We start from the raw sequence: 144179 nt of genomic DNA, 5'->3' as shown, positions 1-144179 counted from the left end.
TTAAATGGAATCAACTATGGTACTATCCATTTTGATTCTTCCTTCTTCACTGTATGGAATCTATGTGATAAAATTTTATTCAGCTTTATATACTAGAGATATAAAAAGATATTGATATTTGATATATAAACATTGATAAGATTCTTTTATAGAGCCTAACAAAATATCACAGTAAGAGGGATGTGTGCTAAACTAAGCATGGTGGTGCACTCTTTTATCTCAGCTAAGATTTTTTTATGGACATAGGTATATTTTTTACTATTGATTATGCTTAGGTTGACAAATCAATAAACAGTAGCTAAGTTGCCTTTTCTCTGAGCATATAGTACAGAAGTAAGGAGAACCTATAAAAACAGTTTTGGTGGTTTGAAATAAAATGGCCCTCATAGGCTCATAGGGAGTGACACTATTAGGAGATTTGCATTTATTTGAGTAGGTATGTCCAGGTTGGAGGAAGTGAGCTTTGAGGTGTCATATGCTCAAGCCAAACCCAGTGTGACATCCTCTCCTTTCTATGTGCTGATCTAGTTATATAACTCTCAGCTCCTTCTCCGGTACCATATCTGCCTGCATATTGCCATGCTTGCCACCATGACAGTAATAGACTAAACTGCTGATCTTTAAGGAAGCACCAATCAAATATTTTCCTTCATAAGACTTGCTGCAGTCATGATGGTCATGGCCTCTTTCCAGCAGTAGAAAAAAAATCTACACACAATGACACACTTACTCCAGTAAGGTTCCTCCTAATTCTTTTTTTTTTTATTGCGTATGTTTTAATTTATATATAAAATGTTACCCCTTCCCCAGTTTCCTGTCCATAATCTCCATATCTTATCCCCCATCCTCCATTTTCTATGAGGATGTTCCCTTATCTACCCACCCACCCCTGCACAACTCCCCACCATGATATTCCTCTACAATGGGGCGTGGAGCCTTGGTAGAACCAATGGTTTATTCTCCCATTCCTGCCCAACAAGGCCACCATCTTCTACATAGGCAGCTGGAGTAATGGGCCCCTCTATGCATATTCTTTATATGGTGATTTAGTTTCTGGGAGCCCTGGTTGTTTGATATTTTTGTTCTTATGGGGTTGTAAAACCCTTCAGCTCCTTCAGTCCTTTTTTTTCCTCCTCCAGTGGGGACCCAGTTGTCATTTCAATGGTTGGCTGTGAGCATCCACCTCTGCATTTGCCATGTTCTGGCAAAACCTCTCAGGAGACAGCTATATCAGTCTCTGGACAGCATCTACTTTTTGGCATTAGCACTATTGTCTGTGTTTGGTGGCTGTATGTGTATGGGCTGGAACCCCAGGTGGGGCAGGCTCTAGATCACCTTTCTTTGAGTATCTGCTCCAAACTTTGACTCCTTATTTTATCCTATGAATACATTTTCCCCTTGCTAAGAAGGAATGAAGCATTCACATTTTAGTCACCAATATTCTTGAGCTTCATGTGATCTATGGATTGGATCTTGGGTAATACAAACATTTGGGATAATATCATGTGAGTACATGTGAGTATCATGGGATAATTATCTGTGAGTACATACCATGTAATTCTTTGTGTGTGTGTGTGTGTGTGTGTGTGTGTGTGTGTGTGTGTGTGTGTGCTTGGGTTACCACACTCAGAAAAATATTTCCTAGTTCCATCCATTTGCCTATGAATTTTACAAAGTCATTGTTTTTAATGTATCTATTGTGTAGATGTACCACATTATCTGTACCCATTCCAATGTTGAGGGACTTCTGGGTTCTTTCCAGCTTTGGATACTATAGATAATGCTGCTATGAGCATAGTGGAGCACGTGTATTTGTTGTACATTGGACCAACCTTTGGTTATATGCCCAGGAGTGGTATAGCTGGGTCCTCAGGTCGTACAATGTACAATTTTCTGAAGAACATCCAAACTGATTTCCAGAGTGGTTGTACCTGCTCACATTCCCACCAAAAATGACAGAGTGCTCCTATTACTCCACATCCTTGTCAGCATGTGTTGAACTCATCTGAGTTTATATCTTAGCCACTCTGACTGTTCTGAGGGGGACTCTCAAGGGTGATTTGATTTGCATTTTGGTTATGACTCAGGATGTTGAACATTTCTTTCAGTGCTTCTCAGACATTCAGTATTCCTCAGTTCAGAATTCTGTGTTTGACTCTGTATCCCATTTTTAATAGGGCTATTTGATTCTGTGGACTCTAATTTCTTGAGTTTTTTTTTTGCATGTATTGGATATTAGCCTTCTATCAGATATAGTATTGGTAAAGATCTTTTCCCAATATATTGGTTGCCATTTTGTACTATTTAGTGTCCTTTCTTTTTTAGAACCTTTGCAATTTTATGAAGTCCAATTCATCTGTTCTTGATCTTAGAACATAAGCCATTGGTATTCTGTGTAGAAAAATTTCCCAAGTGCCCATGTGCTTGAGGCTCTTTGCCACATTTTCATCTATTAGTTTGAGTGTATCTGGTTTTATGTGAAGGTCCTTGATCCCTTTGGACTTAAGCTTTGTACAGGGTGATACGGATGGATCAATTTGCATTCTTCAACATGCTGACAGCCAGTTGGACCAGCACCATTTGTTGATACTATCTTTTTTCCACTTTTAGCACCTTTGTCAAAGATTAGTTGACCATAGGTGTGTGAGTTCATTTCTGTGCCTTCAACTCTATTCCGTTGATCTACCTGCCTATCTTTGTATCAATACCGCAAAGGTTTTGTGACTATTTCTCTGTAAATGGCTATAGATCAGAGATGATGATTCCACAGAAGTATTTTTATTGTTGAGGATAGTTTTGCTATCCTGGGTTTTTTTATTCCAAATGAATTTGAAAATTGATCTTTAAAATATTATGAAGAATTGAGTTATAATTTTGATAGAGATTGCACTGAATTTGTTGATTGTTTTTGTCACGATGGTCATTTTTACAATAATAATTCTGCCAATGCATGAGCGTGGGAGATCTTTCCATCTTCTGAGATCTTTGATTTCCTTCTTCAGAGACTTTAAGTTCTTATCATGCAGATCTTTCACCTGTTTGGATATAGTCATACTCAGATATTTTATATTATTTGTGACTATTGGAAATTGTGTCCTTCCCCTAATTATATTCTCAGCCTGTTTACCTGTTGAGTAGAGGAAGGATGATTTGTTTGAGTTACTTTTATACCTATCCACTTTGCTGAAATTGTTTATCAGGTTTAGGAGTTCTCTGGTGAAGTTTTTGGGGTCACTTAAGTATACTATCATATCATCTGCATATAGTGATAATTTAACCTCTTCCTTTCCAATCTGTGTCCCTTTCTCCTCTTTTATTGTTTGATTGCTGTGGCTAAGAATTCAATTACTATACTGATTAAGTAGGGATAGAGTGGGCAGCCTTGTCTAGTCCCTGAATTTTGTGGAATTGCTTCACTTTTCTCTCCATTTATTTGGATGTTAGCTACTGGTTGGATGTATATTGCTTTTACTATGTTTAGGTATTGGCCTTGAAGTCTTGATCTTTCCAAGTCTTTTAACATAAAGGGGTGCTGCGTTTTTTCAAAAGCATTCTCAGCATTTAATGATATGATCATGTGTTTTTCTTTCTTTGAGTTTGTTTACATTGATGCATTTCTGTATATTGAACCATCCTTGCATTTCTGTGATGAAATCAACTTGATCATGATAGATGATCATTTTGATGTGTTCTTGGATTCAGTCTGTGAGAAATATATTGAGTATTTTTGCATCAATATTCAAAATGGAAATTGGTCTAAAGTTCTATTTTTTGGTTGGGTCCTTGTGTGCTTTAGGTATTAGAATAATTGTGGCTTCATAGAAGGAATTGGGTAGTGTCCCTTCTGTTTCTATTTTGTGGAATAATTTGGGCAGTATTGGTATTAGGTCTTCTATGAAGGTTTGATAGAATTCTGCACTAACTTCATCTAGTCCTGGGCTTCTCTTGCTAGAGACTTTTAATGACTGCTCCTATTTCTTTATGAGTTATAGGACTGTTTACGATGTTTATCTGATCCTGATTTAACTTTGGTACCTGATATCTGTCTAGAAAATTGTCTATTTCATCCAGATTTTCCAGTTTTGTTAACTATAAGCTTGTGGTAGTAGGATATGATGATTTTTTGAGTTTCATCAGTTCTGTTGTTATGTCTCCCTTTTCATTTCTGATTTTGTTAATTTGAATATTCTTTCTCTGTGCCCTCTGGTTAGTCTGGCTAAGGGTTTATCTACCTTGTTGATTTTCTCAAAGAAACAACTCCTCATTTTGTTGATCCTTGATCCTTTGTATAGTTCTTTTTGTTTCTATTTTGTTGATTTCATCCCTGAGCTTTATTATTTTTTACAATCTACTCCTCTTGGGTGAATTTGCTTCTTTTTGTTCTAGAGATTTCTGGCGTGCTGTTTAAGTCTGCTCATTTATACTCTCACCAGTTTCATTTTGGAGGCACTCAGAGCTATGAGTTTTCCTCTTAGCCCTGCTTTCATTGTGTCCCATAAGTTTGAGTATGTTGTCCCTCCATTTTCATTAAATTCTAAAAAGTCTTTAATTTCTTACTTTATTTCCTTCTTGACCAAGTTATCATTGAGTAGAGAGTTGTTCAGTTTCTATGTGTATGTGGGCTTCCTGTTGAGTTTGTTGTTATTGAAGACCAGCACTAGTCCATGGTGATCTGATAGGATGCATGGTATTAAGTTCATCTTCCTGTATTTGTTGATACCTGTTTTGTGACTTATTATATGGTCAGTTTTGGAGAAGATACCATGCGGCTCTGAGAAGAAGGTGTATTCTTTTGTATAAAGAAGAAATGTTCTATAGATAAATGTTAAATCCATTTTGTTCCTAACTCTTCTGTTAGTTTTACTCTGTTTCTGTTTAGTTTCTGTTTTCATGATCTGTTCATTAATGAGAGCGCAGTATTTAAGTCTCCCACTATAATTTTGTGAGGTGCAATGTGTACTTTGAGCTTTAGTAAGGTTTCTTTTATGAACATAGGTGCCTTTGTATTTGGATCATAGATATTCAGTATTGAGGGTTAATCTTAGTGGATTTTTCCTTTGATGCATGTGAAGTGTACTTCCTTATATTTTTTGATAACTTTTGTTTGAAAGTCGATTTTATTCAATATTAGTATGGCTACTTGTAACCCTTTACTTAGAAAATTGTTTCCCAGCCTTTTACTCTGAGATGTATCTGTCTTTGTTCCTGAGGTAAGTTTCTAGTACGCAGTAAAATTCTGGGTCCTCTTTATGTATCCAGTCTGTTAGTCTATGTGTTTTTATTGGGGAATTGAGTCCATTGAAATTGAGAGATATTAGGGATCGATAATTGTTATTTCCTGTTATTTATGTTTTTAGAAGTTGAATTACGTATTCATGGCTATTTTCTTTTGGGTTAGTTGAAATTAGATTACTTTCTTGCTTTTCCTAGTGTTCTGTCTCCCTCCTTTTGTTGGAGTTTTCCATCTATTATCCTTTGTAGGCCTCCATTTGCAAAAAAGATATAGTGTAAATTAGTTTTATTTTTTTTCATGGAATACCTTGCTTTCTCTAACTATGTTAATTGAGAATTTTGCTGGATATAATAGCCTGGGCTGCCATTTGTGCTCTATTAGGGTCTGTATAACATCTGCATAGGATCTTCTGGCTTTCACAGTTTTACTGAGAAGACTGGTATAAATCTGAAAGGTCTGCCTTTATATGTTACTTGACCATATTCTCTTATTGATTTTAAGATTCTTTCTATATTTTGTCCTTTTCATGTTTTGGGTATTATTAAACAGGAGGAATTTCTTTTCTGTTCCAAAGTATTTAGAATCGGTAGGCTTGTTGTATGTTTATGGACATCGCTTTCTTTAGGTTAGGGAAGTTTTCTTGTGGAGTTTTGTAGAAGATATTTGCTGGTCCTTTATGTTGAGCATCTTTACTCTTTTCTACAGGTATTATGTTTAGGTTGGTCTTCTCTCTAAGTCCTGGCTTTCCTGGATGTTTTGGATTAGGAGCTTGTTGTGTTTTGCATTTTCTTTGATGGTTGTATCAATGTTTTCTATGTTATCTTCTGCTCCTGAGATTCTCTCTTTTATCTCATATATTCTGTTGATAATGCTTGCCTCTATGACTCCTGATCTCTTTCCTAGGTTTTCTATCTCCAGGCATGTCTCGTTTGTGCTTTCTTTATTGTTTTCATTTCCATTTTAAATCATAGATGGTTTTGTTCAATTCTTTCACCTGTTTGGTTGTAATTTCCTGTAATTCCTTAAGGGATATTTATGTTTTCTCTTTAAGGGCTTTTGCCCATTTAAATGTATTGTCTTGCACTTTTTAAGGGTGTTATTTATGTTGTTTATAAACTCTTCTAACATCATCTTGTGTTGTGATTTTAAATCATAATCTTGCACTTCCTTTATGTCGGGGTATCCAGGTCTTATATTGGTGTAGCTGGGTTCTGATGATGCCAATCTGACTTGGTTTCTGTTGCTTTGATTTTTGTCCTTGGCTCTAGCCAATTGCTTATCTCTGGTGTTAGCTGGTCTTGCTATTTCTGACACTGGCTTGAACTTCCTGTAAGTCTGTGAGTCAGCACTCCTGGACACAGGCTTTCTCCCATCAGGATCTGGTTCTAGAGAGTTGTTTCAAAGGGTCAGCTCAAGGAGCAGGCAGAAACTGGAAGTATCCTGTCCCAGATTGCTTCTTGGTTCCTGTATCCAGAGGGCTCCAGGCAGGTTCCTCTTGGGCCAGGAATGTGAGCAGAAGTGGTGTTCTACCATGTGTTCTCGGGATTAATCACAATTCTGAGAATCCAGCTCTCTCCCAATGGAGTCTGGGTACATAATGCTGTGTCACAGGGTTAGCTAAAGTTGCAGGCAGAAATTGGAAGGACACCTCCTAATTTTTTTAAAACTTTTTTATTAGATACATTTCTTTACTTACAATTCAAATGTTATTATGCTTCCAGGTTTCCTGTCAATAAGCCCCCATTCCCTCCCCTACCCCATACAGACATTCCCCCTATATAGCCCCCTTACTGCCCCCCATATTCCCCTGCACTGGGGGGGGGTTCAACCTTGGCACGACCAAGGGCTTCCCCTTCCACTGGTGCACTGACAAGGTTATTCTCTGCTACATATGCAGTTGGAGCCCTGGGTCAGTCCATGTATAGTCTTTTGGTAGTGGTTTAGTTCCTGGAAAGTCTGGTTGATTTGCATTGTTGTTTTCATGTGGTTGCAAGCTCCTTCAACTCTTTTAGTACTGCCTCTCATTCTCCCAAAGGGACTCTTGTTATCAGATAGGTGGTTTGCGGCTAGCATTGACCTCTGTATTAGACATGCTCTGGATATGTCTCTCAGGAGAGATCTATATCCGGTCCCTTTCAGCATGCATTTTTTAGCTACAGCAACTTTATCTAGTTCTGGTGGCTGTATATATATGGCCCACATGTGGGTCAGGCTGTGAATGGCCATTCCTTGATTCGCTGCATAAAACTTTGATTCCATATCCCCTCCTATGGATATCTTTTCCCCTTTTAAGAAGGAGTGGTAGCATCTGTATTTTGGTCATACTTCTTCTTGAGCTTCCTGTGGTCTGTGGATTGCATCTTGGATAATACGAGCTTTTTGACTAATATCCACTTATCAGTGAGTACACAACAAGTCTGTTTTCCTGTGATTGAGTAACTTCACTCAGGATGATATTTTCTAGTTCATTCCATTTGCTTATGAATTTCATGACGTCATGGTATTTGATAAATGAGTAGTACTCCATTGTGTAGATGTACCATTTTTTTTTAACCCATTCCTCTGTTGGAGGGCATATGGGTTTTTTCCAGCTTCTGGCTATTATAAATAAGGCTGCTATGAACATAGTGGAGCACGTGTCTTTTTTATATGTTGGGGCATCTTTTGGGTATATGCCGAAGAGAGGTATAGCTAGGTCCTCAGGTAGTTCAGTGTCCAATTTTCTGAGGAGCCTCCAGACTAATTTCCAGAGTGGTTGTACAAGTTTGCAATGCTACCAACAATGGAGGAGTGTTCCTCTTTCTTGACATCCTTGCCATCATCTGCTTTTACCTGAGTTTTTTTATCTTAGCTATTCTGACTGTTAGGAAGTGGAATCTCAGTGTTGTTTTGATGTGCATTCCCTGATGACTAAGGATTTTGAACACTTCTTTAGGTGCTTTCTGGTCAATTGATAATCCTCAGCTGAGAATGTTTTGTTTAGCTCTGCACCCCATTTTTAGTATGGTGATTTGGCTCTCTGGAATCTAACTTCTTGAGTTCTTTGTATGCTCTGGATATTAGCCCTCTATCAGATGTAGGATTGGTAAAGATCTTTTCCCAATCTGTTGGTTGCCATTTTGTCTTAATGACAGTGTCTTTGCTTTCAAAAGCTTTGCAGTTTTATTAGGTCCCATTTGTCCATTTTTGATCTTAGAGCATGAGCCATTGGTGTTTTGTTCAGGAAGTTTTCCCCAGTGTCCATGTGATTCGAGATTCTTCCCCACTTTTTCTACTATTAGTTTGAATATATCCGGTTTGATGTGGAAGTCCTTGATCAACTTGGACTTAAGCTTTGTACATGGTGATAAGAATGGATAGATTTGGTGTTGGGGATTTAGCTCAGTGGTAGAGCACTTGCCTAGCAAGTGCAAGGCCCTGGGTTAGCTCCGAAAAAAAAAAAAGAATGGATAGATTTGCATTTTTCTACATGCTGACCTCCAGTTGAACCAGGTATCTTTCTTCCACTGGATGGTTTTAGCTCCTTTGTCAAAGATCAAATGACCATAGGTGTGTGGGTTCATTTCTGGGTCTTCAATTCTATTCCACTGATCTATCTGATTGCCTCTGTACCAATACTCTACAGTGTTTAGAATTATTGTTCTGTAATACTGCTTGAAGTCAGGGATGGTGATTTCCCCCAGAAGTTCTTTTACTGTTGAGTATACTTTTTGCTATCCTGGGATTATTATTATTCCAAATGAATTTGCAAATTGCTATTTCTATCTCTATAAAGTATTGAGTAGGAATTTCGATGGAGATTGTATTGAATCTGTAGATTGCTCTTGGCACAATGGCCATCTTTACTGTATTGATCTTGCCAATCCATGAGCATGGAAGATCTTTCCATCTTCTGAGTTCTTCCTCAATTTCTTTCTTCAGAGACTTGAAGTTCTTGTCATGCAGATCTTTCAATTGCTTGATTAAACTCATACCAAGATATTTTATATTATTTGCGACTATTGTGAAGGGTGTAAATGCCTTAATTTCTTTGTCAGTCTTTTTATCCTTTGAGTAGAGGAAGGTACTGCTTTGTTTGAGTTAATTTTATACCTGACACTTTGCTGAAAGTTGTTTATCAAATTAAGTAGTTCTCTGGTGGAACTTTTGCAGTTACATAAGTACACTATCATATCATCTGCAAATAGTGATATTTTGATTGTTTTTCCCTTCCAATTTGTATCCCTTTGCCCTCCTTTCTGTGTTGGATTGATCTTGCAAGGCCTTAAAGTACTATATTGAATAAGTAGGGAGAGATTGGGCAGCCTTGTTTAATCCCTGATTTTAGTGGGATTGCTTCAAGTTTCTCTCCATTTAGTTTTATGTTAGCTACTGATTTCCTGTACATTGTTTTATGATGTTTAGATATGGGCCTTGAATTCCTGATCTTTCCAGGACTTTTATCGTGAAGGGGTGTTGAATTTTGTCAAATGCTTTCTCAGCATCTAATGAAATGATCATGTGGTTCTTCTCTTTGAGTTTGTTTATATAGTGGATTACATTGTTGGATTTTCATATATTTAACGATCCTTGCATCCATGGGATGAAGCCTACTTGACCATGAAGGATGAGAGTTTTTATGTGTTCTTGGATTCGGTTCCCAAGAATTTTATTGAGTATTTTTGCGTCAGTATTGATAAGGGAAATTGGTCTGAAGTTCTCTTTCTTGGTGGGTCTTTGTGTGGTTTAGGTATAAGAGTAATTGTGGCTTCATAGAAGGAATTTTGTAGTGCTCTAGCTGTTTCAATTTTGTGGCATAGCTTGAAGAGTATTGGCATGAGGTCTTCTATGAAGGTTTGATAAAATCCTGCACTGAACCTATCTGGACCTGAATTCATTTTGGTTGGGAGACTCTTAATGACTGCTTCTATTTCTTTAGGGGTAATGGGGTTGTTTTTATGATTTAGTTGTTCCTGATTTAATTTTGGTACCTGGTATCTGTCTAGAAAATTGTCCATTTCCTTCAGATTTTCCAATTTTTTGAATTTAGTCTTTTGTAGTAGTATCTGATGTTTTTTAAATTTCTTCAGATTCTGTTTTTATGTCTCCCTTTTCATTTCTGATTTTGTTAATTTGGACACACTCTATTTGACCACTGGTTAGTCTGGCTAAGTTATATATCTTGTTGATTTTCTCAAAAAAGCCAGCTCTTGGTTTTGCTGATTCTTTGTATAGTCCTGTTTCTTTCTACTTGGTAGATTTCATCCCTGAGTTTGATTATTTTCTACCTTCTACTTCCCTTGGGTTTATTTATTTCTTTATGTTCTAGAGCTTTTAGTTGTGCAGTCAAGCTGCTGACATATGCTCTCTCCTATTTCTTTTGCAGGCACTCAGAGCTATGAGTCTTCCTCTTAGTACAGCTTTCATTGTGTCCCATAAGTTTGTCAATGTTGTATCTTCATTTTCCCTAAATTCTAAGAAGTTTTTAATTCCTTTCTTTATTTCTTCCTTGACCAAGTTGACATTGAGTAGAGCATTGTTCAACTTCCATGTATATGTGGGATTTCTATTATTATTATTCTTGTTATTGAAGATCAGTATTAGTGCATGGTGATGTGACAGGATGCATGGGATTATTTCTTTCTTCCTGTATCTACTGAGGCCTGTTTTGTGAATGATTATATGGTCAGTTTTGGAGAACATTCCATGAGGTGCTGAGTAGAAGGTATATTCTTTTGATTTAGGATGGAATGCTCTATAAATAACTTTTAAATCCATTTGGTTCATAACTTTTGTTAGTTTCTTTATGTCTCTGTTTAATTTCTGTATCCATGATCTGTCCATTGATGAGAGTGCATGTTGAAATCTCTTACTATTACCATGTGTGGTTCAGGGTTCAATGTGTGCTTTGAGCTTTAACAAGGTTTCTTTTATGAATGTAGGTACCCTTGCATTTGGAGCATAGATATTTAGGATTGAGAGTTCATTTTGATGGACTTTTCCTTTGATGAATATAAAGTGTTCTTCCTTATCTTTTTTAATGACTTTTGGTTGAAAGTCAATTTTATTTAATATTAGAATGGCAACTCCAGTTTGTTTTTTTGGGCCATTTGCTTGGAAAGTTGTTTTCTAGCCATTTACTCTGAGGTAGTGTCTGCCTTTGTGTCTGAGATGTGTTTTCTGAATGAAACAAAATGCTGGACCATCTGTATCTATCCGGTCTGTTACTCTATGTCTTTTTATTGGGGGAACTGAGTCTGTTTGATGTTGAGAGAAATTAAGGAATAGTATTGTCCCTTCCTGTTATTTCCATTGTTAGAGGTGGAATTATGTTTGTTTGTCTCTCTTGGGTTTCCTTGCAAGGAAATTATATTCTTGCTTTCTATACAGTGTAATTTCTCTCCTTGTGTTGGAGTTTCCAATATATTATTCTTTGTATGGATGGATTTATAGAAAGATATTGTGTAAATTTGGTTTTGTCATGGAATATTTTGGTTTCTCCATCTATGATAATTGAGAGTTTTGCTGGATACAGTAACTTGGGTTGGCATTTGTGCTCTCTTAGGGTCAGTATGACATCTATGCAGGATCTTCTGGCTTTCATAGTCTCCGTTGAGAAGTCTGGTGTAATTCTTATAGGTCTGAATTTATATGTCACTTGACCTTTTCCCCTTACTGCTTTAATATTCTTTCTTTGTTTTGTGCATTAGGTGTTTTAACTATTATGTGATGGGAGGAATTTTTCTTCTGATCAAATCTATTTGGAGTTCTGTAGGCTTCTTGTATGTTTGTGGGTATCTGTTTCTTTAGGTTAGGGAAGTTTTCTACTCTAATTTTGTTGAATATATTTACTGGCCCTTTAAGTTGGGAGTGTTCACTTTCTTCTGTACCTATTTTCCTTAAGTTTGATCTTCTCTTTGTGTCCTAAATTTTCTGTATGTTTTGGGCTAGGAGCTTTTTGCATTTTAAATTATCTTTGACAGTTGTGTTGATGTTTTCTATGGTATCTTCTGCCCCATAGATTCCTTCTTCTGTCTCTAGTATTCTGTTGGCGATGCTTGTATCTATGGCTCCTTGCCTCATATTGAGGTATTTTATATCCAGGTTTTTCTCCCTTTTATGGTATTTTGTTGTTTCTACTTCCATTTTCAGTTCATTCACCTGTTTGGTTATGTTTTCATGTAATTCTTTAAGGGATTTTTGTGTTTCCTCTCTAAGGGCTTCTACTTGTTTACTTGTGTTTTCCTGCATTTCTTTTTTTCTTTTTTTATTAACTTGAGTATTTCTTATATACATTTCGAGTGTTATTCCCTTTCCCGGTTTCCGGGCAAACATCCCCCTCCCCCCTCCCCTTCCTTATGGGTGTTCCCCTCCCAACCCTCCCCCCATTGCCGCCCTCCCCCCATAACTAGTTCACTGGGGGTTCAGTCTTAGCAGGACCCAGGGCTTCCCCTTCCACTGGTGCTCTTACTAGGATATTCATTGCTACCTATGGGGTCAGAGTCCAGGGTCAGTCCATGTATAGTCTTTAGGTAGTTGCTTAGTCCCTGGAAGCTCTGGTTGCTTGGCATTGTTGTACTTTTGGGGTCTCGAGCCCCTTCAAGCTCTTCCAGTTCTTTCTCTGATTCCTTCAATAGGGGACCTATTCTCAGTTCAGTGGTTTGCTGCTGGCATTCGCCTCTGTATTTGCTGTATTCTGGCTGTGTCTCTCAGGAGCGATCTACATCCGGCTCCTGTCGGTCTGCACTTCTTTGCTTCATCCATCTTGTCTAATTGGGTGGCTGTATATGTATGGGACACGTGTGGGGCAGGCTCTGAATGGGTGTTCCTTAAGTCTCTGTTTTAATCTTTGCCTCTCCCTTCCCTGCCAAGGGTATTCTTTTTCCTCATTTAAAGAAGGAGTGAAGCATTCACATTTTGATCATCCGTCTTGAGTTTCGTTTGTTCTAGGGATCTAGGGTAATTCAAGCATTTGGGCTAATAGCCACTTATCAATGAGTGCATACCATGTATGTCTTTCTGTGATTGGGTTAGCTCACTCAGGATGATAGTTTCCAGTTCCAACCATTTGCCTACGAATTTCATAAACTCGTTGTTTTTGATAGCTGAGTAATATTCCATTGTGTAGATGTACCACATTTTCTGTATCCATTCCTCTGTTGAAGGGCATCTGGGTTCTTTCCATTTTCTGGCTATTATAAATAAGGCTGCGATGAACATAGTGGAGCACGTGTCTCTTTTATATGTTGAGGCATCTTTAGGTATATGCCAAAGAGAGGTATAGCTGGATCCTCAGGCAGTTCAATGTCCAATTTTCTGAGGAACCTCCAGACTGATTTCCAGAATGGTTGTACCAGTCTGCAATCCCACCAACAATGGAGGAGTGTTCCTCTTTCTCCACATCCTCGCCAGCATCTGCTGTCACCTGAGTTTTTGATCTTAGCCAATCGCACTGGTGTGAGGTGAAATCTCAGGGTTGTTTTGATTTGCATTTCCCTTATGACTAAAGATGTTGAACATTTCTTTAGGTGTTTCTCAGCCATTCGGCATTCCTCAGCTGTGAATTCTTTGTTTAGCTCTGAACCCCATTTTTTAATAGGGTTATTTGTCTCCCTGCGGTCTAACTTCTTGAGTTCTTTGTATATTTTGGATATAAGGCCTCTATCTGTTGTAGGATTGGTAAAGATCTTTTCCCAATCTGTTGGTTGCCGTTTTGTCCTAACCACAGTGTCCTTTGCCTTACAGAAGCTTTGCAGTTTTATGAGATCCCATTTGTCGATTCTTGATCTTAGAGCATAAGCCATTGGTGTTTTGTTCAGGAAATTTTTTCCAGTGCCCATGTGTTCCAGATGCTTCCCTAGTTTTTCTTCTATTAGTTTGAGTGTGTCTGGTTTGATGTGGAGGTCCTTGATCCACTTGGACTTAAGCTTTGTACAGGGTGATAAGCATGGATCGATCTGCATTCTTCTACATGTTGCCCTCCAGTTGAACCAGCACCAGTTGCTGAAAATGCTATCTTGTTTCCATTGGATGGTTTTGGCTCCTTTGTCAAAAATCAAGTGACCATAGGTGTGTGGGTTCATTTCTGGGTCTTCAATTCTATTCCATTGGTCTATCTGTCTGTCTCTGTACCAATACCATGCAGTTTTTATCACTATTGCTCTGTAGTACTGATTGAGTTCAGGGATAGTGATTCCCCCTGAAGTCCTTTTATTGTTGAGGATAGCTTTAGCTATCCTGGGTTTTTTCTTATTCCAGATGAATTTGCAAATTGTTCTGTCTAACTCTTTGAAGAATTGGAATGGTATTTTGATGGGGATTGCATTGAATCTGTAGATTGCTTTTGGTAAAATGGCCATTTTTACTATATTAATCCTGCCAATCCATGAACATGAGAGATCTTTCCATCTTCTGAGGTCTTCTTCAATTTCTTTCCTCAGTGTCTTGAAGTTCTTATTGTACAGATCTTTTACTTGCTTGGTTAAAGTCACACCGAGGTACTTTATATTATTTGGGTCTATTCTGAAGGGTGTCGTTTCCCTAATTTCTTTCTCGGCTTGTTTCTCTTTTGTATAGAGGAAGGCAACTGATTTATTTGAGTCAATTTTATACCCCGCCACTTTGCTGAAGTTGTTTATCAGCTTTAGTAGTTCTCTGGTGGAACTTTTGGGATCACTTAAATATACTATCTGTCATCTGCAAATAGTGATATTTTGACCTCTTCTTTTCCGATCTGTATCCCTTTGATCTCCTTTTGTTGTCTCATTGCTCTGGCTAGAACTTGAAGAACTATATTGAATAAGTAGGGAGAGAGTGGGCAGCCTTGTCTAGTCCCTGATTTTAGTGGGATTGCTTCAAGTTTCTCTCCATTTAGTTTAATGTTAGCAACTGGTTTGCTGTATATGGCTTCTACTATGTTTAGGTATGGGCCTTGAATTCCTATTCTTTCCAGGACTTTTATCATGAAGGGGTGTTGAATTTTGTCAAATGCTTTCTCAGCATCTAATGAAATGATCATGTGGTTCTGTTCTTTCAGTTTGTTTATATAATGGATCACGTTGATGTTTTTCCGTATATTAAACCATCCCTGCATGCCTGGGATGAAGCCTCCTTGATCATGGTGGATGATTGTTTTGATGTGATCTTGAATTCGGTTTGCCAGAATTTTATTGAGTATTTTTGCGTCGATATTCATAAGGGAAATTGGTCTGAAGTTCTCTTTCTTTGTTGTGTCTTTGTGTGGTTTAGGTATTAGAGTAATTGTGGCTACGTAGAAGGAATTCGGTAGGGCTCCATCTGTTTCAATTTTGTGGAATAGTTTGGATAATATTGGTATGAGGTCTTCTATGAAGGTTTGATAGAATTCTGCACTAAACCCGTCTGGACCTGGGCTCTTTTTGGTTGGGAGACCTTTAATGACTGCTTCTATTTCCTTAGGAGTTATGGGGTTGTTTAAGTGGTTTATCTGTTCCTGATTTAACTTCAATACCTGGTATCTGTCTAGGAAATTGTCCATTTCCTGAAGATTTTCAAATTTTGTTGAATATAGGTTTTTATAGTAAGATCTGATGATTTTTTGAATTTCCTCTGAATCTGTAGTTATGTCTCCCTTTTCATTTCTGATTTTGTTAATTTGGACGCACTCTCTGAGTCCTCTCGTTAGTCTGGCTAACGGTTTATCTATCTTGTTGATTTTCTCAAAGAACCAACTTTTGGTTCTGTTGATTCTTTCTATGGTCCTTTTTGTTTCTACTTGGTTGATTTCAGCTCTGAGTTTGATTATTTCCTGCCTTCTACTCCTCCTGGGTGTATTTGCTTCTTTTTGTTCTAGAGCTTTTATGTGTGCTGTCAAGCTGCTGACATATGCTCTTTCCCGTTCTTTCTGCAGGCACTCAGCGCTATGAGTTTTCCTCTTAGCACAGCTTTCATTGTGTCCCATAAGTTTGAGTATGTTGTATCCTCATTTTCATTAAATTCTAAAAAGTTTTTAATTTCTTTCTTTATTTCTTCCTTGACCAGGTTATCATTGAGTAGAGCATTGTTCAATTTCCACGTATATGTGGGCATTCTTCCCTTATTGTTATTGAAGACCAGTTTTAGGCTGTGGTGGTCCGATAGCACGCATGGGATTATTTCTATCTTTCTGTACCTGTTGAGGCCCGTTTTTTGACCAATTATATGGTCAATTTTGGAGAAAGTACCATGAGGAGCTGAGAAGAAGGTATATCCTTTTGCTTTAGGATAGAATGTTCTATAAATATCCGTTAAGTCCATTTGGCTCATGACTTCTCTTAGTCTGTCGACATCACTGTTTAATTTCTGTTTCCATGATCTGTCCATTGATGAGAGTGGGGTGTTGAAATCTCCCACTATTATTGTGTGAGGTGCAATGTGTGTTTTGAGTTTTAGTAAGGTTTCTTTTACGTATGTAGGTGCCCTTGTATTTGGGGCATAGATATTTAGGATTGAGAGTTCATCTTGGTGGATTTTTCCTTTGATGAATATGAAGTGTCCTTCCTTATCTTTTTTGATGACTTTTAGTTGGAAATTGATTTTATTTGATATTAGAATGCCTACTCCAGCTTGCTTCTTCTGACCATTTGCTTGGAAAGTTGTTTTCCAGCCTTTCACTCTGAGGTAGTGTCTGTCTTTGTCTCTGAGGTGTGTTTCCTGTAGGCAGCAGAATGCAGGGTCCTCATTGCGTATCCAGTTTGTTAATCTATGTCTTTTTATTGGGGAGTTGAGGCCATTGATATTGAGAGATATTAAGGAATAGTGATTATTGCTTCCTGTTATATTCATATTTGGATGTGAGGTTATGTTTGTGTGCTTTCATTCTCTTTGTTTTGTTGCCAAGACGATTAGTTTCTTGCTTGTTCTAGGGTATAGCTTGCCTCCTTATGTTGGGCTTTACCATTTATTATCCTTTGTAGTGCTGGATTTGTAGAAAGATATTGTGTAAATTTGGTTTTGTCATGGAATATCTTGGTTTCTCCATCAATGTTATTTGAGAGTTTTGCTGGATACAGTAACCTGGGCCTGCAGTTGTGTTCTCTTAGGTTCTGTATGACATCAGTCCAGGATCTTCTGGCCTTCATAGTTTCTGGCGAGAAGTCTGGTGTGATTCTGATAGGTCTCCCTTTATATGTTACTTGACCTTTTTCCCTTATGCTTTTAATATTCTTTCTTTATTTTGTGCGTTTGGTTGTTTTGACAATTATGTGACGGGAGGTGTTTCTTTTCTGGTCCAATCTATTTGGAGTTCTGTAGGCTTCTTGTATGTCTATGGGTATCTCTTTTTTTAGGTTAGGGAAGTTTTCTTCTATGATTTTGTTGAAGATATTTACTGGTCCTTTGAGCTGGGAGTCTTCACTCTCTTCTATACCTATTATCCTTAGGTTTGATCTTCTCATTGAGTCCTGTATTTCCTGTATGTTTTGGACCAGTAGCTTTTTCCGCTTTACATTATCTTTGACAGTTGAGTCAATGATTTCTATGGAATCTTCTGCTCCTGAGATTCTCTCTTCCATCTCTTGTATTCTGTTGGTGAAGCTGGTATCTACAGCTCCTTGTCTCTTCTTTTGGTTTTCTATATCCAGGGTTGTTTCCATGTGTTCTTTCTTGATTGCTTCTATTTCCATTTTTAATTCCTTTAACTGTTTGATTGTGTTTTCCTGGAATTCTTTCAGGGATTTTTGCGATTCCTCTCTGTAGGCTTCTACTTGTTTATTAATGTTTTCCTGTGTTTCCCTAAGTGTGTTCATGTCTTTCTTGAAGTCCCCCAGTTTCATGATCAAAAATGATTTTGAGACTAGATCTTGCTTTTCTGGTGTGTTTGGATATTCCATGTTTGTTTTGGTGGGAGAATTGGGCTCCGATGATGGCATGTAGTCTTGGTTTCTGTTGCTTGGGTTCCTGCCCTTCCCTCTCACCATCAGATTATCTCTAGTGTTACTTTGTTCTGCTATTTCTGACAGTGGCTAGGCTGTCCTATAAGCCTGTGTGTCAGGAGTGCTGTAGACCTGTTTTCCTCTCTTTCAGTCAGTTATGGGGACAGAGTGTTCTGCTTTCGGGCGTGTAGTTTTTCCTCTCTACAGGTCTTCAGCTGTTCCTGTGGGCCTGTGTCTTGAGTTCACCAGGCAGCTTTCTTGCAGCTGAAAATTTGGTCTTACCTGTGGTCCCGAGGCTCAGGTTCGCTCGTGGGGTGCTGCCCAGGGGCTCTCTGCAGCGGCAGCAACCAGGAAGACCTGTGCCGCCCCTTCCGGGAGCTTCAGTGCACCAGGGTTCCAGATGGTCTTTGGCTTTTTCCTCTGGCGTCCGAGACGTGTGTGCAGGGAGCAGTCTCTTCTGGTTTCCCAGGCTTGTCTGCCTCTCTGAAGGTTTAGCTCTCCCTCCCACGGGATTTGGGTGCAGAGAACTGTTTATCCGGTCTGTTTCTTTCAGGTTCCGGTGGTATCTCTGGCAGGTGTCCTGCCGCTCCTGGGCCCTCCCCCACGGGAGCCCAGAGGCCTTATACATTTTCCTCTTGGGCCAGGGATGTGGGCAGGGGTGAGCAGTGTTGGTGGTCTCTTCCGCTCTGCAGTCTCAGGAGTGCCCACCTGACCAGGCGGTTGGGTCTCTCTCTCACCGGGTCTGGGAGCAGAGAGCTGCTGCGGGCAGGGATCCGCGGGTGTGGGACTTCTGGTAAACACAGAACGTGCCCGGTCCTAGAGAAATTCTGCTTCTGTGTGTCCCAAGCTCACCAGGCAGCTTTCTTGCAGCAGAAAATTTGGTCTTACCTGTGGTCCCGAGGCTCAGGTTCGCTCATGGGGTGTTGCCCAGGGGCTCTCTGCAGCGGCAGCAACCAGGAAGACCTGTGCCGCCCCTTCCGGGAGCTTCAGTGCACCAGGGTTCCAGATGGTCTTTGGCTTTTTCCTCTGGCGTCTGAGATGTGTGTGCAGGGAGCAGTCTCTTCTGGTTTCCTAGGCTTGTCTGCCTCTCTGAAGGTTTAGCTCTCCCTCCCACGGGATTTGGGTGCAGAGAACTGTTTATCCGGTCTGTTTCTTTCAGGTTCCGGCGGTGTCTCAGGCAGGTGTCCTGCCGCTCCTGGGCCTCCTGCATTTCTTTAAGGGAGTTCTTTATATCATTCTTAAAGTCCTCCATCATTATCAAAAAATTTGATTTCAAATCTAAATCTTGCTTTTCTGGTGTGTTTGCATATCCAGTACTTTCTATGGTGGGAGAACTGGGCTCTGGTGATGCCAAGTAGTCTTGGTTTCTGTTGCTTAGTTTCCTGTGCTTGCCTCTAGCCATTGGGTTGTCTCTGGTGTTTGCTTGTCTTGCTGTTTCTGAGTGTGTCTTGACCCTGCTCTAGGCCTCTTTTTCAGCACTCCTGTAGAACTGTTTTTCCCGTTTTCTTTTAGCCTTTCCTGAGAACAGGTGTTCTGATTTCAGTTGTGTAGGCACTCCTAGACACTGTCTTCCAGTTCTAGGCATGGGTAGGAATCAAAAGGTCCTGTCTCTGATTGCTCATAGTTCCTTGCACCCAGTCATTCTCTCTTGGGTCTTGACTGTGGGCAGATTGTATTCTACTCTGGCTTTTCAGGAGTATCCACACTTCTGAGGGTTCAGCTCTCTCCCCCACATTATTTCGGTGCATGTAGCGCAGACCAGAAACGCGGGTACTTGTGACTGTTTGTTTCTATATCCCTGTGTACAGAGTCATTGTGCAGTTTTCCCTTGGACCAGATATGTGGACAGAGGTGTGCAGAGGTGGCAGTGTCTCCTGTGGTCTCAGGATATTTGCACTCCTCGGTGGTCAGTTTTCTTCCCCACGGGATTTGGGTACAAGGAACTGTGGAATGGTATCAGTTCACTTCTGGGCAGCGCCAGAAACAGGAAATGCCCTGCCCCAGAGGACTTCTGCCTCTGTGTATCCTGAATCCACAAGGCAGGTCACTTGGTAGGAGAAAAATGTGTCTTACCTCTGCTCTCAGCTGTGGCAGTGCTTCTGAACACTGTCTTCCAGCTGTAGGCGTGGGCAGGAATCAAAGGATCCTGCCCCTGATTGCTTGTGTAGGTTCTTGCACCCAAGGGGCACAGACAGCACTATGCGATTCTCTCTTGGATGTGGACTGTGGGCAGAGGGTAGTCTCCTCTGACTTCTCAAGAGTATCCACACTTTTGAGGGTCTAGCTCTCCCCCCCTCAGGATTTGGATGCGGGGAGCTATTTGGCCACTTCAGTTCAATCCTGAGCACAGATCAGAACTGCAGGTACCAGTGGCTGTCTGTTCCTATATTCTTGTGTCCAGAGGCTCTGTGCAGTTTCCCCATTGGACCAGTGATGACAGCAGAGGTGGGCAAAGATGGCAGTCTGTCCTGCAGTCTCCCTCCTAATTATTAGAATCCTTTTTCCAAATATGCCACTTGCTAGTGACTAAGCATTTGAATACATGAGCCTATGGGTGCCATTTCTATTTAAACAACTTTTCACTCCCTGACTCCTATAGGCTTGTATCCATACCATAGGCAAAATTTCGTTCATTCTAGTTTCCAATGTACTCATGATGCATTACAGTCTTAACACTGCTTAAATGCTCTCCCATGACTTATAGCTTTCACTTAAATGAAATCTCCTATAAAATCAAATTCAGAATGCATATCACATAATTCCAAATACAATGGCACAGAATATGGATTACCTTTACAAATCGAGTAAAGGAATCATAATGAGGACTTACTATACCTAAGCAATACAGAATATCTTTAGGGCAAATTCCAAAATCTGCATCTCCATGACTGATGTCAAAGAGGTCTTCAGTTCTCCAACTGCTTTCAGCTTTGTTGACTGCAATGCACTTCTTTCTCTTGGGCTGTTTCTACTCCTTTCTAGCAACTTTCCTTGGCAGTTGTCCCACAACTCTGGCATTTCCAACATTTATAGTCTCCAATTAAATCCAGGTTCCACAGTTTCATGCAGTGACATCTCTAGCAAGCAGGGACACTTCTGACACATGTCTGGACTCAGCAGCTTTCCTTACCTGTGGAGGAGGCTTCCATAACTCCTTTCTGATATCTTCAACTCTAAAGCCAGAGCCACATGTCAAGCTGCCAAATTCCTATGCTTGCTGGGGCTAAAACTTTGCCCCATACTTCAATTACACTTGCATCAGCTTTTTGTTTTCAAAAATATCTAAATTTCTTGTCGATTAAATTTTTCACAAATTTTAATCTTAGCTGAGAGGGCTATTGCCCTGAGGTCACCGTTCCCTTTATCCTTTTTAGCATCAGACTACTTTTCTTTAAACATTTTTATCTGCATTAGCACTGTGTTTCGCTCTACTACATTTCCTGGTACTCCCTTTTCTTCTCAAACTATACACAAGAACAAACTCTAGGACCCTTATCAATATTCTTACCCTCTGAAACCTCTTGACCTGAACAGTTATAATCTACATTGCTTTCAGTACCACTGCCTTTCATATTGCTACCTATATGACCCATTAAAGGCCACCTAAAATGTTTAATTTACTTTCTGATTCAAAGACTCATCTCAAAAATTTCAACCCAGTTGCTCCTATCTAAAGGAAATACAGGAACAAAGAGTGGAGCAGAGACTGAAGGAAAAGCTAGCCAGAGACTGCTCAATATGCGGATCCATCTCATATACAGTCACTAAACACAAACACTATTGCTGATGCCAAGAAGCATTTACTGACAGGAGACTGATGTAGCTGTCATCTGAGAGGCTCTGCCAGAACCTGACTAATAAAGATGAGGATGCTTGCAGCCAACCATCAGACTAAGCACAGGGACTACAATGGAGGAGTTAGGGGAAGGACTGAAGGAGCTGAAGGGATTCACACCTCCATAGGAATAACAACAATATCAACTAACCAGATACCCCAGAGCTCCCAAGGCCTAAACCACCAATCAAAGAGTACACATGGATGGACCCATGGCTCCAGCTGCACACGTAGCAGAGGATAACCTTATCTGGCATCAGTGGGAAGGGAGGCTCTTAGTCCTATGAAGGTTCAATTCCTTAGGGTAGGAGAATGCTACGGAGGTTGACCATGTGTGGTTTGTTGGGTGAACACCTTCATAGAAGCAGAGAAGAGGGGGTGGGATAGGTGTTTTGCAGAGGGAAAAATGGAAAGGGTGATAACATTTGAAATACTAATAAATAAAATAACCCCCCCAAAACAACATCTTCTATATACTTCCAAAAAACAGTATGGTCAGTAGTATCTTAATCTGTGGTACCACTGTTCTACTGCTGTGAAGAAACATCATGACCATGAGAGCTCTTATAAAAAAAACTGAGAGACTGCTTACAGTTTAAGTTTAGTTCATTATCTTCATGGCAGGAATCATGGCTGCATACACGCAAAAATGGTGCTGGAGAAGTAGCTAAGAGGTGCATCCTCATCTATTGACGTAGAGAGAGACTCTGGTCATGGTGTGGGCTTTTGAAACCTAAAAGATCACTTCAGTGATGTCATATCTCCTAATTCTTACAACTAGTTCCACTTGTGGTGATTTGGCATGCAAGTTTATGAGTATATGGGATGAGGTACATACATATTCTTTCAAATCACAATAGGGAAGCTTTAAAATTTTATTGCCACATATCACTGTCAGTTCACACTCTGTTACTTTCAGCTTCCTGCTCTGCCTAACTGTTGTTTCCATGACTCACCTGGAAACATTGAAGACATTTCCTCTGGAACCATAACCCATCACCAAAAAAAAGAAAAAAAAAAAGAAAAAAAAAAGAAAAAAAAAAGAAAAAAAAAAGAAAAAAAATCCACAAAACAACAACAATAACACTTGCTTTGGTTATTGTATTTTATTATAACACAAACTGAAAATTGTTACTCATACACTTAATTTCATCAATAAAAAAACAACCTGACATTTAATGAGTTTAAGAGTACTGTTAATAACCAACTTTTGGTTCTGTTTATTCTTTGTATAGTCCTTTTTGTTTCTACTTGGTTGATTTCAGCTCTGAGTTTGATTATTTCCTGCCTTCTACTCCTCCTGGGTGTATTTGCTTCTTTTTGTTCTAGAGCTTTTAGGTGTGCTGTCAAGCTGCTGACATATGCTCTCTCCTGTTTCTTTCTGCAGGCACTCAGAGCTATGAGTTTTCCTCTTAGCGCAACTTTCATTGTGTCCCATAAGTTTGAGTATGTTGTACCTTCATTTTCATTAAATTCTAAGATGTCTTTAATTTCTTTCTTTATTTCTTCCTTGAACAGGTTATCATTGAGTAGAGAGAGCATTGTTCAACTTCCATGTATATGTTGTCTTATTTCCTTATTGTTATTGAAGACCATCCAAAGCCCAAGGTGAACAGATAGTATGCATGGGATTATTTCTATCTTTCTGTGTTGAACTGGAAAACATCATCCTGAGTGAGTTAACCCAATCACAGAGAAACACACATGGTATGCACTCATTGATAAGTGGCTATTAGCCCAAATGCTTGAATTGCCCTCGATGCATAGAACACATGAAACTCAAGAAGGATGACCAAATGTGAATGCTTCGCTCCTTTTTTAAAAGGGGAACAAGAATACCCTTGGGAGGGAATAGGGCGGCAAAGTTTAGAACAGAGGCAAAAGGAACACCCATTCAGAGCCTGCCCCCCATGTGGCCCATACATATATAGCCACCAAACTAGATAAGTTGGATGAAGCAAAGAAGTGCAGGCTGACAGGAACTGGACGTAGATCTCTCCTGAGAGACACAGCCAGAATACAGCAAATACATAGGCAAATGCCATCAGCAAACCACAAAACTGAGAATGGGACCCCTGTTGAAGGAATCAGAGAAAGGACTGAAAGAGCTTGAAGGGTCTTGAGACCCCATATGAACAACAATGTCAACCAACCAGAGCTTCCAGGAACTAAGCCACCACCCAAAGACTATACATGGACTGATCCTGAGCTCCAACATCATAGGTAGCAATGAATACCCTAGTAAGAGCACCAGTTGAAGGGGAAGCCCTTGGTCCTCACAAGACTGAACCCCCAGTGAATGAGATTGTTGGGGGGAGTTCAGTAATGGGGGGAGGATGGGGAGGGGAACACCCATTTAGAAGGGGAGGGAGGATTAGGGAAATGTTGGCCTGGAAACCAGGAAAGGGAATAACAATCAAAATGTAAATAATAAATACCCAAGTAAATAAAGTTGGAAAAAAAAAAGAGTACTGTTTCTCAGGTTGTGGGCCATTACCCTTTGGGGATCACATATCAGATATTCTATATATCAGATATTTAAATTGCAAATTATAGCAGTAGGAAAACTACAGTTTTGAAATTGCCATAGAATATTTTTATAATTGGGAGTCACCACAATGGGAGGAACTGTATTAAAGTCTTTTAGCCTCCCCACCCACGCAATTCCCTACACAGGAGCATCTAACCTTCCCAGGACCAAGGACCACTCCTCCCATTAATGGCTGATGTAATTCTCTGCTATATATGCAGGAGGAGTCATGGGTCACTCCAAGTGTACTCTTTGGTTGGTGGTTATTCCCTGGGAGCAATGGGGTGTCTGGGTGTTTGATACTATAGTTTTTCCTATGAAGTTGCAAAACCCCTCAGCTACCTCAGTTCTTTCTCTAACTCCTCCATTTGAGAACCCATTCTTAGTCCAATGATTGGTTGTGAGCATCTAACTCTCTATTTGTCAGCTTCTGGCAGAGTCTCTCAGGAGACAGCAATATCGGTTTCCTGTCAGCATGTTACTCTTGGCATCCCCAATAGTGACTAGGTTGGGTGACTGCCTTTGGGAAGGATCCCCATGTGTAGCAGTTGCTGGATAGCCTTTCCTTCAGTTGCTGCTCCCCACTTCATCTCCCTTTTTCCTCCTATGAGTATTTTGTTCCCCATTCTTAAAAGGACTAAAATATCCACATTTTACTCTTTCTTGAGTTTCCTGTCATCTGTAAATTGTATCTTGGGTATTCTGAGATTTTGGGCTAATATCCACTTATCAGTGAGTTCATTTAATGTGTGTTCTTTTGCAACTGGTTTACCTCACACAGGATGATATTTTCCAGTGCCATCCATTTCCCTAAGAATTTCATGAAGTCATTGTCTTCAATAGTTGAATATTACTCCATTATGTAAATGTATCATATTTTCTGTATCCATTCCATTGTTGAGGGACATCTGGGTTCTTTCAGGCTCTCACTTTTATAAAGAAGGCAGCTATGAACATAATGGAGCATGTGTCCTTGTAAACTGTTGATGCATCTTTTTGGTATATGCTCAGGAGTGGTTGGTATAGCTACGTCCTCAGGTAGTACTGGCCAAATATTCTGAAGAACCTCCAGACTGATTGCTACAGTGGTTGTACCAGCTTGCAATCTCACCAACAATGGAGGAGTGTTCCCGTTTCTCTACATCCTTGACAACATCTGTTGTCACCTGAATTTTTGATGCTAGCCATTTTGACTAGTGTGAGGTGGAATCTCAGTGTTTCTTTGATTTGCATTTCCCTGATGACTAAGGATGTTGAACATTTCCTTAGGTGCTTCATGGCCATTCAATATTCCTCAGTTGAGAATTCTTTGTTTAACTCTGTATCCCACATTTTATAAGGTTATTTGCTTCTCTGGAGTCCAACTTCTTAAGTTCTTTGTATATATTGGATATTAGCCCTATATGGGATGTAGGATTGGTAAAGATCTTTTCCCAATCTGTTGGTTGCCATTTTGTCTTAATGAAAATGTCCTTTGCCTAACAGTAGCGTTGCAATTTTATGAGGTACCCCTTTTGATTCATGATCATAGAGCATAATCCATTGGTGTTCTGTTCAGGAAAATTTCCCCAATGCCTATGTATTACAGGCTCTTCCCCACTCTTTCTTCTATTCGTTTGAGTGTATATGGTTTTATGAAATATCCTTGATCTACTTCAACTTAAGCTTTGTACAGGACAATAAGAATGGATCAATGTGGATTCTTCAACATGCTGACTGCCAGTTGAACCAGCACCATTTGTTGAAAATGTTATCTTTTTTTCCCACTGGATGGTTTTAGTGCCCTTGTCAAAGATCAAGTGACTATAGGTGTGTGGATTAATTTCTGGGTCTTCAATTCTATTTCATTGATCTATCTTCCTGGCTCTATATAGTTTTTTAATCAATATTGCTCTGTAATACATTTTTAGGTCAGGGATGGTGATTCCCCTAGAACTTATTTTATTGTTGAGAAAAGTTTTTTTTTAATCCTTTGGTTTTTTGTTATTCCAAATGAATTTGCAAATTGGTCTTTATAACTCTATGAAGAATTGAGTGGGAATTTTTATGAAGACTGTGTTGAATCTGTAGATAGCTTTCAGCAAGAAGGACATTTTTACTATATTAATACTGCAAATCCAAGAGCATGGAAGATATTTCTATCTCCTTAGATGTCTTTGATGTCTTTCTTCAGAGACTTGAATTTCTTGTCATACAGATTTTTCACTTGCTTAGAGTAACACCAAGGTATTTTATATTATTTATGACAATTGTGAAGGATGTAGTTTCCCTAATTTCTTTCTCTTGCTGTTTATCCTTTCAGTATAGGAAGGCTACTGATTTGTTTGAGTTAATTTTTTTTTATCCAGCCATATTGCTGAAGTTGTTTATTAGGTTTAGAAATACTCTGGTGGAATTTTGGGGGTCATTTAAGTGGGTGGGTGGGGGACCACGCTCATAAAGGCATGATGTGGGAGTGGATGGGATATGTGGTTTTTGGAGGAGAACCTAGGAAGAGGGATAAAATTTGAAATGTAAATTTAAAAATATTCAGTAAAAATGAAAAAGATGTTTTTTTCGTATCAGGAATGTTGTGAACCACTAATGTAGAATAAAAATTGAGGATTTAAAAAAAATTATCATAGATTTTTACTTTTCAGCATAAGGGATACATGTCACATTATTTAACTTAATTTGATAGTTCTGAAATTTCACAATGATTTGGAAATTTATTTTTCTTAAAACTTTCTTCTATCAATCTATCTTTCTATTCATTTATAATTTTGTTTGTATCTTTCTACATGAGCATATGTCTTTTTTTTTTTCAGTAGCCATCTTTTACTCAAAGGATAAACAGACTGAGAAAGAAATTAGGGCAACAACACCATTCATAATAGTCACAAATAACATAAAATACCTTGGTGTGATTCTTTTTTTTTTTTTTTTTTTTAACTTGAGTATTTCTTATATACATTTCGAGTGTTATTCCCTTTCCCGGTTTCCGGGCAAACATCCCCCTCCCCCCTCCCCTTCCTTATGGGTGTTCCCTTCCCAACCCTCCCCCCATTGCCGCCCTCCCCCCATAGACTAGTTCACTGGGGGTTCAGTCTTAGCAGGACCCAGGGCTTCCCCTTCCACTGGTGCTCTTACTAGGATATTCATTGCTACCTATGGGGTCAGAGTCCAGGGTCAGTCCATGTATAGTCTTTAGGTAGTGGCTTAGTCCCTGGAAGCTCTGGTTGCTTGGCATTGTTGTACTTTTGGGGTCTCGAGCCCCTTCAAGCTCTTCCAGTTCTTTCTCTGATTCCTTCAATAGGGGACCTATTCTCAGTTCAGTGGTTTGCTGCTGGCATTCGCCTCTATATTTGCTGTATTCTGGCTGTGTCTCTCAGGAGCGATCTACATCCGGCTCCTGTCGGTCTGCACTTCTTTGCTTCATCCATCTTGTCTAATTGGGTGGCTGTATATGTATGGGCCACATGTGGGGCAGGCTCTGAATGGGTGTTCCTTCAGTCTCTGTTTTAATCTTTGCCTCTCCCTTCCCTGCCAAGGGTATTCTTTTTCCTCATTTAAAGAAGGAGTGAAGCATTCACATTTTGATCATCCGTCTTGAATTTCGTTTGTTCTAGGGATCTAGGGTAATTCAAGCATTTGGGCTAATAGCCACTTATCAATGAGTGCATACCATGTATGTCTTTCTGTGATTGGGTTAGCTCACTCAGGATGATATTTTCCAGTTCCAACCATTTGCCTACGAATTTCATAAACTCGTTGTTTTTGAAAGCTGAGTAATATTCCATTGTGTAGATGTACCATATTTTCTGTATCCATTCCTCTGTTGAAGGGCATCTGGGTTCTTTCCAGTTTCTGGCTATTATAAATAAGGCTGCGATGAACATGGTGGAGCACGTGTCTCTTTTATATGTTGAGGCATCTTTTGGGTATATGCCCAAGAGAGGTATAGCTGGATCCTCAGGCAGTTCAATGTCCAATTTTCTGAGGAACCTCCAGACTGATTTCCAGAATGGTTTTACCAGTCTGCAATCCCACCAACAATGGAGGAGTGTTCCTCTTTCTCCACATCCTCGCCAGCATCTGCTGTCACCTGAGTTTTTGATCTTAGCCAATCGCACTGGTGTGAGGTGAAATCTCAGGGTTGTTTTGATTTGCATTTCCCTTATGACTAAAGATGTTGAACATTTCTTTAGGTGTTTCTCAGCCATTCGGCATTCCTCAGCTGTGAATTCTTTGTTTAGCTCTGAACCCCATTTTTTAATAGGGTTATTTGTTTCCCTGCGGTCTAACTTCTTGAGTTCTTTGTATATTTTGGATATAAGGCCTCTATCTGTTGTAGGATTGGTAAAGATCTTTTCCCAATCTGTTGGTTGCCGTTTTGTCCTAACCACAGTGTCCTTTGCCTTACAGAAGCTTTGCAGTTTTATGAGATCCCATTTGTTGATTCTTGATCTTAGAGCATAAGCCATTGGTGTTTTGTTCAGGAAATTTTTTCCAGTATGAGCATATGTCTTATGTTTAAGAGTGCCCACAGTCGAGAGAAGAGGTTGTTGGATCCTCTGCAACTAAAGTTGACTTCTGTTCAGCTATCTAACAGTTGCTAGGAACCAAAAATTGGTTCATCTTGAAGACCAGCAAGTACCCTGAAATGCTGATTCATCTCTCTAAAATGGCATTTTAATTTTTTTCTTACCCAGATTCCTCTTTTCTATCATAGACCTGTATAACAGTGGCCATTAATGACCATATGGAACAGTCAGTACTAGGCTGTCTGAAAATCTCTTCTCCTAATGCCATTAATCCCAAGCTATTCAATTTAGCTCAGGCAGATTCTTCAGACAATGGGAAAAAGCAACCACATTCTTTACCAAAATATAGCAAGAATAGTGTCTAAGCCACTTAAAAATATTCTTCTTTTCTGAAACCTGTTGGGCTGTGAACAATTGAATCAGTAGTGCCTTCCATGTTTCTATTTGAATAGCCCATTAAGTCCTGATAAAAGCATTAAACTTCTACTGTAGTCCAAAGTCCCAAAGTGTTCTGTATTCCTCCAATGATTAGCATGGTTAGGCATGTATCTAGTGCCTGGTATCAATTTCTGTTATAATAACTGCTCCATTGCTGTGAAGAGGATAACATCAAATGTCAACACCTATAAAAGAAACAATTTTTTGAGTTTATTGGAATTTTTATATATTTACATTTGAAATGTTAACCCCTTTTATGATATCCTGTCCATAACCCCCCTATCCCATCCTTTCTTCCCCTTTATCTATGAGGGTGTTCCCCGATCCATCCACACACCCCTTACCACCTCCCAACTCTGGTATTCTCCTGTACTTTGGGGTTGAGTCTTGACAGGATCAATGGTTTCTCCTCCCACTGGGGCCCAACAAGGAGATTCTCTGATACATAAGCAGCTGGAGACAATGGTCTGTATTTGGAAGGAGGTTTAGTCCCTGGGAGCACTGGTTGGTTGGTATTGTTGTTCTTATGGGGTTGCAAACCCCTTTAAGTTCTTCAGTGCTTACTATAACTCAATGAATGGGGACCCTGTTCTCAGTTCAAAGGTTGGGTACAAGCGTCCATCTTTGTATTTTTCATGCTTTAGCATAGCCTCTAAGGAGACAGCTATATCAGACTCCTGTCAGCAAGCACTTCTCGGCATCAGCAATATTGTCTGGGTTTGGTGGCTGTGTGTATATGGACTGGATCCCCAGGGAGGCAGTCTACTGATAGCCTTTCCTTCAATAACTGCTCTAATCTTTGTCTCTGTATTTCCTCCTCTGAATATTTTTGTTACCCTTCTAAAAAGAACTGAAGCATCTCATTTTGGTTGTCCTTCTTCTTGAACTTCAGGTGGTCTGTGGATTGTATCATGGGTAATACAAGCTTTTGGGCCAATATTTACTTACCAATGAGTATATATCATGTGTCTTTTTTGTGATTCCGTTACTTCACTCAGGAATATATTTTCTAGTTCCATCCATTTGCTTATGAATTTCATGAAGTCATTGTTTTTAATAGCTGAATATAATTCCATTGTATAAATGTACTTCATTTACTGTATCCATTCTTCTTTTGAAGGACATCTGGGTTCTTTCCAGCATTTGGTTTTTACAAATAAGGCTGATATGAACATAATGGAGCATGTGTCCTGGCTATATGTTGGAGCATCTTTTGGGTATATGCTCAGGAGAGGTATTGCTGGGTCTTCAGGTAGTAGTAACTCCAATTTTCTAAGGAACCTCCAGAATGATTTCCAGAGTGATTATACCAACTTTCAATCCCATCAACAATGGGATTTCCTATTTCTTCACATCCTCACCAGCATCTGCTGCCACCTGCATTTCTTACCTTAGCTATTCTGACTGACATAAGGTGGAAACTCAAGGTTGTTTTGATTTGCATTTCCCTAATGACTAAAGATGTTGGATATTTCTTTAGGTGCTTCTCAGTCATTCGATATTCCTCAGGTGAGAATTCCTTTTTTAGCTCTGTACCTCACTTTTTAATAGGGTTATTTGATTCTCTGGAGTCCAACTTCTTGAGTTCTTTGTATATATTGGGTATTAGCCCTCTATCAGTTGTATGATTGGTAATGATCTTTTCCCAATTTTTTGATTGCCCTGTTGTCTTATTGACAGTGTCCTTTGCCTTACAGAAGTTCTTCAATTTTATTAAGTCGCATTTGTAAATTCTCGTTTTTAGAGCAAAAGTCATTGCTGTTCTGTTCAGAAAATTTTCTTCAGTGCCCATGTGTTCAAGGTTTTTCCACATTTCTCCTCTACTAGTTTTGATTTTACCTGCCTTTATGTGGAAGTTCTTGATCCACCATTTGAATTCTTACACATGCTGACTACCACTTGAACTTTCGCCTTGAAAATTCTATCTTTTTCCTACTAGAAGGTTTTAGCTCCTTTGTCAGAGATCAAGTGACCATAGTTATTTGGATTCATTTCTGGGACTTTAATTCTATTTCATTGAATTATCTGACTCTTTCTGAACCAATACCATACAGTTTTTATTACTATTGCTCTGTAATACTGCTTGAGTTCAGGGATGGTGATTCCCCCAGATTTTTTTTTAATGTTGAGCAAAATTTTCAATATCCTGTGTTTATTGTTATTCCAAATGAATTTGTAAATTGCTCTTTCTAACTCTATGAAGAATTGAGATGAAATTTTTATGGGAATTACATTGAATCTGTTGATTGCCTTTGGCAAGATGGCCACTATTACAATTTTAATTCTGCCAATCCATAAGCAAGGGAAGTCTTTCAATCTTCTTAGATCTTTTTCGATTTCCTTCTTCAGGGGCTTGAAATTCTTGTCATACAGATCTTTCATGTGCTTGGTAGAGTTACTCTAAGTATTTTATATTATTTATGACTATTATGAAAGATGTCATTTCCCTAATTTCTTTCTCAGCCTGTTTATCCTTTCAATAGAGGAAGACTACTGATTTGTTTGGGTTAATTTTATATCCAGCTTCTTTGCTGATTTTTTTTATCTGACTTAGTAGTTCTGTGGTGGAATTTTGGGAGTCATTTAAATATGTTTTCATTTTATCTGCAAATAGTGATATTTTGACTTCTTTCCTTATAATTTGTATTCCTTTGACCTCTTTTTATTGTTTGATTGCACTGACTAGGACTTTGAGTACTATACTGAATAGGTAGAGAGAAAGTGTGCAGCCTTTTCTAGTCCCTGGTTTTAGTGGGATTGCTTCAAGTTTCTCTCCATTTAGTTTGATGTTGGCTACTTGTTTGCTCTATATAGCTTTTACTATCTTTAAGTATGTGCCTTGAATTCCTTATCTTTCAAAAAATTTTAACATGAATGGGTGTTGAATTATCTCAAATGTTTCTCAGCATCTAATGAGATGATCATGTGCTTTTTCTTTGAGTTATTTTATGTAGTGGATTATGTTGACGAATTTCCATATATTGAGCCATCACTGCATCCCTGAGATGTAGCCTACTTGATCAAGATGGGTGATCATTTTGATGTGTTCTTGGATTTGGTTTTATTGAGTATTTTTGCATCAATATTCATAAGGGAATTTGGTCTGAAGCTCTCTTGGTTGGGTCTTTGTGTGGTTTAGGTATAATTGTAATTGTGCCTTCATAGAGGGAATTGGGTAGTGTTCCTTCTGTTTCTATTTTGTACAATATTTTCGACAGTATTTTTATTAGGCCTTCCATGAAGGTCTGATAGAATTCTGCACGAAAGTCATTTGGTCCTGGCCTTTTCTTTTAGTTCAGAGATGTTTAATAACTGCTTCTATTTCTTTGGGAGTTGTGGGACTGTTTAGATGGTTTATCTGATCCTGATTTAACTTTGGTACCTGCTATCTGTCTAGAAATTTGTTCATTTTATGCAGAGTTTCCAGTTTTGTTCAGTATTGGCTTTTGTGGTAGGATCTGATGATTATTTTTTAAATATCCTCAGATTCTGTTATTATATGTCCCTTTTCATTACTGATTTTGTTAGTATCATAGGGTCTGCTCTGGTCACACACCAGGAAGAATCCTGTCCCTGACTGCTCTTTGGTTCCTTTGTCCAGAGGGCTCCAGGCAGATTCCTCTTGGTCAGGAATGTAAGTATTAGTAGTGGTCTTATCTGTGCTCTCAGGATGGTTCTCACTTCTGAGAATCCAGCTCTCTCCCTACAGGATCTGTGCTCTCAGGATTGTCTGAAATTCTGAAAAGCCAGCTGTCTCTGCATGGGATCTGAGTGCAGAGAACTGTGTCACAGGGTCAGCTCCTGGTACAGTCAGAAATCAGAAGTATCCTGTCCCACAGTGCTCCTCAGTTCCTGTGTACAGAGTGATCCAGCCGGGGTCCTCTTGGGCCAGGAATGTTAGCAGAATCAGTGGTCTCACAGGTGCTCTCAGGATTGTCCTCACTTCTGAGAATCCAGCTCTCTCCCCAGGGTGCATCTGGGCACAGAGTGTCAGCTCAAGGCACAGGTGGAAACTGGACAAGAACCAATTTAATTGACACTTTTTTAGAGTTTCAGAAGTTTATTCAATTAACCTCAAGGTGGGAAGCATGACAAAGGCATGGCAGACATATAAGGCATGATGCTAGAGATGTGGTTGATCCATGGGTGGAGGAGAGAAGATAATGGCTGGCATTGGTTTTTAATACTCAAAGCCCACACCAGTGATATGCTTCCCCCAACAAGACCACATGTCTTCTTCTTCATAATCTTTTCAACTAATGCCACTATTTGATATCTAAGATTTCAAATATATGAGATCATGTAATCTATTCTTATATAAATCACCACATGAAAGTGAATTATTAGAAGATATATATTATAGATTCCGCTGTTGTTTTTTTATGGGATCCCTGTATGTGGAAACATGTGTTTCAGAATATAATATGCATTACTTTTGGTTATCCTTTGTCTCCTTATTTTGACTGGGTGTTTTGTCATATTCTGATTTGTTTTGTCTTTGTCTTATTTTATTATCATTCTTAGATATCTGTTTGTTTTATAAGGAAAGCCAGAAAGGGTATGAATCTGCATAGAATGGAACATGCAGAAGAACTGGAAGTAGTAGAGGGAGGAGAAAAATAGTCAGAATATATTGTATGAAAAAAATCTATAAAACTTGCATCAAAGTGCTCTGAAGTAGTATTCTTATGAAAGAAAATGAAGTTGTAATTGTGAAACTATATCAAGCATTTGAGACAAATGAGATGATTTATCACTGTAATGTTGAATACCATAAATGATATTAGCCCAAAGTAACAGTTGGGTCAAACATTTAAAGAGCTTATACATAATAATTATAAGGTAACAACAACAACAACAACAAGAACCCAGAAACCCTCCTAAGTAGCTTATAAAAATGTTTCTCTCATGCACCCAGGAAGCAGTCATCTCAAGATTTACTGTATGAGTTCAAAGGAAGGTATTGTTCTCCTTAGAAATATAACTAGTTATTCAGTGCTATTATAAGTAGACAAAGTGCAGAATATCCACACACCAGAATATTGTTAAGGAGAAAAATAAAAGAGTTTCAGTGAATGTCACAAAATATCTCCTGTAATATTTTAAAGTGTCATATATTTATAAACTGATATATACTTACAGAAAGTAGGTATATGGCTGTTTGTGGCTGTGTTTCTAAGCTGGAACTGATTATAAATGAGGACCCTAAACCTTTGAGGTGAGGCTAACTAGTGGAAGAGGATTGCTGAAAAGCTCTGTTGGGTAGATAGTTAATAAACTGTAAAATTTACTAAAATTCAGTGAGTAAATTATGTATAATGGGTGACTTCGATGGAAAGTAAATAACAATGGAAAATTTAAAATGGCATGAATCAAAAAGTATGAGCTTTTCTAAGGGAAAGAAAAATGAGTGAGATGAAGATATATAGATGAATAGATAGAGAAATAGAGAGACAGAGAGATGGAGAGACACATACAGAGAGAGACACAGACAGAGAGATGTAGAGAGACAGAGAGGGATACAGAGACAGAGAGAGAAAAATGTTAATACCGAGTATCAATTTCCCCATACTTTTATTAGTCAACTATCTCTCTTAACTTTGTATTTCATACAGTAATTCAAAAACACTGCTTAGGAATAACCAATGCTGTTTAAACTTTATGCTAGTTAATTGGGACACAAATAAAATAATATAATTTATACACAAAAATTATATATAGAGTGGTAGAGGAGGCACTCAAGAAGTAAATAAGTTTGATCCATTCTTATCACCACGTAGAAAGCTTAAGTCCAAGTTGATCAAGGACCTCCACATCAAACCAGATGCGCTCAAACTAACAGAAGAAAAAGTGGGGAAGAGTCTCAAACACATGGGCACTGGGGAAAATTTCCTGAACAAAACACTATTGACTTATGCTATAAGATCAAGAATTGACAAATGGGACCTCATAAAACTGCAAAGCTTTTGTAAAGCAAAAGACACTGTCATTAGGACAAAAGGGCAACCAACAGATTGGGAAAAGATCTTTACCAATCGTTCATCTGATAGAGGGCTTATATTCAAAATATACAAAGAACTCAAAAAGTTAGACCGCAGGGAGAAAAATAACCATATTAAAAATTCAGAGCTAAACAAAGAATTCACAGCTGAGGAATGCCAAATGGCCGAGAAACACCTAAAGAAATGTTCAACATCTTTAGTCATAAGGGAAATGCAAATCAAAACAACCCTGAGATTTCACCTCACACCAGTCAGAATGGGTAAAATCAAAAACTCTGGTGACAGCAGATGCTGGCGAGGATGTGGAGAAAGAGGAACACTCCTCCATTGTTAGTGGGTTTGCAGACTGGTACAACCATTCTAGAAATCAGTCTGGAGGTTTCTCAGAAAATTGGACATTGAACTACCTGAGGACCCAGCTATACCTCTCTTCGGCATATACCCAAAAGATGCCCCAACATATAAAAAAGACACGTGCTCCACTATGTTCATAGCAGCCTTATTTATAATATCCAGAAGCTGGAAAGAACCCAGATGACCTTCAACAGAGGAATGGATTCAAAAACTGTGGTACATCTATACAAGGGAGTACTACTCAGCTATCAAAAACAATGACTTCATGAAATTCACAGACAAATGGAATGAACTAGTAAATATCATCCTGAGTGAGGTTACTCAATCACAGAAAAACACACTTGGTATGCACTCATTGATAAATTGCTATTAGCCAAAAACCTCAAATTACCCAAGATGCAATCCACAGACCACAGGAAGCTCAAGAAGGACGACCAAAATGCAGATGCTCCCACTCCTCCTTAAAATGGGGAAAATATTCATAGGAGGAGATATGGAAGCAAAGTTTAGAGCAGAGACTGAAGGAATGGCCATTTAAAGCCTGCCCCACATGTGGCCCATATATATACAGCCACCAAAACTAGATAAGATTGATGAAGCTAAAACATGCATGCGGAAAGGGACTGGATATAGATCTCTCCTGAGAGACACATCCAGTGCATGTCCAATACAGAGGTCAATGCTAGCAGTAAACCACCGAACTGAGAATAGGACCCCCTTGGGGGGGAATTAGAGGAGGTATTGAAAGATATTTACAACCCCATAAAAACAACAATGCCAAACAACCAGAACTTCCAGGGACTAAACCACTACTGAAAGACTATATACATGGACTGACCCTGGGCTCCAACTGCATATGTAGCAGAGAACAACCTTGTTGGGGCACCAGTAGAAGGGAAAGCCCTTGGAATAGCCAATGTTGGACCCCCAGTGCAGGGGAATGTAGGGGAGGGCAATAAGGGGATGTATAGGGGGAATACCCAAATGGTGGAAGGGGAGGGGAGGGAATGGGGGCTTATGGACAGGAAACTAGGAAGGGGAATAACCTTTGAAATGTAAGTAAAGAAATATGAAATAAAAATTAAAATATATATAAATATGTATGTATATATTTATGAAATAGTAGAAGTATTGACAAAGGTGAAAGACTAGGAGCAGGAAATGATGATCAAAATATTATGCACGTATATAAAAATGCCACAATGCAACCCATTGCTATGTACAATTAATATATGCTTATAAACAATAAAATAAAAATAAAGTAAATAAGTGTGGAACAGTGAACTCTATTGCTGTTGCTATCCATAAGAATGGAAGAAAATACATGAATGGTTTTAAAACATAAATAACAGTTTACATGCTTAAATAGGTATTAACCACATTATATATTGAAACTTATCATAAATTACACACAAGATTAATTACCCTGACCCTTTAGATAAAAACATTCATAGATTTACCTAACACACAAAATAATGTTTTATTGCTTAAGGCAATTCCATGTGGGAGAGTAAGTTCAGATAAAGGCCATTAGATTTGAGAAAACCTAAGCAAATTTCATGTAGACATGCAATTATTTAGGGAGGAGCCATGGCTTAATGACTGACATATTGCTAAGTAAGTTGAAAGTAGCCCAGTTTTGTATGAGTAAATTACATAAAATGCAAGCTATATGTTGATACCTATAGCAACCCATTCTAAATTTCACATAAACAAAGTATATTTAAGCATCTCAAATTCCTTCCTATGTTGAATCATTCTGACATTATTGTTCGATAAAGCGCTTTTACTGAAATTTGGATTAGTTATTCACTGTAAAAAATAAAGCAGAAAATAAAAATTAAAATACAATTCAAGAAACTTTAAAAATATTTCACTGCAACGAATACTGACATAAAAATATCATACCGCTGGGTTATATTAGCAACTAAAAAAAACTTCTGCAGTCCCAAACTTTATGCAGGTCAATGAAGAAGAATCCTGTTAAAAATTAATTTTATATATTCTTACTTCTCTTATGTCATTTCAATTTTAGCAGAAAAGGATTTTTATGGTACACTTATTTTTTCTTCATCTGCCATGTGAAGTTTTCCACCACAGGGGTTTGCAAACGTCATACAAATCAACAGTTAATTGTCACATTGGAAAGGCACACACAGACATGTTTTATGTATCACTCATGTGGTTACAGTTTATAATCCGGCACCATAAATCATCTGTAAGAAGAATTTAAGATTTATCTGCGAATAAAAATTGTAACACTTCAAATAAGTCTATTTTCTCATATCTTGACTTATTCAGATTTTAAATTCTTTTACTGCCTTTGTCAGTTACAAATGTAATTACTTAGTACTAACTTGATCTGTGATAAAAATACACCTTTTTTTCCTGAGCTTAAAATACTCACAGGAAATATGGAAACAAAGTATAGAGCAGAAACTGAAGGAAAGGCCATCCAGAGCCTGCCCTATCTGGGGATCCATCCCACATACAGTCACCAAAACCAGACACTATTGCAGTTGCCAAGAAGTGTTTACTTACAAGAGCCATATTAGGATGTCTCCTGAGAGACTTTGCCAGAACCTAACAAATACGGAGGTGGATGCTCACAACCAACCATTGTACTGTGCAAGGGGCCCCAACGAAGGAGTTAGAGAAAGGACTGAAGGAGCTGAAGAGGTTTGCAACCCCATAGGAAGAACAATACATCCAACCAGACCCCCCAGAGCTCTCAGGGACTAAACCACCATCCAAAGAGTACACATGGGGCGACCCATGTCTCCAGCTGCAGAGGATGGGCCTTGCTGGCATTAATGGGAGGAGAGGCCCTGCATCCTGTGAAGGCTCATTTTCCCAGTGTAGGGGAATGCCAGGGTAGGGAGGCAGGAGTTTGTGAGTGGGTAGGGGAGCAACCTCATGGAAGCAGGGGAAAGGGGATCAGATAGAGGATTTCTGGATGTGAAACCAGGACAGGGGATAACATTTAAAATGCAAATAAATAAAATATCCAATAAAAATTTTGAATTCCTGAAATCGAGATACTTATGTTTCCTTTTACAAGCCTGAACAGTCAGCACGCAGAATGTTTTCTCCTCAGTTGATAAGCTATGTACCCGGAGATTATTTTTTAGCTATGTTTTCCTTTTATTTTTTCTTACAGTTTGAAGGAATTTCTTTTTTATCGATTATTTTATTTACATTTCAAATTTTAACCCCCTTCCCAGTTAAATTCCCTATTGCCTCCCCCATTTCCCCCGCTTCTTTAAGGGTGCTCCCCCGCCACCCATACCCTCCTGCCTCAGTGACCTAGCATTCACCTACACTGGGTCATCAAGCCTCTAGAGGGTCCAGGGCCTGCCCTCCCATTGATGCTTCAGATGCAGCACGAGCCATGGGTCTCTCCATGTGTACTCTTTGGATGGTGGTTTAGTCCCTGGGGTCTTGGGGTTTCAATTGATGCATTTTTCCTCTCTCCCTTCCTCCCTTCCTTCCTTCCTTCCTTCCTTCTTTCGTTCTTTTTTTCTTTCCTCCTCTCTCCCTCCTTCCCTCCCCCTTCTCTCTCTTTTCTTCTTTCTTTCTGTCTATCTTTCTTTGCAAAAATGGGATATGGCAAAATATGGAATTTTTGTGTTCATAATAATTTGTGTTTCCATCCTTTTTTTTGTTCTGCAGAAAATATTTAGATAACAAGTAGTGAAAATTAATATTTTAACCAGACATTTTTTAAGGGGAAATGTACTTCTTAGAGTGGGAAAATGACTTGTAAATTATTAGGATGACACTTCATGTATTTCATATTTGTACAGTACCTTCTTTTTTATTCTTTAATCTTTTATTTTTACAGTCTAGACTTTATCCACCACCAGGTCTACCTTCTGAATGTTCTTCATCCCATACCTCCTCCACGTCCTCCCCTACCCCATTCTGCAAGAGGCTGTCCTCACCCAGCCCCAACCCCACCATGCCTCCCCTCTCCCTGAGGCCTCAACTATCTCCAGGGTAAGTTGACTGTTTCCATTTTTTCTGCTGGCCCTCAGGGCTTCATTTATGTTTCCTCCAATACATGATCATGTCCCCTGTTCCTTTCCTGCCCCCCATCCCATGCATGTCTCACCCTCCCTCTGCTGCTTGTGATTGCTTTCTTCTTTCCACATGGGACTGATGTATGCTCACTTGGACCCTTTGGCTTGTTTACCTTCTTGATTTCTTTGGATTTTATCTTGGATACTCTGTACTTTTTTGCTTGTATTAGTGAGTACATACCATGCATGTACTTTTGAGACTGAGATACCTCACTCAGGATGATATTTTCTAGTTCCATCAATTTGCCTGCAAATCTCATAATTTCCTAGTTCTTAACAGCTGAGTAGTATTCCATTGTTTAATTGAACCATATCTTCTGTATGCATTCTTCCATTGTGGGACATCTGGATTGTTTCCAGGTTCTGGCTATCACAAATAAATCCACTATGAACGTAGTGGAAAAAGTGCTCCTGTGGTATGGTGGGGCATTTATTCCTAAGAGTGGTATATCTGAATCTTCAGGTAGATCTGTTTCTAATTTTCTGAGGAAACTTCAGATTGGTTTTCAGAGTGATTGTACCAGTTTGCAATCTTACCAGCAATAGAGGAGTGTTCCTTTTTCCCTACATATTCAGCAGCATCTGCTGTCACCTGAAATTTTGAACGTAGACATTCTGATTGTTGTAAGTTGGAATCTTAGTGTAATTTTGATTTGTATTTCTCTGATGATTAAGTTCTTTGAACATTTCTCTCAGTGCTTCTCAGTAATTAGAAATTCCTCTGTTGCAAGTTCTCTGCTTAGTTCTATACCCCTTTTTTGATTTTTTTTTTATTTTTGGTATTTACCTTCTTGAATTTTTTATATATTTTGGATATTAGCCCTCTATCGGATATAGGATTAATGAAGGTTTTTCCAAATCTGCAGGTGGCTGATTTGTCCTATTGACTATGTTCTTTGCCTTACAGAAGCTTTCCAGTTTCATGAGGTCCCATTTATCAATTCTTGATCTTAGAGCTTGAGCCACTGGAGTTTGGTTGAGGAAATTTCTCTCTGTGACAGTTTGAGGCTCATTCACATTTTTTCTTCAATTAGTATTTCTGGTTTCATGTTGAAATCCTTGATCAACTTGGACTTGAACTTTGTACAAGGTGACAGATATAGATCTATTTTCATTTTCCTACATACAGACTTCTAGTTAGACCAGCAACAATTATTGAAGATGCTTTCTTTTTTCCATTGAATATTTTTGTCTGCTTTGTCAAAGATCAAGTGTGCGTAAGTATGTGTTTTTTTTCCTGAGACTTCAGTTCTATTCCATTGAATATCCTGTCTGTCTCTGTACCAATATCATGAAGTTTTTAATCACTTTTGTCTTATAGTACATCATGAGGGCAGGGATGGTGATTCCCCTGGAAGTTCTTTCATTGTTAAGGTTTGATTTCACTATTTTGCGTTTTTTCAGATGAATTTGAGAATTGCTCTTTCCATATCTTTGATGAGGTGTTGGGATTTTGATGAGGATTGCCTTGAATCTGTAGATTGCTTTTGGTAGGATGGCCATTTTTACTATGTAAATTCTACCAATTTATGATTATAGGAGATCTCTCTATTTCCTGAGGTCTTCTTAGATTTCTTTTGTAAGAGACTTAAGTTCTTGTCATAGAGATTTTTTACTTGTTTGGTTAGAGTTATCATAAGCTATTTTATATTATTATGAAGGGTATCTTTTCCCTAATTTCTTTCTCAGCCCGTTTATTATAAGTATAAATGAAAGCTACTGATTTACTTGTTTTAATTTTATATCCAGCCACGTTGCTGAAGTAGTTTATCTGTGGTAGAAGTTCCTTCTTGTAGAATTTTTGGGTTTCCTTATGTATAGTATCATATCAACTGTAAATAGTGATTCCTTGACTTCTTTTTTGCCAACTTGTATCCCTTTGATTTCCTTTTGTTGTCTTACTACTCTCTCTAGAATTTCAAGTACTATATTGCATGGATATGGAGAGAGTGGGCATTCTTGTCTAGTTCCTGAGTTTTGTGGGATTACTTCAAGTTTCTCTCCATTTAATTTGACATTGGCTGTTGGTTTCTTGTATAGTATTTTTATTATATTTAAGTATGGGCCTTGAATTCCTGATCTGTCTAATACTTTTTACACAAAGAGAGGTAGTACTTTGTAGAAGGATTTTCCCACATCTAATGAGACAATCATGTGATATTTCCCCTTGAGTATGTTTGCATAGTGTATTTATTATGTTTATGTTTTCATATATTAAGCCAAACTTGCACCCCTGAGATGAAGCCTTCATGATCTGACTGAACGATGGATTTTATGTGTTCTTGGACTGGGTTAGTGATAATTATATTGAGTATTTTTGCATTGATATACATAAGCAAAATTAGTCTGAAGTTCTCTGTTTTGGTGATTGTGTGGTTTACTTATCAGAGCAATTGTGACTTCATAGAATGAATTAGGTAGTGTTACTTCTGTTTCTATTTTATGTAATAGTTTGATGAATACTGGTATTTGGTCTTCTTTGAAGATCTGGTAGAATTCTGCACTACAGCCATCTGTCTCTGGGATTTTTGATTCTAGCTTTTTAATGACTTCTTTTTCCTTAGGGGACTTGGGCCTATTTAGATAGTTTGCTGTCATTGATTTAACTTTGGTATATGGAATCTGTCTATAAAATCATCCATTTCATCTAGATTTTATAGTTTTGTTGAGTATAGGCTTTTTTATTAGGATTTGATGACTTTTTTAATTTCCTCGGTTTCTGTTCTATGTCCCCCTTTAGTTTCTGATTTTTTTTTGTTTGTTTTGTTTGTTTGTTTGTTTAGATACTGTCTCTGGGCCCTATAGTTAGTTTGGCTAGGGGATTATCTATTTATCTATCTTATTGCTTTTCTCAAAAAAATTTTTTTAAAAAACCCCAGCATTTGGTTTCGATTTTTCTTTGTATCATTCTCTTTGTTTCTATTTAGTTGATTTGTGCCCTGAAACTGACTCTTTCCTGCCTTTTAATCCTCCTGAGTGTGTTTGCTTCTTTTTATTCTAGGTTTTTCAGAAGTCCTCTGAAGTTGTTAAAGTAGGGTCTTTCCAATTTCTTTTTGAGGCCTCTTAGTGCTATTAATTTTCCTCTTAGCACTACTTTTGATGTGTCACATAAGTTTTGGTATGTTGTATAGTCATTTTCATTAAATTACAGAAAGTTTTTAGTTTCTTTCTTCATTTATTCCCCAACAGAGTACCATTGAGAGAAGGGTTATTCAGCTTTCATGTGTATGTGGGTCTTCTGTTGTTACTGAAGACCAGCCTTAGGCTGTGGTGATCTGATAAAACTCATGGGATTATTTCAACCTTTGTGTATCGGTTGAGGCTTGTTTTGTGACCAACTACTTGGTCAATTTTGCAGAAGGTATGATGATATTATAAGAAGATGTATTTTGTTTTAGGGTGAAATGTTCTGCAGATATCTGTTAAAAACGTTTGGTTCATATTCAGTGACCTGTTCATTAGTGAGAATGGGGTGTTGAAGTGTCCTATTATTCTATGTCTATGGAATTCTGTGTGTTTTGAGCTTCAGTAAAGTTTTTTTTTTTTTTTAATGAATGTGCGTGCCCTTTCATTTGGGGCATAAATGTTCAGAACTGAGACTTTCTCTTGGTGGATTTTTCCTTTGATTAATATGAAGTATCCTTCCTTATCTCGCTTGATAACTTTTGGTTTACATCTATTTACTGAATATTAGGATGAAAACTCCAGCTTGTTTTTTGCAACCATTTACTTGGAAGACTTCTCAGCCTTATACTCTTACATAGTATTTGTCTTTATTATTATGGTATGTTTCATGTATGAAGCAAAATGCTGGATCCTGTTGCATATCCAGTCTGTTAGCTTATATCTTTTTAAAGGGGTTTTAAATATGTAGATATTGAGATATAGTACAGAGAGATGATTGATTGTTTCTGTAATGTTTATTGTTGTAGGTAGCCTTATGTGCATGTGATTTTCTCCTTTTGGTTTTGTTGTGAAATGATTAATATCTCATTTTTACTTTGGCATAGATACCCTCCTTGCATTTGAGTTTTATTTCTAGAATCCTCTGTATGACTGGATTGGTGGATAGAAATTGTTTAAGTTTGGTTTTGTCCTGGAATATTTTGGTTTCCCATCTACACTGAATGAGAGTTTTGCTGCATGAAGTTAGCTTGGGCTGAATTTGTGTTCTTGTAAGTTCTGTGTGACTTCTGTCCAGGCTTTTCTGGCTTTTATTGTCTTTGTTGAGAATTTGGAGTAATTATGATTGATCTGGCTTTATATGTTACTTGGCCCTTTTCTCTTGTAGCTTTTAGTATTCTTTCTTTGTTCTGTGTATTTGGTGTCTTGATAATCTATGTGATGAGAGGATTTTCTTTTCTAGTCCAATCTATTTGGTGTTCTATAGGCTTCTTGTACATTTATAGTCTTCCCTTTTGTTAGATTGGGTAAGTTTTTATCTTTATTTTGTTGAATACATTTTTGGATCCTTTGAGCTGGGAATCTTTTTTTCTCCTCTATTCCTATTATTCTCAGATTTAGTCTTTTCATTTATTCCTGGATGCTTTGGGTTAGTAGTTTTTTATGTTTTGAATTTTCTTTGACCATTGTGTCAATATTTTCTAAGATATATTCTACCTCAGAGATTCTCTCTTCTATCTCTTGTATTCTATTGCTGGTGCTTATATCTAATTCCTGACCTCTTTCTCAGGTTTTTCATTTCCAGGTTTGCCCCTATTTGAGTTTTTTTTTTAATTCTTTCTACTTCCACTTTCAGGTCTTGGACTGCTCTATTCAATTCCTTCACCAGTTTGATTGTATTTTTCCTGCATTTCTTTAAGGGATTTATTTGTTTCCTAGTTAAGGGCTTCTACCTGTTTACCTGGGTTTTTTTCCTGCATTTATTTCAGCGACTTATTTATATCCTCCTTAAAGGACTCTGTTTTCTTCATGAGATAAGATTTTAGGTTAGCATTCTGATTTTCAGGTTGTTGGTACATGCAGGTCTTGCTGTGGTGGGAGAACTGCTCCTGATGATGCCAAAGTATGTTCACTTCTGTTGCTTATGGTCCTGTGCCTGCCTCTTGACCTCTGGTTATCTCCAGTGTTAGATGCTCTGGGTGTCTCTGTCTATAGCCTGCCTCTTGTGTTCCTGGATTGCTGCAGATCTCCTGCTACTCTTGTGGCCCTGGCTGTAGCAGACCTCCTGTGAGGCCTTCAGACTTTGGGTCTTCAAAGGGGCATGTATGCTGGTGACTGTTGCCCTGGGTTCAGCAGCTCTTCTTGGAGGCCTTCAAAGTGTTGGGTTTTCAGATGAGCAGTCAAGCTGTTGCCCTGTTTATAACTATTCTTTAAGAAGGCTTTCAACCTGTTGTGTCATTTGCCCAGTTTCCCTTTTTGCAGTGGACCTCATAGGAGGCATTCAGACTGTGCTGTCTTAGAGGAGCAGACAAGCTGGTCGTCTGTACCAGCATAAATTGTTGACTGGAAGGCATGTGGAGTTCGGGGACAGGGGTTTTGAGGGTGATTCTTCCTGAGAACACTGGGCTCCTTGGGATTCCCAGGAGCTGTGGCTTTTTGGGAGAGTCCTTTACTAGTTGTTTTACATGTAGTAGAACTCCTAGGAGGACTTCAAACTGTGGTATCTTCAGAAGAGGAGACAATTGGGTCATCTGCAAAGGCAGATGGCACTGACAGGAAGGGTTTGTATAATATCTTTATGTGAATATAATGATAGGTATTAAGGTCTCTAGCTTCACACAATTATTCCACCTGCCTCTCACCGTGTGCTTCAAAAGATTTCATCATTTAAAATTAAAGATACAGAAAAATAAAAGACATTGTAGCTTTTCTTTCTTTGTTTAATCTGAAAATAACATGAGTGCCAAGAGGATTTTGTTTCTCATTCACTGCAATATCTTTATATTTAGGTTTCTCTTGATACAGCATTTCTACAGTTTTATGTACTCATTTAGAAAATTTGTCTTCCTAAAACTTGCATTCCTAAAATTTGTGTTGTAAAATTTTAATAGAACCATGTGAGTATATGCATTGTATTGTTTATTTCAATCGCCATTTTCTATTTCTATTGTACCTAGATTCTCTAATGGATCCCAGTAAGCTCTTCTTTTGTTTTCCATGTCAATACTATATTTCTATACTCATACAAAGAAGTAATGGCAAAATTAGATTATAATAACACAGCTATGTTAATTTTCTTAAATATTTTATATGTAGAAAATACCTAATTTGTGTAGGTCACACTCACAGAAGTCAAATGAGAGACCTATATGAATTCTGTCTATAGCCTCAGGAATATTTTTGGAACCAGATCTTCTGGTTTCATCATAACTACAGCATAGATGAGCTTCTTGTGTACAACTCCAGAGATCCTAATCCAAAACCACAAATATAAGCCTCTTCTTAGATGACAATGACAAAAGGTACTTCATTATGTTGTTTCATTAATATTAGAGTAATAGATTTTAAGGTTATAGATTGGCATGAAAGTAACTTGCCAATATATCTTCAAAAAATATTTTGAATGAACTTGAAAACTAGAGAAAACTATTATGTACCTTATACCAGTTGTTACATATTCAATAGTAGCAAAAAACCAGCAGAGACACACAATAGTAATTATTGTTTATTTGCTCACTTGGATGTTGTCCAAGTGCTTAATCCTATTTGACTAGAGGGTACCTTGTCCATGAAGGGTGCGCTATTTGTTAATTAATTTAGGCTAGCTTTTGACTTGAATGACTTAGTTGGGTTGGCAGTAGCCAAATTTCTTCCCTTATGACTCATAGGAACCACTAAATTGTAGGGTATTGTTGTTATGAAACAATGGGTGATGAATACAATATAACTAGAACACTCATTTTCATATATTTCTAAATGTTTCTGATAATACAGCCTTATAATTTTTGGAAGTTAATGATAGCTATCACCAGATAAAAATGTATCAAAGGCATATACATAGACTTTACTCTGGTCCAATTCAGAGTCACCTGGTTCTTCCTGTTGAGTTTCTTCCTTTTAAAGATAAATTGTGTACACAGATTTCTTTTATAAAAATCCCTACTACTTAAATTGATTCATATTAGTTCTCAATTAGTGAAAGAAATGAAGTAGAAAAAACCCAGATCCAGTTGGTATGTGCTCTCATATTATTATTTGTAAAATTTTAAGACATGGCCTTAGCCAAATTATAAAAGGCTCTGGTAAATAAAGTCTTTGCATTCAGGAAGATGACTTGTTACTCTACTTACTTACTTACTTAGTTACTTACTTGTTTATTGTAGAGATATATTTAAACAGAAATTATAGAACATTAATCATGAGATGTATAACGTTTCATTATATCAATTGTTCTTCAGAAACTATCTTGAATGAATTCAAAGTTATAGCAGGAGGGAAGTTGGAAATAGTAAGGAATGTAGTGATTGGGGAAAAAGAGGACTGAGAAGAAAGGGAAAGGACATGAGAGTGAATACTATTAAAATACATGATACAATTTAAAGAAATTGGCTTTATGATGCCATACAATATGGGCAATAAATATAAGGTAATGAAACATAGTAGTGTGTCAGTTACCTTTTGCTATATATTAAATAGCTGTAAATCATCATTGATTTGTAGGTGGATTGCTCATTTCTCAGCTGCATGTTGGCTAAGAATGTATGTATATTTGGTGGGTCTCTGAATGAATCACATATATTTTGATTCCATTATTCAAAACATAGTAAAATAAATATTGTAAAGAAATATCACAATAATGTTGATAAGCAGAAATGAGGATTCTAATACTTACCATTTTGGTAGTTGCCAGTTCTTTCATTACTAATATAAAAGAATTAACTACCAAGTTTATATTCCAGTGGACAATACATAAAATATATTAAAAGTTGCTATAGTTTAATATGCTTCCTCTATATCTAGAAATCTATGGTACTCAGAAAAACAAGGAACTTTTTAATCTGGACATAAGAAGAATTTGTATGCAAACATGAAGAAACATAAAAGTGTGTGCCAGACAAAGGAGTTTTGCTTTGTTTCCTTTTGTTTTTTTCTTCTTACCTGTTGGTTCCAGGCACAAAAGTCTGGTTATCAGGCTTGGTGACCATTAGCTACTGGGCCTCTTTTAGTTTTGAATGTGCAAGATACTTCAATGTTAATTCTACTAGTTTATAGATGGAAAAATTAACGACTCCAATGACCAAACAATAAATAAATCAAAATGAGTCATAACATAGTTACAAAATGATTATCCTAGTTCTATAATTTCTACTTCATAAATAATGAATTAGAAAAACATGGGTATGCAAATAAAAATGAAATAATGATTAGCAAGATTAAAGATTAAAATAATTTTCTCATGAGTTATTGTGTATATAGCCAATAATATTGATTATTATTCTCTGACGATAATAGACAAAGCAACTTGTCAAGTCAAATGAGCTGGCCTTATAGAAAATGTTTGCCAATAAAAATGCTAATTATTCCTATAGGCTAGCATGTAACATCTTAATCTTAACAAAAGAATCTAGAATGAAATGAAAATCTAAGAGGAGTTATTTCAAACTATGTTCAGACAAAATATCTATAAAGGAAATGTGAATAAAAATAATTTTAAATAGAATATGTCATAGCATTTAACCCATACTTTCTTTTTCTTGGAAATGTTGAAGTAAACCAAGAAACAAATCAGAAATAGAAAATCTATTGTAATGAAAATAACTGCAGAACGTCAATGGATAAGGTATTATTAATGCATTTTCCTATGCATAAAATAATGCAAAAATAATTTTGTCAATGTCTTGGCTTATTTGAGAATAGGCAGGAAAAATACTTGGAAAATTAAGCAGATGAATAAACTTTATACTGTAATCAGGATATGAAGCAGTGGCAGTATAATACTTGCTCTTAAAGACCATTGGAATGAAAGACTGAAATTTGGAATTGATGGAAATCAAAGTAAAATCAAACAATGATTTTCTTTATAAACATAATTTGTTGTTTATTGTACTGTATCAAGCCTCAGATGTTTGGTGGCCTTTGATGGTACACCTACAAGATAGTCAATGTTATTCTTGCTGGCTCCTTGCAGTTATTGATAGTTCTTGATCCAATCAACAGCATGACCCATAAGGGTTTTGGAATAAAATTTCAGATTCTCTTCCAGGTTCCTAGGTTTCAGAGGTACTCTCTATGAACTCATGATGGGAAGGACTGGAAATGTGAATTATACCCATCTATATAGATATATCCAAACCTTATAAGTTTATTGTGAATGAATGCAAGATTATCAGATGGTTAAATTTGAATGGCCATTAATTTTCCTGGTACTGTGTAACTAGTGAATATTCAGACAGTGAGAAAACATTTTCTTCCCTTGGTTTCTATTGTTGTGATAAATAACATGACTAAAAGCAACTTAGGGAGAGAACAATGTAATTGGCTTACATGTTCCAACCACAGTTCATCATGGAAGGAAGTTGGAGCAGGAATCTGGAGACAGGGACTAAATCAGAATGGAGCTTGTTTCCAACAGCTTCCTCAGCCTGCTTTTTGTTAGAGTATAATACCATCCACAGTGGGCAGGCCCCTCCCACATAATCAGTCATTAATCAAGAAAACGTTCCACAGATCTGCTTTCAGACAATCTGATAGAAGCATTTTCTCAATTGAGATTCCTCTTCCCAGACTATAGCTGCCTTAAGGTGGCCAAAACAAACAAACAAAAACCCTGACTATCACAAGTTGTGTCTTTATTTTAACCATCTCAGTTTACACTTGCATTTCCATTTATAAATTTTCAGAGTCTTCCAGTGTTTTTTATTGTTTTTGTTTACTTGCCTAAAGCCTTGTTTCAGTCTGTTACACTTTCATGAATATGTGTGCTGTAGCAGGATGAACCCAATGCATGTTCCCTGAAGATCTAATATTTCTGTATCTACACATGTTCAAAGAAATGAGTCTCAAGTAATCAAGGGATTTTTGTTGTTGTTGTTGTTGTTGTTGTTGTTGTTGTTGTTGTTGTTGTTCTTCTTCTTCTTCTTCTTCTTGCTTTGTATCATTTTAACATAAAATTTTATCATGTGTAGCATGAACTATACATGTCCACCAAACTATATATCTGAGGATGATCTTGATCTGATATTCCTAGATCCATTTTCTGTTTGCTGAACTTAAAAATATGTACCAACTCTTCTAGTTTATGTGGCATTGATTATTGAACCCAAGGCTCTGTGCATACTACATATGCATGCAATCAACTGAACTACATTGTCAATCACAAGGTTACTCTGCATATATTACTTATGGTGTAGGAATATTACCCTTTTCTTCATGCCCTTCTAACTGTGGTAATAGAAAGACAATCATTCACAGGGTTCTTATGTAGATGTTAGGAATCCAACTTCAGATTTTCATTTGTACATGGTAAGGTCTTTACCAACTGAGCAATTTACCCAGCCCCTAGTTCTTTTAAAGAATTTAACATTTTTTTTTAGAAATTTTTAGGTTATATATGTTGCCACTGAATTCATACAACTTGTTGTACAACTAAGAATTTGTACTAGAAGTTTTACTGTTACACTAGATAAAAATACATTTCAGGAGCTCATGTGCTATGTAATATATGCTTCATGACAATGGTAGTACCTTCTAGAGGTTCAATGGACTATATAAAACACCATCTTTCAAAAGTTATCTGTGATTTGAACTGTTTAGAATCTCTGAGAGGCATGCCCAATATTGAGATAGAACCAATCAGATTGCAGTAACAAGGTCAAAGGCTGTAGTAGTTCACTACAATCTAAGTCCTTAGACTATGAAATAAGCAATGGAGTTGAGATGATGACTATTTGTTTTTTCAAAGCTATATACTATCTGCATGACAACAATGTTCTGTCCATAGTGAGTTCCCATGTAAGGTCTGCATCCTTGAGTTTGGGGACTAAAAATTCTACTAGATAACGTTAAGACCATATATAAAAATGAAGTTCAACCTGCTACATTCAGCCCAGAAAACCAAGACATTAAGCAATCACCAGACTATAATCCCTTAGTCTTGTAAACGGTCCAACTATTCTTTCCAGTAAAATCCAGGAAACTGCATAATCTCTAACATACGTCCAAGAATAGCCTAATAACTGAAACTTTCTATATTTATTTAAGTTTCTGAGGACTAAACAGATAAGGTCAAATATGCACCACCAATGAATAACTTAGAATAACCTCCTAGACAGCCCATCTTCAGCTTTCTAATGACAATTGAGGGCTACAACTAACACCATTATTTGATTCCATTACTTACCCTCTACCTCACTTTGAATTTTAAATTTTTAATTAAGAAAAATTGCTTGGTCATTTTGCTGGAGAAACCTATAATTTCTTTTTTAATCATTCTTTTTTAGTGGCTGCAATTTCCGAAATCTTCTCAAACACAAGATTTACCAGTACCTGTTTTCTCATAGACATGGTACGCAAAATTTCTTGAACTAATATGAAAAGTCACTATAGTTTATCTACTACAAGATTATTATATTAAATCAAGATAACTTTTGGGTTCTTCTAGAGTACTTTTAGAGGCTATACATGGAAGTTTATTGTATTGTAGACAGTTCACTTTAAGTATAACCATCAAAAACAAACTGTCCATTAGAATTAAAAAACTGCCTGACCACCATAATATTTAGTAACAAAACATTAATTATTAAGTAAAACAAATTTTACTTATGAAAATAAATATTAAATACCACACTTCATTTAATTTATTTAGGCTTATTTTCTAGACCAACAATATTTGTTCTTAATAAACTAGAATTTGTAGGATATTTGCTGTGTTACAATTTGGAAACTGTCTTTGAGAAAAATTAAAGCATTAGGACTAATCTACCACCCACAAGGTAAATTTCCTTATAATAATTTTCAATAAGAAAATCCTGCTTGGTGTGAAATTTCAATTAGAGTTTAAAATAAAACAAAATCATCTCAAACTCATTAATATAGTAATGGACTATGATTGCAGATATATTCATTTTCACTACTAGGAAATGATGATAAAATGGATTTAGAAATTAATGGTACTTTTGAAATGGTGCTTGGCCATTTAAAAACTGAGTTTTAGGAACTAAAAAGAAGGCTCTGTAATTGAAAGCACTTACTAATCTTGCAAATGACACACTTAATTCCCAGCACCTACATCAGATGGCTTGTTATCACTTTTAATATCACTCCATGGAAAATGAGACTTCTGGACTACTTGGGCACCAGCACTGATGTACCTACACCACACACAGGTACATACACATACATATAATTAAAAATACAATCTGAAAAACTAAAACCTGAAGATTTCATTAAATTTCCATTCCTTCTGAAGATTTCTCTATGATAATCCAGAGATTTCAGGAAACTAACATACTATACCCCAAATTAGCATACAAAAGGATAAACAATGCAAAATTCATTCATAGCTAAAGTAAATGAAGATTCAATTTATTGTGCTAAGGGAATGTATCCACCCAGAACAATGAAACTTAATTAGCCAAGGATCCTGAAAGCTGACACAGAATTGTGTTGAGAAAACTTAGAAAGTTTTTTTTTTTCTTTTGCTAAAGCATCACAGTGGACATCTTCCTTATTGAAGGCCCAAGGTTATTTGTCATTTTGGCTTCTTTACTAACCACAGAAAAAAGAAAACAGCATAAGAGGTGAAAAATACGAGGCTCATTACAATGAGTTTCTGAAGTCTAGAAGCAAAAGTTGTTTTCACCTAAGACTCAGAAATGACTTTGTTTTTTTCACTCTATTGTATTTTTATAAATTATTCCATTCATTTATATCTCAAATGATATATAAATTCTCAGCTACCCCTCCAATCTCCCAAATCCTCTCCCCCCTCCCCTTTGCCTCTATGAAGGTGCTCCCCTACCCACCCACCATCCCCCACCACACAGCTGCATCATTCCCCTATACTGGGGTGTCAAACCTCCACACGACCAAGGGCTTCCCCTCCCATTGTTGTCAGACAAGGCCATCCTCTGCTACACATGTATCTGAAGTCCTGGAGCCCTCCAAGTACACTCCTTGGTTGTTAGTCTATTCCCTGGGACCACTGGTTGGTCTTGACATCTGCACTGTGCTGCCTACGAAGTTGCAATCTCCCTCTGCTCCTCCAGTCCTTCCACCAACTCATGTAGTTCCTGAGAAAACTGGAAACAATTCTACCTGAAAATCCAGCTATGCCATTCCTGTGCATATACCCAAAAGATGCTTCTACATATAATAAGGACACATGCTTCACCATCTTTATAGCAACCTTATTTATAATAGCCAGAAGCTGGGAACAACCCAGATGTTCCTCAACAGAAGAATATGTACAGAAACTGTGTTATATTTACGCAATGGAGTACTACTCAGCTACTAAACACAATGGCTTAATGAAATTCGCAGCCCATTGAATGGACTAGAAAATATCATCCTGAGTGAGGTAACCCAGACATTAAAGAACACACACATGTTATATACTCACTGATATTAGATATTAGTAGATATTAGTTCAAAAGCTCACAATGCCCAGAATACAATCCATAAACCATATGGAGCTTAGGAGGAAGGAAGATCAGATTGTGGATGTTTCAGTCCTGCATTGAGAGGAGAACAGGATGATTGAGGGAGGTGGAAGGAGGGGGAACCTGGGAGGGTGAGAGGATGGGGAGGAAATAATTGGGGGCAGTATCAGGTACTGGATGGATGGTAGAGATGTACAGAGGGTCAAGAAATCAAATAAAATGTGTTGCAGTGGGGCATGAGGATCTGGGGATAGCCATTGGAGGGTCCCAGATGCCAGGGAAGCAAGAGGTTCCCAGGACCCAACAGGGATGATTTAGCAGAGAAGTAGAAATAGAACCTGTAGAGACTGCGTCCATTAGATAGGCATGACCACCGGTTGATTGATGGGGCCACACACTCATCTCAAAGTTTTTAAGCAGAAATGTTCCTTTCCAAAGGAAAGACTGAGACAAAAAATTGGAGTAGAAACTGAATGAAGGGTCAACCAAGGACTGCCCCACCTGGGAATTGATCCTGTCTGCAGATACTAAACCCCTACACTGTTGCTGTTGTTAAGAGGCACTTGCTGACAGGAACAAGGCTTTTCCTTGGGTGGTTCTGCCAGCAACTGACCCATGCAGATGTGTATGCTTGGAGTAAAATAACAGACTGATATGACATTCTTTTAAGACTGACAGCTATCACTATGACTCTGAAACATCCAGGGCAATAGCTAAAATTAAAGCAACAAGACTATGAAATGTCAATGGAATTTTAAACATTCAGATCTCATATATACTGTGAGTAGGGATATAAACTGGTACAAAATGGCTATTCCATTTAAGCACGTACTGTAGAAGTTTCAGATAAACAGTTTAATTGATTCTGTGGGTCTTGTTCCCATAGTGTCCTGTTGTGCTTTGGTGCCCGGGTGTTCTCCCATGGTGATCTCTCACCCAGCTAGGTGTTTGTTTGGGTTAAGGTAGGGGAGAAAGAACTGGGGCAGGGAGAGGGAACAACTTTTCCCCCATCCCCAACTGCCCATCCTTCTGCTTTCTGACGCTGCCTGTAGCTTGGGTCATTGAGCAGCTGAGCCAGCAGAAGGCTAAGTAGACAGTCAGGGGAGCTTCTGGCAGCGATCTCTGGCATAGAGTATCCCTTTCCCAAGTGGCAGTGTTACAGCTCTTATAATATAAGCTCTCAGATGATAGAATAATTCCTGTACAGCTTTAATTCTGAACACGACAGTTAAATAGTTTTTTGGATGGGTAAGGTCCCATCTACATATTCAGGTCCTATTTCTATGACTGATTTGTATTGAGACTACATGACCTGTGGTCATGTCCTCACCTGTGGAGGAGGGGCTTGTGGCATTGCTCTATGTGACTTGGTCTGTCTCAAACCTCTCTACAGAGTTTTATGAGGGGATGAAGCTAGTGACACCCTGATCTGGGATGCTGGGAATGTGCCTGCCATCTGTTTTAGGGTCCCCCGGGGGATTCAACCTGTCTTGACCAGGAATCAGGGTACCTTTCACTGCTTGCTGCTCCACAGTTAACTTGATCACTCTGGTTCCTATAGTCCTTCCTCTTTTTGTGCAGTCCTCATAATCAGGCAAAAGTCAAAAAAACCTCTGTTCCCACTGTTTACCATTATATTCCAGTATTTTTTTACATAATATTCCTAGTGTTTTGTTTTTTATCTTAAGTTTCTGATAAACAGCCTATGTAGCAATTTATAAAGGTGAGGAGACCTTCCTATAGTAAGGTAACAGCATTCTACTCAGCAGTTAATAGGAACAAATCACCAATACAGACTGAAGCATACATAGATAAGAAAACTCATCCTCTAAAACGTAGGCCTTATGAAAGAGGGCCTATAAAGCTAGTCTATACTTTTTCCTACATTCTATCTCATGAGATGTTAATTAGAATAATACATATATTATACTAGTGAACTTAAGCAAATTAACAGTCGGTAAAAGTAATTTACTAAGAATAATGTAGGATACTTGTTGCCTATACAATAGATTATTTTTAGAAAAGATCATAGGTGAACTTACGTGTGTGTGTGTGTGTGTGTGTGTGTGTGTGTTTTGTTGAATATAGGCTTTTGTAGTAGGATCTGATGATTTTTTGAATTTCCTCTGATTCTGTAGCTATGTCTCCCTTTTCATTTCTAATTTTGTTAATTCGTACACACTCTCTGTGTCCTCCGGTTAGTCCGGCTAAGGGTTTATCTATCTTGTTGATTTTCTCAAAGAACCAACTTTTGGTTCTGTTGATTCTTTGTATCGTCCTTTTTGTTTCTACTTGCTTAATTTCAGCTCTGAGTTTGATTATTTCCTGCCTTCTACTCCTCCTGGGTGCATTTGCTTCTTTTTGTTCTAGAGCTTTTAGGTGTGCTGTCAAGCTGCTGATATATGCTCTCTCCTGTTTCTTTCTGCAGGCACTCAGAGCTATGAGTTTTCCTCTTAGCACAGCTTTCATTGTGTCCCATGAGTTTGGGTATGTTGTACCTTCATTTTCATTAAATTCTAAGAAGTCTTTAATTTCTTTCTTTATTTCTTCCTTGACCAGGTTATCATGGAGTAGAGCATTGTTCAACTTCCATGTATATGTGGACGTTCTTCCCTTATTGTTATTGAAGACCAGCTTTAGCCCGTGGTGGTCTGATAGGACGCATGACATTATTTCTATCTTTCTGTATCTGTTGAGGCCTGTTTTATGACCAATTATATGGTCAATTTTGGAGATAGTACAGTGAGGTGGTGAGAAGAATATATATCCTTTTGTTTTAGGATACCGTGTTCTATAAATATCTGTTAAGTCCATTTGGTTCATGATTTCTCTTAGTTTGTCTATGTCTCTGTTTAATTTCTGTTTCCATGATCTGTCCATTGATGAGAGTGGGGTGTTGAAATCTCCTAGTATCATTGTGTGAGGTGCAATATGTGCTTTGAGCTTTAGTAAGGTTTCTTTTATGTATGTAGGTGCCCTTGTATTTGGAGCATAAATATTTAGGATTGAGAGTTCATCTTGGTGGATTTTTCCTCTGATGAATATGAAGTGTCCTTCCTTATCTTTTTTGATGACTTTTAGTTGAAAATTGATTTTATTCAATATTAGAATGGCTACGCCAGCTTGCTTCTTCAGACCATTTGCTTCGAAAGTTGTTTTCAAGCCTTTCACTCTGAGGTAGTGTCTGTCTTAGTCTCTGAGGTGTGTTTCCTCTAGCCAGCAGAATTCAGGGTCCTCATTGCATATCCAGTTTCTTAATCTATGTCTTTTTATTGGAGAGTTGAGAACATTGATGTGGAGAGATATTAAGGAATAGTGATTATTGCTTCCTTTTAAATTCATATTTGGATGTGAGATTATGTTTGTGTGCTTTTCTTCTCTTTATTTGTTGCCAAGATGATTAGTTTCTTGTTTTTTCTAGGGTCTAGCTTGCCTCCTTATGTTGGACTTTACCATTTATTATCCTTTGTAGCACTGGATTTGAAGAAAGATATTGTGTAAATTTGGTTTTGTCATGGAATATCTTGGTTTCTCCATCTATGTTAATTGAGAGTTTTGCTGGATACAGAAACCTGGGCTGGCATTTATGTTTTCTTAGGGTCTGTATGACATCTGTGCAGGATCTTCTGGCTTTCATAGTCTCTGTTGAGAAGTCTGCTGTAATTCTGATAAGTCTGCCTTTATATGATACTTGACCTTTTTCCCTTACTGCTTTTAATATTCTTTCTTTGTTTGGTGCATTTGGTGTTTTGACAATTATGTGACGGGAGGTGTTTCTTTTCTGGTCCAATCTATTTGGAGTTCAGTAGGCTTCTTCTATGTTTATGGGCATCTCTTTCTTTAGGTTAGGGAAGTTTTCTTGTATGATTTTGTTGAAGATATTTACTGGTCCTTTGAGCTGGGAGTCTTCACTCTCTTCTATACCTATTATCCTTAGGTTTGATCTTCTCATTGTATCCTGGATTTCCTGTATGTTTTGTACCAGTAGCTTTTTCTGTTGTACATTATCTTTGACCTTTGTGTCGATTGCTTCTATGGAATCTTCTGCTCCTGAGATTCTGTCTTCTATCTCTTGTATTCTGTTGGTTATGCTTGTATCTACGGCTCCTTGTCTCTTCCTTTGTTTTTCTGTATCCAGGTTGTTTCCCTGTGTCCTTTCTTTATTGCTTCTATTTCCATTTTTAATTCCTTCCCCTGTTTAATTGTGTTTTCCTGGAATCCTTTCAGGGATTTTTTTTTGATTCTTCTCTATAGGCTTCTACTTGTTTATTTATGTTTTCCTGTGTTTCTCTAAGGGAGTTCTTCATGTCTTTCTTGATGTCCTCCAGCATCATGATCAAATGTGATTTTAAAACTAGATCTTGCTTTTCTTGTGTGTTTGGATAATCAGTGTTTGCTTTGGTGGGAGAATTGGGCTCCAATGATGCCATGTAGTCCTGGTTTCTGTTGTTTGGATTCCTGTGCTTGCCTCTGGCCATCAGGTTGTCTCTGGTGTTACTTTGTTCTGCTATTTCTGACAGTGGCTAGACTGTCCTATAGGCCTTTGTGTCAGGAGTATTGTAGACCTCTTTTCCTGTTTTCTTTCAGCCAGTTATGGGAACAAAGTGTTCTGCTTTTGGGCATGTAGTCTTTCCTAACTATTGGTCTTCAGCTGTTCCCGTTTGCCTGTTTCCTGAGTCCACCAGGCAGGTCGCTTGGAGCAGAAAATTTGGTCTTACCTGTGGTCCTGTGGCTCAAGTTGCTCATGGGGGGCTGCTTTTGAGCTCCCGGTTAGGATGGCAACCAGGAGAGCCTGTACTGCCTTTTCCCAGAGCCCTGTGCACAGCCGTCTCAGATGGCATTAGGTGTTTTCCTCTGGAGTCAGAAATGTGGGCAGAGTGTAGTCTCTTCTGGCTTCCCAGGCGTGTCTGCCCCTCTGAAGGTTTAGCTCTCCCTCCCATGGTATTTGGGTGCAGAGAACTGTTGACCGGTTCCCTTCAGGTCCGGGGGTGTCAGGACTGAGTGGGATCTGCTGTTCCAGTGCCCCTATCTTCCCGTTCCCAGAGGCCGTATACAGTTTCCTCTTGGGCCAGGGATGTGGGCAGGTCTGGGCAGTATTGGTGGTCTCTCCCGCTTTGCAGTCTCTGTAGTGTCCACCTGTCTGGGCAGTGAGCTCTCTCTCCCAAGGGGTTTGGGAGCAGTGAGCTGTGGGCTGGGATCAGCGACTACATTGTCTTACATGTAAACTTAATACCAAATAAGTTTGACTCACTTTTGATACACTTAAATAAATGTATACTATTTTCTCAAAAGCATTTGAAGTACATAGAAATGAGATGGATTAATTGATTGTCAAGGAATAGATGGACTAATATATGGTAAAATGTATAGTAAAAATTTCAGGATAGAGTAAGAACTCATAACTTGGATGTTCAGTGAAAAATTCTTAAAATTTTACTTATATTTGAACTTTTCATAATACAATTTTATTAATGTTATAAGTCATCTTCTAAAAGTGCCTGTGCTTATATGAATGCTTACTAAAGGACACATGTAACTGTACTAATTTAGACATATTTTAAATATTATTTCAATTTTGCATTATAGAAATTCAAATACAGAACAAGTTAGTTTTGCTGGCGTAGTGTGGTAATATCAGCTAATTGGAAGGCTGGCATGAAAAGACCACCAGTTCTAGGCTTGCTTAGGTTACACAGTCTATTCAAGACCAAAGTCAGCAAAGTATTGAGACTCTATTTAAAAATAAAATGTTATAAGGAGGGGGAGGGACACTGCTTAATGTTAAAGAACTTACCTATCATGCAGAAGATTTAAAATTCAATCTAGAGTGGAAGTAGGATAGGAGTGAGAAAAAGGGAAAAGAAAGGAGGGAGGCAAAGGGGAAGGAACGTATGGAGAGGCACAAATGAGAGAGAGTGTCAGATATACAGCATAGGGGCCATTTATTTCAATGGGTTTTTGACAAAGAGGCAGTGGCCCAAAGTATTCAGAAAGAAAATATAAGGTGACAAGGGTCACAGTTGGAAGCTATGGAGTGACAGGATTTCTTTCCACTATTGGAGGAGTTTAGTGACTAAACATAGGAGGAGATGTAGTCAGTTTCTAAACTCTGATATCGCATTTAAAAATTTGATCTTAAAAACTTCATTTTTTGGAAAAGGAGTCAAATGAATGATGTCTACATTTGAGTGATATGAACAAAATTTATTGACTTTCCTCAATCCTTCAAGATGAATAAAACAACAAGACTATCATTCTTTTAAAGTTGCTTTCCACTTTATAGGGGGAGAACAGACCAAAGGAATGGAATTCTGACTTTTTACTAGTGGAATTCTTAACCATAATTAAGTTTGGGGGACCCTTTATTTCCTAATGTGTTGCTTCATCAAGCATTTATCAGGGGAGGTGTCTAGTCCAACTTAATTAAGATTGAAATCAGAGCAATAGGAATATTATTTAAAAAACCTTGAATAGAATGGTGTAACAGTGGGAGCAGAGGTTTTCTCTGACTCTTTTGCCTGATTTTGAGGACCCCACAAAAGAGAGGGAGAAAGTACTGTAGGATCCAGAATAATCATGGAAACTATGAGAACAAGGTGCACAGAATCAACTAAGGAGGGTACACATTGGCTCACAGAGACTAAACTGAGAACAAGAGAAACTGTAGTGGTCTGACCTAGGTCCTCTGAATTTTTGTAATGGTTGAGTAACTTGGTGGGACTCCTAAGAGTGAGGAAGACGTTGTGTTTTTGATTATTTTATGTGCTTTTTGGGCCCTTTCTTCTTACTGGGATACCTCATTCACTGTTAATAGGAGGTTAGGTGCCCATTCCAGCTGCAACTTGATATACAGTGTTTGGTTGAGATCCCATGAAGCCTGCCTTTTTTAAGATTTATCAGAAACACCAGAAAAGGGCAGCAGATATGATTACAGATGGTTGTAAGCCACGATGTGATTGTCGGGATTTGTACTCGGGACCTCTGGAAGAGTAGTCAGTGTTCTTAACAACTGTCTCATCTCCCCAGCCCAAAGCCTGCCTTTTACTAAAGAGAAATGAAGGAGCAAACTTTGGTCAGAGAGGAAGTGAGAGAGAGGGACTGTGAAGAGCTGAGAGAGGAGAAAGAACTGTAGAGATGTAATATATGAAAGGAGACTAAAGTATGATAATGATACTACAAAACAAAATTAAATTAAAAGCATAAGTCAATAGTATCATATTGTTTTATATTACAAGAAATTAGAGTTTAAATGTCAGTGAAATGATTCATGATGATATTCTGATAGCTCAACTATTATCAGAGACGTTTTATCCAGCAGATACAGATGGGAGCAGATACAGAGACCCATATCCAAATATTAGGTGGAATTTGGCAACCTGTGTAGATGAGGAAGAGGAAGGACCACAGGAGATGGAGGGGTCGAAGACACCAAGAGAACAAGGCCAACAAAATCAACACAGCAGGGCTAAGTCTAGGAAACAAAGACTATATTGACAATCAAGAAATCTGTAGCAGTCTGACATAGGCCTTCTGCATATATCCTACAGCTGTGTAACTTGTGATGCTTTGTAGGAATTCTGACAGTGGGAACTGGGGTGGAGGTGTGATTATTTTTCCATCTCTTGGGACCCTTTTCCTCCTATTGGGTTGCCTTACCAGGATTGATAAAGGGTTTGTGTTGACTAGTAACTCATTATAACATATTCAGTTGTTATCTCTGGGAAGCCTACTCTTTTCTTATGGGAACAGAGCAGGAGTGGATCTGGGATACAGGACAGGGTGGGCGGATGGACAATAGTGGAGGGAGGGAAAACTGCAGTCAGGATATAATATATGAGAAGAATAAATGAAAAAAATAAATGAAATTAGAGTTATATTTTACTAATGATATCTCATGGAATCAAGAAAGAAAAAACATTAATGTTTTTAGAGATATGATAGAAAGATAGTATATTTTAGAACAGATTAAAATAAATTCAACGGGTGCACAGGGTCCCGAGAGAAGGCGGGGCAGGCCCTTCTGGTTGCTGCCCTCACAAAGAGCTGAAACCCGGCTCTAAGGAGCGCCCCAGGCTTGAGACCAGAGGTAAGACCAAGTTTTCTGCTCCAAGTGACCTGCCTGGTGGACTCAAGACAAACAAAGGCAAAATTACTCCGGGACCAGGCACTTCCCGTTTCTAGCTGGGGCCGGAACCTCGCTGATCCCAGCCCACAGCTCCCTGCTACCAAACGCCATGGGAGAAAAAGCTCATTGCCCTGACAGGTGGGCACACCTGTGACTACAGGGCAGGAGAGACCTCCAGTATTGCCCACCATTGCCCACATGCCTGGCCCAAGAGGAAACAGTGTAGGGCCTCTGAGAACAGGAATATAGGGGCACTCACTGCTGTGATCCAGACACCGCACGGATCTGAAGGGACCCAGTCAAACAGCTCCCTGCATCCAAATCCTGTGTGAGGGAGAGCTAGACCTTCAGAGGGAGAGACAGGCCTGGGAAGCCAGAGGAGACTACTCTCTGCCCACATTTCTGCCCTCATGGAGAGATGGTCTAGCCACTGTCAGAAATAGCAGAACAAAGTAACACTAGAGATTATCTGATGGCGAGAGGCAAGTGCAGGAAACCAAGCAACAGAAACCAAGACTACATGGCATCATCCGAGCCCAATTCTCCCACCAAAGCAGACACTGAATATCCAAACACACCAGAAAAACAAGATCTAGATTTAAAATCACATTTAACCATGATGATGGAGGACTTTAAGAAGGTCATAAAGAACTCCCTTAGGGAAATGCAGGAAAACATGAATAAATAAGCAGAAGCCTATAGAGAGGAAATGCAAAAATCCCTGAAAGAATTACAGGTAAACACAATCAAACAGGTGAAGGAATTAATAATGGAAATAGAAGCAATAAAGAAAGCACAAAGGGAGACAACCCTGGATATAGAAAACCAAAGGAAGAGAAAATGAGTCATAGATAGATGCAAGCATCACCAACAGAATGCAAGTGATAGAAGAGAGAATCTCAGGAACAGAAGATTCCATAGAAATCATCGACACAACTGTCAAAGAAAATGGAAAATGGAAAAAAGCTACTGGCACAAAACATACAGAAAATCCAGGACACAATGAGAAGATCAAACCTAAGGATAATAGGTATAGAAGAGAGTGAAGACTCCCAGCTCAAAGGATCAGTAAATATCTTCAACAAAATCATACAAGAAAACTTCCCTAACCTAAAGAAAGAGATGCCCATAAACATAGAAGAAGCCTACTGAACTCCAAATAGATTTGATCAGAAGAAAAATTCCTCCCATCACATAGTAGTTAAAACACATAATGCACAAAACAAAGAAAGAATATTAAAGCAGTATGGGAAAAAGGTCAAGTGACATATAAATTCAGATATATAATAATTACACCAAACTTCTCAACAGAGACTATGTAAGCCAGAAGATCCTGGACATGTCATACAGACCCTAAGAGAGCACAAATGCCAGCCCAAGTTATTGTATCCAGCAAAACTCTCAATTAACATAGATGGAGAAAGGAAGATATTCCATAACAAAAAAAATTATACCATGTCTTTCCACAAATCCAGCCCTACAAAGGAAAACAAATGGTAAAGCCCAACACAAGGAGGCAAGCTACACCCTAGAAAAAGCAAGAAACTAATCATTTTGCAACAAAACAAAGAGAAGGCAGTCACAAAAACATAATCTCACATCCAAGCACGAATATAACAGGAAGCAACCATCACTATTCCTTAATATCTCTCAACATCAATGGTCTCAATTTCCCAATAAAAAGACACAGATTAACAATCTGGATACACAATGAGGACACAACACTTTGCTGCCTACAAGAAACACAACTCAGAGACAAAGACAGACACTACCTCAGAGTGAAAGGCTTGAAAACAACTTTCCAAGCAAATGGTCTGAAGAAGCAAGCTAGACTAGACATTGGAATATCGAATAAAATCTAATGTCAACCAAAAGTCATCAAAAAGATACGAAAGGACACTTCATATTTATCAAAGAAAAAATCCACCAAGATGAACTCTAAATCCTAAATATCTATGCTCCAAATACAAGGGCACCTACACACATAAAAGAAACCTTACTAAAACTCAAATCACACATTGCAGCTCACAGAATGATAGTAGGAGATTTCAAGACCAAACTCTCATAAATGGACAGATCATGGAAACAGAAATTGAACAGAGACATAGATAGACTAAGAGAAGTAATGAAACAAATGGATTTTACAGATATTTATAGAACGATGTATCCTAAAACAAAAGGATATAATTTCTTCTCACCACCTCATGGTACTTTCTCCAAAACTGACCATATAATCGGTCAGAAAAACAGGCCTCAACAGATACAGAAAGATAGAAATAATCCCATGCATCCTATCAGACCATCACGGGCTAAAGCTGGTCCTCAACAAGAATAAGGAAAGAATGCCTATATATACATGGAAGTTGAATAATGCTCTACTCAATGATAACCTGGTCAAGGAAGAAATAAAGAAAGAAATTAAAGACTTCTTAGAATTTAATGAACATGAAAGTACAACATACCCAAACTTATGGGACACAATGAAAGCTGTGCTAAGAGGAAAACTCATAGCTCTGAATGCCTGCAGAAAGAAATAGGAGAGAGCATATGTCAGCAGCTTGACAGCACACCTAAAAGCTCTAGAAGAAAAGGAAGCAAACACAACCAGGAGGAGTAGAAGGCAGGAAATAATCAAACTCAGAACTGAAATCAACCAAGTAGAAAAAAAAGGACTATTCAAAGAATCAACAGAACCAAAAGTTGGTTCTTTGAGAAAATCAACAAGATAGATAAACCCTTAGCCAGATTAACCAGAGGAACAGAGAGTGTGTCCAAATGAACAAAATCGGAAATGAAAAGGCAGAAAAAACAGCAGAATCAGAGGAAATTCAAAAAATCATCCGATCTTACTACAAAAACCTATATTCAATGAAACTTGAAAATCTGGAGGAAATGGACAATTTTCTAGACAGATACTAGGTACTGAAGTTAAATCAGGAACAGATAAGCCATTTAAACCACGACATAACTCCTAAAGAAGTAGAAGCAATCATTAAAAGTCTCCCACCTAAAAGGAGCCCAGGTCCAGATGCGTTCAGTGTAGAATTCTATCAGACCTTCATAGAAGACCTCATACCTTCCAAACTATTCCACAAAATTGAAACAGATGGAGAGCTACCTAATTCCTTCTATGAAGTCACAATTACTCTCGTACCTAAAGCACCCAAAGATCCAACAAAGAAAGAGAACTACAGAACAATTTCCCTTATGAATATCAACACAAAGATACTCAATAAAATTCTTGCAAACTGACTCCAAGAGCACATCAGAGCAATCATCCATCATGATCAAGAAGGCTTCATTCCAGGGATGCAGGGATTCTTTAATATATGGAAAACCATCAACGTAATCCACTATATAAACAAACCAAACAAACTGAAAGATAAAAACCACATGATCATTTCATTAGATGCTGAGAAAGGATTTGACAAAATTCAACACTGCTTTATGAGAAAAAGCCTTGAAAAAACAGGAATTCAAGGCCCATAACTATACATAGTAAAAGCCATATACAGCAAACCAGTAGCTAATATTAAACTAAATGGAGAGAAACTTGAAGCAATCCCACTAAAATCCGGGAGTAGACAAGGCTGCCCACTATCTCCCTACTTATTCAATATGGCTCTCGAAGTCCTAGCCAGAGCAACCAGACAACGAAAGTAGATGAGGGGATATAGATTTTAAAGGAAGAAGTCAAAACATCACTATTTGCAGATGATATGATTGTATATTTAAGTGATCCCAAAAGTTCCACCAGAGAATTACTAATCCTGATAAACACCTTCAGCAATGTGGCTGGGTATAAAATTAACTCAAATAAATCAGTAGCCTTCCTCTACACCAAAGAGAATCAAGCCGAGAAAGAAATTATTGAAACGACACTCCTCATAATAGTCCCAAATAACATAAAATACCTCAGCATGACCAAGCAAGTGAAGGATCTGTATGTAAAGAACTTCAAGCCTCTGAAGAAAGAAATTGAAGAAGATCTCAGAAGATGGAAAAATCTCCCATGCTCATGCATTGACAGGATTAACATAGTAAAAATGGCCATTTTACCAAAAGCGATCTATAGATTCAATGCAATCCCCATCAAAATACCAATCCAATTCTTCAAAGAGTTAGACAGAACAATTTGCAAATTCATCTGGAATAACAAAAAACCCAGGATAGCTAAAACTATCCTCAACAATAAAAGGACTACTGGTGGAATCAGTATCCTTGAACTCAAGCAGTATTACAGAGCAATAGTCATAAAAACTGCATGGTATTGGTACAGAGACAGATATATAGACCAGTGGAATAGAATTGAAGACACAGAAATGAACCGATATACCTATGGTCACTTGAATTTTGACAAAGGAGCCAAAACCATCCAATGGAAAAAAGATAGCATTTTCAGTAAATGGTGCTGATTCAAGTGGAGGTCAGCATGTAAAAGAATGCAGATCGACGCATTCTTTTCACCCTGTACAAAGCTTAAGTCCAAGTGGATCAAGGACCTCCACATCAAACCAGACACAGTCTAACTAATTGAAGAAAAAGTAGGGAAGTATCTCGAACACATGGGCACTAGAGAAATTTCCTAAACAAAACACAAATGGCTTATGCTCCAGGATTAATAATGGACAAATGGGATCACATAAAACTGCAAAGCTACTGTAAGGCAAAGGACATTGTTGTTAGGACAAAAAGGCAACCAATAGATTGGGAAAAGATCTGTATCAATCCTAAAACTGATAGAGGGCTTATATCAAAAATATACAAAGAACTCATAATGTTAGACTGCAGGGAGACAAATAACCCTATTAAAAATGGGTTTCAGAGCTAAACAAAGAATTCACAGCTGAGGAATGCCGAATGGCTGAGAAGTACCTAAAGAAATGTTCAACATCTTTAGTCATAAGGGAAATGCAAATCAAAACATCCCTGAGATTCTACCTCACACCAAGCACAATGGCTACGATTAAAAACTGCTGTGACAGTAGATGCTGGCAAGGATGTGGAGAAAGAAGAACAGTCCTCCATTTTTTGTGGGATTGCAGATGGGTACAACCATTCTGGAAATCAGTCTGGAGGTTCCTCAGTGAATTGGACATTGAACTACCTGAGGACCCAGTTATACCTCTCTTGGGCATATACCCCTAAGATGATCCAACATATAACAAAGACACATGCTTCACTTTGTTCATAGCAGTCTTATTTATAATAGCCAGAAACTGGAAAGAACCCATATGCCCTTCAACAGAGGAATGGATACCGAAAATGTGGTACATCTACACAATGAAATACTAATCTGCTATCAAAATCAATGACTGTATGAAATTCATAGGCAAAAGAATGGAACGGGAAAATGTAATCCTGAGTGAGGTAATCCAATCACAGAAAAACACATATGGTATGCACTCATTCATAAGTGGATATTAGCCCAAATGCTTCAATTACCCTAAATGCACAGAACACATGAAACTCAAGAAGGATGACCAATATGCAATTGCTTCATTCCTTCTTTGAAAGGGGAACAAGAATACCCTTGGGAGGGAATAGGGAGGCAAAGTTTAGAACAGAGGCCGAGGGAATGCCCATTCAGAGCCTGCCCCACATGTGACCCAAACATATACAGCCACCAAACTAGATAAGATGCATGAAACAAAGAAGTGCAGGCTGCCAGGGACTGGATGTAGATCTCTCCTGAGAGACACAGCCAGAATACAGCAAATACATAGACGAATGCCAACAGCAAACCACCGAACTGAGAACGGAACCTCTTTTGAAGGATTCATAGAAAGGACTGAAAGACCTCGAAGGGGCTTGAGACCCCATATAAACAACAATGTCAACCAACCAGAGCTTCCAGGGACTAAGCCACTACCCAAAGTCTATACATGGACTGGCCCTGGGCTCCAACTGCATAGGTTGCAATGAATAGCCTAGTAGGAGCACCAGTGGAAGGGTAAGCCCTTGGTCCTGCAAAGACTGAACTCCCAGTGAATGTGATTGTTGGGGGGAGGGTTGTATTGCGGGAAGGATGGGGAGGGGAACACCCATATAGAAGGGGAGTGGGAAGGACTAGGGGTATTTTGCCCTGGAGACCGGGAAAAGGAATATCAATTGAAATGTTAATAAGTAACACCAATTTAATAAAGGTGGAGGGAAAAATATTTTGGACAGTTCCTATTTTTTAAATGATATAAAAATTAAAACTTTTAAAATAATATAAAGCATAAATATTCACAATTTTATGTCACATGACGTAAAAAGAGGACTCAATATATATTAATTATACCACAGTTGTATACTATGACATTAATGCAACTGAAATATTAGAAGCCTAATATTATAATTATCCAAAAAGAATGGCACTAAACAAGCAAGGAATGGAGATGGTTGCATTCAACTTAATTTTCTGTTCTGCAGGGGGCCAGCCCAGGAAGATGGGGAGGTGGGGTCTTTCTTGAGGCAGCAGAGGGGAAAAGGCATCAGCAGAGAGTAAGTCTTTGTCTTATGAGGTATGGGGTAAGATTTCCTGGTACAAGATATTTAGTGCTGCTGTATAGTAAAAAGTTTACTTAACTAAATCTAAGTTACTATGCTACTGTAGCTGAGGTGCCTTCTGTACTCCTCTGAGGCCAGAAACTTCAGTCTGGCCCTTGCATCTCTTCATAAAACAGCAAAGGCTTAAGCAAATAGCCTTTGTATTATCTCAGCAGGAACTGCTGGGCTCTTTCAGCCTGCTAGTCAGAAGTCACAGGAAGAAAAAGGGACACTTAGAAAAGTGATTATAATGTTTATTAATAAGTTGTAAAGAGTTCCTATGAAAGCTATCTAAGTGGGAAACAGAAAGATCCTAAGCAGGGGAAAGGGAAAATCTTTTCTAAGTGGGGAAAGGGAAATTTTGTTTTCTGTAATCATGGAAAGGCAAAAAATTCTAGTAAGCGAAAAATTTTACTTTCCTAAGCAGGAAAGGGAATAAATATCTCTACTCTCTTTTCTTTGTCCTCAATACTTATACATCTTTCAGAATACATGATTACATGTTACAAAGTTCATCACAAGTTCACACAAAAAATAAAATCATAAATTGAAATATAAGTTTAATACTGAGAATATTTACATGCACATCCATCAGTAGTAATATCTATTAGTAGTAATATCTTCCTGATGCATCACCTGTCACAGTTTCACAGGTTCACTGAAGGTTTAAAATCATAACCTAGTTACTAGTGAAGTTTTGTATAGATAAACACAGTCAACATTTTATCTTTTGTCCTATCACCTATAATAAAATGGTAGTTCTCTTTTTGTGACCTTCAGTTAATTGATTTACAACCTCTTAGAATATGCTCTGAGTAGGAAAAAGGCTGGTTACCATCTAAGAACAATTATCTGCTGACACATGGGAAACTGGCAGAGTTCTCATTGTAGTTTTGGCTATCAGCAAGGACCAAATAGCAGTCCCTCTATAAAAGAGCTTAATAATCACTGATATGATTTTAGGAATTCTTATAGGATCATCATTAAGACTTAAGAAGTCATCAATTTGTCTATATAGAATCACTAGGTCATACATATTTGTATATTTGCAGAGATATGCTCCAAAGGGGTGGACTATTACTTAATGATTGATATATATATATATATATATATATATATATATATATATATATATATATATATATACAGAAAAGCATATAAATAGCAGGAATCTTTCCTAAAGACGATTATCCTATGGCCCAGCCTGATAAGAATAAACCTGTTGTAGACTAGATAATAAATATAAAGCAGGCCATCTCAGGAAGATCACCAGCTAGTTATTAGCTTGTCCTCCTATGGCTTCTGACAAGTGTTCTACATCTCAAATTGATCAATGTGATTTGAAAAATTCTAAAATTTGTATTCATAGTATAAATTTTATGACATGAAGTTCTGTCTTACAAAGTGAAATATAAAGTAAGGAAAAACAAAATCACAATTGTAAGGAATCAAACAATCACCTTTGTACCCAAAGAAATTTTTTTAGAAGGATTCTAAATTGAAATGAAATCTATGTATCTTCTTCTAAGCACCTCATGGTTCCTTCTTCAACACTGACCATATAATCCATCACAAACAATCCTCAACAGGTACAAGATGATTGAACAAATACCATGAATGCTATCAGATAAGCATGGACTAAGGCTGGTCTTAAATAACAAAAACAGCAGAAAGCCAACATACACACAGAGGCTGAACAATGTTCTATTCAATGATAACTTGGTCAAGAAAGAAATAAAGTAAGAAATTAAAGACTTTATAGAATTTAGTGAAAAAGAAGGCATATCATACCCAAACTTATGGGACACAATAAAAGTAGTGCTAAGAATGAAACTCATAGCTCTGGGTGACTCTAAAAGGAAACTGGAGAGAGCATACATTAACAGATTGATAGCATACTTGAAAGCACTAGAACAAAAAGAAGCAAATACACCAAAGAAGAGTATACTGCAGGAAATAATCAAACTCAGAGCTGAAATCAACCAAGTAGAAACAAAAAGAACTATACAAAGAATCAACAAAACTAGCAGCTAGTTCTTTGAGACTATCACCAAGATAGATAAACTTTTAGCTAGACTAACCAGAGAGCACAGAAACAATATCCAAATTAACAAAATCAGAAATGAAAATGGAGACATAACAGGAAATGAGGAAATTAAAAAAAAAAAAAAAAGATCAGATCCTAGTACAAAAGCTTATACTCGACAAACAGGAAAATCTGGAGAAAATGGACGATTTTCTAGAGAGATACATCGTACCTAACTTAAATCAGGATTAGGTAAACTATCTAAACAGTCCCATGACCTTGAAAGAAATAAAATAAAAATAAAATTAACGGTCTCCCAAACATCCCCCAAAAATGGGGTTAGTGCAGACTCTATTAGACATTCATAGAAGACCTAATACCAATACTGTCCAAATTATTCCACAAAATAGAAACAGAAGGAACACTACCTAATTCTTTCTATGAAGTCACAATTAAACGTATACCTAAACCACACAAAGACCCAAAAAAGGAAGAGAATTTCATACTAATTTCCCTTATGAATAGCAATGCAAAAATACTCAATAAAATTCTTGCAAACCAAATACAAGAACACATCAAAACGATCATCCATTATGATCAAGCAGGCATCATCCCAGGGATGCAAGGGTGGTTCAATAGATGGAAATCCATTAATGTAATCAGCTATGTAAACAAACTTAAAGAAAAAAAAAACCTCATGATCATTTCGATACATGCTGAGAATGCATTTGACAAAATTCAACACTCCTAGATGATAAAATCCTTGGAAAGATCAGGAATTCAAAGCCCATAGCTAAACATAGTAATGGCAATATACAGCGAACCAGTAGCCAACATCCAACTAAATGGAGAGAAACTTGAAGCAATCCAGTAAAATCAGGTAGTAGACAAGGGTGCCCATTCTCCCTACATAATAAGTATGGTGCTAGAAGTGCTAGCCTGAGGAATTAGACAAAATATGGAGGACAAAGGGATACAAATTGGAGAGGAGGAAGTCAAAGTATCACTATTTGCAGTTGACATGATAGTATACTTAGGTGTCGCCAAAATCTTCACCAGAGAACTCCTAAACCTGATAAACAATTTCAGCAAATTAGGTAAATATAAAAGTAACTCAAACAAATCAGCCTTCCTCTACTCAAAGGGTAAACATGCTGCAAAAGTAAATAGGGAAAGTACACAATTTCCAATAATCACAAATAATATAAAATATCTTGGTCTGACCCTATCCACGCAAGTGAAAGATCTGTATGATAAGGACTTCAAGTATCTGAAGAAGGAAATCAAAGATCTCAGAAGATGGAAAGATCTCCCAGGCTCATGAATTGGCAGAATTAATATTATAAAAATGGCCATCTTACCAAAAGCAATCAACAGATTGAGTGAAATCCCCATGAAAATTACAACTCAATTCTTCATAATGTTTTAAAGACCAATTTATAAATTCATTTTGAATAAAGAAAAAACACAGGAGAGCAAAAACTATCTTCAACAATAAAAGAACTTCTGGGGGAATCACCATCCCTGACCTCTAGCTGTTTACAGATCAATAGTCATAAAACCTTCATGATATTGATACAGAGACAGGCAGATAGATTAATGGAAGAGAATTAAAGAACCAGAAATGAACCCACACACTTACGGTCACTTAGTCTTTGACAAAGGAGCTAAAACCATCCAGAGGAAAAAAGACAGCATTTTCAACAAATAGTGTAGGTTCAACTGGAGGTCAGCATGGAGAAGAATGCAAATCAATCTATTCTTATATTCAATACAAAGTACAAGTCCAAGTGGATCAAGTACCTTGACATAAAACCAGATACACTGAAACTAATAGAAGAGAATGTGGGGAAGAGCCTTGATCACATAGGCCCAGGGGAAAATTTCCTGAACAGAACACCAATGGCTTCTGCCCTAAGATCAACAATTGACAAATTGACCTCATAAAACTGCAAAGAATCTTTCTGTAAGGCAAAGAACACGGCTAATGGGACAAAATAACAACCTACACATTCGGAAAAGATCTTTTCTAATCCTATATCTGATAGAAGGCTAATATCTAATATATACAAAGAAGTCATGAAGCTAGACTCCAGAAAAGTGCAGAGCTAAACAGAATTCTCAAGTGATGAATATTGAATGGCAATCAAGCACCTAAAGAAAATGTTCATCATTCTTAATCATCAGGGAAACACAAATAAAAACAAAACAAAACAAACAAAAAAAAAAAAAAAAAACCCTGAAATTCCACCTCACATCAGTCAGACTGGCTAAGATCAAATACTCAGCAGATGTGGCAAGGATGTTAAGAAAGAGGAGCGAGAGAGACCTCACCGCCTGATCAGGTGGGCACTCCTGAGGCTGCAGAGCAGAGGAGACCACCAACACTGCCCACCCCTGCCCACATCCCTGGCCCAAGAGGCAACTGTGTAGGGCCTCTGGGTTCCCGTAGGGGAGGGCCCAGGAGCGGCAGGACCCCTGCGCCCGAGACACCGCCGGAACCTGAAGGAAGCAGACCTGATAGGCAGTTCTCTGCGCCCAAATCCCGTGGGAGGGAGAGCTAAACCTTCAGAGAGGCGGACACGCCTGGGAGACCAGAAGAGACTGCACTCTGTGCACATCCAGACGCCAGAGGAAAACACCAAACATCATCTGGAACCCTGGTGCACAGAGGCTCCCGGAAAGAGCGGCGCAGATCTTCCCGGTTGCTGCCGCCGCAGGGAGGACTTAGGCAGTACCCCACGAGCAAACTTGAGCCTTGGAACCACAGGTAGGAACAACTTTTCCCCTGCAAGAAACCTGCCTGGTGAACTCAAGACACAGGCCCACAGGAACAGCTGAAGACCTGTAGAGAGGAAAAACTACACGCCCGAAAGCAGAACACTCTGTCCCCATAACTGGCTGAAAGAAAACAGGAAAACAGGTCTATAGCACTCCTGACACACAGGCTTATAGGACAGTCTAGCCACGGTCAGAAATAGCAGAACAAAGTAACACTAGAGATTATCTGATGGCAAGAGGCAAGTGCAGGAACCCAAGCAACAGAAACCAAGACTACATGGCATCATCGGAGCCCAATTCTCCCACCAAAGCAAACACGGAATATCCAAACACACCAGAAAAGCAAGATCTAGTTTCAAAATCATATTTGACCATGATGCTGGAGGACTTCAAGAAAGACATAAAGAACTCCCTTAGAGAACAAGTAGAAGCCTACAGAGAGGAATCACAAAAAACCCTGAAAGAATTCCAGGCAATCATAAACAAACAAGTAGAAGCCCGTAGAGAGGAGTCACAAAAATCCCTGAAAGAATTCCAGGAAAACACAATCAAACAGTTGAAGGAATTAAAAATGGAAATAGAAGCAATCAAGAAAGAACACATGGAAACAACCCTGGACATAGGAAATCAAAAGAAAAGATAAGGAGCTGTAGATACAAGCTTCACCAACAGAATACAAGAGATGGAAGAGAGAATCTCGGGAGCAGAAGATTCCATAGAAATCATTGACTCAACTGTCAAAGATAATGTAAATCGGAAAAAGGTACTGGTCCAAAACATACAGGAAATCCAGGACTCAATGAGAAGATCAAACCTAAGGATAATAGGTATAGAAGAGAGTGAAGACTCCCAGCTCAAAGGACCAGTAAATATCTTCAACAAAATCATAGAAGAAAACTTCCCTAACCTAAAAAAAGAGATACCCATAGGCATACAAGAAGCCTACAGAACTCCAAATAGTTTGGACCAGAAAAGAAACACCTCCTGTCACATAATAGTCAAAACACCAAACGCACAACATAAAGAAAGAATATTAAAAGCAGTAAGGGAAAAAGGTCAAGTAACATATAAAGGCAGACCTATCAGAATCACACCAGACTTTTCGCCAGAAACTATGAAGGTCAGAAGATCCTGGACAGATGTCATACAGACCCTAAGAGAACACAAATGCCAGCCCAGGTTATAGTATCCTGCAAAACTCTCAATTAACATAGATGGAGAAACCAAGATATTCCATGTCAAAACGAAATTTACACAATATCTTTCTACAAATCCAGCACTACAAAGGATAATAAAGGGTAAAGCCCAACATAAGGAGACAATCTATACCCTAGAAGAAGCAAGAAACTAATCGTCTTGGCAAGAAAACAAAGAGAATGAAAGCACACAAACATAACCTCACATCCAAATATGAATATAACAGGAAGCAATAATCACTATTCCTTAATATCTCTCAACATCAATGGCCTCAACTCCCCAATAAAAAGACATAGATTAACAAACTGGATATGCAATGAGGACCCTGCATTCTGCTGCCTACAGGAAACACACCTCAGAGACAAAGACAGACACTACCTCAGAGTGAAAGGCTGAAAACAACTTTCCAAGCAAATGGTCAGAAGAAGCAAGCTGGAGTAGCCATTCTAATATCAAATAAAATCAATTTTCAATTAAACGTCATCAAAAAAGATAAGGAAGGACACTTCATATTCATCAAAGGAAAAATCCACCAAGATGAACTCTCAATCCTCATCTGCGATTGTTTTATATACAAGTGTGCAATTTCTAGGCTTGAAAGTAAAATGATGCTATCTGGTGCTGGATAGAGGAGCCTTATTTTTTATTATGGCAGCTTGCTATTTTTGTAACATGGTGATTTGGTTGAACACAATAAAGTACAGTAGTAACTGATCTCCCCCTCTTCCTGGATGAGTGAGGAGATGATTAAATGTTGATGTCAGCATCCATGAGCATATTCAGATGAGCTTCTGCTTCTGTTGAAAAGGATGCTGTGTTTGATTGTGGTCCGAAGCTTTGAAGCACTACTTGGTATCTCCTTCCTTGGAGGTCTCACTGTTTAAACATAACAGATTTGATAGCTTGTTGGTAAGGTGAGGTCCAGCTTGTCTCCACTAGGTCATCTTCATGTGAATCCGGTGGTTATACGGTTTTGTTCTAGGGATATTTCATTTTTTTAATAATGGTTTTAGCTGACATTCATGGAGAGAATGAATCCTTAGAACTGTGCCACTAGTGAAAGGAAATCCTGTCTAGAGTATGTTTCTTTACAAAGCTGTGTCACACCATCCTTTGGGCCCTCTGCTGGAAAAGTAGAATCAAGTCTCAAATAATGCCTTTTAAATTGTATCCTCTAGTATTATAGATGTAGGACAGTACTGTATCATACCTCTGTGGATGTAAAATAGCTTGTACCTGCTTTATGATACGTAGTAGTGACCGTGCTTTATCAGAGCTGTTTTTAATGATGTTGCTCAGAATGTTTTCTTTCCAGATGATGATTGAGAAGCTAATTTTAAAAAAAAATGGTGCCAGGTACCACAAGATTAACAGAACTGTGCTGTTTTCTCGGGTTTTTTTTTTTTTTACTTTTTTTTTTTTAATGGAGTATGCTGGATGTCTCTACAGTTTTGTTCAGATGACTGCAGAACCTGGAAAAGCTGTTGCTACTGTTGATGCATAACACACTGCTATTATTGGTCTTTTTATATAAATATAAATATATATATACAGATATATAATTTGAATTGTTTGAAACTTTACCTGTGCTGTCAACTTTGGAAAAAAGTATCCCCGTTTACTGTGTTGAGTTGGCACTGTACAGAAATTAACAGCAATATTGGTCTAGAAATGTTGAACTTAAGTTTTTTCCATTTGTACAGGGGTAACACACTGTATTAAATATGTAAGGTCTTATGTACGTGGGTTTGATTACAAAAACTAATAAAGTATTCTCTAAATTAAAAAAAAAAAGAAAGAGGAGCACTCCTCCATTATTGTGGGATTCCAAGCTGGTACAGCCTCTCTTGAAACCATTGTGACGGTTCCTCTGAAAACTGGACATATTACTACCTGAGGACCCAGGTATAACACTTTTGGGAATATACCCAAAAGCTACTCCAACATATAACAAGGACACAGGCTCCACTATATTCATAGTAGTCCTACTTATAGTAGCCAAAGCTGGAAAGGACCCAGATGTCCTTAAAAGAGAAATGGATACAGAAAATTTGGTACATTTACACAATGGATTATTACTCAACTATTATAAATAATGACTTCATGAAATTCTTTTTTATTTCATTTTTTATTAGATATATTTCTTTACTTACATTTCAAATGTTATTCCCTTTCCCCGTTTCCTGTCCATAAGTCCTCATCCCCTTCCTTCCCCCTCCCCCATATGGGTATTCCCCCCAAACATCCCTCTTACTGCCTCCCATATTCCCTTGAAGTGGGGTTCCAACCTTGGCAGGACCAAGGGTTTCCCCTTCTACTGGTGCCCCAACAAGGCTATTCTCTGCTACATATGCAGTTGGAGCCCTGGCTCAGTCCACATATAGACTTTTGGTAGTGGTGTAGTCCCTGGAAGCTCTGGTTGGTTGGCATTGTTGTTTTTATAGGGTTACAAGACCCTTCAGCTCTTTCAGTACTTCCTATAATTCCCCCAACGAGTCCTGTTCTCAGTTCAGTGGTTTGCTGCTACCATTGACCTCTGTATTGGACATGCTCTGGATGTGTCTCTCGAAAATATCATCCTGAATGAGGTAATCTAGTCACAAAAGAATACAAATGGTATGTAGTCACTGATAAGTAGATATTAGCCCAAAAGCTCAGAATATCCAAGATAAAATTAAAATACCACATGAAGTTCAAGAAGAAGAAATACCTAAATGTGGATGCTTCAGTCCTTCTTAGAAGGGATAACAAAATACTCACTGCAGGAAATACAGGGTAAAGAGTGGAACATGGACTAAAGGAAATGTGATCCATAGACTGCCCCACCTGGGGATCCAACCCTTATGTAGCCACCAAACTCAGTCACTATTGCTGATGCCAAGAAGTGTTTGTTGACAGGAGCCTGATATGGATGTCTACTGAGAGGCTCTGCTAGAGCCTTACGGATACAGATGAGGATGCTTGCAGCTAACCACAGGACTAAGCATGGAGATGCCAATGGAAGAGTTTAAGGACTGAAGGAGCTGAAGGGGTTTGTAACTACACGGGAAGAACAACAATATAAAACAACCAGATATTCCAGAGTTCCCAGGGACTAAATTACTGATCATTGAGTAACACATGTAGGAACTCTTGCCTTTAGTCCCATATGTAGCAGAGGATAGCATTGTCTGGCATCAATAGGGGTAGAAGCCCTTGGTCATGTTAAGGCTAGTTTCTCCAGTATAGGGGAATGTCAGGGTGGTGAGGTGGGAGTGGGTTGGTGGGAGGGGGATTATCCTCAAAGAAGCAAGTGGAGAGAGGATGAGAGAGGTGGGAGGGAGGTGTGAGAGGATGAGAAAAGAGGATAACATTTGAAATGTAAATACATGAGATATTCAATAAAACAAAATGAATAACAACTGTGCAAGTGAGAAGGAAAGAATGACTATTTAGACAGAACTCATTCTCTCAGTATCTGGGAACTATTTCAGATACACCAGAAGAGGGCATCAGATCTCTTTACAGATGGTTGTGAGCCACCATGTGGTTGCTGGGAATTGAACTCAGGACCTCTGGAAGAGTAGTTGGGTGCTCTTAACCGCTGAGCCATCTCTCCAGCCCAGTATCTGGGAACTATAAATATATAAATCAGAATGCACCTCTTCTAATATTTGAAAAATTACTTTTGTTATCCAGAAACACACAAATTAATTTACACAGAATTTAATGAGTCATAAAATTATAAAACAAGAAAAAACTGAAATTTACAAAATAAAGTAAATATCCCTTCAAAAGACAGATTTGTTACATCGGTTTTAAGAAATTCAAAAGGAAAATTATATATATGAATATATAATTAATAACATCTGTCATTATCAAGGAAGACACAAATGCCAAATATGAAAAAGTCAAACCTGTATTATTATAGCAATTGTGTAGGAAATGACTATAAATGATGACAATAATGACACATCAAATGTGTAAAAAGATCTACTATTAATATCAACAACAACGATTGTTAGGTAGAATTTATGCAATGGGACAGTGAACTTCGTGATAATAAATGATACATTTGTGAAACATATTTACAGAATAAAGCATCTATATATTTATTTAAATAACAGAAACACTTTCAGTATGTTTTGTGTATCAGATTCTCAATTATTTATAGATTACAAGCAAATTAATGTAAGAATATAAATATTTAGATAACATTTGTAATAGCTGCAGTAGGGTTATTTCTTTTATATTTTATTATATAGATTTGGGGTATGATTTTCAAAGAAGGGTATAAAAATTCAGTGAATTAATTTTCCAGTATTTAAACAAAGTGAACATAAAGATATCAGATAAATATTTATGAGATTTAACACAGCTAAAAGAATTCTTATGATATACCCCACAGACACAACAATGTTATACAAGATAGAAGGCTCAAGTGGTGATGCTTAAATCACACTTACAAGGTAAAACAAAATCGTATTAAGAGGCAGAGGGAGGGAGGCAAAATGGATGAGAAGGGATAAGGAAGGGACAGGTTCAAGTCAGATTAGAGACATGAGACAGTCCCAGAGGGCCAGCAGAATGAAGGACATTCTACAGCTAACAGGGGTGAGAGTGTGTGGAGACTCTCTAGGAAGTCCCAGAGACCTGGAATCGGGGATGCTCCCAGGAGTCAATGAGATTAACCTTAACCAAGACACCTAAGAGTTGGGACATGGATCCTTTTATTTTTTTAATTGGGTATTTCTTATTTATAGTTCAAATGTCATGTCCTTTCCCAGTTTCCTGTTCATAAGCCCCCTAACCCCTCCCTCTCCCCTTCTATAAGGTGCTCCCCTCCCCATCCATCTCCCCTTATCGACCCCCCCCCACCAAGGATCCTAAAGAGACCCCCTTTTTTAGCCAGGCAGGATCTCCAGTGGATGGATAAGAATACTAACACAACCACAAAACTTTTGACCCAAAATTTGTCCTGTCTAAAAGAAATTCAGAAACAAAGATAGAGCAAAGACTGAAGGAGTTACTAACCAATAACTAGTCCATCTTGAAACCCAATGAAACCCATCCCATGGGTTATAACTTACAAAAGGAATGTAGCACAACTTTCCTTTGAGAAGCTGTACCCAGCAGCTAATTGTGACAGATGCAGATATCCACGGCCAAACATTGGATGGAGGTCAGGGACTCTAATGGAAGAGTTTGGGAAAGGATTGATTGTGTAGAAGGGCCTAAGAAGCCCACAGAAAGACAGAGTCATGGTCCCTCGGAGTTCTCAGAGACTGAGCCACCAAACAAAGAGCTTACATGGTCAGGACCTCTGCATATATGAAGCAGACATGCAGCTCACTTTCTATGGCTGACTTCTCTGGCCTCAGTGGAAGAAGACGAGCCTATTCTAGCAGAGCCTTGATGCACAGAGTTACGGGTTTACCCGGGGTGGGGGTAGGAGTGTATTCTCAGAGGAGAAGAGAAGGGGGTATGGGTGAGGGACTCTGTGAGGGGAATATTAGGAATGGGAGTAGTGTTTTAGATGGAGAGAAAGGTGTAGAATATAAATGCTGTGTTCTTACAGTTCTTATATCTCTATTTTTTCTACCTTGGTTGGTTTGTTTCTTTTGAGACAGGGCAGCAAACTATAGCCTAGAATTCACAGTATAGACTAGAAAGGAATCAAATACTCCTGCTGTTATCTGCCAAATTCTGGGATTACAAGTATTTGAATTTTAAAATTTTTCTAGATATATTCCTTTCCACCTTTTGTTTATGCTTATGGACTTTATACAAAAAGATTTGTAATATATCTTATTTGACAAAATATCTGAAAGCAACTTCTTACATTCTTTAGCTCACACTAGTGATCATCTGAATTTTAACACTTAGGGCAGCATTTTGTTTGTTTTAATTGTGATTCAAAATTTATCATTGCATTGTTGGAACTCATAAATTATCACTGTTTGGTCTTTGCCTCCTTGCTTGTTTTTATATTGTGTATTTGTATCACCTACAGTGGCAACACACCCTATGTACATGCAGAAATGTTGTCCTTTTGCATAATTTCTAGAACATTTTAAACAGCAATATTTCTTTGAAACAATAAAGAAATGCAGTGCAAATCTGGTTTTACTGCTCACTAATATGGCATTGTTCATAGATTTATGTAAAACTAAATCTAGTAAATACAAAGCGAAGGAATATATCACTGAGTAAATGTATACACATATAAACAATGTTCTTTCTTCCTTCCCAATTCATAGATTTGAAAATTATTTTCCCATTTTATTTATTCCATAACGTTAAATCATTTATGCGTTACCTTTCTTTTAATGAACTCCCTTGTCTTCTTTGTTGAGCTCAGTAACACCTAGCATTCTTTTTAACATATAACATTCAACTTATTTTATACTTTGAGAATATGAAACACTTGTGATATGTTGATCTAATTAATGCAAGCTCTTATTTCCTGGCAGAGTTGGAAGAAAATCAGAATGTACTACCACAAAATGTGTCCTTTTGGTATACATTTATTTGAGCTGAAAAATTAAGAGGAAGCATATGCAAGAAAATCAGTTTACCATTTTTTTTTCTGCAGAACACTTAATTGTTCTTTACTAAAAGGATTGCAGACTTTTGCATACTAAGAGACAGTACTGGAAGAATCTCCAAGCAATCCTCAATTCATTCAATCCATACTTACATTCACTCATTTCTGCTGCTGCAATTCTACAACTCTTTGCTTTGTTCTGTCATTTAATCTACAAATATTGGTTCTTTTCAAAGATGAAGACAAAAGTTCTTACTTTGGTTTTAAATTGTCTTAGACTTTACTGACATGCTGAATGAAAATAGTCATCAGGGAAAAGAAACACAGTAGTTGACTGTCTTAGCTAAGTAAGCATTTCATATTATCTTGTTAAATACGATTTATTTCTTCAGTAAATATTTCAATACAGAGCACAAAATACAGAATCAATTATTTTAACTGTAATAATCTAAAAATATAACAATATTTGGTAAAATATTGTTCACAAATCTTAAAGCTGATTGACTTTAAACAGTTGTAGCTATCACGTTGTAAATTAGCAGCAGTACCCAAGTCATAGAGGTTTTATTTCTGAGGGAATATCTGGAAATTGATAGAGACGGTTATTTTTGCCACTATGAGTACTAATTTTATTCAGTGTGTTAAGGCCATTTGTAAACAGGCTAATAATATTCTCTAAACAAAACTTGTATTTCCAAATATGTGTTTTATGAAAATAAAGAAATCCTACTCCAGATCAAATAACTGAATTGTATTATGGGGAAATTTGGAGAAATCAAGATACTTGTGCCTAAGATAGACTATTTCTTTTTTTTTTATTTAGGTACTTGTTTTCATCTTTATTTGTTTTTAAAATTAGCTGGATAAGAATACATTGTTCTTACCCAGGAGTCATTTTTATAGGATTTTAAATAAATCAAAAAATTTTAACTACTTTTTTTCTTTTATTATTCCTTGAGTATTACATTTCGTTTGTTATTCCCCTTCCCCTTTTCCAGGCCAACATCCCCCTAGCCCCTCCCCCTCCCCTTTTATATGGGTGTTCCCCTCCCCATCCTCCCCCATTACCACCCTCCCCCAAACGATCACGTCCACTGGGGATTCAGTCTTGTTCGGACCAAGGGCTTCTCCTTCCACTGGTGCTCATACTAGGCTATTCATTGCTACCTATGAGGTTGGAGCCCAGGGCCAGTCCATGTATAGTCTTTGGGTAGTGGTTTAGTCCCTGGAAGCTCTGGTTTGTTGGCATTGTTGTTCCTATGGGGTCTCGAGCCCCTTCAAGCTCTTCCAGTCCTTTCTCTGATTCCTTCAAGGGGGTTCCGTTCTAACTTCAGTGGTTTAATGATGGCATTCACCTATGTATTTGCTGTATTCTGGCTGTGTCTCTCGGGAGAGATCTACATCCGGTTCCTGTCGGCCTGCACTTCTTTGCTTCATCCATCTTATCTAATTGGGTGGCTGTATATGTATGGGCCACCTGTGGGGAAGGGTCTGAATGGGTGTTCCTTCTGCCTCTGTTCTAAATTCTGCCTCCCTATTCCCTGCCAAGGGTATTCTTGTTCCCCTTTTAAAGAAGGAGTGAAGCATTTGCATTTTGGTGATCCTTCTTAAGTTTCATGTGTTCTGTGCATCTAGGGTAATTCAAGCATTTGGGCTAATAGCCACTTATCAATGAGTGCATACCATGTGTGTTATTCTGTGATTGGGTTACCTCACTCAGGATGATATTTTCCAGTTCCATCCATTTGCCTATGAATTTCATAAAGTCATTGTTTTTGATAGCTGATTAATATTCCATTGTGTAGATGTACCACATTTTCTGTATCCATTCCTCTGTTGAAGGGCATCTGGGTTCTTTCCAGCTTCTGGCTATTATAAGTAAGGCTGCTATAAACAGAGTGGAGCATGTGTCTTTGTTATATGTTGGGGCACCTTGTAGGTATATGCCCAAGAGAGGTATAGCTGGGTCCTCAGGTAGTTCAATGTCCAATTTTCTGAGGAACCTCCAGACTGATTTCCAGAATGGTTGTAGCAGTCTGCAATCTCACCAACAATGGAGGAGTGTTCCTCTTTCTCCACATCCTTGCCAGCATTTGCTGTCACCTGAGTTTTTGATCTTAGTCATTATCACTGGTGTGAGGTGAAATCTCAGGGTTGTTTTGATTTGCATTTCCCTTATGACTAAAGATGTTGAACATTTCTTTAGGTGTTTAACAGCCATTTGGCATTCCTCAGCTGTGAATTCTTTGTTTAGCTCTGAACCCCATTTTTTAATAGGGTTATTTTTCTCCCTGTGGTCTAACTTCTTGAGTTCTTTGTATATTTTGGATATAAGCCCTCTATCAGTTTTAGGATTGGTAAAGATCTTTTCCCAATTTGTTGGTTGCAGTTTTGTCCTAACCACAGTTTCCTTTGCCTTACAGAAGCTTTGCAGTTTTATGAGATCCCATTTGTCAATTCTTGATCTTAGAACATAAGCCATTGTTGTTTTGTTCAGGAAATTTTCTCCAGTTCCCATGAGTTCGAGATGCTTCATCACTTTTTCTTCTCTTACTTTGAGTGTATCTGGTTTGATGTGGAGGTCCTTGATCCACTTGGACTTTAGCTTTGTGCAGCGTGATAAGAATGGTTCTATATGCATTCTTCTACATGCTGACCTCCAGTTGAACCAGCATCATTTGCTGAAAATGCTATCTTTTTTCCAGTGGATGGTTTTGGCTCCTTTGTCAAAAATCAAGTGACCATAGGTGTGTGGGTTCATTTCTTGGTCTTCAGTTCTATTCCACTGCTCTATCTGTCTGTCTCTGTACCAATACCATGCAGTTTTTATCCCTATTGCTTTTATTACTGCTTGTGTTCAGTGATAGTGATTCCCCCAGATGTCCTTTTATTGTTGTGGATAGTTTTAGCTATCCTGGGTTTTTTGTTATTCCAGAAGAATTTGCATATTGTTCTGTCAAACTCTCTGAAGAATTGGATTGGTATTTTGATGGGGATTGCATTGAATCTGCAGATCGCTTTTGGTAAAATGGCCATTTTTTTCTATATTAATCCTGCCAATCCATGAGCATGGGAGATCTTTCCATCTTCTGGGGTCTTTTTCAATTTCTTTCTTCGGAGGCTTGAAGTTCTTATTGTACAGATCATTTACTTTCTTGGTTAAAATCACACCAAGGTATTTTATATTATTTGGGACTATTATGAAGAGTGTCGTTTCCCTAATTTCTTTATAGGCTTGTTTCTCTTTGGGGTAGAGGAAGGCAATGATTTATTTGAGTTAATTTTATACCCAGCCACTTTGCTGAAGGTGTTTATCAGCTTTGGTAGTTCTCTGGTGGAACTTTTGGGATCACTTAAATATACTATCATATCATCTGCAAATAGTGATATTTTGACTTCTTCTTTTCCAATCTGTATCCCCTTGATCTCCTTTTGTTTTCTGACTGCTCTGGCTAGATCTTCAAGAACTATATTGAATAAGTAGGGAGAGAGTGGGCAGCCTTGTCTAGTCTCTGATTTTAGTGGGACTGCTTCAAGTTTCTCTACATTTAGTTATTGTTAGCGACTGGTTTGCTGTATATGGCTTTTACTATGTTTAGGTATGGACCTTGAATTCCTGATCTTTCCAGGACTTTTATCATGAAGGGGTGTTGAATTTTGTCAAATGCTTTCTCAGCATCTAATGAAATGATCATGTGGTTTTGTTCTTTCAGTTTGTTTATATAATGGATTACGTTGATGGTTTTCCATATATTAAACCATCCCTGCATGCCTGGAATGAAGCCTACTTGATCATGGTGGGTGATTGTTTTGATGTGCTCTTGGATTCGGGTTGCCAGAATTTTATTGAGTAGTTTTATTGTTGATATTCATAAGGGAAATTGCTCTGAAGTTCTCTTTCTTTGTTGGGTCTTTGTGTGGTTTAGGTATAAGAGTAATTTTGGCTTCATAGAAAGAATTCGGTAGGGCTCCATCTGTTTCAATTTGGTGGAATAGTTTGGATAATATTGGTATGAGGTCTTCTATGAAGGTCTGATAGAATTCTGCACTACACCTGTCTGGACCTGGGCTCTTTTTTTTTTTTTTTTTTTGGGAGAACTTTAATGACTGTTTCTATTTCATTAGGAGTTATGGGGTTGTTTAAATGGTTTATCTGTTCCTGATTTAACTTTGGTACCTAGTATTTGCTTAAGAAATTGTCCATTTCCTGCAGATTTTCAAGTTTTGTTAAATATAGTCTTTTGTAGTAGGATCTGATGATTTTTTGAATTTGAATTTCCTCTGATTCTGTATTTATGTCTCCCTTTTCATTTCTGATTTTGTTAAGTTGGACACACTCTCTGTGTCCTCTCCTTAGTCTGGCTAAGGGTTTATCTATCTTGTTGATTTTCTCAAAGAACCAACTTTTGGTTCTGTTGATTCTTTCTATGGTCCTTTTTGTTTCTACTTGCTTAATTTCAGCTCTGAGTTTGATTATTTCCTGCCTTCTACTCCTCCTGGGTGTATTTGCTTAGAGTATTTCTTGCATAGAAAATGCATAGCTTGTTTTGGCAGGTTTTGACAATTCATACTCCATTTTAAAATTTCAAGTAGATTTGATCACAGACTTTTGTAAAATCTTCAGTAAAGACAGGTTTTGATAGAGCAAAGTCCACCTTGTTTCAAATAAAATTTCCATGAAATTTTCACAAAGTTTTTCACGTTTGTCTTTAAGAAATAAAATGACAGTTTGGCTGGAGAAAAGTTTTCAAAATGACAATGTTTGAGTTCAGAATACTAACTGAAAGGAAAGAGTAATCTTTGATCTTGTTATTTTGAAAGAGCTAAAGATTTCTTTAGTCTACCTTTTATTAACCAAATATAGAAAAATAACATAACACTTTTTAATAGTGTGATAATAAATTTCGTAACTGAAAGCTATCATATAACTATTCAAAAATAACACTTTTTCATAAAATAGTGTGGTATTCAAGTTAATAACTAAAATTATCATATATCTACTCAAAGTAACTTGAGGTAAGTCAAATAATTATTATTTAAAGTATATTTCCTTCTTATATTTCCATAAGCATTAGCTACAATAACTCAGTAGTAATCTCAGCAAAGAAGAAAAAGGACAAAAAAACTAGATGTGGTGCTAAATAACAAAAAAGATCTGATGTTAAATTATACATGGCTATAAACATAATTTAGTAAAAATAATAAACAACATTAGGTTATGGTAGATATCTGGTTTTACACTAAAAGCATTATATAGTGCAGTATCCTAATCTAATAGGAAAACAGACCATAAACTTTAATGGAGTAATTTGGTGGTTGCACATTCGGTCTCCCTAAAATTTAAGTGCATTATATCTGTCATCATTAACTTTAATAGTAGAAACCACAAGAGTCTGGGGTGTAAACATGGATAAATATTTGTATACAACAGAAAGAGTATCTGTAAGTGGGATATCTTGTTAAGTATTACAATATAATTTTATAATTGATAGCAAAATAATTTTCATTTGACTTATAATACAATGTTAAAAACAAACATGGGAGAAAATCATTTTCTTGCATATAAATATAAAAATTAGTAATAGACTTAGTAAAGCATATGTGAATCTTGTGTAAACTATATTTTGTCATATATTAGGTTATATACAAATTTAAATGCAGTTCTTCCCAAATTGATCTGTTGATCTGTTTATCATTAAAGTCTCAGTAGGTTTATTTTTCTTTTTAACATGTACAAATAACCTAAGTTATTTTAATATTTATAAGAAAGATAAAATCCAAATAATCCTAGAACAAGCTAAGAGAAATTATTTTATACCATATTAAGAACTGTATGGAGCTAAAATATTTATGGTTGTGTTATGCTTAGTGTATTGAATTTGACATAATTTTGATTTACCCGTAGAGTCTCAGTGAAGAACTGTCCAAGTTAGGCTGATCAGTGATCATGACAAAGGGGGCTTATCTTGCTATACTAATTGGAATGGGAAGACACAATCATTGTAGGGGCAACATTTCCTAAGCAAGGAATTCTGGATATAGAAGGCTAGATGAGCACCAGTAAGCATGAAGAATTATTAGTTTATTATTAATGCATTTAAACCAACACAATTAAAGATTGTACTAGATTATACTATTTTCTACCATGAACATAACTATGTCAGAGTAACAAATAATAGTTGACATATATCCCTGGTTATGAAATAATTTGTTATTAGATGAACAGAAATGATAATATTTAATAATGTAGTCATAGTCCCTTTTCCAATATGAAAATATCTAGGCTGGAGTAACCAAATAATAGGTGACAGAACAGGTACACCCAAATAAACTGTCACTCCAATGGTCATCTGGTCTTTGACAACAAAACCAAAACCATCCAGTGGAAAAAAGACAGCATCTTTAACAAATGGTGCTCGTTCAAGTGGCATTTGGCATGTAGAAGAATGCAAAGTGTTCCATTCTTATCTCCGTATACAATAATCAACTCCAAGTGGATCATGGACCACAGCAAATGTTGAATCTAATAAAAGAGAAGGTATGAAAGACCCTCAAACACATCTGCACAGGGCAAAATTTCCAGAACAGAATACCAATGGCTCATGCTCAACAATTAAAAAAAGGCAAAGGACACTGTCAATAGGACAAAACATCAACAAACTATCTTTACCAACTCTACATCTGACAGAGGGCTAATATCCAATTTATACAAAGATCTCAAGAAGGTAAAACTCAGAGAACCAAATAACCCTATTAAAAAGGGGTACAGAGCTAAACAAAGAATTCTCAAATGAGGAATCTTGAATGTCTGAGAAGCACCTAAATAAATGTTCAACATCCTTAGTCATCAGGGAAATACAAATCAAAATAATCCTGAGATTCGACCTCACACAGTCAAAATGGCTAAGATCAAAAAGTCAGGTAACAGCAGATGCTGGTGAGCATGTGGAGAAAAAGGAACACTTCTCCATTGCTGGTGGGATTGCAAGCCATTACAACCACTCTGGAAATTATTCTGGAGGTTCCTCAGGAAATTGGACATAGTTCTACCAGAGGACCTAACCACACCACTACTGGGCATATACCCAAAAGATGCTCCAACATATAACAAGGACACATGCTCCACTCTGTTTATATAAGTTTTATTTATAGTAGCCAGAATTTGGAGACAACTCAGATGTCCCTTAACTGAGGAATGGATACAGAAAATGTATATTAACACAATGGAGTACTACTTAGGTATTAAATACAATGACTTCCTAAAATTCCTAGGCAAATGGATGGAACTGGAAAACATCATCCTCATCCTAAGTGAGGGAACCTAGTCACAAAAGGACACACATTGTATGTACTCACTGATAAGTAGATATTAGGGGAAAAGCTAAGAATACCCAGGATACAATGCACAGACCATATGAAGCGCAAGAAAGAAGACCCAAGTGTGAATGCTTATGTCCTACTTAGGAAGGAAAACAAATAATCATGGGAGGTAGAGGAAGTTAGGAATCTTGGAGGGAGAGAAAAGGGCTGGATCAGATGTAGAAGAAATTGGAAAATAAATATAGAGGGTCAAGAAATTGAATAGATGTGTGTGGCGGTGGGCGATGGGGAGCTGAGCATAGCCAATAGAAAGTTCCAGATGCCAGGGTACGAACAGGTTCCCAGGACCCAACTCGAATGACATTTGATGAAATGTACAACAAATGGAAGATAGAACCTTAAAAACCATATCCAGTTGATATGCACAGGTGCTGGTAGAAGAATGGGGCCACCCATCCACCTCAAATATTTTAATGCATAATTGTTCTGGACTAAAGGAAATACAGGGACAGAGAATCAAACAGAGACTGAAGGAAAGGCCATTCAGTGACTGGCCCACCTACAGATTCATCCCATTTGCAGACACCAAAACCATGCACTATTGATGATACCATGCAGTATCCACAGACAGGAACCTAGTATGGCTGTGTTCTGAGAGGCTCCACCGATATTTGACTAAGACAGATACACATACTCAAAGCCAACTATCAGACTGAACATGTGAACCCAAAATGGAAAGTTAGGAAAAGGAGTGAAGAGCTGAAGGGGATTGCAATCTCATAGGAAAAACAACAATATCAACTAACCAGACCCCCTCAGAACTCCCAGGCCTAAACCACCAACCAAAATGTACAGCTGGAGAGACCCATGGCTCCAATTGCATATTTAGCAGAGGATGGTGTTATTTGGCCTTAATAGGAGGGGAGGCCCTTGGTCTTGTGGAGGTGTGATGCCACAGTAAAGAAGGATGCTAGGGTGATAAGGTGGGAGTGGGTAGGTTGGTAGGGGAGTACCTTTCTAGAGGCAAGGGGATGGGAAATGTGGAATGGAGGATGGGGTGTGGGGGATGGGGAATGGGATGGGGTTTTGTGGAGGGGAAATCAAGAGGGGGAGGACAATATTTGCAATGTAAATAAATAAAATAACCAATAAAAATTCATAAATGTATAAAATAAAATTTTAACAAATGATAGTGTTTAACCTTGTGTTATATCTAATAAAATAATGGGAACAAGAAAAACTGGTTAATAGCCTTCATTGAAAGGTTACTTCTGTAAGTAAACTTTTGGTGGACAAATTCATAATGTGTGTATAAAACTAATAGAAGAAACTGAGTGGTTGGTCTTATTGTGTTCATCCACTAAGTGCCACTTTAATAGGAACTATGATGCCCAACTATAATAATATGCCTTGCTAATGAATGGTTTCAAATTTTGTAAGGTCTATAAACCTAGTTGGTATATAGTGAAAATAAAAAATGGTATGAGGATAAAAAGTAAAGGTATATCCATGAAGAAATGAAAATTAAGTCTAGGATATATGTCATTTTCCAGAAAAAATAAGCTAATTTAACTAACAAATTTATGGTAATCATAAAGGACTATAGATACTATTACAGAATAAAAGAGAAAAAGACTACAGAAATGTAACCTTTTTAGGGTTTTTGAACAAAAACTTAGTTAACAAATATCATGTAAGATACTCAAGGAAACTAGGATAGAGATCATGTAACAGTTAATTTTTAAGAATATTATTAATTATAGTAAGCATGAAAATGGCATTGTGGTTGCATTATTTAGAATTTCCTATTCGTTGAACTATGGTTTTCAGCTGAAATTTTTTTCTTTGAAGATCTTCAGAAAAATTTATTTCTGTATATATAGATATGTATTAAATCATACATATTTATCCTTTGAGTGTCATCAAACATCTAGTTGATAGAATAACACTAAATGTGTTCAAAATTATCTCAGCCAAAAAAACAATAAAACAACAAAAAACAATCTTTGTAGAGCTGATGGACTGTAGAACTTTAAGGGACATAAACGAGATGGCAGTAATTTGGAGCCAGTGAATACACTAAAACAGCAAGGGTCTTCATTTGAACACTTTCATGAAAAGGAACATTGGAAAGTTGTAATTTTGAGTTAAACTTATTTTGCGAAATTTAAGGAACATAGTTGGTAGCAGATGAGCATTTTGTAAAAACTAAAGAAAGGGTAGGTTCCATAGAACTGGACAAGAAAGAGACTCAGCTATCATAAGTAAAGTAGAAAATGAATGGATGAGATGGCTAGGAAAATAAGTAATTGATACTTAAAAATTAAAATAATTGTAAAATTGCCACTTTACCTAGTTTTTGAAAAGTTAATATAACATGTTTGTAAAAGCACAGCATATATATACCATATACCATTTTATTCTCACAAAAATCTATGAGATGAGATTTATTTTATTGCCAATTGACAGTTATCCTTATGAAGATTTAGTAGGCAAGGCTTTAACTAACTGTCCCAGGGCATAAAGCTGAAGATAGGTAGTTATGATCATTACATAACAGGCTATGATTCCAAAACTTGTTACATAGTTTCAGTAATCTACATTACTCTCAGAATATTGAGTGTAGTTTTCCCCTTGAAATTTTATTTTGACTTTTAAAGATATAGAAAACTAATGGTGCACATAAAACCCAGTTACTAATTATGGGCAATAGGAGTTTGAATAATATATGACCCCTTGACAGATCTAAAGAAAAAAAATAAATTATCCTGGATAAATGATGTTAATATTTAAGTGTTCAAGTTGAAGAAATATATTAAAGTTCAATTTCCATTAGAGTCTTCATTAATAGATAGGTATCCATTGAATTCACTAGTACTAAGCAGCATGTAGCCATTTCTGAAATTAGTGCATATAAGTCCGTACTCTGCCATAATAAACAAGCATTCATGCAGTACTCATGTATAAGCTAAATTCAGAAACTGCAGTGGGAATTTATATGATCTAAAGAAATCATCCTGTTGTTTTCCACTGTTTATTTTTTTCTGTTAAGTTTTGTGTGAAGTTTCTCTTCACTCTGGGTTTAACACTATATTTTGTCCATCAGAAATAGAATAATTTTAGAAAACTAAATTTTTTTGCCTCTACTAAAGGCTATATTGAATTCTGGATAGTCAGTAATTGTGATTTTTTTGCAATAAGTATATATATATATATATATATATATATACACACACACACACACACACACACACACACACACACACACACACACACATATATAAATCTGGCATGGTAGCAGAATTCTTTAATTGCACCACTAGAAAAGCAAACAGAAGTAGGTGGATCTCAGTTACTGTAGTTAATGTGAAGACAACCCGATATTGAGTTTTAAGGCTAGCTAGGGCTACACAGTGAGACCTGTTCATATTGAGTTGCAAATCTAGCTTAGGCTACACATTGAGGCCCTTTCTTATGAAATTAATATGGTTGAAAAGAATAACCAACCATGTGCCACACTGGAGTTTTCAGCATGTGTTGATTTTGGGTAAAGTGCAAAGGAATAAGTGATGTTTCCACAATGATATTGTCTGATGCAAAGTATCTGTTTGAATATATATCAAAATGAAGAAACTTGTTTGTATTCATAAGGTGACTTAAATGGCAAATGTTTCCCAAGCAAGATTTAAGTTAGATTTTTTACAATTTATATTTCATGATCTTATTCATAAAACACACATTATGCTTACATGATAAAAAAGACATATAAAGCAGGCATATTTTTTAAACCTTCAGGGTTTTAAATACATTAATATGCAATTTATTGCTTTACATTGTTGGTGATAGCATGAATATACACAATTGATTATGAAATTTGGCTCAAAATGACTCCATTGCTGACTAAACTAAAAGATTTATTTTTGTTAGTTAACCAAATCATGTATGTAGCATCATATTTTGAAGGAAAAACACATATAGCATTTGCTTAAAATATGTTGCATTGTAACTTTCTGCCCTTTTTATAAGTCATAAACATCAGTAAGCAAAGGTGCAAACCAGAGAAATAGTATTTCAGTGTGCTTTTAATTTACAAGCATTTCATATATATGAAGGTAAGTATCTTTCTTCCAAATCAATGTAAGATTTATGAAAATTTAGGAGATGTCTAAACATTAAGGAGATATCAGTTTAATTTCTAAGTATTTAGGAGATCACCACTCAATGTTCAGTTTTTAATTTAAATAATCACCACATAAGTTCTCACAATGAGGACCAAGAAGATGCTAATGGCACTTTCTGCTAAGATTAATGGCCTGAGTTCAATCCCTGGTTCTCACAAGGTGGAAGGAGAAAACTTATTTCAGCAACTTGCCCTCTGACTTCCAAATGAACACCATGGTCTATGCATGCCCCTTCACACCACATACACAAGGAAGAATAAATAAATATATAAATAACAGTTATAAAATAACTCACATTGATTATGACACTGATCTTGAAATGAACAAATTAAATATACAGAAATTATATATATGTATATGTATATATGTATATATATATATCCCATTCCAATATTTCAAATATTAATTAATGTCAGAGACTAAAATGAAACTACACATTTTCTGTTTGGTTTTTGGGTGCTCTTTTGATTGACAGTGCAATATAATACAATATAAGTAAACTACACCTGCAGAGTAGGATTAGTAATAGCAGCTGGTATTAATTAAATCTTAACACATGCAAGTTTTTTAAATGCTTTCACATTATTCTGCTATTTAATTTTCACATAATAGGAAGTGGAGACTGATCTTCTGCTTTATAAGCAAAGAAAACAAACCTGATTTTCAATTGATAGTGAGGTTCCAGAAAGTAAGAAGGAACAAATTTTAGAGACTGTGTTCTGTTTTGTTATGTACCAACCAATCACAGGACAAGAAAAATAAGGCCTAAAGGTATAGGGCAAAACATCATGTGTAAACCTTCCCATAACCGTAAATATCATTCAGAATTTATCATGAAAATTTCAAGCAAAAAATGAAAAGACTCATGCAATGAACACTTATTTATGTTCCTGTAAGGAGCCATAATGGGACAAGCTAATAACTAGCAGATGATCTTTCTGAGATGGTCTGTTTCAGATTAACTAATGACAGATTTCCTCTTATAGACAAGATATAAGAGAATTCATTTTAGGAAAGATTCCTGCTATTAATATGCTTTTCCTATTATTTTAAAACACACACACACACACACACACACACACTGACTAGGTATTAGCCCACCCCTTTTGAATAGATCTGTGCAGATCTACTGTCTTGTAGTGATGCTCCATAGACAAATAGATGATTTTTTTAATTCTTAATGATGACTCTATAAAAATTCCTAAAATTATACCAGTGATTATTAAGTTGTCTTATAGTGGGACTACTATTAGATTCCTTTTTGATAGTCAAAAGTTCAATGAGAGCTCTATCAGTCTCCCATATGTCACCAGTTAATTGTCTCTTATATCATAACCAGACTTTCTCCTACTCATAGCACATTCCAAGAAGTTGTAAAACAATTAATCAAAGGTCATAAAAAGGGAACTAATGTTTTATTATAGGTGCTAGGACAGAAGATAAAGTATTGACTGGGATTATCTATACAAAACTTCACTAATAACTTAGTTATGGTTTGAAACCTTCAGTGAACCTGTGAAGATATGACAGACGGGTTATGGATGTTTAGTCATATAATTACTCCTGATGGATATGCATGTAAACATTCTCTGTTGTAAACTTTTATTTTAATTTATGATTTGATTTTTGTGTGAACTTTTTAACATGTAATCCTTTATTCTGAAGGATGTTTAAGTGCTGAGGACAAAGAGAGGAGTCAAGGGAACAGAGCTGAGAGGAACTGAACTGAGAAACTAAGGTTTTTTTTTTCAGAACACTTATTCAAAAAAGAAATTTTTTCTCTCTCCCCACTTTCTTCCTTTCCCCTTAGATAGCTTTCATAGGAAACAGTTTTACAACTTAGTAATAAACAATATAATCACTTTTCAAAGTGTCCCTTTTTCTTCCTATGACTTCTGACTACAGTGCAAAGGTCATAATATTACTTAATTCCCAGCTATTAGGCTACAAGTGTCAATGGCCTAAGCCAGCAGCTTTTTACCCTCAGAAAAGCAAGAAAGTTTACAGGACTTTTTAGAAGATATCATCAACATTTCAGCATAGTTAGATATCTAGTCCATCTGTAGACCCTCAGATTTTAAAGTCACTCCAGAGACCTACTCTCTGTCCCTGCCACTGCCCTCTCCAGGCTGAGAGGCTCTTGGCATGTACCACATGGATTCCTCGAAGGATATATCTCTTTCTTTGTTTTATTGTGTCTCCATTCACCCACTAACCCACCAATGTTCTTTTCAATTAACTTTAGCCTAAGTTTGGGTATTTGAATTTTTCTAGTATAATAATGCAAAAGAATGCAATGGTGTGTAAAGAGGTTTTAGAATCTAAATTGTTATTTGTAGAGTATTGAAAATCAAATATTTCTTTTTGTCTTTTGGCCAAGCTACATGACACCTGAATGTGTATTTTGCCTTGAAAATGCAATTGTGAGGATTAAATGAGGAAAAGAGACATGGGAAAGTTACTACTTCACCTCCTGCAGAGTAAGTAAATCACAAATGGTGAATCTATTGAGAAAATGCAAAAGGAACCAAACCACTGTTTTAGTAGTGGTGTGCTAGGGGTTTAAAGCAATGGCCTGATGTTACTTCATAACAGCATGTAGGCATTTTGAAAGATGAAAAAGTATATCTCATTTAGTTAAGCTAAAAGGGGTTCAAATAAACATCTGATGCTCATAGTATATAGAGAATAAAGGAACCAAAAAATAAAACAGTTAATTGAATATATTTCTCCAGAACTTTATGAAAATAAATGCATTTCCTCAAGGCAATGAATACAATATAAGTATACTGCTGTTTGAGAATATAATTTGGAATATCCAAAATAAACTATTACCTCTTACAGTGTTTCTACAATGTGGCATTTGTGAAGAATATTTCCTCAAGTCCTAAAGAAAATCAGCTAGAATTTGTACATTTGCTTGAAATGTAGATAAACATTTATTTACTGTAAGTGCTACAGCCTCCCAGAGATGTAAGTAATAAATATAACTATCTCTTCTGGAATTAAGGCACTTAGCACATTTTTTTCTCAAAAATTTACTATATGTTCAACAAGGAAATGTCACAAATAAGATTATAGGTGCCAAACTCAACAAAATACTTAAAAGTCAGATTGTATTTCAATTCACATAGATGTAATCAACTATGAGTTCCACACCATAAGACAGGAAGAAAATACAAATATAATTTAAAGAATGAATAAAAAGTTTACTGGTTGAAAATAACATACCAGGTGATCAAACACATATAATTTAAAAGATACTGAAGAAAAGATTACTGTGTTATGGTATGATTGAAAGAATGAACTAGATGCAAATTATTCCCTTAAACATAATTTCAATACATAAGAAACCTGGACCAATGTGTTGGCATTAATGTATGCATGCCTGTTTTGAAGATATTAGTTTGTAATTTATGTAGGAAAATTATACTGAAAATAATCTAATTCTTGAGCCAATAATGATTTTGCATATTAAAAATAATACAAAAAATAAGATATAGTGATCAATTGGCTAAGAACTATAGAACTGAAGGCTGTATGAAATATGTAAAGTTATAGTTGAACAGTTTATATACTTGAGGCAAAACAGATAAAAAATAATTACATATGTGTAGGAAAGTAAAATTACGTTATATTTAGCTAATTATATTTAAAGAGATTTTGGAGCAAGAGAAAGAGCTGGAGGAGTGGTGAGTACATAGTTTAATGAACTCAATGTAATAAAAGCATATACCATAAATGAAAACAAAAGTTATATTCTTTCCTGAAACCATCCATCATCACTTAGAAGACAAATCAAGAGACTAAGTGATCAGAGACTTTATCAAGATATGGGAAACATACTGTGAGAGTTTTCTGGCAATTGTTAATAAGTGCCTGGATTAGCAAGTGTGGTGTTAAGGGAATCTGCCAGTAGGCAGTAAGCAGAAAGATAAGCAAGCAGGCAGCCTGCCCATGTAATCAGCAAAGTCCACTGGAGGGCAGCCACTAGATGTTCTGGCAGCAAAATGGTGTTAGGGAAATCCGTTGACTGGCAGTCAATGCAATTAATAAACGGCAATGCTCTCAGTGTGATGGAAACTTGGCTTAACGTAGAACCAACTCAGTTAAGGGGACCAAATATTAACAGATCAGATCAGAGATTGAAAAGCATCAGTGATATAGTGAATTAATGTAAGTAATAAAGTAAACCTTTTGCCACTAATCTAATCAAGATCTAAGGGGCAGTATTTGTACTAATGGTGATTTGTCATTCACAGACAATACTGTCAACTGTGACATTAAACAAAACTATACCAGAGAAGAGTACATTCCAGAGGATATTAGCTTGAGTATTTTAAAATGATGAAACTACAAAATAGGAATTCTGATGAAAACCCAAGGATCAGGTCTACTTATAATGGTCATTTGTGAAATAAAGGTTAAATATGTATGGAAAATATCATTAGGTATATTGAACACAAGAATATATTCCTATTAAATTCTCTGATTTTTTCTTAGCTGTTCAACTCTTTTTTATTGGATATTTTTTATTTACAATTCAAATATTAGCCCCTTTCCTGGGTTCCTGGTCCATAACCCTATGCCATCCCCATCTCCCTTCTTCTATGAGAGTGTTCCCCCACACACCCCTTCCTGGCTTCAGTGCGCAAACATTCCCCTACACTGGGGGCATCAAGCCTTGGCAGGATCAAGTGCTTCTCTTCCCATTCGTGCCCAACAAGGCCATCCTCTGCTACATATGCAGCTGGAGCCATGGGTCAAGCCATGTGAACTCTTTGGGTAGTGCTTTAGTCCCTGGGATCTATGTTTGGTTGGTATTGTTATTCTGATGTTTTTTTCTTCAGTACAGTAAGTAAATCTTCCATTATTCAGCAGATAGCGGATAGAGACCCATTTCAATAATTTTTATTCTTTTTTTGGCTTGGGTTTTTTTGTTGTTTTTTGTTTTTCAAAGGCAACTGAAGCTGATTATACATATCATAAGCAGAATGTAAATTTATTGAAATAATTTGATGAAAGCTGATGTTTAAGAAAGATCTATATGAAGTCTTAATAACCAAGTTCTTACAAGTAAACACAAAAGGATCCTGGACAAGGTGGAAACGAATAATGTCACATGACAAGATATGATATGTTGTTGGACTAAATGCTGCTATTATATCATTGCAATCACCACTGAATTATGAACTGTCACATCATTGATTCAGAATTGTTATAAGTGTGACTATGTGAGCTTAAAACATAGGCTTTAGCCTGAAATCTAGAAGGCTTTAAAATAATATACTTCCCAATTTCTTTTCTTTTTATTTTTTAAAGATTTATTTATTCATTTTATGTAAGTACACTGTAACTGTCTTCAGACACATCAGAAGAGGGCATTAGTACTCATTACAGATGGTTGTGAACCACCATGTGGTTGCTAAGATTTGAACTCAGGACCCCTGGAAGAGCAGTCAGTACTCATTTTTTTCTGAGATATATATGTAGGTAGATAGATAAATAGATACAGATACAGATATAGATATAGATATATTTCTTTATTTATATTTCAAATGTTATTCTCATTCCTGGATTTCTGTCCACAAGCCCACTATCCCTTTGCCTTCCCCTTTTTGTATAAGGGTTTTCACCCACACCATCCACCCCCCTTTACCAACACCCCCAACAACATTCCTTCCCACTGGGCGTCCAACCATGGCAGGAAAAAGGGCATCTCCTTACACTGGTGCCCACAAAGTATATCCTCTGCTACATAGTCTCAGGAAGCTCTGGCTGGTTGGCATTATTTTTCTTTTGGGGATGCAGGCCCCTTCAGCTCTTTCAATCCTTTCTCTAAATTGTCCAACAGGTGTTCCCATTCTCAGTTCAGTAGTTTACTGCTAGCATTGGCCTCTGTATTTGACATGCTCTAGCCATGTCTCTCAGGAGAGAACTATATCTGGTTACTGTCAGCATGTACTTCTTAGCTCCATCCATCTTATCTAGTTTATATCTATATCTATATCTATATCTATATCTATGTCTATGTCTATGTCTATGTCTATGTCTATGCCTATGCCTATGCCTATGCCTATGCCTATGCTTATATCGATATCGATATCGATATAGATATAGATATAGATATAGATATAGATAAAGATATAGATATAGATATAGATATATATGCTGGGGATACTTTTGTTCCCCCTTTTAAGAAGGAGTGGGAGCATCTGCATTTTCGTCATCCTTCTTCTTGAGCTTCCTATGGTTTATGGATTGCATCTTGAGTAATTCAAGCTTTTGGGCTAATATCCACTTATCAGGGAGAGCATAACATCTGTGTTTTTCTGTGGTTGGGTTACCTCACTCAGGATGATATATTCTAGTTCATTCCATTTGCCTATGAATTTCATGAAGTCGTTGTTTTGGTAGCTGAGTAGTATTCCATTGTGTAGGTGTACATTTTCTGTATCCATTCCTCTGATGAAGGGCATCTGAGTTCTTTGCAGGTTTTGGCTATTATAAATAAGGTTACTGTAAACACAATGGAGCATGTGTCTTTGTCGTATGTTGGAACATCATTTGGGTATATACCCAAGAGGGGTATAGCTGGGTCCTCTGGTAGTACAATGTCTAATTTTCTATGAAAACTTCAGACTTATTTCCAGAGTGGTTATTCCAGTTTGCAATCCCACCAACAATGGAGGAATGTTCCTCTTTCTCCACATCCTCCCCAGCATCTGCTGTCACCTGAGTTTTTGATCTTAGCCACTTTGACTGGTGTGAGGTGGAATCTCAGGGTTGTTTTGATTTGCAATTCCCTGATGACAAAGGATGTTGAACATTTCTTTAGGTAATTCCCAACCATTCAATATTCTTCACCTGAGAATTCTTTGTTTAGCTCTGCACTCCATTTTTAATAGGGTTATTTGATTCTCTGATGTCCAACTTCTTGTGTTCTTTGTATATTTTGGATATTAGCCCTGTATTGGATGTAGAATTGGTAAAGATCTTTTCCCAATCTGTTGGTTACCATTTTGTCCTAATGACAGTATCCTTTGACTTACAGGAGCTTTGCAGTTTTACAAGGTCCCATTCATCAATTCTTAATCTTAGAGCATAAGCCATTGGTGTATTGTTCAGGAAATTTTCCCCAGTGCGTATGTATTCAAGACTCTTCCCCACTTTTTCTTCTATTAGTTTGAGTGTATCTGGTTTGATGTGGAGGTCCTTGATCCACTTGGACTTAAGATATGTACAGAGAAAATAAGAATCGATCAATTTGCATTCTCTTACATGTTGACCTCCAGTTGAGCCAGCACCGTTTGTTGAAAATGCTATCTTTTATCCGTTGGATGGTTTTAGCCCCTTTGTCAAAGATCAAATGACCATAGGTGTGAGTTCATTTCTGGGTCTTCAATTGTATTCCGCTGATCTACCTGCCTGTCTCTGTACCAATACCATGCAGTTTTTTTTTTTTAATCACTATTGTTTTGAAATATTGCTTGAGGTCAGGGATGGTGATTCTCCCAGAAGTTCTTTTATTTTTGAGTATAGATTTGCTATTCTGGGTATTTTGTTATTCCAAATGAAACCAACATACTCCATGACAAATCCAAATTTAAATGTAAATCTTGCTTTTCCAGTGTGTTTGGATATCCAGTATTTTCTTTGGTGGGAGAACTGGGCTATGATGATGCCAAGGAGTCTTGGTTTCTGTTGTTTAGGTACCTGTGCATGCCTCTTGCCATCATTTTGTTGCTGGTGTTAGCTTGCCTTGCTCTTTCTGATAGTGGCTTGACCCTCCTGTAGGTCTGTTTGTCAACACTCCTTTAGACCTGTTTTCCTGTTTTCTTTCAGCCATTTCTCAGAACAGAGTGCTCTGCTCTCAGGTGTGTAGGCATTCCTGGTGCCTGTCCTTCAGCTCTAGGTGCAGGCAGGAACTGGAATGGTCCTTCCTCTGATTGTCCCTAGTTCCCTGTGCTGACGGGATAGAGATGGCACTAGACGATTTCCTCATGTGTCAGGAATGTGGGCATAGAGTAGTCTCCTCCGATTTCTCAGGAGTGCCCACACATCTGAAGGTCTAGCTCTCTCCCTCACAGGATATCAGTGCAGGGAGCTGTTTGAGTTTCAGTTCAGTTCTGGTCTGCACCTGGAACTGCATGTACCTACGGCTGACTGTTCCCATATTCTGTGTCCAGAGGCACTATGCAGTTTGCTCTTGGGCCAGGGATGTGGGAAAGGTGGGCAAACATGGCAGTCTGTCCTGAGTTCTCTGGATGTTCCACACTTCTGGTTGTTCAGCTCTCTCCCCTATGGGATTTGGGAACAGGAAGCTGTGGCATGGGCTACTTCACATTTTTCTTACAGCATAGATTCACCACTGTTCTGCTCATGCTCATTACAAATTATTTTGTTGTTTTATAAAGTCACATTAAGTGGAATTATAGCATATATATTTATTGAAATTTGTCAATAGACCTTGTCTCCTGCACCTAGGATCTGAGCACCTGAAAGAATGGGTTTGATTATAGTGAATACTGGTGAGAAACTCACTTCAGTTTCAATATATTTTTATACATGAATATAAAAAAGAAAGCAATGATCTAAGGAGGATTGTTTGAGTTCACAGAAACATGACCAGAAAAACATGATCAGAAAAAGAGTATAAATGAATGCCAATAAGTATATAGTAACTATTTTAAGAGAGTGTTCTTTCTTCAGAATTTTCTTAGAACAGATCAAATACATCACAATTGGCTTGAATTATACATTGTACCTGGAAAAACAGGAAAACAAGGCAGAAGGACATATTCAGATATAGGCTTCATTGAGCAGATTGCATTTAATAGCTACATTCAGACATCCAACAGCAATAAATATATCTTATAAATTGAATATAGATGTTCGTCACAGAAGACACAAAATCATGCCCACAAACAATCTAAGGAACAAAACATACCTGACATAATAGCTCCTCTTGCTTTTTTCCTGGATTCTCTCTTATAGTTCCTGAAGACATTGTCCATCAGGAACCACTCTCTTGACTGTGATCTAACCCATAGCATTTTTCAACTGGGTACTTTTTTTAGCATATATTTTTACACTTTCAATGATGCTTTATGTGGTATTAATGATTCCAATTTAATCACTAATTAAAATTGAATGGATACACATCTGTTTTACAACTGACCTGGAGCAGATCATGTGCTGCAGTGTCTCCCAAACCACAGACCACACTTAGGGACAGCTTGACCCCCAGGAGTTCTAATATCATGAGGCTCAGAGGTAAATCTGACTCTCCTGCCCCAATACCTGGCCTAACTGAGACAACAGAAAGCCAATGCACTTATGAAGGATGAACTCAGTGATAACTTAGTAAAAAAAGAAAGAAAAAAACTTAAAGATTTTCTAGAATTTAATGAAAATGAAGGTACCACTACTGATTTATTTGAGTTAGTTTTATACCCAGCCACTTTAGGGAAACAACACCTTTCATAATAGTCCCAAAAATATAAAATACCCTGGTGTGACTTACACCAAGCAAGTAAAAGATATGTATGATAAGAACTTCAATCATCTGAAGACAGAAATTGAAGAAGACCTCAGAAGATGGAAAGATCTCCCATGATCATAGATTGGCAGGATTAATATAGTGAAAATGGTCAGATTACCAAAAGCAATCTACAGATTCAATGCAATCCCCATCAAAATACCAATCCAATTCTTCAGCAAGTTAGACAGAACAATTTGCAAATTCAACTGGAATAACAAAAAACCCAGGATAGCTAAAACTATCCTCAACAATAAAAGGACTTCTGGGGGAATCACTATCCCTGAACTCAAGCAGCATTACAGAGCAATAGTGATAAAAACTGTATGGTATTGGTACAGAGACAGACAGATAGACCAATGGAACAGAATTGAAGACCCAGAAATGAACCCACACACCTATGGGCACTTGATTTTTGACAAAGGAGCCAAAACCATCCAATGGAAAAAAGATAGCATTTTCAGCAAATGGTGCTGGTTCAAGTGGAGGTCAAAATGTAGAAGAATGCAAATTGATTCATTCTTATTGCCCTGAACAAATCTTAAGGTCAAGTGGATCAAGGACCTGCACATCAAACCAGATACACTCAAATTAATAGAAGAAAAAGTGGGGAAGCATCTCGAACACATGGGCATTGGAGAAATTTTTCCGAACAAAACACCAATGGCTTATGCTATAAGATCAAGATTCGACAAATGGGATCTCATAAAACGGCAAAGCTTATGTAAGCCAAAGGACACTGTTGTTAGGACAAAATGACAAGGGGAATAACAATGGACATGTAAATAAGAAATAATCAAGTTAATAAAGATAAAAAAATTAAAAAAATTGGGTTCAGAGCTAGACAAAGAATTCACAGCTGAGGAATACCGAATGGCTGAGAAACACCTAAAGAAATGTTCAACATCTTTAGTCATAAGGGAATGCAAATCAAAACAACCCAGAGATTTCACCTCACACCAGTGAATATGACTAAGATCAAAAACTCATGTGACAGCAAATGCTGGCAAGGATGTGGAGAAAGAGAAACACTCCTCCACTGTTGGTGGGATTGCAGACAGTTATAACCTTTCTGGAAATCAGTCTGGAGATTCCTCAGAAAATTGGACAGTGAACTACCTGAGGACACAGCTATACCTCTCTTGGGCATATACTCGAAAGATGCCCCAACATATAACAAAGACACATGCTCCATTTTGTTCATAGCAGCCTTACTTATAATAGCCAGAAGCTGTAAAGAACGATATGCCCTTCAACAGAGGAATGGATACAGAAAATGTGTTACATCTACACAATGGAATATTACTCAGCTATCAAAAACAATGACTTTATGAAATTCATAGGCAAAAATATGGAACTGAAAAATGTCATCCTGAGTGAGGTAACCCAATCACAGAGAAACACACATGGTATGCACTCATTGATAAGTGGCTATTAGCCCAAAATGCTTGAATTACCCTAGATGCACAGATCACATGAAACTCAAGAAGGATGAACAAAATGCGAATGCTTCACTCCTTCTTAAAAGGGGAACAAGAATACCCTTGGCAGGGAAGAGGGAGGCAAAGTTTAGAATAGAGGCAGAAGGAACACCCATTCAGAGCCTGCCCAACATGTGGCCCACACATACACACACACCCAATTAGATAAGATGGATGAAGCAAAGAAGTGCAGGCCGACAGGAACTGGATGTAGATCTCTTCTGAGAGAAACATCCAGAATACAGCAAATACATAGTCGATTGCCAGCAGCAAACCACTGAACTGTTAACGGGACCACTGTTGAAGGAATCTTAGAAAGGAGTTAAAGAGCTTGAAGGGGCTTGAGATCCCATATGAACAACAATGCCAACCAACCAGAGCTTCCAGGACTAAGCCACTACCCAAAGACTATACACATGGACTGACCCTGGGCTCCAACCCCATAGGTAGCAATGAATAGCTTAGTAAGAGCACCAGTGGAAGGGGAAGCCCTTGGTCCTGCCAAACTGAACCCCCAGTGAACGGGATTTTTGGGGGGAGGGTGGTAATGGGGAGAGGATGGGGAGGGGAACACCCATATAGAAGGGGAGGGGGGTGTTAGGGAGATGTTGGCCCAGAAACCGGGATGGAGAATGACAATCGAAATGTAAGTAAGAAATACTCAAGTTAATAAATATGGAAAAAAATTCAAGTCCAAGGCACTAAGAAAAAAAAATAAAATGTAGGTACCGCATCACTAAACTTATGGAACAAAATAAAAGCAGTGCTAACAGAGAAACTGAAGCTCTAAGTGACTCCAAAAAGAAATTGTATAGAGCAAATACCAGGAGCTTGAAAAAATATCTGAAAGCGATAGAAAAAAGAAAAAAAAATCACCGATAGGAGTAGACATCAGGAATTAATCAAACTCAGAACTCAAATCAACCAAGTAGAAACAAATGAACAAACAGACAAAAACAAACAAACAAACAAACAAAAAACTGTACAAAGAATCAGCAAAACCAAGAGCTGGGTCTTTCAGAAAATCAACAAGGTAGATAAACTCTTAGCCAGACTAACTGGAGGGCAGAGAGAGTATCCAAATTAGCAAAATCATAAATCAAAAAGAAGACGTAATAACGGAAACTGAGGAAATTAAAAAAAAAAAACTTATCAGTACCTACTACAAAAACCTATACTCAACAAGACTAGAAAAATGGATATAATGGATAATTTTCTAGACAGATACCAGGTGCCAAAGTTAAATCAGGGTCAGATAAACCATCTAAACTGTCCCATAAATGCTAAAGGAGTAGAAGCAGTCATTAAAAGCCCCCCAATTAAAAACAGCCCAGGACTACATGTGCTTAGTGGAGAATTCTATCAGACCATCAAAGTAGACCTAATATGAAGACTCTTCAAACTATTCCACAAAATAAAAACAGAGGTAATAGTACCCAATTCATTCCTTGAAGCCACAATTACACTTATACCTAAACCACATAAAGACCCTACAAAGAAAGAGAACTTCAGACCAATTTCCCTCATGAATATCAATGTAAAAATACTCAATAAAATTCTTGCAAACTGAATCCAAGAACACATGAAAATGATCATTCATGAAGTAGGCTTCATCCCAGGTATACAGAGATGGTTCAATATACATAAATTCATCAACATAATCCGATATATAAACACACTCATGGAAAAAACACACATGATCATTTGATTATATGTTGAGAAAGCATTTGACAAAATTCAACACCCATAGATGGTAAAAGACTTGAAAAGATCAGAAATAAAAGGCCAATACCTAAACCTAGTAAAAGCAATATACAGCAAACCAGTAGCCAACAACAAACTTAATGGAGAGAAATTTGAAGCAATCCCACTAAAATCAGGAACTAGACAAGGCTGCCCACTGTCTCCCTACCTATTTAATATAGTACTTAAAGTCCTACTCTCAGAAATTAGTCAACAAAAAGAAGTCAAAGGGATACGAATTAGAAAAGAAGTCAAAATATGACTATTTGCAGATGATATGCTAGTATGCTTAAGTGACCCCCAAAACTTCCACCAGGGAAATACTAATTTAGCAAAGTCTCTAGATAAAATAAAATTAACTCAAGCAAATCAGTAGCCTTTCTCTACTCAAAGGATAAACAGGCTGAGAAAGAAATTAAGGAAATGACATCCTTCACAATAGTCACAAATAAAATACAATTCCTCAGTGTGACTCTAACCAAGCAAGTGAAACATTTTTATGACAAGAATTTCAAGTCTCTGAGGAAAGAAATTGAAAAAGATCTCAGAAAATGGAAAGACCTCCCATGTTCATGGATTGGCAGGATTAATCTAGTAAAAATGGCCATCTTGCTGAAAGCAATCTACAGATTCAATGCAATCCCCATTAAAATTCTAACTCGATTCTCCATAGAGTTAGAAAGATCAATTTGCAAATTCATTTAGAATACCAATAAACCCATTATAGCAAAAATAATTCTCAACAATACAAGAATAACTTCTAGTAGAGTCACAATTCCTGACTTCATGCTGTAATGCAGAGCAATAGTGATAAAAACTGCATTGTATTTGTAGTGAGACAGGCAGATAGATCAATGAAATAAAATTAAAGACCCAGAAATAAGCTCAGACACCTATGATCACTTGATCTTTCATGAAGTAGCCAAAGCCATACAGTGGAAAAAAGAAAGCATTTTCCACAAATGGTGTTGAGTCAACTGGTGGTCTACATATGGAAGAATGTGAATTGTACCATTCTTATCTCCTTATACATAGCTCAAGTCCAAGTGTACCAAGGACCTCCATATAAAACCAGATAAGCTGAATCTAATAGAAGAGAAAGTGGGGAAGAGTCTCAAACACATTTGCCCAGGAAAAAATTTTCTGAACAGAACACCAATGTCTCAGGCTCTAAGATCAACAATTGATAAATAGGACTTCATAAAATTGAAAAGCTCTGTAAAGCAAAAGACACTGTTAATAGTGCAAAATGGCAATCTATATATTGGGAAAAGATCTTTGTGAACCCTACCTCCTATAGAGTGATAATATCCAACATATACAAAGTACTCCAGATGTTAGACCCCAGAGAACCAAATAACCATATTGAAAATGGGGTACAGAACTAAACAAATAATTTTCAACTGAAGAATCTGAGTCTCGAATGACCGAGAAGAACCTCCTGTGTATATTCCAAAAATATATTCCAACATATGAGAAGGTCAAATCCTCCACTATGTTCATAGCAGATTTTTTTTAAAATAATAGCCAGAAGCTGAAAACAACCCAGATGTTCTTCATCAGAGGAATGGATGCAGAAAATGTTTTACATTTACACATGAAGTACTCTTCAGCTATGAAAAAAATCGACTTCATCAAATACTTAGGCAAATAGATGGAATTAGAAAATATCCTAATATCCTGAGTAAGGTAACCCAGTCACAAAAGAACATACATTGTGTGCACAGTGATAAGTGGATATTAGCCCCCAAAGCTGAGAATACCTAAGATACAATTCACAGACCACATGAAGCTCAAGAAATAGGAAGACCAAAATATACATGCATCAGTCCTTCTTAGAAGGGAACAAAATCCTCAAGGGAAGAAATAATGGAGACAAGTGATAGAAGCTATGCCCTTAAAACCCTCAATTATTGATGTTAATATTATAGTTTGAGTTAACTAAGATAAAATGGAAAAATGCTAAAATGAAAATATGATGACTGTGTCCATTAAGAGGTCAGGAGGATGGAAAATCTCCAGCCAGCTGCAGAAGGCTAATAGAAATTTGGTAGTCAGGTTGCCTAATGATATGACAAACTTGTGACCTTTCTGAGAAACCAACATCCTATTTGACATCAGCCAATTTCCTGACCACAAGAGCACAGTTTCCTTGGCTTGCATAAATATTTCCTGCTTCCCCCTCCCTCTGTTACCCCTGCTATGGGAAAAATAAAATTTGTTGCCTTGATCCGACTCCTGTCTTGGCAACCTTCTTCAAGTCTCTGGTACTCCATTCTCTCCTAGGTGGTCCCCAACCTCCACTGACTGCCCTGCAGGTTGGGGTAGACAAGTGTGGATCAGAGACTGTAGGAAAGGCCATCCAGAGACTGCCCCACCTGGGGATCCATCCCATATACCACCACCAATCCCAGATAATATTGTTGATGCCAAGAAGTGCATGCTGACAGGAGCCTGATATAGCTGACGCCTGACAGACTCTGCCAGAGCAATGAAAATACAGAGGTGGTTGCTCATAGCCAACCATTGGACTGAGAAGTGATCTTCAATGACGGAGTTAGAGAAATGACTGAAGATGCTGAAGGGGTTTTCAACCCTATAGGAAAAACAACAATATTAACCAACTGGAACCCCCAGAGCTCCCAGGGACTAAACCACTGACCAATGGAAGGGTCCATGGCTTCAGCCACATATGTATCAGAGGATTTCCTTATCTGGCATCAATGGGAGGGGAATCCATTGGTCCTGTGAAGGATTGTTGCTCCAGCATAGGGAGATGCTACAGTGGTCAGACAATAGTGGGTAGGGAGTGAGGGAGCATCTTCTTAGAGTCAAAGTGGAGAGAAGATTGGATGGGGAGTTTGTGGAGGGGTGACTGCGAAGGGGAACAACATGTGAACTGTAAATAAATAAAATAACACATTAAAAATGAATGGATGTATTACAAGTAGTAGTTTGTTTACCTACTGATGAACTTTGGGTTGTTTTGGACATTTTTTTGCATATTGCCTAGTCAGGCATAAGTAATTATTGTTCAAAATATGAGAAGACTGCTTTAAATAAAATTTATTTAGAAATATGTCTTCAAGTTTTTGATGAATCTCTGTAATTATTAGGCACTAAGAAGAAATTAATAAGTTTGCAGGTAATAGATAATAGATTCTACCTTATAATTAAGTTTGAACACTATCTTTGGTGTCTCTGGTAAAACAATAATTTTGATGAAGTAAGAAGAAACATAACTGATCCTCATGGGATTTTGAAATGCATGAGTAATCATCAATAACTTCTTTTGTAAATGGCTTGACGATTGATAATACTCTGTGGGAAAGATAGCAGGAGCTGCCCTTGCCCAGGCAAGGACATGCCTTTACAAGGATAAGATCCTTTTGTGAATGGTTCAAATGATAACAAAGTTATAGTACATTTACTGTTATTATTATTATTTTTATCATCATCATCATCATCATCATCATCATCATCATCATCATCATCATATCTTTTATACTGTTCAAACTTTATCTCCCTCCTGTCCCATCCTTTGACTGTTCCACATCCCATACCCCCTCCCCTTGTCTCCAAGAGGGTGTCCCTACCTCCCACCCCAACCCAACCAGACCTTCTCTCTCCCTGGGGCCTCAAGTCTCTTGATGGTTAGGTGCATCTTCTCTGACTGAGTCCAGATAGAGCAGTCCTCTCCTATATATGTGTTGGGGGCCTCATATCAGCTGGTGTATGATGTCTGGCTGGTGACTCAGTTTCTGAGAGATCTCAAAGGTCCAGGATAATTAAGACTTCTGGTCTTCCTATGGGGTTGTCCTCCTCTTCAGCTTCTTCTAACCTCTCCTTATTCAACCACAGGTCTTGCCGGCTTCAGTTCAATGATTGGGTGTAAGTATCTGCGTCTGACTCTTTCAGCTGCTTGTTAGGCCTCTCAGTGGACAGCCATGCTAGGCTGCTTTCTGTAAGCACACCATAGTATCAGTAATTGTGTCATGCCTTAGGGCCTCCCCTTTAGCTGGATCCCAATTTGGGGTAGTCACTGAACCTCCTTTTCCTCAGGCCTTTCTCCATTTATGTCCCTGCATTTGTTTCAGAGAGGAACAATTCTGGGTCAGAATTTTTGACTAGGATGGCAACCCAAGTTTGCTTGTTGTGAAATTACATTGAAGTTTTACATTTATTATGTAATTATGATGATTTTCATCTGCTTTTGCTCCATTTATGTATCTTTTATGGTATGTGCATAGTCTGCCTGTAAAGATAGGACATTTTTCAAAACAGTTCCAATATCTCCTGTGCTATATGCTTTTTGACATTGTGATTTTGACATACTGACAATTGAACAGTTCCATTTCCTTAAATCTTGGCAGAGTTGTAGCATTTGATGATTGCTCACTAAAGTTCATCAATTCTTGGTAGAGTTCTCACCTCATTCATTTGGGATACTTGCTTCTTGAGTTCAGCTATGAGGAAATACAAGTTTCACAAGGAAACCAGATTTCTCTTCCAGTATTCCACCCAAAAGATAACAGTAGTCACCAGACTTGTGAAATAATAAATTCAAAAAGGACTCTAGATTCCAGCTGTATATTTACCATAAATTTTTATCGTGTCAAAGGATTCATATAGTAAGGAACAGATATATGCTGCACTTGGTGTTTCCTTTCCAAATTCTTGCACCAAAGAATTCATAGACATAGTTAAATAGTTAAACTGCATGGATAAGTGTATTTAGAATGTTTAGCTACTTGGAAATGTAACTAGAACTTACAATTTAATATATAATCAGGTATTTAAGACTCATTGAATAAAACCAATACATTGATTTATTTACTTCTATAACTTTGTTTTATTTATACAAAACTTTTAGAAAGAAACTGAAATTTCCCCTGAAGCTTCACAATAAGCACAGTGTTGTATGAAATTCTCACATCAGGATTTATTGTGCTTTTGTTTCAAGTGTTAGAATCTACTATCATTTAAGCAAGCATCTATTGCAAAGTGATGAAAGTGTAAATTGTTCTAGTATATACCAATTTCTCAATAAGCTTTTCACAACTTTAAATAAGAGTTTCTTATGATTATATTTGCAAATTACCAAGGACCAGACATGAAGAGAAAACAAGAAATAAGCTGCCATTAGCACACAACAGAAAATAAGAAAATATGTACTCCAAACCTATAGTATTGTAGTCCTGTCAGCATGAAACATCATTGTGCAAGTAATTTATGGTTGAAAGATGTTTGCACTTAAATTATCTAGAACAAAATAAAGATGTACTTTTTATATAAAATAATTTTTATGTAATTCCACAAAAATCAGAAATAAGACATGGTTTTTTTCTTGCTAAATAACAATTCAATATAGTGCTTGAAGCCTTAGGGAGAGAGTAATATGACAACTGAAGAAGGCGACAGATATAAAAATTAAAAATGAAGAAGTCAAAGAAACTTTATTTGCAGATGATATAAAAGTATATCTAAGTGATCCAAACTTTTCCACTTGGAAACTTTTGCAGCTGAAAAATACTTTCAGCAAAACAGCTAGGTACAAAATTAGCTCAAAAAAATCAATAACCAACCTATATTCAATTGACAAATGGGTCAAAAATAGAAATTGAGGGAACAATGACTTTCACAATAGCCTCAAATAATATAAATATCTTAGAGCAATTCTTCCCAAGCAAATGAAAGACTCATAAGATACAACTTCAATTTTTTCAAGAAAAAAATGAAGAAGATATCAGAAAATGGAAAGGTGTCAAATGTTCAAGTAAGATTAACATAATAAAAATGGCCATCCTACCACAAATTCAATGTAACCCTAATTAAAATTCCAACTCAATTCTTAACAAATCTTGAAAGGTCAATCCTCAACTTTATCAGGAAAAACAAAAACCCTAGGACAGCCAAAATAATCCAGAACAATAAGAGAACTTCTGCAGCCCCGCCATCATTCCTGATTTCAAGTTCTCCTAGAGAACTATACTAATAAAAGCCATATGATTTTGCCCCATCTCTCCTTCTCCCTCTCTCTCCCTCTCTCCCTTCTCTCTCTCTCACTCTCTCTCTCTCTCTCTCTCTCTCTCTCTCTCTCTCTCTCTCTCTCTCTCAAACACACACACACACACACACACACACACACACACACACACACACACACACAGGTTGATCAATGGAACTGAATTGAGAATTGAGAAGCCATATACAAATCCACACACATAAGGATACATGATTTTTGATTTAAACAAAAGCCAGAAATATATACTGAAAGAAATATACCATCTTCAACAAATGCTGCTAGGCAAACTGATGATGGCATGAAGAAAAATCCTAGTAGACTCATACTTAACTCTCTGCATAAAACTCAATTTTAAATGGATCAAAGACCTCAACATGAAGCCAAATATACTGAACCCTCCAGAAGAGAAATTGGGGAATAGTCTTGAACACATTGGCACAGAAGAAAATTTTCTGAATTTAACACCATTAGCACAAGGACAAGATCAGTAATTAATAAATTGGACTTAATGATATCTGCAATGCTTCTATAATGCAATGGAATGTTGTTCATCCTTCTATAAAGATAATGGCTCTATCAAGTTCATTGCTTCTTTATTGATAATAGCCATAAACAGGAAACAACCTAGAAATCCCTCAACAGACGAATGGATAAGGAGCATGTGGTACATTTCCACAATAAAGTATTACTCATTAAAATTGCATCATGAAATGTTTAGGCAAATGTATATGGAACTAGAAAAAATCATCCTGCATGAGGTATCCCAGACATAGAAAGACAGATATGATATGCATTCACTTATGTGTGAATATTAGCTGTTAAGTAAATTATAATTTAGATATAATGTATAGAACTACAGAGGGTAAGTATAGAGTAAGGAACAATGAGGAGAGAATCTATAGACCTAATTAGAAAACGGAAATAGAGTAGATAGTTATAAATGAAGGACATGGATGCTTGAATGGGAGGATCAAGTGGGGAAGGGGAAGAGGAAGAAAAGTTGGTAAGAGAGGGAATATGGTGAGGGCAGCTACAATTAAGGGGATGCTTGAGGAGTAGTAGGCAAACATATTACAGTAGTAACTTCAAGAAATATGTACAAATATGAAGGTGATCTAAGTGTCATCACCAAATAATGGGGGAGAAAGAGTCCCAATTGGTCATATCCTGTTTCCAAAGGAAGCTTCTAGCACCAAAACTGAACTGTATCTTATTGAGTTGTTTTCCAACGTGATCTCAAGTGACTCTCCAAACAACCTAGGTTGTTGCCAAATAAGTTGATCGCCAGAAACAGAAGGCAAGACCACATTGCTGAAGACAATGCCTATTAACTAATTGAACATGGACAAGTCGAGCTGGTCCCTACCTTACCTATGTCACAACACACAAAATTCTAGTGTTTTTAATACAATAAAGTAACCTGCAAGCTGCCACAGTGAAATGTAAGCACCAAAAGAGTCATGGAAACCTTTATCTATAATACCATCCTGCCTGAATGATACACTATGGAAATGGAGGCATAAAGCTTCTGAAAGTAACCAACTAATAATTTGACATGCAACCCAATCCACAGATGGAAATTTAAATTTTAGTTTTGATTGGATATTTTTATTTGCATTTCAATTGTTATCCCATCCTGTTTACCCATCCATAAACTTCTTATACCATCTCCCTCCCCATACTTCTATGAGGGTGTTCATCACCCCAACAACCCAACCCTTCTGCCTCCCTACCCTGATATTACACAACACTGGGGAGGTCAAGCCTGAGCAGACCCTAAGGGGTCTCCTCCCATTTGTGCCCAACAAGGCCATCCTCTGCTACATATGAAGCTGGAGTCATGGGTATGTCCATGTCTTTTGGTAGTGCTTAAGTCCTTGGGAGCTCTGGTTGGTTGGTACTGTTGATCCCAGGGGGATGCAAGACCATTGAGTTTACCCAATCCTTTCTCTAACTCCTTCAATGGGGACCCCATTCTCTGTTCAATGGTTGACTGCTAACATTTGCCTCTGAATTCGTAATGCTTGGGAAGAGCCTCTCAGAAGAAAGCTATATCAGGCTCCTGTCAGCATGCACTTCTTGGCATCAGCAATATTGCCTGTGGTGGCTGTATGTACATTGGCTAGATCCCCAGGTGGGGCAGGCTCTGAATGGCCATTCCTTCAGTCTCTGCTCCAAACATTATCTCTACATATACTCCTATAAGTATTGTAGTTCCCCTTTTAAGAAGGTCTAAAACATGTGCATTTTGATCACCCTTCTTCTTGAGCTTCATATGGTCTGTGGATTATATCTTTGGTTGTCAAACTTTTGGGTTAATATTCACTTATCTGTGAGCACATACCATGTGTGTGTTTTGTGACTGGGTTACCTCACTCAGCATGATATTTTCTAGATCCATCCATATGCCTATGAATTTATAAAGTAGTTTTTGATAGCTGAGTATACTCCATTGTGTAGATGTACCACATTTTCTGTATCCATTCTTCTGTTGAAGGACATCTTGATTCTTTCTAGCTTCTGGCTATTATAAATAAGACTGCTATGAACATAGTGGAGCATGTGTCCTTGTTATGTGTTGAAACATCTTTTGGGTATCTGCCTAGAGGTAATATAGCTGGGTCCAATTTTCTGAGGACCCTTCAGACTGATTTCCACAGTGGTTGTACCAGCTTGCAACCCACAAACAATGGAGGAGTGTTCCTCTTTCTTCACATCTTCACCAGCATCTGTTGTCAAATGAATATTTTGATCTTAAACATTCTGACTGGAGTGAGGTAGAATTTCAGTTTGTTTTGATTTGCATTTCCCTACCATCTAAGGATGTTGAACATCTCTTTAGGTACTTCTCAGCTATTTGATATTCCTCAGTTGAGAATTTTTTGTTTAGCCCTGTGCCACATTTTAATAGGGTTATTTGACTCTCTGGGGTCCACCTTCTTATTTGTATATATTAGATATTAGTCCTCTATCAGATGTAGGATTGGTAAAGATGTTTTCCCAATATGTTGGTTCCCATTTTGTCCTAATGACAGTGTCCTTTGCCTTACAGAAACATTGCAATTTTATGAGGTCCCATTTGTCAATTATTGATCTTAGAGCACAAGCCATTGGTATTCTTTCCAGGAAATTTTCCTCAGTGCCCATGTGGATTAGATTCTTCCCCACTTGTTCTACTACTAGTTTTAGTATATCTGGTTTTATATGGAGGTCCTTGATCCACTTGGATTTAGACTTTCTGCAGGGCAATAAGAATGAATCATTTTTCATTCTTCTACATGCTGACTGCCAGTTGAATCAGCACCATTTGTTGAAAAGGCTATCTTCTATCCATTGGATGGTTTTAGCTGCCTTGTGACCATAGGTATGTGGGTTCATTTCTGGGTTGTCAATTCTATTCCATTGATCTCCCTACATGTCTCTTTACCAATAACATACATGTTTTATCACTATTGATCTGTAATATGGCTTGAGGTCAGGGATGGTAACTCTTTCAGATGTTCTTACATTGTTCAGGATAGTTTTAGCAACCCTTGGTTTTTTGTTATACCAAATGAATTTCCAAATTGCTTTTTCTAACTCTATGAAGAATTGAGTTGGAATTTTGAGGGGGTTGCATTGAATCTGTAGATTGCTTTTGGCAAACTGACCATCTTTATTATATAAGTCCTGCCAATCCATGTGCATGTGAGATCTTTCCATTTTCTGGGTTCTTTTTCAATTTCTTTCTTCAGAGACTTGAAGTTCTTGTCATACAAACCTTTCGCTTGCTTGGTTAGAGTCACACCAATATATTTTATATTATTTGTGGCTATTGTGAATGATGTGATTTTCCTACTTTCTTTTCAGCCTGTTTATCCTTACAGTAGAGGAAAGCTAGTGATTTGTTTGTGTTATTTTTTATCCAATCACTTTGCTAAACTTGTTTATAAGACTTAGTAGTTCTCTGGTAGAACTTCTGGGGCCACTTAAGTTTATGTATACTATCATATTATCTGCACATAGTAAGATTTTTTAACTTCTTCCTTTCCAATTTGTATCCCTTTGACATACTTTTGTTGTCTGATTGCTCAGGCTAGGGATTCGAGTACTACATTGAATAAGTAGGGCAAGTGGGGGCAGCCTTTTCTAGTCCCTTATTTTAGTAGAATTGCTTCATTTTTCTATTTACTTTGTTGGTGGCTACCAGTTTGCTTTATATTGCTTTTACTATGTTTAGGTATGAACCTTTAATTCCTGATCTTTCCAAGACATTTCACAAGAAGGGATGATGGATTTTTTTCAAATATTTTCTCAGCATCTAATAAGATGTTTGTGTTACTTTTCTTTGTGTTTGTATGTATAGTGGATTACACTGATGTATTTCTGTATATAGAACCATCACTACATCCTTGGGATGAAGTCTACTTGATCATGATGGATGATTTTTTAATGCGTTCTTGGATTTGGTTTGTGAGAATTTTTGAGTATTTTTGCCTAGATATTCATGAGGGAAATTGCTCTGAAGTTCTATTTCTTTGTTGTGTCTTTGTCTGTTTTAGGTAAAGTGTAACTGTGACTTCATAGAAGGAATTGGCTAGTGTTCCTTCTGTTTCTATTTTGTGGAACAGTTTTGACAGTATTGATATTAAGTCTTCTCTGAAGGTCTGTGAAGTCTGACAGAATTCTGCATTAAACCTATCTGATAATCCTGGGATTTTATTGGTTGGAAAACTTAATAACTGCTTCTATTTCTTTAGGAGTTATGGGACTATCTAGCTGGTGTATGTGATCCTGATTTAACTTTGGTACCTAGTATCTGTCTAGAAATTTGTTCATTTCATCAAGATTTTCCAGTTTTGTTGAGTATAGGCTTTTGTACTAGTATGCAATGGTTTTTTTTGAATTTCCTCAGTTTCTGTTGTCATGTCTCCCTTTTCATTTCTGATTTTCTTAATTTGGATACTCTGTGCCTTCTGGTTAGTTTAGCTAAGGGTTTATCTATCTTGTTGATTTTCTCAAAGAACCAGCTCCTGGTTTGGCTAATTCTTTGTGTAATTCTTTGTGGGGCCATGGGTTGTGAAAGGTACCCTGTTTCCTGGTTGAGACAGGTCGAATATCTGTGGACCCTAAAAGGGATTGCAGGCGCATTCCCAGCCTCCCAGATCAGGGTCTCACTAAGCTGCAGTTCCCTAACCCTGAGACGGACCAAGTCATGTAGAACAATAACTCAAGCCTCTCCTCTACAGTTAAGCAAGTGACCACAGCTTACGTAGGCTTAAGACAGATCAATCACAGAGGACGAAGCCCCAAACTCCTCCTCCACAGGTGAGGACATGACCACAGGTCACATAGGCTCAAGACAGATTAATCTTAGGGAGAGGCCCATGGCCCTGAATGTGTAGATGAGGACTGACCACCCTAAAAACTTTATTTAAGGGTCATGTTTAGAATTAAAGGTGTGCAAGAATCATTCTGTCATTTGAGAGCTTCTGTCATAAGAGCTGTAACACCGCTGCTTCGGAAAGAGATCTGCTCTCCCAAAATCGCCACCAGAAGACCTCCAGCAACCCTCTCCGACTGGTCCTTCTGCTGCTGGCTAAGCCAGGCTTGAAGCAGAGGTGCAACAACAGATGACTGAGTTCTCCTTTCTCTTGGACTCTCCAACCTAGCCAGACAAGAGATCTCTGTCTGATCTCCAACACAGAGTCCCACAATTCTTTTTGTTTCTACTTGGTTGAGTTCAGCCCTGTGTTTGATTACTTCCTGCCATCTATTCCTCTTGGGTATATTTGTTTATTTTTGTTCTAGAGCATTTAGGTGTGCTGTCAAGCTGCTAATGTATTGCTTTTTGCATTTTACATCATCTTTGATGGTTGTGTTGATGTTTTCTATGGTATCTTCTGCCCCTGAGATTCTCTCTTCTTTCTTTTGTATTATGTTGGTGATACTTATACATTTATAACTCCTGATCTCTTTCCCAGGTTTTTTATTTTCAGGGTTGTCTCCCTTTTTGATTTCTTTATTGTTTCCATTTCCATTTTTAAACCCTGGATGTTTTTTTTTCTCAATTCCTTCACCTGTTTGGTAGTGTTTTCCTTTAATTCTTTAAGGGATTTTTTGTTTCCTCTTTATGGGCTTCTATTTCTTTACCCGTATTGTCCTGTATTTCTTTAAGGGAGTTGTTTATGTCCATCTTAAAGTCATCTAACTTCATCGTGAGGTGTGATTTTTAAATCAGAATCTTGCTTCTCCTGTGTCTTGTGGTATCCTGAACTTGCCTTGGTGGAAGAACTGGGTTCTTATGAAACCAAGTGGCCTTAGTTTCTGTTGCTTATGTTCTTGCACTTGCCTCAGGCCATCTGGTTATCTTTTGTGTTAACTTGTCTTCCTGTCTTTGACAGTGGCTTGCCGCTCTTTAAATTCTGTGTCATCACACCTGGGAGATCAGTTCTTTCCCTGTGGGATCTGGTTATAGAGAGTTGTGTCATAAGATCAGCTCTGGGTGCAGCCAGAAACCAGAAGGATCTTGTCCCAGACTGAACGTTGGTTCCTGTGTCCAGAAGGCTCCAGGCACGTTCCTCTCAGGCCAGGAATGTGAGCAAAAGTGGTAGTCTCACTTCTGCTGTTAGGATTGTCTACACTTCTGAGAATCCAGCTTTCTATTTATGGGATTTGGGTATAGAGATCTCTGTCACAGGGTCAGCTCCAGGCACAGGCAGAAACATGAAGGTCCTGTCCCATACTACTCTTAGGTTCCTGTGTTCTGAGGGCTCTGGGAGGGTACACCTGTGCTCTCAGGTGTATCAGAATTCCTGGAGACTGCCTTTCTACTGGTGAGATCTCATGTTTAATATTTTAATTGATAATATAATGTCGCTTATTGCCTTTCTCATTCCAGTGCAGCCCATGATACCACTTTCACATTGATAACACTTTTATTTATTGGTACACACACACACACACACACACACACACACACACACACACACACGCGCACATGCACACACACATGCACACACACACACACGTGTGCTCAAATATATTAATAAAACCTGTTCAGTCTTTTCTTGTTTTCTGAGTTTATAGAGATTTGGGGCTGAGGACTTCTTATTAGATAACCAATATGGAGGTTCATCCCTTGAAGAGATTAAGTCTTCACACATCAGTCAATATTTGGATAGTGTTCTTAGTATAGGGGTTGTACCCTGTGAATTTTCTCCCCTACAATGTTATCCTGTCTATTAGTTCTAGTCTTGTTAATGCAGACATTTTTGGGAGAGACTATTTCACAGCTATTTTCTTGGTATTCTGATTCTTTTTTTTTTTCTTTTTTTCCAGAGCTGAGGAATGAACCCAAGGCCTTGCGCTTTCTAGGGTATTCTGATTCTTAAAATCTTTCTGTTCCCTCTAGTGCAATATTCTCTGAGCCTTGATTCAGAAGCTATGATATAGATGTATCAATTTTGGCTGGGTTCCCCATAATCCACTGATCTCTCTATTGTGTCTGGTTATTATTTTCTCTGATGTTCTTGATTTGTGTAAGTAGAAGTTTATTTGATAAGGATGGTCACTACACTTTTCTGTGAATATAAAATTAAAACTTGGAATGTAGTAAAGAATAATGACAGTATAGGAAAATGGCAATAATAACTGCTTTTCTCAGGTCTGTTACCTCACTTGTGACACCCGAGCACCCAGCAATGACATTTTAGAGTACCTATTCCTTCTGGAAAATCGGCCTAGTTCCCTTTAAGAAAGCCTGAGTGCCTTTATCTAGAGTAGCATGCTGTTTGTTTCTGAAGAATAAATGTTCTTTGTCTTGGCATACTGTCTGTGATTGAGGTCTTCCTTCAGTGATTTTTCAGACCATTACAAACAAAATGAAAAAGTAACTGAGCCCTTAAGATGTTGGTGACAGTGAATGATATCCTGATCTATAAAAAAAAATGTCTGTTGCTTTTGATGCTGCTCATTCACTCCTTAATGGCCTTGCTTCTAGACAAGATCAGCTTGGTCTGAAGGGCAAATACTGTCTACCTTGTCTGTCCTCTGTGCAAGAGAATCTACCTAATCCTGTAGAGATTTGATGCTCCAGGAAAGGGAGTTGCAAGTTGATGGTGAGGTAGGGGTAAGGGACTGGGAGGGGTGGGTGGGGTGGGTGGGGAGCACCCTCTCAGAGGCAAAGGGAAGTGGTGATGAGGTGAAGAACTCCTTGAGGGTGGACCAGGAATGGGAACAACATTTGGAATGTAAATAAATAAAATAATTTAATAAAACAAACAAACAAACAAAAACTACTATGGCGAAAGGTTGGTGGTTGGAGAGATGACTCCACTGTTAAGTACATGTATAGTTCTTATATGGGGAGCCCATGCTCAGTTTCCAGCACCTGCATCAAGTAGCTCATTACTATCCCTAAGGAAGAATGTGCACATACCCACACAATGACATGTATGCATAACTAAATAAAAAGTTCATATTCCTTTTCAAATACATTTGGTTATGTGGATGGCTCATATAGGTATTTTTAAAACATTACTGTAAGTATTTAAGATATACAATGTGATATTGGATGTACATAATAATTACATCACTCAGGAAAATTATTGTAACCAACATTTTCTAGCTCATGAATAATAATCATTCCTAAAATCTAGCCTTTCAGAAAAAAATCAGGAATCAATATAAAATACTATTATGTTCCTCACAGTCTTTATGTTTTCCTATCATTCACTATTTCTATGGGACTAGAAAATGTTATACTATAAGAACTATGCCAGATACAAAAAAATTACAAAATTACTACTTTATACAGAATGAAAAAACTAAAATGCATGTAAAGTGTTTCTATCTTCTTAAAGTATGTGCATGTACATATATACCACTGGCTTTATTTTTTAGAATTGCTTTAAATCCAAACTAATTTGAAATATTTAGAAACACAGTTTCAATAGGGTAAATGCAGATTTTATATCATGAATTTTAGAAGAGATCCTCAATGGTTAATAGCTTCACTTGCTCTTCTAGAGGGCTCACATTCAGATACCAGTACCCACATGGGACAACTAGCAACTACCTACAAGTCCTGCTCCAAGTGACCTCATGCTCTCACTTTTGGCCTCTGTTGAATCTGTATATACACATATACTTAATGAAAAATGTAATAAAATAAAAATTAAGCAAATTCTATTGTCACTCAAAATAAACTGCCAACTAGTAGAGATTACTTAATACATTAATTGACTATTGAGATATAGTGAAAGAAATTATACTTGTGAATTAAGTCTCATGTGTTGGGTTAATTTTGATAGCAAATCATTTGAAAAGTACTGACATGATGTTTGTACATGGAAAATAAGTTGGGAATGTGTCTTTTTTGAAACTGAATAATTGAAATAATATAGATTATAATGATTGCACATTTTTACTATATTGATAATCTTTAAAATTCCTACTGTCAATTTAATTGAGTTTATTTTGAATAGGTTCAGGTATTTACAGAAATTTTTAAAAATGACATTTATCTTTTTTGTAGACTTTAAAAGGCTGAAGTATTTCTTCTGATGTCTTTAATCTGTTGATCCACTCTAAAATCCCTAAAGAAATATACTTCAAAATTACATTGTACAAGATTTCCTCTTCATCACTTCATCAGAAACTGTAAAAGAACACTGGGAAATCAGTCAACAGCTTCTTGACATCCAAAGGCCATACTTTCTTGTTTACAGACTCAACCCAGGCCTTAATTATGTGAGCATGTGATTGCTCAAATATTATTATATATTTTCAGAATATCCAGAAATTACATGAGAGCGTATACTAAATTATTCTTGTTGAATTGAGACCAGTTACCCAAATACTTTTCAAACAGACAACAAAAGTAAATTGAATAGAAACATTCTCTAAACATTCAGATTTTAACTTTTAAATATTTAGTACATCTATGAACTTAATAACTTTGGGGCCTGGAGAGGTGTCTCAGTAGTTAAGAGCATCTGTGGCTTTTACAGCAGACCCAGGAACCTGCACCCAAATTGTGACTCAGAATCATCTTTAATTCCAGTGACAGATGATCAAACACTCTCTTTTTAGCCTCTGGACATCACGTATATATAAGTTGCATTGAATACATGGAAGCAAAGTACTCACATACCTAAAAGATTAAAATAGTGTTAAATGACCATGACCCTCTTCCCTCTATAACAATGTTCCCTTTACTAGAACTTACTAGGTAGAAATGTGCAACTATTATAGGACTCCACTTGTTATTTTACTTCTCTTCAAGATCCTATGCTGATAGCTCTTCAAACCTCAAAACCTGTCTCACATATTTTGTTGACTACTGCAATAATTCCTGAGGGGACTTAATTTTGTTATCTTAATTTTGTTACTCTGCCATGAGATAATAAGCACTAATTATTATTATTCAAGTTGAACAACAATTTTCAGGTAAAATTGTATTGGTTTCAAAGGAGAGATTCAATGAATTGAGCCAAAATATTATTTTTCATTTTCTCATGTTCATAGGAGCTTTATTTGTTTTTTTTTATTAAATTTACTTTTTTATTCACTTTAAAACCTGATGAAAATTGAGTCAATCATGTGGTACAAAGTATATATAATTTTATATATGCATTTCTCTATTTGGACACAAATTATTATTTAGTCTCCTATGTTTTGTCCATTTTTTATTTAATACACAGGCAAACTAATTGATATCTATTAGAATATTATTAAGTATTAACTATATACATTTAAATTGGAAACACAATTGAATAACTCCCAAATAATTATGACATAAAAGGTATTTCTTTTTTTTTATTAATTTGAGTATTTCTTATATACATTTCGAGTGTTATTCCCTTTCCTGGTTTCCGGGCAAACATCCCCCTAATCCCTCCCCCTCCCCTTCTTTATGGGTGTTCCCCTCCCCATCCTCCCCCCATTGCCGCCCTCCCCCCAACAGTCTAGTTCACTGGGGGTTCAGTCTTAGCAGGACCCAGGGCTTTCCCTTCCACTGTGCTCTTACTAGGATATTCATTGCTACCTATGAGGTCAGAGTCCAGGGTCAGTCCATGTATAGTCTTTAGGTTGTGGCTTAGTCCCTGGAAGCTCTGGTTGCTTGGCATTGTTGTAAGTAAGGGGTCTCGAGCCCCTTCAAGCTCTTCCACTTCTTTCTCTGATTCCTTCAACAGGGGTCCTGTTCTCAGTTCAGTGGTTTGCTGCTGGCATTCGCCTCTGTATTTGCTGTATTCTGACTGTGTCTCTCAGGAGCGATCTATATCCGGCTCCTGTCGGCCTGCACTTCTTTGCTTCATCCATCTTGTCTAATTGGATGGCTGTATATGTATGGGCCACATGTGGGGCAGGCTCTGAATGGGTGTTCCTTCTGTCTCTGTTTTAATCTTTGCCTCTCTATTCCCTGCCAAGGGTATTCTTGTTCCCCTTTTAAAGAAGGAGTGAAGCATTCACATTTTGATCATCCATCTTGAGTTTCATGTGTTCTAGGCATCTAGGGTAATTCAAGCATTTGGGCTAATAGCCACTTATCAATGAGTGCATACCATGTGAGTTTTTCTGTGATTGGGTTACCTCACTCAGGATGATATTTTCCAGTTCCAACCATTTGCGTACGAATTTCATAAAGTCATTGTTTTTGATAGCTGAGTAATATTCCATTGTGTAGATGTACCACATTTTCTGTATATATATATATATAATATAGCTGCCTGGGTACCTCAGAGACAATATATCTAAAGTTTAAATATGTATTATATAGCCCTTTATAAAATCATTAAGCTCCACTTATACTTATATATTGAATGTAGGTTTTAGTTAATAGAGTAAAATCTAATGATTCCCCTCAATATCCTACTCTGAATGGATATCTTTTAGGACCCTGAAATGATACTTAACACAAGGTATATTATTGGTCCAGTTTCCATTGATTGCCAAAGTTTCAAAGAACTTTGTGTGACATAATATGGAAGGAGATAAAAATAAAAAAGAAACCCATTAGGATATTAGGAGCAATCATTCAACTTTTCTTAGGAGTCCTCTTATAAACTACTTCTGTACCTGTGGGTTTTAGTTAATTTTTACAAGTTAAAATGATTATTTGTACCTATTCAATAAGCTGCATAAATCATGTCACTATGTATTTATAAATTTTGCTTTTAAATTATTACAAAATTAAGCAAAAATATTGTACTATTAATATGAAAAATAATCAAAACAACCTGATTTGTTATTCAATTATCGCTACTACTAGCTTGAAGTATAATTTGATGTGAAGATAAAAGCACTTCTGCAATTTATAAATGGTGGGAAATACTAACTAAAAATTACACTTACACAGCATACTACTCACACAAAAGACACTAATTGCCTACAAGGTGCATATTGTGTTAGCAAGGCATTTTTCATTTTTACTGTTACAGTTCATGAACATGAACTATTTGAAAAAAATTCAAACTAAGGAAATAATTTTAATTTCAATGATTTTAAAATAAATCCACAGTATATACATAATATAATATTTTAATAAGTTCGTTTTCTTATTGCTAACATTAAAATTCATTTTTGTCTTCAATAGCATTTGCAAAGATAACTGACAGCAAAATATATCATGTACTGAAGAGTCATTGAAATACCCAGTTGCTAGTATATCTGAAATAAATAATCAGGCCATTCTTACAAATTGAAAATTCTAATTCAGAGTAGAAAACTACAAATAGGGCCTGGAGAGATTGCTCAGTGGTTATGAGCATTTGCTCCTCATTCCAGTTGTGTTCCAAGCACCAAAGTTTAGCAGCTGAAAACTGCCTGCAACTCTAGCTCCATGGGTTTCACATGGCCTTCTTATCTCCCTGGTCCACTGCATACATGTTGCAAACATCTTAATTCTATATCTGCTACTGACTCAACAAAATTGTGTGGAGTGTTAGAGTGTAGTGCTGTGGTAATTGGTATATAAAATAACCAAGTGTGTCACTAATAATCTTTAAGGACAATGCACCTCAATAAAAATATAAAAGATTTTATTTAAAATTGGAAGAATATAAACAGAATATAAATTTAAAGGAAACTCTTGGCTTTGCCTATCTGGTATACTACAACATCTCTTTATCCATCAAGGTGAAAGAGTGATATAAGATTCATTAATTAAAACATATTCTACATTAACAAATCCTAATAATTTCTTCCATTTATACATAATGTATGTCAATGAAATTTGTTTCTTATATCTACTTATTAACTTATAAAATGTGCTATTGGATCCTGAATTGACCACCTTTTTTAATGAGCATGGTAGCCTCAAGTGGAGGGATTGGAGACCAGCCCAGCTCCAAATCTTTCTACCTGCCTGCTGATAGAACATTCTGGAACAGGAATCTAGCAGCAGCAGCAGTAGCATCAAAGAAAACAGAGAGACCTCATCTAGCATCTGATGGGAACAGATGCATAGTACCACAGCGAAATATTAAGTGCAACTTGCAGAGTCCTGTGGATGGGGGGAGGAAGGATTGAAAAACAGAGGGGTCATGGATACCCCAAGACCACAGTCCTTAAAATTAACATATCAATATTCTTGGGGGCTCTAAGTATCAGGAAGGGCTCTGAACTAGGTTCTTTGCATATATGTTATGCCTAAGTGGCTTGATGTTCTTCTGGGATTCTGAAGAGTTAGAATCCATCAAGGTGAAAGAGTCATATAAGATTCATTATTTGAAACACATTCTACATTAATAAATCCTAATTATTTCTTCCATTTATACATAATGTATAAATACTCTCTTAGATGCTTTTACCTGCTGTGGAATCCTTCTCCTCTTCCAAGCTTCATCCAGCTTAATAGTATATGTCTTATATTATTGTAGCTTGTTATGGCATGTTTGATTGATGTCCCTTGGAGGACTGCTCTTTTCTCAGGGAAGCAAAGAAGCATGGGTTTGTGGGGAGATGGAAGGTTGAAGGAGAGACTGGGGAAGGGGAGGAAGGGGAAACTGCAGTTGGAATATAAAACATAAGAAATGACAAAAATAAAAGAAAAAAGAAAAAATGTGTTGAAATCTTTTCATTGAGTGAATGAAATGTCTCAGCAAAGGACGTATTAAAAGATAGCAAATGGCTATGTGTTCATTATATAATTATATTTTAAATATTATTCTATTTGTGTTATTTTCTTTGATCTATTTCATGTGCCATTGAAGTATTATAGGAGTTGTATTTTACTAATTACTCACATGCTTGTTCTATCTCTTTTTCTTTATAACCTTAAATGAGAGGTTTCAAAATTTTAGGACTGCTAAAAGAAAATGATTAAGACACATGGTATGCACTCATTGATAAGTGGATATTAGCCCAAATGTTCAAATTACCCTAGATGCACAAAACACATGAAACACAAGAAGGATGACCAAAATACAGGTGCTTCACTCCTTCTTTAAAAGCAGAACAAGAATACCATTGGGAGGGAATAGGGAGGCAACTTTTAGAACAGAGGCAGAAGGATACCCATTCAGAGCCTGCCCCACATGTGGCCCATATATATACAGCCACCAAACTAGATAAGATGGATGAAGCAAAGAAGTGCAGGCTGACAGAAACCAGATGTAGATCTCTTCTGAGAGACAGTCAGAATACAGCAAATACAGAGGCGAATGCCAGCAGCAAACCACTGAACTGAGAACGGGAGCCCTGTTGAAGGAATCAGAGAAAAGACTGAAAGAGCTTGAAGGGGCTTGAGACCCCATATGAACAACAATGCCAACCAACCAGAGCTTCCAGGGACTAAGCCACTACCCAAAGACTATACATGGACTGACCCTGGGCTCCAACTGCGTAGGTAGCAATGAATAGCCTAATAAGAGCATCAGTAGAAGGGGAAGCCCTTGGTCCTGCCAAAACTGAACCCCCAGTGAATGTGATTATTGGGGGAGGGTGGTAATGGGGGGAGGATAGGGAGGGAAACAGCCATATAGAAGGGGAGGGGGAGGGGGTAAGGGGATGTTGGCCCAGAAACCAGGAAAGCGAATAACAATTGAAATGTAAATAAGAAATACTCAAGTTAATAAAGATGGAGGGGAAAACATATAGGATAAGTACAGAATTCACAGGTCAGGGAAGTGAAATGAACTCTGTCTTCTGTATAATCATTTATATGTGCTTGTGAATGTGGGCTTGTACACATGGGTTCATTTCCTGTGAAGTTTAGAAGAGGGCATAAGTTCCACTGGAGCTAAAGGAACCAGGTAAAGTAGCCAGATTATGAGCTACCTTACATGGATGCTGGGAACTGAAAATAGGTCCTCTGGATGAACATCAAATACTGCCAATCATGAAGACTCCCTTCTCAGACCCTTGAGAGACAGTTCATCTTGAAAATAACTTAAGATTTCTAACAATAATCTATTCTTGTATATTCAACTTTTCAAATATTAACTAGAGAGCAAAAGACTTTTGAATGTAAAATTTGTGATTTCTTTTTGCTAAAAAAGACAACAATAAGATTACCCATGCAATTTATATATACAACAGCAACTTACAAGGTGAATAACAGTAACAATAAGAATGAGACTTTCCTTTCATGCTTTGATCAGCTAATAAGAAAATGAATTGAAATTGACATATTGGGTATAATAGAGATACAACTGGCCCATACTATAACATGGGAAAATCCTGGGAGCAGTAATGCATGTCTAATCTTTACTCAAAAATCAGCAGTTAGCCTATAGCCATCCAGAGTATATTAAGCAAGTGTTATAGGTCAAAAACAATGCTTACCATGAAAAGTAGAAACTTCTGGATTCAAACTGGCTAAGTATACTATGGCTAAGTATAAAGGAGGCTATTCTGCTACTACATAGCTTATATACTATTCGCAAATGAATAAGGATGGCATCTAGGCACAATATCACAAAAATGTCAGGAGTAATTACATTTCATCAAGGAACCAGTATACTTGAAATGACAAATTCCAAAGATGTTCACCAGAGGCATTTTTTCTTTCCCTTCAGACAGAAAATGAGAAAATATATGTCAAAAGTGAAGTCAGGTAAGAATGAACTTTAATTCCTAAGGTGGGGATTTTCAGATATGTACCTCAGCAACTGAAACATTGTAAAGGCCTGAGAGGGAAAGTTTACTTTTCTTACTTTCTTTTTTCCATTCCGGAAAAAGCATAAAATACTTCATTGGGGTAGTGTCTTCACAGGTGATTGTGTCTTTTCATCAGAATTTTCAAGGTAAAATGTGCCTCATATTCACCAAAGAAACTTGAAACAAAATCAAAATATCTAGTACAGGCAAAGGACATGGAAACCCACTGTGAGCTCATGAGACCTCAAAAGTCATTAGATCACAGGACTGCTTTGGAGAGAGAGAAAAGATCTTCAAGGCAGAACAAAAATTTTTCTTTTGGCATTTACTTGGGATGCAGGTTCAAAGTAATTTAAAAAAGTGATGTGGCAAGGAATTAGCATTTATTTTGGTAAGAGAATTTGTTATCCAAATGTGCAATATCAATAATGTCATTAAAGTAGAGCTGCACTTTACTAAAACTTACTGAAAACCTATTCTTTCCCTGTATGTGACATCAGCACAATCTTTAAAACAATGTCTCTTTTGACAAGAAATAGTCCTCAGATCAGTTTATAGTGAACAAAACTCTCTAGACAGTTGAGGACAACACTGCTATCTTGGGGCAACTGGGAGCTGTGTCTCACTATGTAAGGCAATTCTAAATTTCTATGTGTAGAATTCTGGTAATACATTACAACACTGCACCAGTGTCATAACAGAGTAGACCTAGGAAGCCATTTTTTTTCAGGAATGAACATAAAAACATATTTTAGGTATGTTTTTGAGGAAGGTATCCATCCATCCATCTATGTGGAGTATGCTTCCCTGTCATGTCACATAAAACCATGCTAAAATGTTTGGTAAGGTAGAGCAGGTTGAAACCTAGAGACTCCATGGGCAAATACCTGAGTCTGACGTGACTCCAAGCTCCCTGCCAGACTCTATGCTTCTCACATAAAAGAAATGCATCCTATGGCCTTGTAGGCCTAAAACAGAGTTCTCCATGCTAGTGAGGAACCTAGAGTCCTGGAGGGCTTAGGCCACAAGCTTCTCTTCCCAGACATTCCTCCATGCAAAAGGTATTTGTGGTGGTTTACATATTCTTGGCCCAGGGACATTCTTTGGCACTATTAGAAGGTGTGGCTTTGTTGGAGGAAGTGTGTCACTGTGGGGGTGTGCTTGGAGATCCTCCTCCTAGCTGTGTGAGGATGCTCATTCTGTTCCTGACTTCCTTAGGGTGAAGATGTAGAACTCAGCTCCTCCTGCACCATGCCTACCTGGATGCTGCCATGCTTCTACCTTGATGATAATAGACTGAACCTCTGAACCTATAATCCAGCACCAATTAAATGTTGTTCTTTACAAAACATACATTGATCATGGTGTCTGTTCACAGCAATAAAACCTTAAATAAGACAGTATTAAATCTCAAGCCCATTCTGAGAAGTAGGGTATGGTGTTATGTATCCAACTTCTGCCATGACAATAAACTGTTTAGATCGACTATCTATTTTCATCAAGATCCACTGTGGGAGCCATGGAGAAGGCCTGCTCCTAAAAAGCAACAGCCTAACCTCCCGTAAAAGGCCTCTCTGTACTCCCAGATCTCAGCCACAACCACCAACAAGTCTACATCCTTCACGACAAGGACAATCATTCCAGCGAAACATGACAGAGCTCCTTTTCCTCCTGGCCCTGGGCTAGATAATGTGTTTAGCACACCACAGGTCACCCAACTCAGTTCTCTGCTCTTCAGTGGTAGTTGGATGTGTAAGAGTCCATGAACCCTATGGCCCCAGCCTCTTCACAGTCTGTGGGACCCCCAAACTAGCTCTGGCCTTCCCATGTTTCAGACTGTGCTTTTCCATGCCCAAAGTGAAGTCTCAGGGCTTCCCTATAGCCAAGCACCTGCCCTGGCAGTGGTATGGGATAAGGGCACTCAAACTCCCTGTGCTCTGCCTTGCCAAGCAGATGTATCCTGCCTCAGGGCAGACAGAGACCTCTAAACCTACATACCTCCATAATGAGAATGTACTAAGCCTCTGAGACAGTAAGCTAGAACAAGTTAAATGTTAGCAATTGCCTTAGTCATGGTGTCTCTTCCCACGAATGAAACCCTAACTAAGACAATTACAGCATATAGGATTGTGACAGTAGTAAAAAAAATTAACAGGGTAACTTAACAAAGCCTGAATTTAAGTAGTAAATACCCCACAGAAATTTATTTATAAAAGTTGAATGTGAATTTGATTTGTGAGAACAGGGTCAAAACACCACTTATCCTTAAAAAAAATGTTTTATGTTCTCTTTGTGACTTGACATTTACTTTTTATTATTTAATTATCTATGTCTTTATTAATTTATTTGATTGTGGGTAAAAGTTAGAAAATTTTGATTGCAACCAAAAGGCTCTTACAATATGCCTGCCTTGCAAGTTATTTGGAGCACTACTTAGTAAAAAAGTTAAAAAAGAAGGAAAATGATATAGGACAGCATAGTATAAAATAGGAATTCAAGATAACAAAGGGGATGATAACTACAACATGAGGAAATAAAAGTGAAAGGAATAACGGAATGATGAGGTCTCATACACTTGAAATAAAGAGGACTGAGGAAAGGGAAAATTGAGCAGCCAATGACTGAATCACACAAAGAAACATAAAGTAATTTAAGATGAGGAACAAAATCGACTCATGAAATCTGTGCGGCAAGAACAACCCTGAGATTCCACCTCACACCAGTCAGAATGGCTGAGATCAAAAACTCCGGTGACAGCAGATGCTGTCAAGGATGTGGAGAAAGAGGAACACTCCTCCATTGTTGGTGGGATTGCAGATTGGTACAACCATTGTGGAAATCAGTCTGGAGGTTCCTCAGAAAATTGGATATTGAACTACCTGAAGACCAGCTGTACCTCTCTTGGGCATATACCCAAAAGATGCCCCAGCATACAACAAAGAGACATGCTCCACTATGTTCATAGCAGCCTTATTTATAATAGCCAGAAGCTGGAAAGAACCCAAATGCCTTTCAACAGAGGAATGGATACAGAAAACGCTGTACATCTACACAATGGAATGCTACTCAGCTATCAAAAACAATGACTGTATGAAATTCATAGGCAAATGGATGGAACTGGAAAATATCATCCTGATTGAGGTAAACCAATCACAGAAAAAACACACATGGTATGCACTCATTGATAATGGATATTAGCCCAAATGCTCAAATTACCCTAAATGCACAGAACACATGAAACTCAAGAAGGATGACCAAAATGTGAATGCTTCATTCTTTCTTTAAAAGGTGAACAAGAATACCATTGGGAGGGAATAGGGAGGCAAAGTTTAGAACAGGCTGAAGGAACGCCCATTCAGAGGCTGCCCCACATATGGCCCATACATATACAGCCACCAAACTAGATAAGATGGATGAAGCAAAGAAGTGCAGACTGACAGGCACTGGATATAGATCTCTCCTGAGAGACACAGCCAGAATACAGCAAATACATAGGCGAATGCCAGCAGCAAACCACTGAACTGAGAACGGGACCTCTGTTGAAGGATTCAGAGAAAGTACTGAAAGAGCTTCAAGGGGCTTGAGATCCCATATGAATAACAATGACAACCAACCAGAGCTTCCAGGGACTAAGCCACTACCCAAAGACTATACATGGACTCCAACCTCATAGGTAGCAATGAATAGCCTAGTAATAGTTCCAGAGGAAGGGGAAGCCCTTGGTCCTGCCAAGACTGAACCCTCAGTGAATGTGAATATTGGGGGAGGGCGGTAATGTGAGGAGGATGGGGAGGGAAACAGCCATATAGAAGGGGACGGGGAGGAGTTAGGGGGACGTTGGCCTGGTAACTGGCAAAGGGAATAACAATTGAAATGTAAATAAGAAATACCCAGTTTAATAAAGATGGAGAAAAAAAAAAGAATCCTTCTACCAAACACAATCAAACTCTAATAAAACACCACGCATAAACTGGAGAAGTCACAGAAACAGACAGATCCTGGAAGAACCCACTATATGCCTATAGGACAGAATAATAGTCAATGGCCTTTAGTTTCATTGCTGAAGACAAGCATTTCTTGGAAGAAAAACATCAAGAGCGTTCTATAACTGGGCAACAGACAAGACACTTTGATTCTCACTTAAAAGAAAAGAATAAATCCACAAGCACTCTCACATCTCACTGACTACAGTGAGTGGTAGGAATGGAAACCAATATCAAGCCAGAATCTTCATCTCAGCCATATTTCCAGGAAGATCAGGCAGGAGATCAGAAGACAGAATATGTAAGCAAGAGGTCCTCTATTGACTCCAGCACTGTTTTCCCTCTTAATAATGTATATGATTCACAAGGCAAGATCCTGCCTCATGCTTACCCATTAGTGAAACCTGGTGCAAAACAGGCTGACCTTACATGGGGAAGGTAAGAGCTGAGCCTCCCACATTAGGTTCCCTCCTTATGTGCTTACAAAGAAGGGTAACTGGTATGATTTTCTCTTTGCTCACTAATACCAAGGTGTGGGATGGTATCACCAGAGATGGTCATCAAAATACATTTGAATACTAGTAAAAGAAAACTAGGAATTTATTGTAAAATTTTACTTTTACATCCTATGCTAATTTCAAAGATCAAGTTAGCAAAGCAGGTATCACCACTTGTACCAAAGAAAGGAACTACATAAACAATTCTCTCTTCAACAATAGGTTATCTGGGTGTCACTGCCCTCTAAAGCTCCAGCTCACTGTCCATGTCTGGCAGACCAGTCAGCACAAACACATTCCTGTAAACTCAGTTGCATGTGCCCTGTCAGAAAATAGGGTTCTAAGACCCTTTTAGACTCTACAATGGGCATAGGTGGGCACATCAATCCTCTAAGGACTCAATGGAGAAACATCTATCAGCTGATCCCAATTTCAATATGACCCATGGTAAAGCATATCACCAGAGATGCTCATCGAAACTCATTTGAATACTAGTAAAACCAAGCTAGGAATTTAATGTAAAAATTTTACTTTTATCTCCTATGTTAATTATCACACTAACGATACTTTACCACTTACAAATTTGTCAAAAGCAAATTGTTGCCTAAACTAAATCTTGTATGTATTTTATATTATAAAGTATAATTTATTCTCTTTTAAAATCCAATATGTGGCATTTTCAGTAAGATTTTAAGAACAATTTTTATGTTAAAGTTTAAAATGCATTTCTCAGATTAACACTGTGTATAATATTACATAAAATAAACATTTCATTTGATATTATTTCAAGAACTTATTCATACTACCTTAGAATGCCAATTATTATATACTAATATGAAGGATAAAAATACAACATGATTTGAAAATCTATGAGAACTATATATTCATTTCAGCACCTTTAATGCAATTTAATATTTATACTAGAGGTATTACTTAATAATTGAATAATATTATTATTTATATGAAACTACATATTTGAACAGGCTCTCTTTAATCATGTTCCAAATACTTCCTGATAGTTGATCATTATATGTGGAGTATATGAAACTTTTTATAATACCTTTAACTCATAGATATAATACACACTAATTAAACCATATACAGAATATTTTTGCACTGAACGAAGGGAAGATAAATGAAATATAACTATTGAAACGTAACATGTAGAAAAAAACTAAACAAGTAATTCATATTTAGACCCTAAACCAGTGGTTAAGCATGCCATAAAGTAGCATGCTCCTCACATAGTTACTAGACTGATAACATATCTTCAGAAATCTACCACTATTATATATTTACCATCTACTTGTTCGCTTGCCTTTAACTGATAATGTTACCTTTTCTACATTATTCTTACATCACTCATTTCTTGAATGAGTGTATCTTTTAATAGATACAAATGTATATATTGGATATTAGCCCTCTATTGATACAGGATTGGTAAAGATCTTTTCCCAATCTGTTGGTTGCCATTTTGTCCTATTGAAGTTCTAAGCTTATATGTAATGACAACATGAAATCTGTAGTTTTAACTCTATTTATTTCAGAATAAACTCAGAATTATAAAATTATAGACAACATATTTTGTTTGTGCAGCAGATGATTATATATGAAAAAGATCATATAGAGAGATACAGATCATAAAATATATAAGTTTAATACAAAATTAAAAACAACTGATACCATCATAGATATTAAAAGATTGTTGCTATAAAAATGCATAGTAATATAGGTACTTTTTGAAAGTGTCTACCCTTATAAGTCACAAACCAAGAATTTACATCTGACCACCATCATGTAAGAAAGAAAAATTAAACATAGGCATTAATAAAATATGAATGAACTTTAATTACAAATGTAATTTGAAAACAATACAAACTCTAGAACAGAAGTATTTCAATAGACTGGATCTCAGTGATTGAGTGTTTTGTTTTAAATTTGTTACTTTTTTCTTTTTTTAAATTTTTTATTAGAGATATTTCTTTATTTATATTTGAAATAGTACTCACTTTCCCAGTTTCTTGTCCGTAAGCCCGCAACCCCACCTTGTCCCCCATACGAGTGTGTCACCCATCCACCTCCCTTACAGCCACCCCCTCCAGACATTCCCCTGCACTGGTGGTCTAACTTTGGCAGGACCAAGGGCTTCCCCTTCCACTGGTGCCCCAACAAAGGCTATTCTCTTCTACTTAGGCAGTTGGAGCCCTGGGTCAGTCCATGTATAATATTTGGGTAGTGGCTTAGTCCCTGGAAGCTCTGGTTGGTTGGCATTGTTGTTCTTATGGGGTTTCAATCCCCTTCAGCTCTTTCAATCCTTCTTCTAATTCCCCTAAACAGGGTCCTGTTCTCAGTTCAGTGATTTGCTGCTAGCATTGACCTCTATATTGGACATGCTTTGGATATGTCTCTCAGGAGAGATCTATATCCGGTCCCTTTTAGCATACACTTTTTAGCTTCATCAGTCTTATCTAGTTTTGGTGGTTGTATATATATATATATATATATATATATATATATATATATATATATATATATATATATATATATATATATATGCCACATGTGTATCAAGCTCTGAAGGGCCATTTCTTCAGTCACTGCTCTAAACTTTGCTTCCATAACTCCTGCTATGGATATTTCTTCCCCTTTCAAGAAGGAGAGGGAGCATATATGCTTGATCAACCTTCTTCTTGTACTTCCTGTGGTCTGTGGATTGCATCTTGGGTAGTTCGAGCTTTTAGCCAAAATTTCAAAACTTAAGCAAACAATTAGCTCACAAGCAGTCATATATTTACACGTAAAAATTTTTGAAATACTTGGAGGAAATAGTCATATTTTGTCACTGGACTTGACAGTGAAATGTAATCCTTAAAGAAAAATTTTACGAAACTTGGTTCTACATAATACAACATTTATTATATTTAAAATCTTTCATCATATGTTAAGAAAAGTGACAGACTAAGAGAAGGTAGAATTTCAAAATCTATGTCAAAAAAAGAGAAATACCAACCAACCAAACAAACAAATGAACAGCCAAAATCCTGTCCACAGATGTGTTATTTGAAGGAAAAGAGCCTCCAAAGGCCCACAGTAACTCATATTATCAAAAGTTGTGGCCTTGTTGTAGTAGGTATAGCATTAATGGAAGAAGTGTGTCACTGAGGGTGGGCTTGATGTTTCAGAATCTCAAGCCAGGTCCAGTGTTGATCTCTCTCATGTTGGCTTCTGATCAGATGTAGAAATCTGAACTACCTCTCCAATATCATATTTGCTTGTGTGCCAACATGCTTCCTGCCATGGCAATAATGAAGCAAACCTCTGAACTGTAAACCAGCCCTGATTAAATGTTTTCCTTTTTAAGAGTTGCCCTAACCATTACACTAGAATTTAAAAAAACGCTCTAAAACCTTCACAAAAATAAAGTAGAGTCCAATTTGAAAAGAAGGAGAAAAACACATTCAGAGAAAACTCACTAAAGAGGACAGATGGCAAGTAAAAATAGAAATACCTTCTGCCTACAAGTTACGAGGCAAATATGAAATAAAAATCACAAAAAGACCTCAAGATAATCTTTCTTTTCTTTTTTCTTTTTTCTTTTTTTCGGAGCTGGGGACTGAACCCAGGGCCTTGCGGTTGCTAGGCAAGCGCTCTACCACTGAGCTAAATCCCCAACCCCAAGATAATCTTTCTAAGCTGTTCATCCAAGAAGAAATTAATACTCACACCATGTAAAGAACGTAAAAAAAAACATAAAAAACAGTGAATAATCAGATAAATGAAGTGAACAGATACCTTATAAAAGAAATACATGTAGAAAAAATGGAGAACTTTAAGTTGCTTGGATAGAAAAGTAGGAGGATTTATGACTTAGGGCAGGAGAGAAACATGATCAAAATATATTGTATAAAAAATTAAATACAAAAAGAAAATACAATCCAAATCTACTCTGAGAGGCCATCTGATTTCAGTAAGAATGATTAACCACTAAAAGACAAAAAGATGGGTAAAGATGTCAGAGGAAAAGAGAACCTTAACAATCTTAATAAGTCTTTGAATTATTTCAGGCTTTTTGAAAGTATAAATTCCTTTCAAACTAAAGGTATAATAATTATCATATGACCTAGGTATACTATTGATGGACACAAACTTAGAAAAACATATGCCAGCATATCATAGAGGTACTTATTCATGCTGTTCATCATATGATTGTTCACAATAGTCTAGATATGCTATCAAACTTAATGCCTATCCATGAATAAGAAATGGAAAGACTGTAGAGTATGTGTGTATGTGTGTCTATGTGTGTCTATGCAAAAAGTTGTTTTCAGGTAATTAAAACTAAAATTGGTAAAATTGTTTATTTTTAATATATAAAATATATTTTAATATATATATATATTTGAGTGCTTATATGTGTGTATGTATGTACATATGTATGTATGTATGTATGTATGTGGGTATGTGAGTACATGTGCCATGTCCTTGCATGGTTCGTATCAAGGCCAGAAATGGGTGCCTAATCCCCCAGAAGTGGTGTTACTGTATTTGTGTGCTACCTAATGTGTGTTCTAGAAACCTATCCCAGGATCTATGAAAGAGCAACATACATTTTTAGTCTATGCTCAATTTCTCCAACAAACAATTGGTAGAAATGAATGTCCATCACTGTATTATAGGAAATAAGCCAGATTAAGAAAACTAATATATTTGCTGTATTCTGGCTGTATCTCTCAGGAGCCATCTACATCCGGCTCCTGTCAGTCTGCACTTCTTTGCTTCATCCATCTTGTCTAATTGGGTGGCTGTATATGTATGGGCCACATGTGGGGCAGGCTCTGAATGGGTGTTCCTTCAGTCTCTGTTTTAATCTTTGCCTCTCCCTTCCCTGCCAAGGGTATTCTTTTTCCTCATTTAAAGAAGGAGTGAAGCATTCACATTTTGATCATCCGTCTTGAGTTTCGTTTGTTCTAGGGATCTAGGGTAATTCAAGCATTTGGGCTAATAGCCACTTATCAATGAGTGCATACCATGTATGTGTTTCTGTGATTGGGTTAGCTCACTCAGGATGATATTTTTCAGTTCCAACCATTTGCCTATGAATTTCATAAACTCGTTGTTTTTGATAGCTGAGTAATATTCCATTGTGTAGATGTACCACATTTTCTGTATCCATTCCTCTGTTGAAGGGCATCTGGGTTCTTTCCAGTTTCTGGCTATTATAAATAAGGCTGTGATGAACATAGTGGAGCATGTGTCTCTTTTATATGTTGAGGCATCTTTTGGGTATATGCCCTAGAGAGGTATAGCTGGATCCTCAGGCAGTTCAATGTCCAATTTTCTGAGGAACCTCCAGACTGATTTCCAGAATGGTTGTACCAGTCTGCAATCCCACCAACAATGGAGGAGTGTTCCTGTTTCTCCACATCCTCGCCAGCATCTGCTGTCACCTGAGTTTTTGATCTTAGGCATTCTCAAGGATGTGAGGTGAAATCTCAGGGGTGTTTTGATTTGCATTTCCCTTATGACTAAAGATGTTAAACATTTCTTTAGGTGTTTCTCAGGCATTTGGCATTCCTCAGCTGTGAATTCTTTGTTTAGCTCTGAAGCCCATTTTTAATAGGTTTATTTGTCTCCCTGTGGTCTAACTTCTTGAGTTCTTTGTATATTTTGGATATATCTATCTGTTGTAGGATTGGTAAAGATTTTTCCCAATCTGTTGGTTGCCGTTTTGTCCTAACCACAGTGTCCTTTGTCTTACAGAAGCTTTGCAGTTTTATGAGATCCCATTTATTGATTCTTGATCTTAGAGCATAAGCCATTGCTGTTTTGTTCAGGAAATTTTCTCCAGTGCCCCCACTTTTTCTTCTATTAGTTTGAGTGCATCTGGTTTGATGTGGAGGTCCTTGATCCACTTGGACTTAAGCTTTGTACAGGGTGATAAGCATGGATCGATCTGCATTCTTCTACATGTTGACCTCCAGTTGAACCAGCACCATTTGCTGAAAATGCTATCTTTTTTCCATTGGATGGTTTTGTGCACGGAGCCATATTGGATTTGGGCCTAGCCGCTTTTTGACTGCATGGTTCATTGTGACTCTGGGCTGTTTGGCCACAGAGACTCACCCCGAAGATGACTGCCATAAATCTTAAGATTGTTGGATAAAGCCTCTCCCATGAATTTACGGCACAGGAGTATAACATTCAAGGAATGCCTCAACTCGAGCAGATTCCAGTTATCTCCTCAGTCAACACTCAGTGTCTCCACCACCTGACCTCATCGCCTGACTTCTTTGCCTCCAGCTATCACTGCCTATACCCTCATCTCCCCCTTCTTCATATTTCACAAAGGTCACTCCCCCTACCTGAAAGCCTTAAAACCTGCAATGTTCATCCCAATAAACGAGACCTTGACAACAGAACTTTTGCTTGGTCTCCTTCTTCTCTTCACCCCCATTTTGGCCCACAGGTAGAAAGCCTCTTCGGGACCCTGAATAACTGGGTCCCTGCTGGCAGGGACAAGTGGCGCCCGAACAGGGACCCCGAAGCAAGGCCGACTACAGGACGATGGAGATAAGCGAGCTGCAGCGGGAATCGAGGACTCTTCATGCCGTATAGCTCGTGCGTCGCTGGAGAGGGAGGTAAGGACTGGTCGAATAATTGTCGTCTAATTGCCATGGGGAAGGTATTGTCTAAGGAGGCTTGTTTCATAAGAGAAATCAAGCGTTTACTCAGGGAGAGAGGAATAAGAGTTAAGAAAAAGGATTTAATCAAATTTTTTTGTTTCATAGATGAAAAATGTCCTTGGTTAATTTTAAGTGGCCCCGATATTCACCCCTATACTTGGAATAAGGTTGGTCAGGATATTAATAGGCTTTTGAAAGCCAGCGACCCAGTGTCCGCAGTTTTTTTCAGTTACTGGGGTATCATTAGAGACATTATAATAGATGCTGAGGAAGGAGGCGAGAGTGCCCACCTCCTAGCTGTCGCAGAGGACTTCTTACAAGCCTCCTGGCGGCTTCACCTAACAATAAAAAAGAAAACGGGGAGCCGCATTCTCCCTGCCCTTCCATTGTTATTGATATGCCTGGGGGTGAGGGAAATCCCTCATCCAAAGCCTTATGCTCTCTAGAAGACCCCACGATGTCCAAAAATTTAAAGACCATTTGTCCTTCTCTTAAAGAATTTTCTGGGAAAAACAAATGCTCTGAGTCAGGTCTAGATCCCGCCTCCGAGGCCGAATTAGAGGAGGAAGCTGCCAGGTATGAGAAAGAGAGATATGGTCCCGAGCCACAGGAGACTCAGATCTTCTTCACTCGGAGGTCTGGGCCTGTCTGCCTCCCACCTTATCTACCCCCTATATCGTCAGCCCCACCTGCACCTCTACCGGTCGCAGTAGTGGAGGAACTGACTCAGACTAAGACTGCACTTCAAGCACAAATTACTGGGCTTAAACAGATCTTACACCTACAGCAGGAATTGGGGGATCTTACACTAGAAATCCAGGATTTACAAGAGACCATGACTAAGGGACAGTATGCCCAAAAAGGGCCAGCTAAGGCCAGTAGAAAACCCCAACCAAAACTAACTTTCCCAGTTATGACTAGGGCACGCGCCAGACAGGCCAGGGATGAGTCTGAGTTAAACAGTACTAGAACACTAAATAGGTCGGCCAGAGACGAGCGTGAGCCAGACAGTACTAATCGTAACCGTAATGAGGAACAAGAAAGTGAAGAAGAAAATGACTATGAGGAGGGACCCTCAGATTCGGAAGAGGAAAGCCCTGATCAGGATGAGGGTGGGACCTCGTGTCCCGTATACAAGAAACTTAAACTCAAACACATAAAGGAATTACATTCAGCTGTTAAAAATTATGGTATGAATGCCCCCTTTACCTTGGCTATCCTAGAAGGACTTTCGGGGTCTGGGTATTTGACCCCTAGTGAATGGACCAAGGTAGTACAATCTGTCCTCACTAGAGGACAATATTTGACTTGGAAATCTGAATTTATTGATAAAGCGGAGAGCCTTGCTGCTAGAAACAGAAACAATCCCTTAAGTAAATCTGCTTCCTGGACGGCAGATAAGCTATGTGGGAGGGGCTCATTTGCCTCTGAGGAAAAACAGCTGGGGCTGTCTCCCCGTGTACTCGCACAAACGGCGCAGGTGGCTTTGTCCGCTTGGAGAGCAGTCCCCGCTACAGGGGCACTCACCACCCCCTTAACTAAAATAATCCAGGGGGCACAAGAGCCCTATGCTCAATTTGTAGGGAGACTACAAGAAGCAGCTGAAAGAATCCTAGGTCAAAATGAAAGTGAAGGGCTTCTCGTTAGACATCTTGCTCTCGAAAATGCTAACTCGGCGTGTAGAGCTGCACTTCGAGGCAAGACCAAAGACCTTGATATCCCAGGCATGATTAAACTTTGCAAGGATGTCGACTCTTTTTCTCACCAAGTATCTAAATCTATCAGCCTGGCAATTGGGGCTGTGTTCCAAAGAGCTGGAGATTCTGGTCACCCTAGAGGCAGAACATGTTTCAAATGTGGACAACCCGGTCATTTTGCTAGAGAATGCAACATCCCAAAACCTAGCCAGTCCCCCAGCCCTGGTGGATGGCCCACTGCCCAGAGGGTTTGTCCCCGCTGCAGGAAAGGCCGTCACTGGGCCAGGGAATGTCAGTCTAAGACTGACATTAGTGGACAAACCCTCCCTGCGGTCCAGGGAAACGAGCGGGGGGCCCCACAATGGGGCCCCTATCCACGGGTGACCACCCGCCCCCAAGTGCAGCATCAAGCTCCTGCAACGCCAACTTATCCCGGGCAACAGCAGGAAGTGCAGGAGTGGACCTTTGTTCTTCCACCACCAGGATTATAACCCCTGAGGAAGGGACTGATATCATAGAATCTGGAAAGTTTGGGCCCCCGCCGCCTGGCATGTTTTTCTTAATAATTGGGCGAGCCTCGAGTGCTCTTCAAGGACTTGTCATCCTTCCCTCTGTAATAGATGCTGATTATTCTGGAGAAATAAAATTTCTAGCCACTGCCACACAGGGCCCCTTAACGCTTAGAGCCGGACAACGCATTGCACAGGCCTTACCGCTTCCCTTCATGGGGCAGTTCCCTCATAAAGTAAAGGGGCGTGGTTCTTCCTCCCCTGGCTCTTCAGATGTTTATTGGGTGCAAAAATTAACTTATGAAAGACCCCTGATGTCTCTTTGGCTTGATGGCAAACAATTTCAGGGCCTTTTAGATACAGGGGCAGATACAACAGTGCTCTCCTCTAGACACTGGCCCTCAACCTGGCCCCTTAAGGCTACTGCCACACATTGAAAAGGGATAGGTCAAACACAGGATACACTCCAAAGTTCAAAGCTCCTGACCTGGAAAGATAAAGAGAATAATACAGGCACAGTTAGGCCATTTGTAGTTTCTGGACTCCCTGTTAACCTCTGGGGAAGGGATATTCTTTCCCAGATGGGGGTGATGATGTGTAGTCCCAATGAGGTCATTACTAACCAAATGTTAAGGACAGGATTCCTCCCTGGAAAAGGATTAGGTAGAAATGAACAGGGAATCACAGAACCCTTGACTCCCACGCCCAAAACAGATAGAGGAGGTTTAGGAGCAGACCTTTTTTCATAGAGACCACTGTTCCTCCTGCACTCCAGGCTGATAAAATATCTTGGAAGTCAAATGATCCAGTCTGGAACAATCAGTGGTCCATGCCTCAAGAAAAGGTTCAAGCGGCCCTACAGTTGGTGCAGGAACAATTATTACAAGGGCACCTTGAACAGTCCACTTTGCCTTGGAACACCCCTATTTTTGTCATAAAAAAGAAAAATGGTTCTTGGAGATTGTTACAAGACCTTAGAGCGGTTAATAAAACTATGGTCCCTATGGGGGCCCTACAACCTGGCTTGCCTTCTCCAATAGCTATTCCTAGAGACTTTTATAAAATAGTCATTGATATAAAAGATTGTTTCTTTTCTATTCCCCTTCATGCGGAGGATTGTGCCTGCTTTGCCTTTTCTATCCCTGTCATTAACCATGTGGGCCCTAATCCCCGCTTTCAGTGGCGAGTGTTACCACAGGGGATGGCTAGTAGCCCCACCCTATGTCAAAGGTATGTGGCCCAAACTATAGATCCAATAAGGCTGCGTTTCCCCTCTGCTTACATCATTCATTACATAGATGATATCTTGGTTTCCTCTGCTTGTTTACAGGAAACTCAAAAACTAGCCCAAATTATTGTTCTGGCCTTACAAAAAAGGGGTTTCACCATTGCCCCTGAAAAAATTCAGACGCAATATCCCTTTTTGTTTCTTGGATTCCAGTTAGAACGTACATCCATTTATTCTCAAAAGCTAACAATTAGAAGATCGCAGCTACATACCTTAAATGATTTTCAAAAACTTTTGGGTGATAGTAATTGGCTTAGACCTTACCTTAAGCTAACCACCGGTGATTTAAAACCTCTATTTGCAATTCTGAAGGGTAGCCCTGATCCTAATTCCATTAGGGTTCTGACTCCAGAGGCTGAAAAGTCCCTACTAAAGGTTGAACAGGCTATCAGCCAACAATTCATAGGTTATTTCAGCCCCTCCAAGACACTGTATCTGATCCTTTTCGCTACAAGGTTTACACCCACAGGCCTCCTATGGCAAGATAATCATCCACTAATGTGGATCCACCTGCCCGCAACCCCCCCTAGAAGACTTCCTACTTATCCCTCCTTAATTTGCCAGACCATTTTCTTGGGGCTTAAGCTGGCTACTCGCCATTTTGGCCGCGATCCCGATATTATTATTTCTCCATATTCACAGGAGCAGCTTGCTTGGCTGCAGCACAGACATGATGACTGGACAGTCCTGCTGTCTATTTATCAGGGGACATTTGATACTCATTTACCAGGAGATAAATTATTACAGTTCCTCCATGTTACCCCCTTTGTCTTCCCAAAGGTTACACAGCTGAAACCTATACCAACTACCTTAACTGTCTTCATAGATGGATCTAAGAATGGAAAGGCCTCCTTTGTTGTTAAAGATCAAGTTTTTTTTTGTCCATACCCCATACGCTTCTGCCCAATTAGTAGAACTTAATAGTGCTTTAGAAATATTTAAATTAATAAATCAATCATTTAACCTTTTTTCTGATAGCCATTATGTAGTCAGAGCTCTCCGAGTCTTGGAGACTGTCTCTACTATACAACCCTCAACACCTACCTTTAAACTATTTTCAGAAATACAAAAACACATAAGGGCCCGGCCAAACCCATTCTTTGTGGGCCATATCAGAGCCCACACGAATCTGCCCGGTCCTTTAACCAAAGGTAATGATTTAGCTGACAGGGCCACTAGACTGACAATGATTGCTTCTCTTAGTGATTCCTTACAAGAAGCACAGATGGCACATTCACTTCATCACCTTAATGCTCAAACATTGCGGCTTAAGTACAAAATTACTAGAGAACAAGCCAGACAAATTGTCAAAAATTGTAAAAACTGCCTGACCCTACTTCCTGAGCCACACATTGGGGTTAATCCCAGGGGCCTTATCCCAGGAGAAATATGGCAAATGGATGTCACCCATGTCCCATCTTTTGGAAAACTAAAATTTGTACATGTTACCATTGATACCTTTAGTGGGTTCATATGTGCCTCTGCACACACAGGAGAGGCCACAAAAGATGTTATTGCTCATATGCTCTACACATTTTCTGTTATGGGACAACCCAAAATGCTAAAAACGGATAATGGGCCTGGCTATGTTAGTCATAAATTTAAACAATTTTGCTCCCAATTTCAAATAAAACATATTACAGGCATACCTTATAACCCTCAGGGACAAGGAATTGTGGAACGAGCACATCAAACCCTTAAGAATACACTGTTAAAGATTACTGCCCAAGAAACTCTTTATTCTCTTAAAGGCAGCGCAAAATTTGTATTATCCCATGCCCTTTTTGTTTTGAATTTCTTAACTTTGGATAATCAAGGGCGTTCAGCTGCCGATCGCTTATGGCACCCCTCAACCAAGATGGATCACGCTCACGTTCTTTGGAAGGACCCCCTAACTGGACAGTGGCAGGGTCCTGACCCTGTGATAGTCTGGGGAAAAGGGTCCGCCTGTATTTATAACTCTAAAGAGGGGGGAGCCAGATGGCTCCCTGAAAGATTAATAAAGCTTTACAATAAATTTCAAACAAATTCCAAGATTGATAAAGCCTTATAACAAATTCCAGGGTGGCGCCTGAGAAAAATGCATGTTTTCTTTTTCAGAGCAATGAAGTTCTACTGGATTCTACTGAAACTTCTCTTTCTAACTGTGCTGACATCCGGAACGTCAAGCCCATATCAGATTTGGAATTACACCTGGGTAATTATAAATGAGGCCGGAGACACCGCCTTTACCACCTCCCACACTGGCCCTAACCCCACCTGGCCACAATTAACTCCAGATTTTTGTAAACTAGCTGCAGGAGGAAATTCTTACTGGGGCTTCGCAGACAAATACTTACCCCTAATTGAAGTCCTTCATGGGTCTAGTTTTAATGAAAGATATGTCGGTTGTGACACTGTCCATCGATGCACCAACATTAGGGAAACTGACTTTTATGTCTGTCCCGGATCCCACAGAGATCGCTCCCTAAACTATAAGTGTGGATACAGGGATCAATTCTATTGTGCCTCCTGGGGGTGTGAAACCACAG

Source organism: Rattus norvegicus, chromosome X, assembly GCF_021556685.1.
Source record: "Rattus norvegicus strain SHRSP/BbbUtx chromosome X, alternate assembly SHRSP_T2T, whole genome shotgun sequence".
In the NCBI taxonomy this organism is placed as follows: Eukaryota; Metazoa; Chordata; class Mammalia; order Rodentia; family Muridae; genus Rattus; species Rattus norvegicus.
Note: the sequence above shows the minus strand (reverse complement) of the source record.